General features: G+C 42.2%; 2 protein-coding genes across 7 annotated transcripts; one reads left to right on the forward strand and one right to left on the reverse strand.

Moving 5' to 3' along the window:
- Window positions 1-29,102: 29,102 nt before the first annotated feature.
- On the forward strand, window positions 29,103-108,858 carry MEF2A (myocyte enhancer factor 2A). 5 transcript variants are annotated; one of them, XM_083870909.1, is made up of 12 exons: window positions 29,103-29,172; window positions 62,676-62,873; window positions 67,325-67,528; window positions 83,958-84,089; window positions 84,155-84,292; window positions 87,171-87,390; window positions 87,592-87,651; window positions 97,313-97,503; window positions 99,047-99,070; window positions 102,621-102,747; window positions 106,361-106,487; window positions 106,932-108,858. In XM_083870909.1, the coding sequence occupies exons 2-12, from the start codon at window positions 62,820-62,822 to the stop codon at window positions 107,275-107,277; spliced, it is 1,623 nt and encodes a 540-aa protein (XP_083727035.1). In that variant the 5' UTR covers window positions 29,103-29,172; window positions 62,676-62,819; the 3' UTR covers window positions 107,278-108,858. The 5 variants fall into 5 exon arrangements, with proteins under 5 accessions (XP_083727035.1, XP_083727032.1, XP_083727031.1 ...); XM_083870906.1 differs by lacking the exon at window positions 84,155-84,292; XM_083870905.1 differs by lacking the exon at window positions 83,958-84,089.
- Window positions 108,859-109,088: 230 nt separating this feature from the next.
- LYSMD4 (LysM domain containing 4) lies at window positions 109,089-118,174 on the reverse strand. 2 transcript variants are annotated; one of them, XM_083870912.1, is made up of 3 exons: window positions 118,151-118,174; window positions 116,579-116,866; window positions 109,089-113,214 (listed from the first exon to the last, which is right to left on the reverse strand). In XM_083870912.1, the coding sequence occupies exons 2-3, from the start codon at window positions 116,846-116,848 to the stop codon at window positions 112,669-112,671; spliced, it is 816 nt and encodes a 271-aa protein (XP_083727038.1). In that variant the 5' UTR covers window positions 116,849-116,866; window positions 118,151-118,174; the 3' UTR covers window positions 109,089-112,668. The 2 variants fall into 2 exon arrangements, with proteins under 2 accessions (XP_083727038.1, XP_083727037.1); XM_083870911.1 differs by having other exon boundaries at window positions 118,126-118,152.
- Window positions 118,175-121,896: the final 3,722 nt, after the last annotated feature.

The following is a 121,896-nucleotide window of genomic DNA, read 5'->3' on the forward strand; positions in this document are numbered from 1 at the left end:
GTGGTATTTCCTGCCATTAATATAGGAAAACCCTTGTGTGGTAAATGCCGGCTTTTTCCTCCGTTGGTGGCAGCCACTGAGACTTGAGTTCATGAAAGGCAAACCATCCTTTTCAATAGTGAAGGATCTCTGAGGTACCTGGGAAGGAAAAATCTCATCGGGGTTGAATGAGGCTGTTGGCACCGTGACCGCTGCCAGCTGAACCGCTCCGAGCAGAGTCACATCTTGTCTCTAGATCCACGAGTCTGGGGCTCACAATCCATTCATTGGGTGGCTTCAAAAGCTGTAGCTTGGAAATAGCACTGGATAGTAATTTTATCACAACCTCTTAAAGGTGATCTGTGGATAAAGGTTTTGGGTATGAGTGTTGGCCTGAAGTCAGTGACCCAGCTTTCAGAAATTGCTGTTTTTATTGCAGATTAAAGTGTAGATTGGGTCGTTTAGATTTGTAATGGAAAAATATTAGCCAATGTACTTTCTTCCCCTCCACCCTCTATCATCAGGGCATATATCAAGTTGCACTATCTGGCAGGGAGTTCTAAATGTTATTTGAGAAGAGGGAGGAATGCAAGCGATGTCAGCAGAAAACAGCTGAGTAGCGGTTAAATTTCTTTGGCCTGAACCTGCTCCACAGGGAAAAAGAAACGCAACAACTGGACTTGTTTCATTTCACCCCAGCACAAGCCATCCTTTGGAAACAGATGATGTTTGTGAGCAGATTCTCCTCAGAAGCTGGGGTTTTGGGATGCTGCTGGGCGGGCAAATCCTGCCGCGGACGTGGCAGGGCCAGCTCTGGCTGGGATCCCTTGGTGAAAGCACTGAGGCACCGGCTATTGCTGCTCCCTCCCTCATCTGGAGCTGCCACTTTAGAGGGGCAGCTTTAGGTTGCATCTCCGTGGCCTCCTGAACTTTTTATCTCCATTGGCTTTAAAGATAAAAGCCTTAAGAGCTGGCTCAAGTGAACTTGCGCAGAGCTGCCAAAGAGCAGTGGAGGTGCGTGCAAGGAGCCTGTTAGCTGAGAAGCTGGGCTGAGTTAAATGGTACCCTTAATCCCCTTGATACGGGCAGAGTCAAGTTAAAAGGTCTTCCCCACTTGGAGGGAAGGCTTTGCACGTGTAGATGCTGGTTCACTTAAGGGCAGCGCTGCCTCTGCAGTGGGAGCCCCTTCTCAGCTGGCGTTTGCTTTGTTGCTGAGGGAAGAAGTTACTTGTGGCAGGGGCTCCGTCACAAGTGTGGAATTTCTGGTCCATGGGGGCTTTTAAAATAAACAACAATGGAGACAGCAAACAGATAGAAACAGAATGGTTGAACAGGAGAAGAACACAAAAGTAAATGTAACCCTTTGTTTAATTCTGCCAGTCAGTCTGCATTGGCTTCTTTGCCTTGCACTCCCTATTTTAGCAGGGTTTTGCCTGGGATATTCACACAGCAGAGATTCACATTTTGCTTCTCATCCTTACAGCTGTTGCAGGCAATAGGAGGTTGCAGTCTCCTGCCATGGTTGTGCTTGGGTTCTTTCTTGTCTGACGGGGCTTTAGGGCCCCTTCCTTTGCTGTTTTCTTTAGTTTGTCCCATTTCCTTCCTCTGGACTGCTCTGATAGGAGAGCTTGGTCTTCTCTACAGTGAAAACCCAAGCAAGAAAGGGAACAAGAGATGACTTATCTTGGATCCCTCCCCAGCTTTGTCTTCCAGAGGGAGACTTCCAGCAAGAGCTACACAAGAGTCCTACTTAGATACTTGAGTCAGATTCTTTCCTAGCCCCTGATCCCAAGCCAATGTCTGCGCTTCACAAATGTTTCATATTGAAATATTTTCCAAGTGTAGTGCCCAAAATGCACTGGGTACTTGTGTCTAATTCCCACTGACTTCAGTATGGGTTCTTCCATTCTCATGGCAGGAAGTGTGGACAAGTGTCAAGGTCAGTTTTGGGAGCTTTTGTAATGGAATGCAAGAGGAGCAAAACAGACCTAAGGAAGACAGGGTTTCTACAAACCTACTTTTGTTACAGTCAAAGGAAGCTCCTCCATTAATTTCAGTAAAAGGAGAAATAAACCATGAAATCAGATGAAACTCAGAGAACTTGCCCATGAGTTTATTTTTCTTAGCAGTATAGAATAATTTCTTAAACTGAGGAAATGTTCCTGATAGCTGAGATCTTCCTTCAAGAAATAGTGTGGCTAAGTATTTTTGTATGTGGATTTAAATTCTTTTAAAAAAATAAATTGTGTGAATAGTTTTTCATTAGGGAATGCAGGAATGACACTGCTGTATTGAAATAGTATATTCAAGATTTTAAACCAAATCCTGCTCTGAAGCTTTTGTCTTTGAATGTACTTCCTCTCTTCCTCACCCCAGTTGTTGGAGCCTGGTTATATTGCCTAGAACGGCCTGTTAAAACAGATATATTTTTATTTGCATGCAAATTGGTAGGAGGCAGCTTGGCTGTAAATACTGTGCTAATCATTCCAGGTTCATCAGAACCCTAATTGGCTGCGGGATTGCCTGTAACTCTCAGTACCCTGATTCAGAGCAATAGGAATTGTTGAATCTACATAATAAAGTGAGTGTGATGGAAGGTGAGCTCACACCTACTTGAGATGTGTGTTATCATTCCCATCAAGGTCAAAGATATATTTTTTTTCCTCTGAGATATACATATTCATAGAGCCTATGCACAACTAATGAGTTGGAAGATTAAATGGTTGTGGATTAAGAACAATCCTTACTGTTCTCCTAATTTGATTGGAAGTTACTTGGTTCATCTGATTAGAATTTTTGAATTCAAACCAGCTAACACTCAAAACCTCAGCTACCTGCAAAACCCGAGCCCGGCAGCCAGGAACAGGTTAAGGTTTCATCCAGTCCCCCCAAATCTCAGGGAGGCCGATGGATCTGAAGAACTTCTGGAATCCTTCCTGAAGTTGCCCAGGGAGAGGCTGACCCAGGGCAGAAGGGCTGTGCTGCCAGGGTCAGCTACCACCCAGGATCTCCAGCCAGGATTGATTTCATGTCACATTTTTTTAATGTTATAGCAGAGATATTACTTATAGTCCCTGGTAAAGGACAGATTACCTAAGATTCTGAGATGAGCCTTTGCTCTTGAACTGCCATGCATTAAAATATCTGTCTTTTCCACACATACCGAGTTACATAATTAGCAGCCATGATTCAAAGGAGGCCTTGCCCTAAGCCCCGAGTGTCACTGCTTTTCCCTGAGGCTGGAAGCAGTTGGGCTGCTCCCAGGGTTTGGAAAGAGCTGCAGCATCACCGGCCTTGGAAAACCTTGGGAGACAAATGGCCAGGTCTCACAATAGGTGTGAGTCAGTCCCTTTGCACTTAGGTGATTTGACTTCCTGTCGCTCTGCTGCCCGGGCCGTTTGTTTTGGGGAACAAATCCTTATTAACGCTGTATCTGTAACATCCTCACTTCCACCAAAGGCTCCCTGTGTGCATTATTTTCCTGCCTTGTGCCGTGCAGCACTTCCTCTGCTCCCCAGCCGCAGCTGCTCCTGCTCCAGCTGCCTGCGCCAGGACTTTTGGCACAGCTCCTTAATGAATGCTGCTCCAAGATGCTTGGCTTAACTTCATGGCACCCAGGAACATTTGTCCTTTCCCTCTAATCTCCTGAATTGCAGGAGTGTTCAGTATTTGGGCTTTAGATCCTGCCTGGCTTTATTCAGGTGTAGAAAAGGGGAGAGGAGAAGGTGCTGGAGGGTCTGTTTAAATATAAAGGAAAAGGATAATGGTTTGGGGCTGTGCTGTCCTAGTTCCTTTTTTTTTTTTTAAACTTTTTTTTTTCTTTTTTCCTTTTTTTGTGTGCATGCATTTATTTTAACTTTTCTGTTTGAAGGGGAGAAGGGACCACAGGGTTTGACCTGTGTATTTAACAAAAAGAGAACACTGAATGAGAGGATTTCAAGAAGTTTTCACAGGTGTATTAAAACAGCATAAGATTCCTGTTTCCTTAATGAAAATGGGAGCAATGTGTATCCACAACAGTTATGAAACAAAGAGAACTAAGAAATGTGTTGGCATTCAAAAGAACAGGAAAGTAACACTGTTCCTGTCACTGTTAGAAGGTTAAAATCCTGCCTGGCAGCCTATAAACTATTAAAATGATCCTACAGAAATTCCACTGACTGAATCATTTTTGGGATTTATAGCTAAATCCTTCACCCCAGTTGAAGACCCAATGTACTCACAGCCCTGCCGGAAAATACACCTTAATGAGGGGAAATTGTAAAACAGGACTGAAAAAAAAAAAACCCTCTTCAGCAGAGGTCCTTGCTGCACTCCTCACTCACTTCACATGGCCATTGAGATGATGGCAGCTGTGCTGCTGTGATCATATGTGACCTAGATTTTCCTCACAGTAGTCCTGTGCTCTCCCTGATCTTGTGTAGGCCTGAATGAATTGAATAGGAACATTTCTGGATGCTTTCAGAGAGCAATGATATCTTTTTCTCTCTCTCTCTTGTTCTTCAAACTGCAGCATCTGTTCCCCTTGTGGTTTTCTCCCTTTGCTCTCACTCGGTGCTCGTGAAAGAGGACAGGGCTGGCATAGCTTTAATTTGGGAAATGGTGGATGGGGAAATCAGGGCAGGTGTGATCCCTCCTTGGTGTCCTGTCCCACAGCAGAGGGTGAAACTCGAGTTCATGGGTTTAGCACTGAGTGTGCACAAAGGAGGAGGGGAGGGCTCTAGGGAAGGTCGAAGGGTGAGACTTGCAGCATCAGGGAGCCTGAGATTCTGCACATGGCATCAAGAAGGCTTTTAGGCACTATTCACACAAAGCTCTTCTGCCTGGGCTCAGAAATTATCCTATGCAAGCTCCTAATTCTCTGTGGGAGAAAAGTTGGAGAGACTGAGCTCCTCAGTGCGTGTCCAAGCTCTTGTTAATGCAGTTTGGCTGGATTAGTTGTGGGCAGGAATTAGCTCATTGCATTGCAGTGCCCAGCAGAATGTCTGAGACCATCCCCAGCTCTGCTGTGGAGGTCCTGGGGCCACTCTCCTCTGGACATGGCTTTTGGCTCCTCAATTCCCAGCTCTGACACCAACACTGCCTCTGCAGGTGAACAGAAATCTCTCCATTTGGAGGGTCTTGGTTAAGCTGCAAGGAGGAAACAAAACCAGATCTGGTTTGGTTTCCCTGGGGGGAACAGCAAAGGCTGAAGTCATCTGTAGGGCAGTCTGCCCCTTCCTTCCTTCCTTCCTTCCTTCCTTCCTTCCTTCCTTCCTTCCTTCCTTCCTTCCTTCCTTCCTTCCTTCCTTCCTTCCTTCCTTCCTTCCTTCCTTCCTTCCTTCCTTCCTTCCTTCCTTCCTTCCTTCCTTCCTTCCTTCCTCTGTTGAAATTCAAATTTTTGGGTTAAGATGCAAAATTTTTAAACTAAAATCAAGCAAGTTGCGCTTACAGTCAGAGTCCAGTGGAAACTTTTAGATACTGTTCTGGTGGGAATAAAAATAAACACTTATTCTCTTTCTCAGTTCATATGTAGAATAAATTGTAATGATCCCATCATCTGCTGTGCAGAAAGCCGTAAGGACAACTTCTCTTTGGTGCTGTCTTCAGTTACAGAACTGTTCTGACAGTGGCGAGTGAGTGTTACAGGTGGTGGGTGGGGGTTCCTTCCGAAATTTTATATAACTCCAATATTATCTGTTCCTGTGATTGACTTGACACATGAATTCAAAACAGTTGGAGCTTCTCTCCCACTCTGGTGTAGCAAACTGGATGTGAAAATGACACTTCCCCCTGGGAGCTGATAGTTTGCTGTTCCATGCATGGTGTTGGGTTCCTTTGTTCGCTGAATGTGGCACTTGGCAAGTGGTTTTTGCCACTTCAGGGTTGTCAGTTCTGTCTGCTAGAGGCCAAGATAAAGCTGCACAAAAAGCCTTTCACTCCAAACAAATCTTCTCTGTAATGCACTTTCTCGATGACAAAGGAACCAGGAGCTTAGGGGCGGTTTGGGTTTCTTTCCACCCCAACGTGCGCGCTCTTCCCTTGTCATGCTTTTATTTTAATGTGGTATTTCCTACCCTGCTGTAAACACCGGGGTGGTTTTTGTCTTGTGACTCGGCAGCGCTTGGCCGCGACATTCCTTTCATAACGCGCTGCTGATAGCGCTGGATGTGCTGCTTATCAGAGGGTTTGTACCGAGAGCACTTAGATAACCCCGGGAGGGGATGCATTAGCGGCAGGAGACCTGTGTGAAGCACTGTTGTGATACATTTGTGACCAAGAGGATGAAATACCACGGGAACGAACCCAGGGAGCTCTGGAGAGTTGGGGTTTCAACAGAGCACGGTGAAGCCACATGTGCAGAGTGTCCTGGTCCACAATGGGATTGTTCCATGTGTGAAGTGACCCCAGTCACTCATGGACAGGACAGAGCCAAGGGTGCAGGGCTGGGCAGCAGCGTCTGTCCTGAGCCCAGTGAGCCATGGACACATTGGTCATTACAAACAGAAGCAGCAGAAATGTGAGAAGTGCTCATGCCAGTGAAGCTTGCTTGGCTTTGATTTTACTTGGAGAAAACAGATAAACTTGTCATAGGGTTCACAAAGGTGCCTAAATGCTGAAATCCTCACCATGACTTGATCCATCTTCATGCAATTAGCTTTGCCTCTTGATGTGAAGCTTCATTTTTCTTTGGATTTTGTCCTGTTGTATTATTCCTTTTGCATCAGCAACATAAGGATTCGGACACGGATTCAGAATTATTGTGCCTTCAAATTGTATGCAAAGGGTCTGGCTGAAGTAATGACTTGATATTTTGGCTTGTTTTTACTGGCTTCTGTAACAAAGAATGCAAATCACAAACCACCCAGAGGTACTGGATCCTCTTCTGTGCACCAGGATTTTTCCATTCAGTTTGGCAATTGACTGAGTCCTCAGCTCCTAGTGGGGGAGAGGGGGTGATACATACACAGGGACAAGGCAAAAGCCATAATTCCTGGTCAGACAGGACTGAAAGATAACTTTTCTACTGAAAAGACCTCTCCTGTGTATTGTGTCAGGACTGTCACAACCTCTAGGGCAGTGGGATAACTATCTAAATGTAGGGAGACAGCACTAGTAGGCAATGAATCTGCAAGATTGGAGATAAAGTACATGCAGTCCAACTGCAGAGCCAATTATAATCAATGTAGGTTGTTTTAGGGACTTTGCAGAAACCAGGATTTGACTTCACAAGATGAAATGAGAAATTTAACAGGGATGAAGAAAGGCGTTACCACGCTATTCATAACACTCCTTGTTAGAGGCTGCCAGCTTCTTCCTGCATAAACCGAAGGGAGCTACAGGTGATGGAAAAATAAATTGGTCCCTGTGGGCACAGTGATTTTGACTGTACATGTGTATTAGAGATGAGGTCGATGTGCTATGAACTGCAGGTGAAATGGCAACGGTGCTACCTGGAAACCTGGTGTTTGTCAGAGATGCTGGAGAGCTGCTGGAGATGGTCAGGGAATAATTTTATTCAGGCTGAGTTTAAAATAAACCTTTCCAAGAACAGAGAAACTGCTTGTTGGAAGAGTAAATGGCAGATTGTGTGAATCTTTATGAATTTCCTGTCCTCTTCTCACAGTCGTACCATGCAATGGGGGGCTTGTCAAAGCTGCAGGAGAACTTTGTGGTACAATGAAAAATTGGACGTAGTTTCCTACAGGTCAAGCCAGCTCCTCATTGCTGGCTCATCTCCTTGTGTGCACTTTTGAAGTACTGGGTTGTATATGGTCCTGAAAAACGTCTGCAGCTTTTATCCCCCCTCCCCATCCAGCCTTGGCTTCAATCTCTGAAGCACAGTTATGTGAGCAAGGAGAAAATGTTCTGTAAATGAATCCATCATAAACATAGTGCCTGTCCTGTAATGGTTGGGATTGGAGAGTAACAAACTAATAAACCAAAGTCTTTTATTTTTTTTCCTTTTTATAGATCACGTGCTGAAGGCTTCTGAGAAGTGTCTCTGTCTCTCAGCCCTGAGCTGGAAGCAGAGGTCACCTCACAGCTTGCTTTAGTCAGGGCTGATGAAGGAGAAACGCTGCTGGGTTTGCCTGGACACTCAGAGCCAGGGTAGGTTTTGATTGTTAATTGGGCAGGTCTGAAGTTTTCCATAGCTTTTCTTGTCTAAAATAGGAATATCTGGAGCAGGATGCTTCTGACCACCCTTCCAAGGCTCTCTGGTTTCATTAATTGGGCTCTACACCCCCAAATTAATGACTGTGCAATGGGTTGCTGTTCCATTCATGAGATCTACGGTTGTGGTGGATTTTAGCAGTACCAGACTCTCCCTCCACTGCCTTTGAACTCCTGCCTGACTTTCCCCAGTCTTTACAGAACCATCCACTTATCCTGCTGGCCAACAGCTTCTCTGATCCCTGAGGAGCTGATAAATTCCCCTCAAGCTGCACAGCTCTCCCATCTCTCTTGATTCTCCTTCACTTTTCCTCCTCACCATCTCTGCTCTGCACAAATTGCTCCCAGAATGGAGCAGTCGATTTTGCATAGAGGAGAGACCACACAGGACAAATCCTCCAAGCTGTTGCTTCTCCCTCAGTTTGCTTCTTTCACTGTCACTTTTCTCCCCAGGCTCTGTAGCCCAAATTTTCCCTGGCCTCTATAGACTGAGGACAGAGAGAGCAGGAAAATGTTGCCTCAGAATAATTCTTGTCTCCAGCCCCTTTCTCGTATCTCCACATTTTCTCTGTCTGGATTATGGCCTTTGGGGTCAAAGGTTTTTTTTTTTTTTTTTTTTTTTTTTTTTTTTTTTTTGATACTGTGCAGATAATATCATGGTGGAATCCAACGTTAGGTAAATAGATCACCTGTAATCTTGTTTTCACAGCTTTTTTTCTTACACTCACATCTTGAATATGAGGTTTGGATTTGCACATTTTCCTTCCTCTCTAGCACAGCCACCCTGGTACAAAGCATTGGCTTTATTGTGTGTAACAGGTCCTAGAAAGTTGCTTAGATCTTTATTTCTTGGCACAAATAAAGTGGCAGGAGCATTTTCAATGCTGCCCTCATAATGAAGGGAGAAATTTTCGCTGGAACTCTACAATCATTTTTAGAAAAGAATTTGGAGCAATAAGAGTGAGTGACAGTTCTCTTCTCCCCTCAAACCTTTTTTATTAACTGACAGAAAGGATGCCATTTGCTTCCTTTGCAAATAAAATGAACAAAATAGTGCAAGTGATACCTGAAAATACCACATAAAAAGTGCTAGAGAAAAGGCAGCCCTGGTATCTGTTGAGAAAGGACATCATTGTTCTTATTCAGTCTCAACCATGATGAGAATCTCACCTTCCAGACCTGACTACACAACAGGCTATTTTGAGGAGAGAGTTTCTTTATATTGCCTGACTGTACAAAGCTTTAAAAAATATATATATTAAATGTAGGCAAAAGGATTCCATTCCAAAAAATCAGGCATGTAAATGAAAGCTCTTCAAATCTTTGAAAAATCTTCCTTAATATTATATAATAAGAAATACATAACTGTGCCTATTTTTACAGTAATTTTCTTTCATTTGATGACATTCAATAGTAAGATTTATTATTACCCGCATGGAAAATATCCTGCCTGGGGGTGGTTGAAATAGATCTTGCAGACAAGTCATCAATCAGCTCATGTTTATCTCTTCAGAGATCAGCGATATCAGTGGCAGGAACAATTCCAACCAATGCAAGAGTATTTTTTGATAATAAAAGGAAATGTTCGTGTGGCTTTATGCTGCTTCTCTCGCCAGAGGTCACACAGCAGTTTTGCAGGAGGGCTGATTTATTGAAGCTCGTTTGAAGATGAGGCAGGGAGGGCTCTGAGGTGTCCAGAGCCCTTGCCCTGACACCTCTGTGCCCATTGCTCCCTGTCTGAGAGAAGGTCTAACTTCCCTTGCAGAGGGCTTTAAGATAACACTGGTCCTCCCTGTCCCCACTGCTAATGAGTTCAGCTAAAAGGATTTAAGATTGATGCAGACAAAAAGATCTTTTACATCAGCTGAATTGCATGCAAAATGATTCTTACATTTCTAAGGAGTGAATTGTAGCTTCTAACTGAACTCTGCTGTAATTCTAAAGCAGAAGATCTTGTGTTTGTGTCCCTGATGGAGAGGTTTTTCAAAATTTTATGACAACACTCAGAATATTTATAGGTATTGACTGCAGGGTTCAGGACAAAGATCTGTTGTCCTTGAGGCAAAATAACAACCCTGACTTTACCTAGGATTTGCCTCCCGGTGTAATCAGTCTGGAACTAACACTGCAATTGTTACCTAACCCGTGTATGACACAAGGGGTTTGTTCCTCTCACTTTTGCTTTTTTTTTTTTTTGTAAAATTCAGTATTTATACTTACTGAAACAAAGAGAACTTTGAATCGCAACATGAAGTGTAGGGTTTTTAAAAAGTTATAAAGGGGTCTTTTTTTGTTGTTTAATTTCTATGTTTTTGTCTAAGGAAATTTACTGGAACATTCATTTCTATTTGAGAGGAAACTTGCTTTGAGTGGACAATAAAGATGTTAAGATCAGGATGAATGTCTATGGGAGATAATAATAATGAATGAAAAAATGCATCAGTCCAGCACTCATATTTTCCAGGAACTGCAAGAACTCAGTTCTGGGTTGTGTTTTAAATCTGAGCCCCATTGTTCCTGACTGGGTTCCGAGTCTGTTGGAAAGACTTCTCTTTGTTCCTCTGAGCTGCTCCAATCTGAAGCACTTGGACCAGTTCCATATTTTAAGCGAGATTTTTAAGCTGAACACGTATTTTCATTCTTCCAGTTTTAGAATGTAGAGCAAAGCATCTTTCCCCCCTGTTTCCTGCTGGACATGAGCAGAGCACACTGACACTGGCACAAGTAATTTGACCTGGGATGAGGCTGTAGAGGGGACAGCCAGCAGTTATCAGTGGTACGTGAGGGGTGCCAGGAGCACATTGCTCCCCTGGGACAGGAACATGCCTTGTGAGGCAGCAGAGCCCAGGCTTCACCCCAGGCACGTGTGAGCTCTGTGCTGGGGCTGACGTGCTCTGTTCTCCCCACAGATACAAGGTGGGTGAGAACATGTGTTTCCCCTTGATGCTGTGGCATTTGGTGGCATTCATCAAATGCTTGTGGTGCCAGGGTTTAGTCATGTCCTTTTGCAGGTGAATGCTCCAGCCTGGTAGCACAGAGGTGGTTTTCTTCTCTTTTCTTTCCTCAGTCTTTGTGGAATTTTTACACAAATGGTAGTTCAGCTGTGGAGCCCTGAGGGTGACCTGCCCTCGGACACTCTGGCATTTGCCCTGGTTGTGTGCAGCACCAGCCTGGGAAGCTCTTCCCGCTCACAGGCAGGATTTGTTACTGGCTAAAGTTACTCTCCTTGTAAGAGAAGTTATTTGGAAACGTGGCCTCTCACCCTTTTAATGCCCACCAGTTAAACTTCTTCCCTTTCAAAATGCCCACATAAGGTTTCCTGGCCCAGCCCAGCACCCACCTTGTGTCCCTGTGGCTGTGCTGGCTCTCCAGTGTCACATCATGTGTGAAACAGCTTCTCATACCAAGAACTCCGAGAGCTCTGCATTCCTGTGTCACACAGCATTTGTAAACCCGACCCTGCTATTGACAGATCGCCGCTCTGTGAGACGGCTGTGACAATACAACCTGGCAAACATTAGCCTGGAAAACACTCAGGAAAGGAGCTGGTTGCCCTCAGCAAACCTGGGGTCCCTAAGAGGTCGATGCCATCCAGCAGGATCGAGTTAGAGCTCGCACGGAGCATGAACTCCTGAGAGGGGACTCGGCACTGGCTGGTGCTCAAGGGCAATTTCTGGAGCAGCTTGTGAGCAGGCAGCTCGCCAGGGAGACAGGGCATGGCTGTGGACAGCTCACAGGGCAGGCAGGATGCACAGCTGGGGAACGGGAAAGGGATTTCTATAAACTTTTGCTCCGAGGGGGAAGAGCACATTCAGGCGATGCCAATCCGTGGAGGAGTAAAGAAATGATTTCTGGCAGCTAAGACAGGTTTTGGGTCTGGCTAAATCTGACAGAATGCTGTGGGGGAGAACTGGAGATGTCATGGTTAATGAGTATGGAAATTATATCAGTAGCTTGGCCATCTAGGTTTTAAATGTTGTCAATCTATAACATGCAATACTTCAGTGTAACATTTTCTGGCTGCCTAGTTTAAGGCATAAAGACAGGCAGCCTCTCAGTAATGAGTCAGTATCTATAGAGAGCAAGCTGTTGATAGCAAAGCAGAAATCTTGGCTTCTCATCTCAGCAAGTTTAAATTAATCAAAAAAGATGGTGGGCAGGAGAAGAAGAGGGGTTGTTTTCTTTTGTTTTCACATTTTTGACACACCTGACAAACTGAATTCCCCATGATTTTTCTGCCTCCCTGCTCGGCCCACGGGAGCATTAATTCCTCTCTCCTCTCCGTGCACTCCAGCCCATGAGCTGTGCAATGACCCTCCTGCCCAGCTCATCTTGGCATCCTGGAGTGCACTTAGACTCTGCCCCACAAATGCTGGGAGAAGGCAAAACCTGTTTACTGTAAACACATTCTCCCCAGCACTTCAGTCCAGCAAGGGATAATTACCGAAACTCCGGGACAAAGGTGGTGTGGATCTTTTTACTGGTGGATGGAAAGGATCCTCCTCAAGTCTAATGAGTCTGTGGCTCTTGCAGACATCCAAGTGGGCCTTGCTGTCTCCAGAAGAGACAGAAAGTAACTCTGGGAAGGCAGAGTGTGGAATCTGACACTGCTGTGTAATTGAGGAAAAAGAGCTATATGCATTATTTATGAGCAGAAGGCTGGGCTTAATGTTAACAAGTGAGAAGAAAGTGGCTTCAAAACACTGGCTTTCTGCTCTTCTCTGTAAGAAAGGCTTCTGATTTAAATTGCTTGCATTTGAGAGCAGAGGGGAGACAGAGCTGTTATTTATACCGAGCCTTATTCCGTGTGTGTGGAGCTGTACAAGATTGAGGGAGAGGCAGGGATTGCCCCGAGCAGAGCAGCCTCTGCTCACTCTGTGGCCAGGATGTGTCATACACGCTGCCCTGTAACGAGCTAATCCCGATCTGCTCCAGGCAAAAGATTTCACTGCAAGAAAGAAGTGAGCAGAATTGCTACTCTTTTGGCATTTCCATTGGGCAGGAGTGGTTTTAAAAAGCTGATGAATTTTCTCTGAATCACTCTGTCCACTCCATGCCCTCCCTTTGCAACCACTGCCCAGTTTTGGGGTTGGATGAGTTGATTTTGTGGCTTTTGTCCTCTTATAGGTCCCTCAGCAGGGTCTGCCCTGTCCGGTGTTGTAGTAGGAGCTGGAACTGGCATGAGCCATCCAGCTCGGGCTGTCACAAAATCTCACTGTAAAGTCACACAGATATGCTGGGGCTTTGAGGTTTTAGCTGTTTTCTGATGATTTTTCTAAAGAAACAAGGCCTGGCTGGCTAATGAAGTTTTGCCCTTCATGATGACAACGTGTGATTATTATCAGCAAAAGATATTATGTACCAAAGAATACAGGATGCTGAGCTGCCTTTTTTCCTAGGAAAACACAGCGTGGGCTGAGGCAGGGCAAGTCCCTCCCTGTGGAGAGATCACCTTCATAGCTGAGCAAATTATCACCTTCATCACTGTCTGCATGGCAGTCACACCTGGAGGCAGGAGCAGGAGCTTGAACTCTCCCTGGACCTTTTTGCAGCTCAGCACATCCATTAAGGACCTCACCACAAAGGGGTAAAGGCTTCTCACTCCACCCAGCAGATGTACACGACATTTGCTGCAAAAGAATTCACTGCTGCTACTGCAGCCCTGCTTGGGTTGGAGTCCACACTTGTGCTGCAAATCTGGCACCCAGCACTGCTCCACGAGATTGTATTTGCAGAAGTTCCACGCTTTTATTTTCTGCAGGTCCCAAAAGGTAAGAGAATCTTCCATTTTCTTTTCTTTTTAAAGGTCACCAGCTTCTCCCATCCCCATTTCTGCATTACAGCCAATGTCCTTTCCATGGTATGAAATCCTGACTCCTTCCTGCTGTGATCCCAAGCAGCCAGGATTTTGTTTCTGGGAGGAAAATTAGCTCAGTGGGATAAGATGAGAATAACTAGGCCTCTGTAAAGTCAGGAAGCAAGAAGTGAACAGCATTGCACTGGAACTGATGGGGGAAAAGCACTCTGTTCCTTGATTTCTAACACTGGCTCATTGATTCTCCTCTTGGTTCAATCAGCAGTTACTGCTTCTCCTTAATCCAGGTTCATAACTTCTTAGTGGAGCGGGTTCTTAACAGAAATACCCCTGAGAAATCACAACAACAGGCTGGAGGGGAAGCTGAAGAACACTGGGGGCTTGCCTGCCTCCCAGAAGGATGTATTGAGCAGGGAATTGCTGTTTCTAATGGGGTTCACTGGAAAGTCCCTTTGCAGCCAAGTTTGTGGCTGCAGAGTTTTGTGTGCCTGTCCAGAGGGGCCAGCAGACCTCGACCTGAGTGCTGAAAACGAGTAGCAGCACCTTTTTCCAAGGAGCACTGCTAAGTTTTCCCTGTCCCCAGGCTCCTCATAGCAAAGAAGGTAACGGCAGGAAGGACTAATGAATAAAGATGATTTTTGTAAAGGTGGGATTGGAAGAGGAGAGGCTGGAGGTGAGGCACAGCGATGGGGGAGGAGGGAGGCAGCCCGTGTGGGGACTAGTGAGTCATGCATCCTCCAGCAAGCACTGACTCACTGGGAAGATGATCGCTCTGCTGTTCCCTTTCTGCTAAGGCTGAGGAATAGTCAGTCAACACAACTTTATTCTGCAAGTTCCCGGGTTGGAGAGTGAGGTGTAGAAGGGAGGGAGCTGGAGACCACGAAGCACTCAAGTGGGAGGCAGGGGTGAGCCCTGGAGCACAGCCTGCAGCTGGTGGTGCTGCTGAGGCTCCCTGTCCCAGCTGGAAGGGAGAATTCCCCGTGCATGGGCTGGATGTGGAGCAGAGGCTCAGCTCCTACAGCCAGGCTGGGCACTGGAGTCTGCAACACCCCTTTGTGTCCTCTGCTGCAGGGTCAAGGCTCAGGTGCTGCCAGCACTGCTGCTCCCAACGAGCACACAAACTCCTTGGAGCCAGACTTGGAGTGTGCCAGCTGGGACAGGTGTCACCTGGCAGAGATGTCACATGGGAGAGGTGTCACCTGGCACAAATGTCACTTGGGAGAGGTGTCACCTGGCACAAATGTCACTTGGGAGAGTTGTCACTTGGCTCCCCTGTGGACAGTTAGGTACAATCAATGGGGATGCAGTTCTGATGTTTGTTATCTCTTGCCCAGCTCATTATGCTTGACAGAAAGATGAAGAGAGGCATCACCGAATCTGTATTATCTGCAGATTTCTAAGAGAAAATTCATCTTTTTACCCATTGTATACACAGGAGAGTTATTCTGCAGGGCTGAGGAGAGGGACCAGAGGGCCACATGGTTTCTTCCTCTCTGAGAAAAAGAGGGAAGAAAATGTGTGAGAAGAATCCAAAATGACCCCAAAAGCTGATTCTCATTCAGATTGTTGCAGCTTTCATATGAAAGTGAAAGTGTGGAGAGCCCTGATCCACCAAGTGGTGCTGTCAGGATTTTTGGAGCAGTGAAAGGCTCCAAGTGTGTCTGTGCAGTCAATGTTGAGGGCAGGGGCTGGAACTGGCAAAGCAGTTGCAAGTCAGAGCTGCAATTTTCTTTTGCTTTACAAGTTTTATGTTGGTAATGTGAAGTAATTAATGAACCAGAGCAGTGCTGCAGAGGGGGAATAATTTTAATGCTCCTTTTAAAGAGGCTACTAAATCAATGGGGCAGTTTAAAAAGGAATGATAGCCTGGAGATTAGGAGACTTAATGGGAGAAATTAGGCAGGGTTTTGAGAAGGATCCAATCTCAAGTAGGCAGGTACTTCATGAACTGCTGTGTGGGCATTTGCATGTTCAGCACACACTGGCAAAGGCAGGACTCACTGAGTTTTAGGCCTGACTAGTCAGACTGGACGACAGTGCTCAGACACGAAGGTCCCCAGCACTTGGAAAAGACACTGAGAGATTGTAGAGCACAAGCTACACTCCTGCTTCCCAACTGTGCAGGAGCAGTATTTTTCCACTCCTGTCACAGGTCTTCTGACTACCAGGCTCATAAGTGATGTCTACATGGGCTTTTGTAGGCAGATACGAGCTTACTCTGGCTGCTGGCCAAGAGAACCAGAAGCCATGGAGCTGCAGCTAATGTGCTACATGCCCAAATTACTGTGGCCTGCTGAGAGGCAGGATATTACCTTGAGCTCAGGGCTCTGGCCAGCTCAGACCATGAGTGAAATAAGTTTTCTTCTGTGTCCAGAAAAGCATGGAGACAAGGAGAGACAACATGTAGAGGATTCAGAAAGCCATTTTTACACCAGCTCAGGCAGGTTAGCTGAGCTCAGGAAGATCAGGCAGACACAACTCCCTGTCCACCCTGCCCCAAGCACAGAGAGCAGCACCACATGGTTAGCCTCAGAGCCAGCCAGCTCCTACTGGCCAAGGAAAACTGCTTTGGGAGCTGCATCCAAGTTCTGTGGGCCTCCAGTTGGCTCTCCCTGTCGTAGGCATACCCAGAGTTTCTCTTCTGTTTTGGATGGCAGGGACTGGCTGTGGACAGGGAGGGTTTGAATTCCGTCCTCACTGGCTCTGTGAGTTTCTGCAGGAAAATGTTTCTACAATGTGACACCTGATGGACCATGCTGAGTTCTGAGCTCTGAAGGTGGACAGGCACCTACATGTGTCCAATTGGAACTAAGATGAAAGGTTGTCTCCATTTAAAATGCACATATTAGCCAGATGGATTAGCAGATTTTTTTTTTATTCCTAAATTTCTTTTATTTGTCTCAATTTTGGAGACTGCTTTGCATGAGAAATTTCACCATGTATTACTGTTTAATGTTAATGGAGGAGGAACTCTGTGCATGTGTGTACTTATCTGCATATGTACACATGCAGTGTACAAGAAAACAGGGATGTTTATATGTAAGTACACACCCAAAATTCAGTCTTGGTTATCTTAGAATGATACATAAAGTTATTAAGGATTCACAGCAAAAAACTGTGCTAGGCAGTGTCATGGTGCAGTGAAGCATTTTAAAAGCAGGAATTTGAGTAACTGTCTCAGTCACTGAGGATAGAACCATAATTTGAGCAGGAAAAAGCTTTAATTAAAACAGAGCCATCAGGTGAAATCCTGGCCCTATCACGGTCAATGGCACAACTCTGACTGATCCTTCATGGAACCAGGATTTTGCTCAGATCTTGTGACATTTGCCTTTTCTGAATCTGAGGCATTAGTCCTCGAACAGAATATATAAGCTAAAAATGGAAAACTGCCTGACCTAAAATAGTTTGACATCCATATCATAGTGCTTATTGTCTGAGAGTACATCTAAATGACATGTTGATTAATCCTGAAGTGAGGAAAATGTGATTCGTTGGAAAGAACTGGGATTGTACCAATAATTCAGTACCAGAAGCTACACAGCCATCAACTCAGTGTGCAACGTTTCCAGGAAAACTTTATTTGCAAGCTGTCAGATTCATCTGCCATTTTCCCAGCGACTTTGGTTCCCTTCTGAGTGGCCTGGACGAAATGCTCCAATCCAGTTCGTGTGGGCTATCAGCTACTTTGCTAAAGCAACTTTCCCTCTGCCTTTTACTGAAAACAAAACAGTCACATCAAGTCAGGTTATTGTGAGTGGCTCTTAAGAGAGATGTCGGCTGCACTTAGTGCACAGCTGGGGCCAAAGTGAAGCTGTGTAAGTGCCTGAGCTGTTCAGCTGGAAATTACATCTTGTGCAGGAACCTAAATGTCAAGTTCCTCAGTCCCCCTCACAGCCAGAACTCCAGCAACTCCCCTTTTCCCATGACTCTTCTTCCCTTTCCTACAGATGTAGCTGTGTTTTCCTTCAGACACAATAAATCTTATATGGGAATGCCACAATGGAAAGCAAAGCGAGCTGTCACCCAGGACTTCAGATGACACTTAGCCACATTAACGAGTAAACAGAGCCCACAGGAAAGATGCCTTTTGAAATGCACAGTTTGTGTCAGCAGTGCTAAAACTAACGAACCAAAACAATGAAGGGAAAAAGGGGAATCATCAGATGCACCTAAAGCTATAGGCTACAAAGTCAGATCGGCTGAGAGCAGCTCAAATACAAGCAAATCATTGGGACAGTACATAAATTATGATTTCCATAAGCAGTAAGACAGCGAATACTCCCAGCCTTGTGATGGGAGGAAAGCACTAAAAGAAAGGCTAAATGTAACCATGTGAAAAGAAGGGAGCAGGAGTGAATGTGCTTCTTATTTTGGAACCTTCTCATGGCAAACAAGCAAGGCTGGAGCCAAAATCTCCAGGACACAGAAGGAAGTTGGAACTGTTACCCCAGCGCATGGCTCACGAGAGAGCTGGCACGAAGAGAGGGATCAGCTCTGCATTGTTCAGAAGGAGCCTCACAGAGCATGCAGGATAACATGCATCCCCAGGGCCTTTGGAGGCAACCACTATCAACAGTCAGTGGAATCAGTCCAAAGTCAGAGAAATGTTACTGAATGATAATTTCACTCTTGACGATGGAGGAGCAAAGCTGTGCACCAGAGAAAAAAAGAAATAAACTGATGGTAGGGCATGGAAATGGTGCTGTGGAAATGGCTTTGCTTTGCTTGCTGTAAGTATTTACTCTTCCACTGAAGCAGTTCTTAAACAATAATCCTCTGAAGGAACCTTTCAGATCACTGACATGGTGAGAGGAAACCAGTATTAGCTACAGTTCTTATATTCGTGGTTGCTTCATGTTGATACAAACAGAAGGGCTTGGTCTTGAATTTACAGTAGCTGTGGTTTAGGTTTTCTTCTTTCAGTGATCCCCAAATTATGCCTGCCTGAATAATTCGGTACTAGAGGCAGAATAAACATCATCTCTTAATAGCTGAATTTTTAAGGTTAAAATTGAGGCTAAGTACATAATATTTATCTTCTTCTGAAGAAAGCATGTGTACCCTGGTTAAGGGGGAAGATGAAAACCATGTCTGTGAGAGCAATGGCTGATGGCTTAGTTCTGCATGATAAAATAAATAACTTCGATTAACTTCAAGCTCCAGTACCTCAGATGTTTGTTGTCACAGAGGAGCAGCTTGGCTGATTGGCAGCTCTGGTTTAGTCGACATGTGTTAACAGAAATTGCTCAATTTACATGGAGTACTTCAATCTGCTGTTTTAGGAGTTTTTGTCTTACTTAGACTGGCATTTCAGCATTTGAATAGATGGAGGACTTGTAAGGGTCATTAAAGAAATTGCTAAAGCTTCTGCAAATGCTTGGGCCAGATTGCTGACTGAGATGCAGAGCATGCACGTGTCACTGCAGATACTTCCCAGATAATGGTGCTGATTGAGATTTTAATCTGGACAGAGTGCTGGAGGCAACTTTCTTTCCAACACTCAATTATCCTGATAATAATATGCTTATTTCTTTCCTGTGTTCAAAATGTGTGGTCTGCTGCAACTGTGCAGTGTGAGCACAGCGCTGTACGGAGAGGGAAAAGTCAGGGAACAAGAGCGACTCCACGGCAAAGGGCACTGACAGCACAGTCCCACAGTGTGCAGGGCAATGTATTTTTACTGTGAATAAGCTGAGTAACCACCATGAGAAAGGGCTGCATTCCTTCCCACAGGCTGCAGGACAACTCCTTGGTTCTCAACAGCCACAGAGGAATAAATCTGGAGCACAGCCTGCAGCCAGGACTACGTAGCGTGTTGGAGGGGCAAGACTATCATTTTACTGTGCATTTGCATCTTGTATCCTCCCTGGTGGGATGCTGATCCATAACAGAGTCCTCTAAAATCTCACACGACACAAAGAATCCAGACTAGTTTCCCACGGACACTCTACATGAAAGAATTTCTTAGAAGAGATAACTCAGCCAGGAAATGGGAACTAGGGGGCCAAATTCCTTCATCCAAATCCATCTCCCTTTGATAGAGGATTTTAAAAATTGTCCCTATATGACTATTCCCAGCTATACGTCCCTAATTTCTACAGAAACAGCAGTTTCTAGAGATGAAGGGTAAAGCCATTTGAGGAAATCAAGCTTTATTTGCTTTTTATTAATTAGAGAATTTTCTGCTAGATCAAATTACTAATAACACTTCGGTTATTAAAATTTATGAAACCTAGATTTACTTTTCAGCCTCTGTATCATCTTCTGATCTTTAATACTTTTCATCACGCTCAAGGAATGAAAACAAACTCAGCTGTTTCGTGTTTGTTCACAATTGACTTTTACCAGGGCTGTGTTAGGGTTGTTACATACTTGTTATGAAGTGATGGCAGAGCACACACTTCTGAGACAACACAGAATATTCACCCTCACTTCCAGCAGGTTACAACCCAAAAGGAGTGTCACAAACCTGCCAGGAGAGCCAGAGAAGTTCAGCTGCTTCCAGAGCTCCCTCTGTCCCCCTCTGATCGTTGTCTGCAAGGATAGCTGCGAATTTGACTCGCTTGCTTTATGTGTCCAGTTGTGTTTGTTGTTTGAAGTGAACGCAGATGCCCTAAAGCAAGGAACATAAGACTTTTGGCTTTTTATGGTTAGTTGAAAGTCTTTCCATATATGTTAGATTCAGCTGCATTGAATTTAGTTCAGCTAGTGCTGGGTCAATTTGCTTTAAATCCATCCCTAAGTGACTTGCACAGACCTGAGCTCACACCTGATTTATGCTCTCGGTTATCCCGTTCTGACCAGGAGCTCGGGGATGCTGTTGGGTGCCACCACCGTGAGGAGTCACCGCACATCACTGGCGGCCCGGGAGGCGCAGCAATCCTGCCCTTAGCCCGCAGCAAACGTGAGCTCGATGTGTCAGCGCGACCTCAGGCCAAGAAAAAGAGGAGTCTGAACGGGTTTCTTCCATCGCCGATGGCCACGGGCTAAGGGCAAACACACACGGTCAATTAGCGAGGCTCAGCTGATGCGCGGTGAGTTGTCAGGCACGTCAGGACGTGAATGAGATCACTCATTCATGGATCCAGCCCCTGAAAGTATCCCTTTAAAGTGCTGTTATATAAACAAGTGTAACTATGGCTGTGGACACGCGGACAAATTAGTGCGGGGATAAGGAGCCTTTATGTGCCCGCTGTTCCCATATGCACAACCTGCCTGAAAGAGGGTGAGCTGAGGTAGCCTCTCCTCCCCTCCCCAGGGGAAGGTACAGCTCAGGCGTGGCAAATTCAGCCCGCCTTCCTCGGCAGTGATGGGTTTAACCTAGTTTAGAACAGTTCGGCTTGGCTAAAGTGTAGTAAAATAGATTTAAGCCACTTTTACACCAGTTAAACTGTGCTTGTTGTGTCTTTTACTCATTTGCTCAAATGGTGCAGTTGTGCAGGTCAGATCTTTGAATCAATAACAGACTTTCCATGACTATCTAGAGCAGTGTTTTATGGAGAAATCTGAAAGCCTTTCATTTTAGAATCTAAAGATGGGCTTGCATCTTAAACTAACCACGAGACAACAAAGAGAAATCCCACAATCCCAAACTCTCAGCCTTCCTCCCAAATTACACTCTGTTTCTTACTCTGCCCTGTGGGAGAGGGTCATGCTTTCTAAGAAGAAATTTGCTTTTTTCCAGCAAGGAACACAAGAGGATTTCCTAAATTGAAATTAAAGTTTCAAGAGCTCCAAACACACTATGTGCTTGGACTCTTTGAAACTGTGACCGAGACCAATGAAACACAGGACCAAACACTAAAACTTTGGGTTACTTTTCTTTTTAACTAAAAAAAACCTTGAATTCAATCTCAGTTCATCTTTACTTTCCCATAACGAAAGGGAAGACATTTGATTAGGTTATGTGAGATCACATGGATGGATTCAACACATGGCTGCAAGACCAGGCATTATTATCTTGGACACATTTTGAACACTGCTTCTCACTCTGCTATCAGCCACCGCCACCTCTGCAGTAATGTGACAGCAAGAGAAAAAGGATGGGAAGGCGATAAAGTTTGCCCACGCAAGGAGAAAAGAACTTTCTGTCCAAAGCCAGCTGGCTTGGCTTGGGAATGAAATGGCATTTCAGTGAGAGGTGACCTGTTTACATGAGCTTTGTCTCAGAACACTCGTCCTCGGTGCCGCAGTGGGGTCTGAGACGAAGTTTCTCATTGAGCACCCGCAGAAAACAGGTGAGCTGTCTCCCTGCCAGTTTGTCTTCTAAACTGTTTGACAGATAAGAAACCATCCTCAGAGATTGCAACAAATGTGCTGCCGCATTTCATGGTAAGAACCGAGCATATTTTTAGTAAAGGGTTGAGAAAGTATGCAATAATCCTAAATCACAGCCAAGAAAACCACAAACCCCGTAACAAATGCCTGCTCGGATTCAGAGCTCAGAAACGTGCACCAGTTGATCCACGTTAACGCTCCGGGGAAATTTTAAAGCTTATTTTTCCAAACTCCAGGAGAGAATCCATGACTTTTTTCGCTTTTACCTGGAAGGGCCAGGGGGAGCAGGGAAGCTGCTGGCTGCTCTTAATCCTGTGGGACACTCACCAACCATCCTATATGTGCCCCCAAAGAAATCCATGGGATGTGCACCAGTGATATATTTGTACTGAGGAGTCTGTTCACCATTATAAAACCCAAAAAATGTACATTGTACTCTGCCCAAGTTTAAGCATTAAACTTTATTCCATAACTTAACTGCTTTAGAAGTTTCTTTGTTGTGCCTTGTACACTCTTAACAGATCCTGCAGAGCCACTGTGGGCTCTGGATATGAAGACTACCAGATCAGGATAAAAAATGTGCCTTTTTGTATTGCAGTTTGGTCAGTGAGTTTAAAGTGAAGCAGACAAAATGCAGGAAAAATAACACTTAAACTTGGATTTTAAGAGCAGCTTTAGCTGATTGCAGAGGGAGCTGAGGGTGCTCTGCACAAGTCAGGAGAAACTTATCTGGCTTTTAAGAGTTCCACAAGTCTTTTGTCACTTGAAGAGACCCCATCAACTTCAAATCTACTTTAAAAAAAGTAGTTCAAAAACGTTTCAGGTATTATGGTCTCCTATATCTATTTCTGTCCCTTTTGTTTCCTAACAGCATGAGATACTGACCACACATACTGCTGTCAAATATAGAAATTAAACTTACAGAAAAAAGGAACCATTTTTTCTTTAATCTCTTGGAAATTTTTCCAGACTAAAGCACAGTTCTTAAATTGATAATATCCCTTTAAGAATTTATTTGCCAGGTAATGTTAGAAGAAAAAAGGCTTTAAGGTCAGTTTGAACATTAAAAAGACCCCTTTTAAAATAAATTTCAAATCTATATTGGAGGTAATGGCAAGCAGTACTTGAACAGCTCTCCAAATTATAAAATATATTCTACACCTTAAAAATGCAAATAGCTTTTAAATCCTTTTAAGTGATTTCCAGCTCCTTGGAAAAAGGTCAAGATTTACCCTAAGAAATACTTTGTTGCAGAAAAATAATACATATAGTTTAGTGTTGCAATATATACCAGTCACAATATGTATAAAGCTACAAAATTATTAACAGCTGAGGGCCTGTAAGTTTTGAATAATACAGTAAACACGAGTATTTTTGAGGGGTGAAACAACACAATGCCGTCAGAAGAGAAAATTACATTTTAATAATGAAAATATTGAACATAACTATTGTTCTTTAGATCTGCTAAGCAATCTGTGTGTTCCCTGTGAGATGTCAAACTACAGAGTGCATATGAAGACTTTGCTCCCTCTATAAATATACATGTGCACGACACATTGCTAACAGCAGCAAGCGAGTGCTGGGGAAATACAGCAACAATGAAGTTCCTGAGAGAGGCTTATTTTTTCAAGTTATTAAAAGAAGGTGGCAAGCGTTCATGAGGATATGAAAATTTAAAGCCGTCTGCAGGAAACTCTGAAAAACCTCTGGTTAAGGCTGCTGCCAAAAAATCTCAGCTATGTTATGTCAGAATGTTTAATTGCAAGCTGCAACTTTAATGAATGGAAAGATATGGCAAAAAACGCAGGAAGTTTCTGAAGCAACATGGAGCAAGGATGAAAATAAAATACCAAAGGTTGTAATCTCGAGTGCTGCTGGAAGGAGGAATTTCCATCCAGGCTCTGCCTCCCTTCCCTGCTGTGCAGGGTTTGCCAGCTGAGGGGAGAGGTAAAAGGCTCTGGATATCATCTCCTGGGCTCAAGGCAGCACTTGTTATGTCGATGTGAACGAGTCAACTCCTTTGCATTTGTCATTATGGGTGTTTACAGAAGTGCAGCTCAGGAATGAGGGGAGGAAAGGCAAATGTCAGAGTGCATTAAATAACGTATTTTCTTTACTTTCCAAGAAGCTTGCTCGCAGCATGGTGTTGCTATTTATATCTCATCTCCTAAACCCAGCTGTTGGTTCATGTTAACATGCAGAATGGTGAGAAAATCCCGGCAGAAGAGCGTGAATCCCAGAGAGACTCGTGAGGACCTATAAAATATCTCAAATTTTGCTGAGGTACGGGCCAGGTGTGGCCTCGGTGAGGCAACACCAACATTTCCCTGTTGATCCTCCAGTGTTAGAACACCAGAGCAAAGTGAAATGTAAAGTTCCAAGTGCTGCAGCAGAAAACTTCAGGGAACTGAGCTTGCACCCCTGGCTGGGAGAGTTTGAAAGAGTACTTTTACCTGTAACTCAAAACTAGCAAATACACTGTACACCCACATAACAGCATTCTTAGACAAGCTGTGTCTGATCTAATCTTATGTACCTTGGCCACAAGTTTTGGAAAAACAAATATACCCAAGGCAATCAGATTAGTGAATATACCATATAATGATGTGGAAATACTAGTGGTTTACAGAGAGCAGTTTATGGGACGGATTGAGTGAATTTAATTCACACATTGTCAGGCAACTTGGAGTTCAGGAAAATAAGGAAATCTTGATTTTATCTGCCTGTAGTGGAACATCAGAGCCCAAGAGTGTAACAGGGAGCTCAGGGGAGTTTGTTCCCAGCCAGCTCCCCGAGAGGACAGGCAGTATTTGTGCTGAGGTGACCACGGGGTTAACAGGGTTACCCAAAGCCTTAATGGCCAAGAATCATTATCTGCTCCTCTCTGATTTCCTGCTCCCTAGGTGGGAGTCCCCCCTGCCCCTCTCCTTTGTTTGTAATGTGAGTTCCCATCCTGAAATGCTGTGAGTACAATTCGGTTTTGTTGCAATCACTAGTCTTTTACAAAATCTTCATTCACAGAGTGTTTCCCCCATTGTAAGTGGAACAATGTTAGGAATTAATCTGGCCCGCGATTTGTAGGAACCTTGTTCTGAAAACCTTGTTCTTGGACGTCCCCCCTTCCCCTGTGAAGGGTAATTTAATTGTTTGGCAAACATGCAAAAGCTACATAACTCCCCCTACTCCTCTCAGCCATGATTTTAAAAGTCCTGCATTTTTGGTTTTATATAATGTTCACCTCTAGAAGCATGAGGCTCAGAGTCTCTTCTCCAGTAGACAAGATGAAAAAGCTGATTTCTGGAATATAAGGAGGAAAAGCCAAGGTACATCTCTGGAGTGGATTGTAGGAAGGTCCTAAAATGTAAGTTGAAAGTTAGTAGAGATATGATTTTGGTGGTAGTGCCTCCAAAATACCTTGAATGGGTGGGTGGAAATGCACTGGAATAGAGATGCAAGGGAAAGCTTTATTGCCATAACAACTGCTGGATGATGACTCTATTCAACTCTGAGGCTATTTAGTTAAAATTAAGAACATTGCTATCTTTTTCCCATATCTTTCTTTATATTTCCTATTGCTCTGAGTTTATTTCTCTTTGGATATGATGGAAATTGCAGTGCCTGCTATTTGGCCAAGGGAAGAGATTTCAGGGGGCTCTTTTTAGTCTCTGGGTTGTACATAGGATGGGCAGTCAGTGGTTGTTCCCTGTTCTCTCAGGAGTGATCCTGGCAGATGCTTGTGGTAATTTTTCCCCTGTCATATTGACACTCCAGTGTGATGTTCTCTGGGGCTTTCTTATGTTGCTGCTTCTTACAAAGACTGCAATTCCTCCTCTGCAGTGTACATTTTTCTTTTATTACCTCCAGTTTTGCACCCTTTGTATTATCCAGGTGAATTTGGCCTTTGCAGTTGCCCTGGAAATTAAACCCAATGCAGCACCATGAGGTCAAGGTGGTGATTTCAGTGGTTTTGATGGACCAGTTCTGCTGTGGCTTTACTCTTGTCAGCCTGAGGGGTGAGATTTTCACTCCCTGTGACACGTCAGGACATCTGTGCCCTCCCCACCCCCCGGGCTGGCCCCTCCAGCCCCAGGAGGGCTCTGCAGGAGCAGATGTGGCAGCACATCCTCCTCACACGTGGAAAACAACATCTGCAGTTTCAACTGCAGCCTGAATTCTGCACTTCCTTTTCTCGATTGTTACACGGGGCAGTGTTTCCATCAGGGCAGGAAAGCATTTCAGTGGGAAGGAGGCTGCTCTGTGCCCCTCAAGTATTGTTTGCAAGGCTCATGGAGAAATCCCCTGAGCAACACAGGCTCTGCTTATTCTTGTGGTGCCACTGGAAAGGACAGATTAGAACCAATTATTTATCTCTTTGGCTTCCTGCTCTATTTTTTGCCAGCTTGGAATAATATGTACTGAAAATAATTCATGGGTATATCCAGAAGTCCTTGCTCAGGCCGTGCTTCAGTGTCTCACTCAGAATCCCACTGACTTTTATAACTTAAATATTCAGTACTTTATCTTAACATCTTCTCAGCATATTGCTGTCATGAGAGGATTTCATGGCATTAATCATTAGATTCTAGTAATAGACCTTACAGGTATTATGGATGAGAGGTATAGTGAGGAATAAGAGAATAAATCATATTCATATGAAAATCAATGACATTTGGACTGTTCGTGTTGAAATGGAAAGAAAACTGTGTGTATTTAAATATCTTCCTGATTATTACAGATCAGCAACAATCAGTTTGGAAACACGATTGCAGATGGCAAATATTTATATTTCGTTGTCTTTCTCACTTGCAATCTTTTTCTTAGACCCACAAGAAGAAGTGTCTTTTCTTGCTCTTCTGTTTTGAACAAAGGTGGATGTTTCAGCAGCTGTTCAACTTATTCACTGGCTGCACTTCTAAATCCAGATTAGTCTGTACATTACAAACCCTGCACTGGAACATTTCTGAGAGCTGTGAATTACTGGTTCCATTTGAGCTGAACTCCTGGAAACAGACAACAGAAATTGTCTTTTTCATAACTTAACATAACATAAACTTTCTGGGAACGATCACAGAGGATCTGCCTCTTCCCATCCCATGGTGTGGTGGTCACCACGCTGCCAGATGAGATTTTCTGTCATCATTTCTTGCATCCTATTTCCTAATCTTTTGTGGATCTACCTTTTTGTGTTCAGTTAATGATACCATTCTGAACTACAAAGAGCCACCCTCTGATCTCTGATTTTCAGAGGCAGCACCTTTGGTTCTGTCCTGATTAGAGCTGTGCCCTTTTCAGTGGTTCAGAGCTGTGAAATGGCTCCTGTCGCTCCTCTCTGAGGCTGTGGGTACCTCACAGGATAAATCTGGAAGAGCTGTAGAGCGCAGATGATTTTTGGCAAGTATCATTTTATCATCAAAATTTTATTTTTGGGTCGCTCTTCAGCTGCCGCCTTCTGTGAAGGAGAAAGACGCCCAATTTCATGTCTTTTATTATGTATTCCCGAGTATCTTTTCTGCTTAGAGCAAAATTAATGGGAGCTCTGGCAGAGATAATGTGAGCTGGGGATGGATGGATGGAGGTGGAATTGAGGTGGACTGTCACCTTTGTCTGGACGTGGGGACACAGCTCGTGTCCTCAGAGCTGGGGGCGTCAGAGAAAGCCAGCCAGAAAAATAATAAATTTTAAAAATCTGTATCTGTATTAGATAGTCACTATACATGCAATTAGATATATTGTATATAATTAATATTCAGAGTAGAATTAATACAGTGTATATGTACTGTATACCATACGTATTTTATAGTGCATATTATATATATACACACACTATAAAATATTATATATATATATTTAATAGCATAATGACTATTAATACTTTTGATTTTACGACCTTGTTCTTGTTCAATTTTACCAGTGGCTATTTCTCACAGTTATATAATATATACTAGTGTTTATATATGTAATACATATATTTTATATATTGTATACATATTCTATATACTAGACACACTGTGTTTAGAGATACACTATATAAAAAAATGTATCTGCATAGTATAGAGATGTATTTTTATATGTATAAACACACATATATATATATGTGTATATATATATATAATGTGTGTGTTGGGGAGGCGGTGGTGGTTTCTGAGGGTGACCCACACGGGCAGCTGAGCTGTTTGTGGGGATAACTCCTGTAGTCCCCCGGTGCTCAGGACGGGGGGGACACGGGACCACTCACCGGGATTTGTTTTAATTGCCCCAAAGTCCGAGTTTGGCCCCCAGGCCCGGCCTTGGCGCAGGCGCCGCTCGGGGCGGGCCCCGCTCGGTGCGTCACCGCCGGCCCACCCGGCTCAGCGCTCTGCGCATGCGCGCCCGCCGAGCTGGGGGAAAACGGGGCGTTCCCTTCCCAACGGCCCCGCCCCCGCTCGGCTCTGATTGGCTGTTGCGTCTCGCCCCGCCTTTCTTATTAAGTACTTCGCTGTCACTCAAGGCGTCCACGTTTCGCTATGCCCCGCCCACCAACTGCATCCTGATTAGCGGGCTGTCCCGTGCGGGCGCTGCGATTGGCTGTACGCGCCGTCACTCCGGGGCGGGTCGGCGGGCAGGAATGTAGGCCCGGCCGCTCCCCGGCCCAACAAAGTAATCCGGCGATGCCTCGAGTGCGGAGCGCGGCCGTGCCCGTCCCACCGCCCGCCGCGGGGGAACCGCGCCCCTCCCCGCCATCCCCGTTCTATCCCGCCCCTGCCCGGCGCCGCTGAGCGCCCTCGGCCTCGCCGGAGCTGCGCGGAGAAAAGCGCGGAAGGATACCGAAGGAGAGCGTGACAGAAGCTGTAGTTCCGGCCGCGGTCGGGCCTTGTTTCCCAAAAATAGCGCGGCGCGGTATCCGTGCGCCGGTGTCAGTGTCTCCGGAGGAGCCGCGGCGGGAGCGGAGCGAGCGGGGAGCGGCGGTGAGCGAGGGGGCCCGGGGTCCCGGCTCCGCGGGGCGTGTTCCCCCAGCCCCACCGCCGGGCAGGCTCGGGGACAGCGCCCGAAGGGGTGGCGGGAGGGGAGAGGCGGAAAGGAAGGAGGGTCCCCCCCCGGCGGCCCCATCCCGCTGCTGAGGGAGCGGAGCGGGGGGAGCCCGCGGGGTCCCGGGGTGGGCGAGTTCCCGCGGCCTCCCCAGAACTTCCTGCGAGAGCGGACGGACATTTATGGGCCGGGCCGGCAGATCTGCCCGGGGAGCGGGCGGGAGGGAGCCGAGCAGGGTGGGGTACGCGGCCCTGGAGCGCCGGGGGTGCGGGGAAAGGACCCTTTGTGCTGGGAGCCGTGGGGAAAAGGCGACACCGCAACCAGCGGGGAACCGGCAGGAAAAACCTCCCCGGGAGCCCGTCCCTGGAATGCGCGGCGGGAGCGGCCGGGGGTCGGGCAGGGGAAGGGTGGGAGCGGCTCAGGGAGTTGTGCGCCGCAGGAAGGTGCGCTGGGAATGGCACTGGAGAAGCTCCCGGGGTGTGTGTGAGAACCGGAGGGTGTTTTGTCCAGGAGGGGAGAAGGATGAAGGTGCGGCGGGGTTGTGCTGCCCGCCAGGATTTCGTGTTCGCCGGCAGAAGTCGTGAGGAAAAAGGGACTGGTCCGCTTCTGGCTGGAAAGACTAATTCTTTTAAGTTTACGGAGCTCTGTTTTGTAATAAATTTTTATGCGCTTTTGAGATGCTGAGCGGCAAGGAGAGTGGGATTGCTCAGAAAAAAACTGACCTTAGTGCCTTCTTTGACAGGTGATTAATTTCAGAGTTGAGAAACTGGAGTTCTATAGGGGAAAAAAAAGATAATTTAAGAAGAGGTTTTTTTTTTAATAGTTTTGTGTAAAAACATTGTCCCACAGCCATGCAACCACTAAAATTATTGTGAGCAGCGGGGGAAAGGGGTTCTGGGAAGTACAAAGGAAGAAGGAAAAGGACTAATTTGTAAACACTAGTAAACACTAGTAGGGAAAATAAAGTGATTTGGTATGGAATTGGTAATGTAGATATATTTATTTTAAACCTTTTACATACTCTGGGACATTTTTATATAGCATGAGGAAGGCTATGAGCTTTCAGGCTTAATTATGTGAACTGTCTACACACAATTCTTCCTTATGCAAGGGTTTTTTTTTTTTTTTTTTTTTTTTTTTTAGCCAGCTATATTTTGTTAGATAATTCTGGTGTCTTCTTATTGCTATCTGGTATTTAAATGACCCGTGCAAAAGATATCAGGGCAACATTACTGTCATCTGTTCTGCCTGTATTTAAAATGACTTAAAATGACATTTACATGTAAGAATGTAAAATTTAGGTTTTTTCCCTCCTATCTCACAGGTGATTTGCATTTGGGGGAGAAGTGTGAAGTTCCTCATTTAAACTATTTTATTTTTTGATGGAGGTGCTAGAATATGTGCAAAATGACATGTTATTTAATTACATAATTTAGAAGGATTATAATAAACTATAATAAAGGATGTAATGTTGGTGCTTTTGTTTGCTAAAGAGTATCATTATTAAATGATATTTTAAAATTCTATACTTGTTAAGCCAGCAAATCAAAAAATAAGAGAATGGAACAAATTGTCAAGATATTAAGGGATTATGATGGTGCTGTGCAGCTGGAGATGAGCCTTTTTTTGTCTGAGGGCATTCAGTCTGGAATTTCATGAAGAAAATAACCCAGTGCCCTGGTCAGATATTTTTCTCCTCCATAATTCCTTCCTGTATCTGTAATTGTCGTGGTCCACGTGTAGTAACAGGGGATGAATCCCTCAATGTCAGGGAGAGGCTCTTCCTCCCCTTTGGTGTGCATGAAACTCTTTCTCTCTGCCCCTGGAGCTGCTCTAAACCTCTCTGAACCTTCCAGTGTTCCTGTGATTTATTTGTGAGCGGGCATTTAGGGATGGTGGTGGGGGCACATCAGCTCGAGTTTGCTGTTTGCTTGTCCTGCTCCATTTTTTCAGTGTGTGTTTAAAGCAGTCACTGCTCACCTCTGAGTGAGTGGGGCCATGGAATGCTTTGCATGTGTGCAGATCCCTGGATGTAAATCTCTATAATATGAGTTTCTTTCTCTGTGGAGCCACAGATGGAGAAGAAAGCCAACATTGAATTTTGTGAACTTAAGAGAAATTGAGTGGTGTTGGACTAGCACCGTGAGGAGGACATGGCTGCATTCAAACCTGAAATCATTCTGGAGAATAAAACGGCTCATTATGGCAGAAGACTCATCTTATTTAGACACCTTTGAGCTGAAGTGTGTGTGGTTCACCTTAAACTGGTTAATGCGGGCAGCAGAGATTTTATGGGTTTATTTTAGAATGTTGGCCACGTTTCTCAGATAACTTGTTGATGTCATTCTGTATATTCTGGGCCCAAGTGCTGCTTCAGAGAGCCTGGAGGCACCACTCTGCTCTGTGAACAATGCCTGCTACCTTGCCTGCTCCTAACAAAACACAGCTGATTAATTCTCCACTAGTACTGAAAGAAGTGTAGCCTAATGCTGTGTAATGAGCAAATCCTGTATTAGTTTGGCAACTTTTTTTTTTTTTTTTTCCCTAAATGAGGAATAACTTGAATTAGTTGTAGCTGTGGCTCGTTATGCCTTGCTTGAAAGAGGCCTGTGGGGTTTAGTTGAATTTTTAAAAGTATATGTTTTCTAAAAATTACCATTAGCGCATTTTACTCACCTCACCAAATTCTTTTTTTTTTTTTTATTTTTAAAGGATTAAATATTCTCTGTAAACCTTGGGCTTTAGGCCTACTCAATCCTGACAGCAGCCTGGTAATGTGTGCAAAGCACTGGGATCTGCTTTTCCTTCTCATTGCAACAAATCTTCCTTTGAATTAATTGGAACATCATGTGGCAATGTATGTGCTTCTTAATGCACAAATCGCTTTAAGTTTTCACGTTTATTGTATTGGAAAGACATTATTTCGCATGTGCAATGATGTGTTCTTCAATGGATCAAAATGGAACAAAAGTCAAAATCTGTCTGTGATAATGTGGGTGAATTTGATGCTTTGTGTTTGGAATTGATTCCTTCAGCTCTGGTGAAGTAACCAGGGAATACAAACACAGCACTCCCTTTTTCCTTGTGTGCCTTCCTGTGCACCGTGCAGTGATTACCTGAATGGACTTGTCACTGTGACTGAGGTGGTGCTGATGTGGGCTTAGTTTAACTCTTGCCAGTGACATGAGTAAAGAAGGTGTGTAATGGTGTGGGGTTTTCATTTAGGTGTCTTTAAATTTATACTCAGAATCCCCTTGGTTTAAGGTGCAGTCAGATGTGAAGTAACCGAAGGTAGTTGGTTTTTCCCCTGAATGTTTGCAAGGTGGTTTGGGAGATGACACAAGACATTCTTTCACTTCTCCCCCGGGTTAGCCTTGTTGACCTTCCAGTAAAAAAACTTGAGGAATTTTGTTGGACAGCTGATCAAACTACATTTCAGGTCATGGATGCAGTATCCAGTGTAACAGCACAAAACAGTATTACTGGGAGTTCAAAGCAGCCTGGAGCTGTGTGATATGACAGTGACCCTCCCCCCAGTGTGTGTTCTGTGCTGGAGCACCAGCTAATAAATAATGAGCTCACAGGCTGTGAGAATATATTTTGCTTCGTTTATTTGAAAGTAAGCATCTGATCTAGATTTCTACCTCTGACCACTCCCCTCATATGGTGCATTCTTATTTTAACACTTGATCTTTCAAGTTACTGATTAGGGAGTTGAAAAGAATAATTTTTTTTCCTCCATATTAAGGCATTGATTTTTTTTTTTAATCAACTGTATTGTTTTGGCTTCTGTTTAGCGGTTTCTAGATTTCTTTACATTTAATATATAACTTTCTTTAGAAAGATAAACCCTTGTACTGTGTACTCTCATTTCCATTTGACACTAAAGAGGAATTAATATCTTGCAAGACCCCTCTCTTCCTGAGATTTCACCCCCACCTGTCCGAGACAATCACCTAGTTGGAATATTTTAAATTATATATATATCTTTCTCCTTTTATTCTTAATCTGAATCTACAGTGAAGAACTAGGAAGGAATTCTATTAGAATAAGGCAGGCTAAATTTTGTGAGCAGTCTTTTTCAGAATTTTAGTGCAGGGGATACAGAACCTTTTCTACAGGAGCACTCTGCTTTTTGTTCTGTGTGTTGTAGCAGGACAAACGTGCCTCTCTGATCAGAAGAAAATACATCCCTCTTAATAAGAGTGTGATTAATTGAATTATTTTTCAGGGAATTAACTGCTTTATATTCAAAATGTTAGTGATGCTTAATTAGGTAGGTCTCCCAGTTATATTTGCCTCTGTCCCTGGAGAGCTTTTGAATTCTGGCAAAGTCCTTATGGGCCAACCTGGAAACTTGAAAACGTGTTCTGCATTGCTTTGTGATTTCATTAGGACTTACTGAGAATTGTTGCATGCCTATTTTAAGTGTAGTAAGATAAAAAGTAGGTGCTAGGAATTACCAGGCAGGCAGAGCTGTGGAAAGGTGCCTGCTCTAAGTGTCTGTGTACCAGGCACTGATGACAAAGCATCTTTCACTTTTTTTTCTAATCAGGAGCTAATTGACTCAGAGAAAAATGTGTCATGGTCAGAGATCACCTCAGAGTGGGTGTGTAGAATGGATGGGTTTGTGCTCGTGATACTTGTGTGATGATAACAGAGGTGGAGAAGGATTTTTTTTCCCATTTATTTCAAATCCCTTTGAGTGTTCGTGTAACTCAGGTTCATTTGAAAACCAGATTGCTTCTGACACTGTAATTTAGGATTTCATGGACTGGAGTTGGTGTTATTTTTCTTGTTTGAAAGCTGACCATAGACCTGTGAGAATATGTAAAGCAGATTCATCTGTTACCTGCAGTGACACTACAGGCTTTGGTCAGGACCAGAGCTGATGTTTTGTGCCAATATACACAGGCCTGATCTTTTCATTTTCTGTGATCACTTTGTGTTTGGAAGGTCAGGATGATTAACTTATTAAACTTTCAGCTATATAATTGTGTAAGAATGTCTGTAAATGAGCTGTGCTGGGGCTGTGCTGTTACACATTTCTTCCATAAAGATTGTGGCATACAGAGTTGAGAAACAGAATTCAGAGGAGATTGTTTTAGTGTCCCTTATCTTATGGAAGAATGACAAACAGTTGTAAGAGAAGAGAGTAAGCAAGAGATTGAACCTTCAGGGACTCAGATATACACACATGTCCTAAAGATGAGGGGTCACAAAGGGCACAGCAGATGAGTCTTGGCAGTGTCCATTAGAGAAATTTTTGGAAAGTGGCAGGATAATGTGAATTTACACCCTGTATCACACAAAATCTGCAATAATTGAACCCAAGAGCTGAGAAAAAAAGTTGTAATTTTTTTTCCCCTCAGATATCAGAAGAAGTGGCTGTTTTTAAGTGGTTATCTTTCTCCAGATGTTTTGAATTGTATTTAATTCACCATCATGTGGAAAACGTGTATGGTATAGCTCAGCAGCATTGTGTGAGGATATCAGCGTTAGGGACATCTTGTTTTTGGTATCATTCTTTCACTAGCAACTGCCTCTTCCTGATATGACTGCATGCATCCTGTTTTAAAAGCTGTGAGCTGACAAGAATGACTGCTAATAATTTGGTGTATAGAGCAACTTGAAAATGTTGCTTCTTCCAGTGTGAGCTTTCAAAGCAATGAGTCTTCTGAGAATGTTTGAGAAAAGGGGGATGTTCCATCATCATTGCTCTTTTATTATCTTGTCAGGCACTGAGGGTAATAAACTGAAATTTTCAGAATTTTTATTTTTCATTGAAGCTGTTGAAATTATTGTATAATGACATGAGGTTTTAATTAAGTCAGGTGTCTTAAATTTCTATTCCGAATCCCCTTGGTTTCAGGGTAAAAAAAGGGGAAGTCAAATGTACAGCACAAGATAATTTGCTTCACTTGATGCCTACAAAAAAGGAAAAGCACTTTCTGCTAAAAATTTTGAGCCTATAGACTGTCAAATTATATTTTTTAGTCTGAGTTTATTAATACACATATTTACTTGAATAGTTGGCTTCAGGGATTTATTTGAAGCTTTTGAGTGCAGAAGAAGGATTTCCTTCCAGAGACTTCCTTAATATTCTCCTGTGTTTCTTTGGAGTGTTGGGGTTTTTGTGGTTTGGGTGTTTTTGGGTTTTTTTTTTTTTATGTTTTGTCTTCTTGTTGTTCTCCTTATCTTTGTTCCTAACATTCCAAATGGTGATATCCTGACTTTTGTCACTGAAATGCATATGGAGATCTTTGCCTTGAGAGATGCTGGGCTATAAAGAAGTGCCAGCAGTCAAAGTATTAATGGTTTCCATCAGGAAGCACTAAATTAGAATTCCTCCTTCAGGGGAAGGAGACAAAATCGTGAATGGCTGAAGAGAGATCAGTGGTCAGTTGATGGAAGCAAGAATTTGCTGAATACTGGAAATACAGAATATGGTGATTTGCAGAAGTTGGAATTATTAACACAAATGCCCTGAAAATTCCTGAGGAATATGTGCAACATGTAATGGCTTTGGATGTCATGGAATAATGATGAGTTTTAGATAGGTGCTTGTTATTTTCTTTGGACAAATGTGAAAACTGCTAACCTGAATAGCTGTCAAAAAAGTAATGGGAAACTATCAATTGAAACAACTGAAATTTAAAAACTATTTTATCAAATCTGTATTACAAAACCATGTAGAAAGCACTTGTTCTCAGTGAAGGACAGAGAAATTTAAGAAGACTCTCCATACTCTTTGTATTGGGTTTAATATGAGATGAAATTTGAGGAGGGCAGAAACAACAAGAATTATCGTAATTGTTAAGTGATTTTTTTTCCCTAAAAAGGAAAAAGCGAATGGTCAATGTTTCTGTTCATCACTGCTAATTCAATATCTTCAAGAAACTAGTAAAAGGTGGTGTTGAAACGATTGAACTTCTGGAGTTTAAAAAGTAATGTTCCTGAATATTGGAGTCATTTAGGTGCCACATGCAAAACAGGAGGAAAGTACCTTTAAAGCCTCATGGTTTGTTCAGGAGGTGACACAGGGTAATGGCAGAGTTACAGGTTTCAGCTACTGTTCTGTCGTGGCATTCCGATGCTCCTGGTGACTCCTGGTTGAATTTTTTCCTAGGCTTATCTCCAAAGGAGACTTGGATTCCCGGTGGGATGAAACGGAACCTGATATCCCCCAGTTATCCCCCAAGCTGCTCCGCAGTAAATCTTCCCGCAGATCCCTCAGCCTGCCCTGGCTCTGCTTCCCTGCCTTGCGATTGTAATTTCGTGTTTTCGCTGAGGAGTTGGACCCCTGTCCTGTAAAGCTAAGCCTAGTGGTGACATCCTTGTTTTTACAGGATGCCCTGGAAGCTCTCGGTGCACCCCGTTGTTGTCACACACGTGTGTGTTGGCACAAGGCGCTTATGTAAAACTTGCACCAGATTCCGCCAGGAAGTGGCAGAGTCATTCCCTTGAGAAGCTGCCATGGGGTGAGGGCATCGGAAGGTTCCCGCTGTGAAGAGACTCAAGTGAAAACCGCTTTTTCTTGCCTTGTCCCGGGTGAGGAGGTTCGATCCCAGCCCCGCTCCCCCGTGCGGAGCCCCCGCAGCTCCCTCTGGTGATCCCGCCGTGCCCGTGCAGCGCCGGGGGCCCGGCTCAGCCTCCTGTACCATCCACCATCAGCTCCTGCCACGGGCTCAGGAAACGCTTCAGAGCCAGCACAGGCTCCAGCCAACCTGCTCTTACTCCTGGGTTGTGCTGCCTTTCTCTTTTATTCTTTGCGCCATCTAATTTTTGTCTCGGAGGAGGTGGAGGTCATTAAAGGATCTCTAGACTGTCCTGTTAACGCTGGCTCTAGGCAAGCATAACCTGTGTGATTGCAGGAGATAAAAAGATTCCAGCTCTATGGCTGGGTTGCTGGGGAGCAAGTGAAGCATGGTATGGGGAAGAGGGAAGAACAAAGGCAGTGTGCATATGAAAATTTTTGTTCTGTATTCTGTAGCTCATTTTATTTATGTTATTAAAATATGGAGAAATGGTGGAAGTAGATTTAAATATAGTCTGAACAGTCATAGTAGAGAAGTAGTTTTGCAAGTAATAAAACCTGGAAAATTTCCATTTCCCTTATTTTTTCAACTCTTCTATTACTCCTTGATCTTTTAGAGTATCTCCTCTTTACAGAGTGTTTCTCTTCAGTTCTCCAAACATCCTAAATGCTGTGCCAGGCTGAGCACAGGTACCTGTGACTGCACAAGCATCTCCCAGGACCTGCTGCCTCTGGTCACTGCAGGGCCGTGCTCTGCCCAGGGCTTCTCTGCAAAGGCAGATCAAAAATTCTGCAGCACGTTTAGGAAATCTCAAAAATAATTGATGCATTTGCTACAGCACTTGGTTGAAACTGGCCAATATAATCAAAAGCTGTTAATGAGAGAGAATAGACTGTGGTCAAGTAAACCTCATTTTATTAAAAAAGTAAGTTATAAAGCTGTGGAAATAGTTCTATCTTCAGGATTTTAATGCCATCATTGATAATGCTCCAATCTAATATCAGCAAACTCTTATTTTCTTAAGTGTTTTTATTTAATTTTATTAAAATAAAACTTAAAGTTAGGGTGATTTAAAACTACGTTCAGTTTCTTAATTTGCTTTGCTTTTAATGTATTTGCTTTGATCTAAATATCATGCTAGGCTGAAATTCATTCATTCAGCAAAATAAATATATCTTCATTTTGATGAGGCCTGCTTGTGAGTGTATGGGAAGATATTTGGAATTTCTTCCTTGGATCTTCCTATTTTCTTAAGATATATTAGTAAATTTATCTAAAACACCCACCTCACCTCCTCCCCCATTTGATGCTCATATCTGCTTTATGTAGGACTTTCTGGATCTAATTTTTTTAAAACAGTTTTTTGTAAAGGCTGAATTGTTCTGTAATAAAACCTACCACAATATTGCTGGGTAGTAGTTCTTAAAAGAAGTTTATACCTGCTTTTCAATCATTCAGTCCTTGAATAAAATGTTAATGAGAAGATGATCTGATAAACTTCTTGAAAACCCCCAACTGAGGATTTTCCTTCAGATCTGTTTGTTTTAAGGCACCTAAGTTGGTTTCTGTAGCTGTCTTGTGTGCATGTAGATAATGCCTACAAGCAAAGCCACAAAGGTTTTGGTGTGTTGTTTTTCCAAGGTTTGAATGACTAATTTTCTGAAGGTGTAAGGAACAACAGCCTTTCATGTGAAATTCCTTTTGTACTTGTTAGGACTGTTAGAAGCACAGACTAAAATTCAGAGTTGGAATCTGACAAGGAGTCCTCCAGCAAGAGTTGAGATCACAATTCTTGCTTCTGTCTTAACCTGTCCTCGTGCTTCTCTGCTTTTAATTCTTCACGGTCTCCTCTGCTTAGTCTTAGTGGCTTATAAGGTATTTTCAGTGGCATAATTAGCTTATCTTAAAATAGTCTGATCTGGTGGCAGCTTTGGGACAGTGACGGGACAGGCAGCCCAGTCCCAGCCACACACAGACAACCACAGAGAGATGTCAGTGCTTGGCCCACCGAGCAGGAAGGGAGGAGTAGGTGAAAATCTTATGAAGATGTAAGTGGACCTTGAACATGAATGATTCAGTTCACCTGTGCAAGGATTAACACGTTTCCCTTCAGGAATTTGACAACAGCCTGATAAAGTTAACTAGAAAGCAGCTTCTCCTTGGTTTCAACCAAAATACAAGTAGAATGGAAAAAAAAAAAAAAAAAATCAGTTCCAGTTCCTTTCCTTGGGTTGTTCTTTATATTTGTAGTTTTAGAGTCTGGCTCTGTTCATCAGCCCTTACACTTCAGAGAGAGTGAGCCTCATCTTACCTCAAATGCCTCGTTTCAAACTTGACAGTGTTTCAGGTCTGAGACCTTTAAGGTTTGAAGTGTCTGACCATTAACATTTGTACTTCCTTGAGATTGTATCTCTGGGTTTCATACTTTCTATAATTGTCTTCTTTCTTCATTTCCATCTCTTTAGACAAATACAGATTTGGACAAGGGCACAATTGCACGTGTTAATGAAGATTGTTGTAGGTACACCAGTTCTGAGGGGTAGACTGCATTTAAAATGCCTTTCTTGGAAAAACTTCTGCTGCAGTTGCTATTGTGGTTGCTACAATCTTGAACAAGGGATCACTTTTTTTTTTCTTGTTACTATGCAGGGAAAGGAACTTGATCTACAATACATTCAGGATGTTGCTTGTGATGTGATTTATTCTGTATTTTCTGAAAGATGTCCCTTTGTTTGGATTTCAGTGGAAGAGTACTTTTTCTGAAATTCATAAACCCCCTAAAGTTATGTGCTTTTTTATGTTGATTAAAAACGGATTTCAGCATTTAGCTTACAACTCACTATTTGGTGAAATAGTGGCTCATGCTGGGCCACTCCAACACTGGCTGCTCTTGACTTCAAGGAGAAAATGTAGTTCTGGTATTTCAATGTATAAAACGCTTTTTAGGGAAAGTTTGTTCTCTTTTTGAATTGTTAACTGTTCATTCTGGAGTCTAATGAAACTTCTATGTTTATGCTTTTAGGTTCTATATTTTCATCTCTCAAACCCTGAGAACAATCTCGTGTGAGATGCTTTTGTTACATTTGAGTTTGCAGACCTTCATGGAAAAAACTAATTTGGACTCTGCAAGACATAGTTAAAAACAAAATCTCCTGGTAGTTGTTTGAGTTCTGCTTCCAGGTGGATTTGATGTACTGCCCTCATGCAGGAAGTGAGGAAAGGAGTTTTAACTGTACAATAATGTCTTGCATACCCTGCAATATTCCTTGAGCTTTTCCTGTAAATGGCTGTAGCCAGGCAAGTCCTGTAGTTTAATGTTTAACTCTGGTTTTATTTTGCTGCTGTTGCTGGTGTTCTTACGCAGACAGAGTTGCACTGTAACTCAGGCTGGGAGGTGAACTTGCTTCTCTTCCTGTTCAAGCTGTAGATCCCAAAAGCTTGGTCTAGGTGCAATTTTAGTATGGTGTAGTTTGTTACTAAATTTTTTGTAACAAACTGCTTTACAAAGTCCACTTATTCCAGTGAAACTTCCTAGACTACTTTAGATAGAGTCAGCTTCCAGTGGGATTTGGGGCATTTCTTGTAATGCTTAATTCTTTGTGTTGTGTGTGTGGAGTTGTTTTTTTTTCTTTTCTTTTTTCCCTGGTTTCTCCCACATTCATTAACTGTGCTTACAATGAGCTTTCAGTGAATTAGTGTCAATGTTCCAGTGAAATCCTTGGCTGTACTGATGACGTAAGTGGTGGAGATCTTATTCTGGAATTCTTTCTGTCTCCTTGTGTCTGTTAGACCTATTTAGATGAAGATGCTGTAGGCCAATGGCACTGCCTGTGTGCTTGTTCCCTGCTATAATATTAATGTTTATATCTTAGAAGTATTAGTAGAGATTATTAGGAGGGGAAGTCTAGCACAGAAAAGCTTCCTGTGGATGACTTGCAGTAGTGGTGGATTCTGACAGGGTTCCCATGGCAGTGAATGTGTTTTCTTTAAAACACATTACTCAGATCTTGCTATTGTCTTCTTTATAATACAGCGTGGTGGCTGTATTATTGTCAATACACAAGTTGCCTTAGCAAAACCTTTTGAAGCACTGTAAAAAAAATACGTGAAACCATGTTTGGCAAAAAATGCTGAAGTGTTTTAATGGTTCCTGAGTGTGTAGGGAACAGTCTTTTCCCCTTTTGGCAATCACATGAACTTTTGAATCCAACTCTTTGTCTCCTTCTCCTCTGCTGTATTCCCATACAAAATTAAATAATTCAACTTTTATTTTAGCAATAGGAGACAATTTGAGCATAATTAAAGCAATGTATCTGTCTAAGTGAGTGATACCTAATTGGATTAGCACTGTTTAGAGAGCATGTGTGCAGTCATTCTTTGTGAATCTGTACATTTCTCTTTTAGATCTACAATAAATATTGACGTCTCACTGTTCAGTCTGATGAACAAAGCTTTGGATCTGCACTTTGATTGCTGCTCTCAACTTCCAGTGGGTTGAGATGCTGTTCTGCAGTTCCTGGTTTCAGCCTTTTTACTTCCTGGGGTTCTGCCTGTGGGGAGATGCACTGGATCTGGAGATGCTCAGAGTCACTTGGATAATGAGGAATAATATCCATACCATTTTAAGAAAAATTTTTAAAAAGTGTTTGTGAGTTCTAGTGCTCTTTTGCTGGGATTTAGGTATGAAATCTCCTAAACCAGAAGATCCTTCACCCAGATCTGAGGTCTGTGTATCCCCTAGACAGGCCTTGCCTATTTTTCTGTACAGTACCTTTCTGGGCTTATCTTAATAACACTGTCATTTGAAAGACCTGGCAGGGCACTGAACTGAAGAGCAATACAATAGGAAAAATATTACTCATTAGATCTATCTCCTGGATTACTCCAGTTTTGGGGAAATAGTTTGTCTGTTCAGCCAGAATTCCTCAGATCCCCTCTTAGATTGACAGTAAAGCTGTTTTGATAAATGTATATAGGTAGATGTATACAGGACCCCTTTAAAATCATTTAATGTAGCTGTGCCAGTCAGTGGCATGTTAGGACAGCACACAGAAAACATTTAGTTCATTATCCCTGTTGCTTGAAAATCCATCATTTCACAAAATGCTCGTTAGTTTGTAGCACCTAAATGGGGCAAACCTGTTCCTTGATGAAGAACATGTTTTCAGTGTCATATTTGTCATCATTAAGGCTTTGGTTGAAAGTGGATTAATACGTTCAGTTGTGATTCTGCACTAGTGAGATGTGCACGGCCCTGCACCTGCGTTTCGGAGTGGATTCATCTTCCCACGTGGTCTCGTGTGGTTTGTAGCTGTGAATTCCTGTCTCAGCTCTTCTTTGCATCTCTGGTGGAACAGTGCTGAAAAATTATTTGATGTGTTCCAGTAAAGCAAATGACAGCACCCAGAAACTTTTATTCTTTTTCCATTGGTTTCTTTATTAGACGTGTTTTAGTAATTTTTTTTTTATGTGTTGTGAGAACATATTAGTGTTTTTGGATTTAGCAAGTGTTGCTGCCTGAAATGCCTTCAGAAGCAGACTGATGTGGCAAATTTAAATCCCTCATCCATTAAAAAAACTGAGATCTTGTTTATATATTTAATTTAGGTGATTAAACTACAATGAAGCTTGTGGCTTTCGGTAAAACTTGCAGTTCCAAAACTTGTCTGGGGTGTAGATTGATGTCCCTGTTCTAAGAAAGATTTGGCTCAGATGGCCTTCAACAAATTGGGAAAACCAGAGGATGCAATAATTTAGTTTAATTTTGCTATTTGTGTGTGACAGAGGCTTCTGAAGTGCCCAGCATTCAGGGCTTGAGGTGTGATAATGGTAGGATGATGGTGGTAGTTTCTACTTGTTGTAATAATTTGATCTGACCAAATGATGTCCGACTCTGAGAGCTTTAACTGAGGACTGTATTCTGCCAAGTATTATTTCCATCAGCTCTTGCTATTTATAAACGTGTAAGATAAAAAATTAGGAATAATTTTCTAGTGCAAGTGCTGTGTTTTTGCATTTGTTTTCAGTTCTCTAGTTGATATCTGTAGGTTAAATTTAAAGTGCAAAATGTGACCTGGAGGACTTTAGTGCCTCAATTTTGCCTGCTAATCCATTAGATTAGCAGCACATTACTTCACTGGCAGACTTCACCTTGTTTTGAGTATTTTTGCCATTGAGAAAATTTAAGATTGGTGCTTTCCCTTTGAAATAGTGGCTTCCCTGCTGGCCCTGTGCACATGGACAGGATCATCTGCGTCTCCCTGCCCGGGTGCAGTTTGACAGTGTCTGTCCTGTGTCAGTGTGACAGGGCTGTGTACAGGAGCTGTGGTGTGATGTGTCACTTGGCTAAAAGCAAGTGCTGGAAGCAGCTGAAGCTGTGTTGCCTGAGATTTTTGGTGTGATGATCTGGATGAGTGAATATGTCAGATTTCAGCTGTTTATTCTCTCTATATATTTTTTTTAAGATAGTTGCAAGTAAACAAGAGGTATTTCCACCACACCCTCTTCTGTCTTTGCTATTTTTCTGAGCTTTCTTTCATTTCATTTCCTGGTGGGTAGATGGCGAGTTCTCTGGCAGATTTATCTATTAAAGTGCTGGTGTGTTTTCTCCTGAGAAAGCAAGTGTTGTGGATTCTACTCTTGGCAAGTATATCTTCTTTTACTTATCTTAATATCTTCCATTTTCTAGTGTTTTCATGAATGCAGTTCTAGATCTGTCAGCTGGGTATGTTCATTAACAGGTTTTTGTTTCTTCTTTTCACCTGGGGTTTTGAAAAGCAGATGTTCCAAAAGTGACTGATTAGGTACCAACACATTTGGAGAAATAAAACAATTATTATCTGATCTAAAAGTCAGAGTATCTATGTAGTTTTACATTATGCAAGCTCTACTTTGGTTGATAATCATGTTGGATAGGTTTTGAATTCTGCCTGTTGTTGGGTTTTGTTTGCTCCTGAAGTGAGAGGAACCTGTAGCACTTCACAGCTGCAGATAATTTAATTCCAAGTCCTTCACCAAGGTCAGTGGGATTTTTTGTGTTTTGTGTAATATTGAGCATTTATTATTCTTAGTCAAAACTTGTTTCATGTGATATGTAAGACTGTAACACTTCTCTGTAGCACCTTAATATTATTTGCTTACAGAAGAAATGCTGTTTATTTAGCTATTACTGTATTTATAAAACTTGGAAGCTGCTTTTTAACTGTGCAGGCAGAAATGTTCTTTAAAAAGATGAAAAACAGCCTTTCTGTAGCAAAGTTGTATTTGTAGACTCCACTTCCTAGTTTTGTCTTGGTATGGAAGTTTACTGGTTCAGTTATTTCATGACTTTTCTCAGGGTCTTTTTTATCAATGCAGATAAACTCTTGGTTTTAGTTCTGTGTGTCCTTTTTGCAAAAGGAATCCGATGTATGTGTGAGTTATTGAATACCCCTGGTGTGCTGGGCCTTGCGTTGTGCTGTTCCTCAATGCTGGGACTTTGCTAATAACAGGTCAGAATGTCTTGCACCTCTTAAGTCGTCAATGTGGAGAAAAATCAAATAAGATATAATGAAAAACCGGGTTCAGCTCTGATGCAGAAAGGAAAGCGATGGCTTAAATCATCGAGCAGTAACAAGTCAAATGCCGAGTTTGGAACACGATAATTCAGCCGGGCTCACGTTTGTGACAGCTCTGCAGGGGTGAAGAATGGCTCTTGAGGAGGATTTTTTTTCTTTCCTCTTCGCAGCGACAGTTTCTGTGCTCCCCTGGGTCGGGGGGTGGGGAGCTCTTCCCAGCAGCTGCACAGAAACCTGTGAGTGCAGGGATGGCCCAGATTCACTGCCGGAGCTCCAGGCAGGGCTCTGCTCTGTGTTAGCACTTGGTTCATGTGACGCCTTTGACCGGATAAAGGCTCTCCATCATGTGCTAATGTGTGACACCAAATGAATACATATCCTGTGTGCAGCTAATACAAGTGTTTCTCCTGCTAAAAAAAAAAAAATAAAAATAAGGCTTTCCTATATTAGAAATTATTTTGTACCCCCAACATGGAAGTTCCCTTAGAGCAGAAGTTCTAATGTCAAAACGAAACCTGGTCAAGGTATCAGGGCCATACTGCAGACATTTTATAGTTTGGTGCTTAACCTTTGGGTGGCTAAAATGAAAAGTGTTATAAAAATTTCCTTCTGTAAAAGTGTGGTATTCTGTATCTTCCTGTCATTGTATCATTTGATAAATGCTGGTGTGCTCTGCAGAGTAATTAAGGGAGGACTCTGAATAATGAGCTAGTTTGGAGTATCATCTGCTCAAAATCCAGGCTTGCCTCTACCTTTGCCTCTCCCTGTTCTCTTGGTATGGCCATAGCAGATCTTTATTGTGGGTAAACTGGTTAATTGCTGGTAGTTCTGTCTGGTTTCCAGCTCTCCCCAACCAATGGAAAGGGAAGACCAATGGAGTAGGAACCATCTCACAAAATTTCTATTTAAGAGGAGCAGTGTCAGGATGTGCTTCTGGGCTGCACCAAACACACAATTGCAGCTAAAGTAGGTCTGTGAGAACTTTCACCTACCCCCTGTGGAAATGGTTGCACTAGAGCAGCAACAGTCCAGGAATTTTCTGTGGAATAGCTGCCTAAATATTTACCAAAGATCTGTATGGTTCCCTCTGCCTCCAACGTCAGTGCTGGAGCTTGTTGTGATTACACCCTTACTGATAAGTGTTCCAGTTAGGCTTTCCTCTGTGCTTAGGAAAAGAAAAGGATTAATGCATATTCCTCCAGCAGAACACAGATAACCTCTCTTAACCCTGGTGATCAACTCTATTCCCCTTTTATCTTTGCATTCTCCAAGGCACCAGTCTGAAGCCATGAAACACAGGATCTGAAATGCCCCTGTGTTGGGAAGAGTTTGTCTTCCTTTGCTCATTAGGCTGGAAATTCTCTGCACTGGTGTCTTCTTGTAGTATGACACAGGAAAGCATTGTAACAGAGGATGATGAAATATTTTTAGGGTGTGCTCTATTAGTTTTGACAACTCAGATTTGTTTGTGCTTTTTATATGCCAGTGTGTGTATTTCTAGAGATGTCAATATATATGTAGAGACAATATGTGGGATTTTTTAATATGTCACTGTCTTTTATGGAGAACATCTGCTCTGAAATTGGTACAACAATATGCAATGATGCTTTTTAAAAATGTGTTCTAGTAGTTACTGTGTACCCAGACAGTTTAGTAAACAGTAAAAAATTTCAAGTGTAGTTGAATACCCAACCCAGTTAATTACACTCAGTGTTTGGAATTTCATCAATCTTAACATGTCATATAGACTATAATTGTGTGACCTTTTCCTTAAATTCTCATATCAAAACACTGTGACAAAGCCATTAGCTTTGGAGTTTTGAATCTGAAAAATTCATAATATAGATAACATAAATGCAAGACTCGCATGTGTGTGTTAAAATAGTAAATGGGTTAAAGTAGCACAGGCATACTTAGTACTGTGTTGGCATAGTTTTCCCCTTCAGATGGTAGTTTGGAATGTGAAGCCTCTTCCTATATGTGCTGGAGCAGAGCTAAACTCTAATGTCACTTACAGGAGAAATTTAATACAAGCAGCTTGTGCAGAACTGACCTGCTGCCATGGTAGCATGTAATATATTTAGCATGCATGTGTCTAGTAACCATGTGATGTTATACAAGGGAATAAAACAGAGGAGCTCTCAAAAGTTAACATTTCTCTGGATGTTTTCAGAGTTCTGTTCGTTAAATAAAATGTTATCAAAGTATTTGAAGAGACTCAGTTTGTAGCTGAGATGTAACCAACTCAGAATTTGGAATGCTGCAGCAATGTCTCTGTATCAGTGTAAGAGAGACAGAATTCAAAAGTAGTTGGAATTTTTAAATCCACCATAATTTTTAGAATGTTTCATTTTAGGGTTTTTTTTTGGCTCTTACAGTTCAGTTTTCTGCTGCCATGATGACCAAAGATTAAATTTTAAATGAAATCCGAAAATAGCAATCTGATCCTCAGGTACTTAATCTTTAAGAAAACCCACAAATGTGAATTTTGGCAGTGGTGTGATATTGTCAGAATGTCTTGGTATCATCTGTGCTTAAAAGCTGAAGTGTCACATGCTTTCTGCAGATTTAACAGGACACCATTTGGGGGATGATCAGCAGGGAAGAGTGGCACACATAAGTCCTCTAGCAAGACAACATTAAAAGGTGGATAATCTCTTTAATGGAATATAATCTCGCTTATGCAAAATCCTAATAAAATTTAGTATTTCCCCCTGCTGATTTGTTGCAGAAAGTGTGATGTCGATGCTGGTTTACAGTTTAGGGGTTTTTGATGCTGAGCAGAGAGTGGGGTGATTTGCTCATTGTCCCGTTTTGTTGCACAATCCCATTTTCCCTGTGGGAGCAGTGTGGTTCTTGCACAGCACCTGTGGGCCCGGGTGAGTAGAAATGTCCTGGGCTGGATCCAAGCAGCAAAGTGGAGCTTTAATACTGAATGTGGGACATGATGTTTCTACCAACACATTGCTAAAGGTTTTCCTTCATCTCAGGCTTGCATGATCGTGTTCCTTAAGCTGGAAGATTCAAGTGGGTTCTGAATGCCCTGGGAGTTTTTTCTGTCCCAGGTTGGGTGGTCCCATGTCCTGCCAGTGAGACTTACCTGAAATCAGAACCCTTCATTCCACCTTCCCACAGCTGTGATTTTAACATACCTTTTCCAGCTGTCAGCTTTTTTCATCTCTTCCTGTTGAGAAGACCAAGTAGACACTTTCTTCTGAATAATCTGTTGTTGGATTTTGGGTTTTTATTGTATTCTGTATGCACTGTCATTATGGACCAGTGAGCTCCTTCAAAGATTGAAGATACTTTCTCTAGACTCCTGTAGTTTTGGTAGATACTGCATTTGCAGAAAAATTGCAAGGAAGCACAGTAAATTTTATATACTTTAAGGATGCATGTGGTAAAGTAGCATTAAAATGTCGTAAACATTATAGAAAACTGGAATTTATTCCATAAAGCACACATTATGTACCTTAGCATATGTCCTGTTTCTAGCCCTGCAGGGTGTAGTTGTGTTGAAAGCCATGGTTGGTCTTTTAAAGTGGTTCAGAATATCAATAATCTTCCTGCACCAGCTTCTGAGTTAATGACACAGGAAAACAAGGTCCCTTTAGAGTTCTCATTTTGGTTTTTCCATGGCAGCCTGGATCTGAGACACTGCAGAACCACCAGTGGAAACTCAGACCTCAAGCAAAAGCTGCAGCCTGTTTGTAGTGGGTTAGTCAGTGCTGTTGACAAATATTTCTTCAGTTTCATGATTTACTGTTGCTTTCCTCGTGGCTGTTCTAAATAACTTTTTTTTACAAGAATTGAGTCTTGTGCTTAATTGATTTAATTTTCAGAAGGCCAAAGAATATCATGTACATCCTTGAAAAACCTTCCCTTAAGGTGAAATCCTCAAAAGTGAATGAAAATCAGTTTCTTTTTAATGCTTGTTTGAATCTACTAAATTTAAAGAGCCAGGTCTGTGTCTTTGCTCTATGTTACATGGCATCAAATCAGATAAAATGTCACAGACAAACTTATTGTTAACTTTCTGCTGCTGTCCTCTGTCACACTTCTGCTTTTGAGGACCTGCTCTTCCCTTTAGTGCCTTTCTTCCAGCTGTGCATGGTGAGAATTTTCCCTGAAGGAACTGGACTCATTCAGAAAAGAACAAAGCACTGAGACTTGAGTGCACCACTCCTCTGTATGGGAATTTTCTGGGAATATTACCATCCTGTTCAGGAATATTGTGGCTTCTGTTCCACCTGGGCAAGGTCACCCATTTGACTGAAATGAGATTTTTAAATCAGAGGATTCACTAAATGCACTAAATAATTCCTCCTTTCCATGCCCAAGCTGACATCTTGCAGCTAATGCAGATGGAGTGATTTGGCAGCAGTAGGCTGTGAGAGCAGAAGTCTTGGTTTACTCTGTTTAAACCAAAGCTCAGTGCTGCTTTAAGTGTTGTTACTCCTGTGCAATGGATCTGGTTCATGCATTCAGGTCTCTTCCTGAACTGTGCAGTGATGGTGGCCTGAAGATTTTATGTGGTGCCGTTTCTGTTGTGGAATACTAAAGGGTTTGTGTTATTTTGGGTGAGTGAAGTAAAGGGGAGTGCCTGCCACCTCTAAAGGCTTGCTGAGGTTGTTAATCAGATATTACCATCAAAATGAAGTACATTCCGTGGTAGACAAAGAGGAAGGAAACCTACCAGAAGCCAGAAGGAAGAATCTCCACAAGTGTTGGTTGATGTAACATGCTAAGAGTGGTGTCTACTAGAAGTACAGGGTAAGCTTGTTTTGATTCCTATCTTCCTTTGAAAGCAGGCAAATGTTTATAGCGTGGAGGATGTCTCCACCCCTCCCTCAGTGTGCTGGAGAAAATGATGACACTGGATGTTGGTGAATTCTTACAAATCTAAACATAGCCCATAATCATAGGTGTGTCTGTGCAAGGGTAAAAGTGTATGAGCTCCAGATGAAATCATCAGATCAGCTTTTGAGAGCCAGGTCCATCTCAGGGCTCAGCCTTCTGGGTTATACTAAGAAGTCTTTGTTTCAAATCTCAGTTTAAAAATCTGTTAACTTGGCAGCAGGATGGAGTCTGCTAAAAACCCAGCTAGCAATCTGTAGTTTGTCTGAATGCAGGGAGTGAATTGCTGGAATGATCCCTTTCTCCCGGTGGGAAGACAGAATTTTGTAGTCACAGTATTTTGTTTTCAATTTTCTTTAAGCAAGTCTGAATGCATTTCCTTACAGCTTCTGTAATCCTACCTCAAAGCAGAGGATATGAGGTGAAAATTGAGGGAAAAGTAGAACTCAGTCATCAATACAGCTTCCTAATTAAAATCCACTTCACTAATTCCAATTCTCATGAGCTGTCAGGAGTGTCTTGTATTTTGGCACACGTTTGGCTGTTCCAGTGTTTGCTCTGGGTTGGCTGTTTAGTTTTTATTAAGCAACATGTGGCCTGATGTGCAAGACTTGCAAAGCATCATGAAAGAGCAGGACAGGATGGAACTGGATGCTGGAAGTTTCTTGCAGTGTGACTTGTAGCCAGTTGGAGCTTTGTTGCTCTGTATCTGTGTTGCAATGAGGTGATTGAAGGTGGTACAGAAAAGCAGGTATGTTCAAAAGCACACTAGTATTGGAGGGAAAACAGATTTTCAATCCAGGCCAGAGCAGCAGTAATGGAGCAGAGGAGGCCCTGGGTGTGCTGTCCCTTTGCTGAGGCAGGTGAAATTGGAGAGCAGAGCTCTGCTATCTGCTGTTTGCCAGCTTGCTGTCAATATTTATTGCTTCAGCTGCTGCAAGGCTTCCAGTCAGCATGTGAGAGAGAAATGCTTTAATGTCCTGAAGGCTCAGAGTACTCAACAATGAAGTTTTTTTTTAAAGAGGAGTTAAGATTTCTTGCAGGTGCAAGAATGCTTCTCAGCAGGTTCTTGAAAGCTGTGTATAAACTGTGTCAATTTTGCTGTGGTTTACTTTTTGTTCATGTAACCCCATATAATCATGTTCACAGGTTAGTTATGTGGAATGAGTAAAATGAGATAATGTAAAATAATTAAGTTAGCATCTGATTCTAGTATACAGAATCCACTTTAATAAATGTATTTAATATCTAATATCTGAGGGTTTTTCCGCCAGATAAGGAAGTACATAGGGTTTTTCAGAAAGAAAAAATTCTATATCATATGAGAAAGGAACAGAAAAGATTGCAGATGCTTTCATGTGTGCTCTAATGATTCTGAAATGAAAATAATTTCTGTGTTTAAAGAAGTTGTCACTTCACATGAGGAGTTCAACACCAGCTTGATCTCACTTCTCCCAGCCCATGGGTTGGCTGAGGTGTGTGAATGTACACGTTGCACACTTTCAGCTGCCTGGGCTACAGGCAACAGCCAGGTTTTATGGTGGAATGCAACTTCTCTTAACCACAATACACCTTCAAGAAGTCATTCACAAATAACTGCTTTGCATTTGCTTTGCAACTCAAATAAAGTTCCTGAGGGCTCCCAGCTAGGATTCTGTCAGGGATGAGGAAGACAGCATGGATGGAGGGGATCCAGCAGTGTGTGTGAAACACTCATTGTTCTGGGGATGTTCTGAGCAGGTTCAAATCATTGATGCTGTAATTTAATGTCCACTCTGTCTAACAGTGCAAGAGATCTGCAGTCTCCTCTTGTGACAAGGTTTCAGGGCTGCTTCTTGGTGTTTCTGGCAATTTCTGCTTTTTCATTTTTAATGCATAATTGTGGGTCTGGATGCCCTGCTCTAGTTCTAGTCTGATTCCTGATGGACCCTGGTTGTTGTCAGGTCTGGGCAGTCATTACATCACATACGACTTGGCCAACTGAGTGGTGAAGATGAAGATGTCTCTCTTACAGTTTCAAACAGCTCACATTTGCATCTCATGTTTCATGTCAAAGGTAAATGAATATACTTGTTTAAATGTAAGAGGTTTTCAGTAAGGGAAGTCTACAATAATCTGGAACTGTCTGAGCTTCAACTTTGGATTCCTGGCTCCTTAATGCAGTTGTGAAAATAGCCCAGCTGCCTTTCAAATAAGCCAACTTCTGTGGTACCTTTCTTTTCTCAATATTTTCCTTGCTTTTGTTGGGCTCCTCAGTTATGTAACACAATACTCATGTAGTAATTTGTCAGAAGGACTTTGTTTGTGTGGATCACTTAACTGGTTCTTGCTTGGGACCTCGATTAAAGTTTTTCTGGCCCTTCACTTAAACTTCTGTCTTCTAATTCACCTTTTTAGTGGCCCTCTTCATGTAAGATGTTTGTCAGGGCTTGTTGACAGGAAGAGAAATGGAGATATTTTTGAAGTTTTGAGGATTTCTGGTTTTAATACAATAGCGGGAACAAATGGATGAGGATTCTCACTTCTTTTTATAGTCATGGAATATTTTACTCCAGAAGCTGTTGAATCAGATATTTGAATGCATGTTGCTATCTACCACTTGAATCACATAGCTTTGCTGTGAAGCAGTAATGTTACTGAGGGTCAAACAACTTAATTTTCCCATTTGCAGCAATTGGCAAGAAAGAGCAGATGGTAAAATCTAATTATTTTGCCTCTCTTGCAGGTAATAACAAGTGACAGAGTTACTGCAGCATCCTGAATTTCAACTTACCAACTAAACCATATTGACTGACTGTGTATGACTTAGCTAGTTTCTTGCTAAGGACACAATAGTTTTGAAGTTAGTTTTAGAATTGGGTTTCTATTCAGAGAACCCCTTATATTCAGAGACTGGGTCTTACCTGGAGAGTCAGTGTTCTATTGGCAGTGTAGTTAAGTTGACATTTTTGCAAGAGAATCTCGGTGACTGGGTTAATGTTAATGACATAAGAGTGCCCAGACTACCAGACATCACCTGCCAAAAAAGAAAAATGTTTATATGCAGAAGCAGAATATATTTTGAATAATCTTGGTAAAAATGGAGTTTACCACAGTAAGTTTAGGTGTTGGGCTATGGACTAAATACTAATGTCCTGAACTTCTGGTTTTAATGCTTGCCCTGTGCTTGCTTAGGACACGCTGAGCTCGTGATTGATTTTAAGAATATGGACATCCAAATGGAGAGCAGTAACACTGCTAAGATGAAGTACTTGTACTTGGATCGATAAAATGTTTTGGACTGTAAGGAATTTCATTTTAAGTTGCTTTTAAAAGTGGCTGCTGACATTGGAGAGGTCAGGGGGGTCAGACAGTTTCTTGCCTGTGGTGCCCAGCACCATTTTCCTCAGTTCCTTGGTGCTGCCTGAGCTCTGCCTGTGTGTAATCCTTGAGCAGATTATCACAGCTGAGGTGTAGCTCAGTGGATTCATCTCACTTGTATGGTATTTTATTATTTGCTACCTGTCTGCCTTGGATTCTGAAGTGTTTAGATTACAAAGAAACCGTCTCCATGCATGTCTGGGGAGGACCTGCTCTGTGATCTGCTGTAGCTCCCCCACCAACAGCAATTGTGGTTTGTTTTATTTAAATATGATGGGACTGCTTGCTTAAAACAGTGCAGAGACAGGAATAATCCTTTGAAATGTGATTTTAATATCTTAGAAATACTAAGTATATAGTATATATTTAGTATAGCTTTTTTTAAAATTTCGTTTGGAAGTTTGAACTGGTGGTGTATCTGAATTTTAAAAGCAGAGATTGATTTTTGAACAAAGGCTGTGGCAGCCACAGAGTAAGAAAGTTGCCACTAATCTTTGTTAGAAACACGTAGGCGTCTTTATGGTTTGCTGAGTGTCTTTCTGAGGCATGCAGGCTGCTTGAAGCATTATGTTGTCGTGTCTGTCTGGTTTATAATTGTTGCACTTCAACAATATGACTGCATGCTGTCATTTAATCAGACATCGAATAAATTATCAGGAAAGCTTTCTGGATAATTGTTCAGTGATTTAAAGCTTCTTATAGATCATTGATGTGTTTTCTCTCTTGTATTTCTTCTTGGGTTTCGTGCCCTGTTCCCTTTAAAAGGGAACAGTGTCACATGGAATCCTTGGGAAGGTTGGAACTGTGTAGTTGGTAAGAAAGAGGAATGGTGTGGAGACTGCCTGTCACAGCAGGTAAAAAAAAAACCCTAACAAAAAACCAACACAGATGGGAGTTGTGCAAGAAGCTTGGAGCCTGTGGCTTGTGCAGAGCATGAGGAAAAGCTGATCTATAACATCAGGAAGAGGCAGATAACTGAGGATGAGCCAAACCTTGGGAAGATGTTTCCCAAGTACAGAAGGGGAGCACACAGCGCTCTGCGTCACAGAGCCACTGTTGGCTGAAGCCAAACTTGGAAGCCAGAACCCATCTTTGCAAGGGCACAATGTGCAAGGAAGAATCTTGTTTATAATCCTTCTATTTTCCATTCTCTCATCTCCTCACATTTGTCCCTTGCTGAGAACTTCAATAAAATCCGGCATTGTTAGGTCTGAAGGCTGGTTTGAGGAGACTCTCTGTAGGATACAAGGTATAAGCAAAGGCACAGAATGCTGGGGCTGCCTTCGTATCCCATTACATTCCTGAAGTCAGCTGTAAATGTTTTTGATTGCTGCAACGTTTGTTCAGGAACATGTGTTCAAGTTGCTGATCCTGTGGCTGTTTGTTGTATTACCTCAACAGTTTGTACTTTGCAGGCACAGGGGACAATTTTTCCTCTCTGTAAATACTAGCAAAGAATTACTAGAAGTTTACTCACTAGTTAGTGTGCAGACGTCACTGAGTTTTAGAACTCTTGCTGCAAATCCAAAAAATCAGTTCCAAATTGGTACAATTTTCTACAACAGAGAAACTCTGTGATAAGTAAGATTGCCTCATAATTTATGTTCTGGTTTTGTTTTTTTTAGTGGAAGAAAGTAAAAGACAGACACAAATGCCTTTTATTTACAGCGTTCCAAGGAAGAAATCTGTTGTGGTTTCTACTTTTGCCTTGGGAAAACTGTCCCAGTTATACATCAGTCAGTTTGAATATACTGAGCACAGACACTGCTTTACCTGACTGCAGAATTGCTGCTTTGGCATTTGCTGCAAGGAAAGAGAAGTGCAGCCTGCAGAATTTGAATGTGATTTTAGAGAGAATATTTGAAGGATAAGAGTAACAGATCTCATAACATTGCCCTACAGTATGTGCTGTGTTCTGAGTATTTTTTTTTCTGTCTGTTAATTTCTGTACATTTTAAATCTTATGTCAGGATGCTGCTTGATTCAGCTCAGTTGGCACCTTGTTGAATTTTGAACTGTGTGTAAAAGTAGTGCACTGTATTTGTGCTTTTCTGATGTTGCTTTCATGTGTTTATTTTTTCCTGCTAAATAATCTAGTAAGATTATTTAGGTAAGTCAGAACATATATAAATGGATATTTTTGTCTAGTTTTGGTTTATGAATGTTCCTTTATTTACGTGTAGGTTATTGGTTGAGATTCTAAATGATTGTAAAATAATGTTCTCTCTCCAAAACATGCACACAAAAAGCTCCAGTACTCGTCAGAAAGGATAATCTACTTAAACTGTATTCTCAGAGACAAAAGGAAGAACAGTGCTCTGTGTGGGTAAGGATTTCCATATAGAAATGCCAGGAACCTGAATTTAAGTTTACTTTGACATATTGTTGTTTATGTTTAAAATGTTCCTCCCACTGAGTTCAGCCTTGTATGACCATGTTAAAAAAAAAGGACCGGAGCAAACCTTTAAACTTAATTATCTAGAAAGGAATGAAAACCATTAGTGACCCCACACACACAAAAAAAAAGTGATGCCGCTTGTCTAGAATTTCACAGAAATCTGACCAGGTGAATTTAGGACTTTGCAGCTGAATTCTGTTCCAGGAACTGTGAAACATCTCTTATCTCTGCAGAGTGAGTAGGTCTGGGGATGGCAGCGTTCTGTGAGCTCTGCTGATTGCCATAGAGATAAACAGAGCTGTGACAAGTGGGGCAGAGCCATTGTGAGAACTCGCAGATAATGAGCTACACCTTTGCCAAATGCATGTTGCTGTGCAAAATAAGATTATCTGTATTCTCTGATCTATTGATAAAGTTAAATTGAGATGGGAGAAGTAATGAGCCAAGGTAGCTGTAATTAAAGCTTGAGTGTCACTGCTGTACCTGATGAAATATGAAGACTTCTGGAAAGAGATTTCGCAATGATAATATTTTTTTCTTAAAGCCATGACTTAACGGTATGTTAAATGTTATCTAAAGATGCATCAGTGAGCCTGAAGAAGATTAATGAAGTATTAAGATGTTGCAATACCAGAAAGTTCCATTCTGGTTGGTAAATATATTAATAGGAAAACAAACAGTACTGTGTATGTATTTTATTCTCCTTTATTGTAAGATGAAGAAAAATATAAAATTAATCTTTTAATTGATTACACTGTTAGTTGTTTGTTTAGTTAATCACCAGTGCAATGTGAAGGTGTCTTGTTCAGCTGACTCTTACCCAATCATTATCAGGCTGCCTTTAAAGAAAGGAATTTTTTTTCCCTGCTGAGAACACCAGCAAGGTTTTGGTGATCACCTTCCCAAGACTGACATAAAAAAATCCATTTCACAGGGTTTTGTCTCCTGTACAAAGGAGTACTGTTCTGTGGCAGCTGTTTGTTGTGGGTCCAGTGGTGTATAAGTTCAAGCCATCTCTGGCAGACGTGTTCTTATCAGCATTTTGAGAGGTTCATCTGGTGGCTCCCTGTGTTTGAGCCCAAGAGGAATTGTAACAACACAAATGTGCCTCTGTGCCATTTTTTGGCCACATGGTAATTAAGTTCCACAGCCATTACAAATTCCTGATAAGAATGAGGCAAATGCTTTTGATCTTGAAAAACATTTAAAATGTTTTATATGTATATTTTTCTTCAGGAAATAAACCTTCCCTCTGTGGCTTATAATGTACAGATGTCTATGGGGTTAAAAGCTGGGTTTAAATGCTTTGAGTTGCACTTTGAGCTTGTCATTGTGAAAGCTGTCAAACATCAATTTTACACGAATTAAAAACCTGCAAATGTTCTTTTGTTGTGGAGCAATCATACCAAACTCAAGTTTAGATTTCTGCATCTAGTTCATTAACTTTCCAGCAGCTGTAAGTGGGGGAAAAAAGGGAGAATTTATCTGATCAAAAGTTCTAAAATTGGGATCAAACTAACATAGTTGTTGTAAAAGCTCTGGTTCATTCACTAGGAAATCAGTCCTTTTGGCCTCAGCTTTTAGATATTGGGGTTTGTTTTGTTAACAGTGTCCTGAATCATCTTTGTTTGTGGCTATTTTTGTATACCATGGAAAAGTCACTTCTTTCAACAAATTACATGATAAATTAGGAGCAAATTTCTTAAGAAACTCTCTGGAACATGTTTTCCAGACAGCTCTTCAGTCATGCAGTTGTTTTCTTAATCTGTTTGTAGAAGTCTGGCAGCAGAATTCTTGTGATTACTTAATATTTTATATTCTGCTTGTATCTAAAATTGGATTTTAATCCAGTATTGAAACTTCAGTTATCTTTCTGTGGTCTTTCTCCACTGTGAGCTCAGCAGTTTCCAGATCTTTACTTTCTAACTGTGCCCTAATGTATTTTTGAGAATGCAAAGATAAATTGGTTTAGAAAAGACCAAAGTTATGGATGAGGATAATAAAATAGAATTTAGCGTTACTTAGAAAAGATGCAGTAAATATATATGCTTAAAACAGAAATCCTGAAAATGGCTGCTTTTGTTCCAGGGAGTATAAATTATAAATGCTCAGAACAGAATGACAAAGATTTTTTGGACTGAGGAGTATGCCAAGAAAAAGTCAGAATATTGAGAATTATTAAAAACTTAACCCATTTAGTTGACAGTAACTAACCAGAGCAGAATTCCTGGCTGTCCCTGCTCCTGGGCAAGGCCACATTTGTCACTTTGTCTAGGAGTCCATGTGCTGTCATAGGTGATGCTGGTAGTTCTGGAAAACTCGTCTGTCAGGTCAGGAAAATGGAACTTAAAAAGAGAAAAGTGCATTCTAGGAGTAAGAAAACCTGTTTTTAAAACAGCCATTTGAATCTTAATTCATTTTTGATACAGTTCAGATTTCTGTAGTTCTGTGTGCAAGAAAATGGAGTTTTTCCACTTCATCTTAGGCAGGACTGAGATGGAGGAGAATGGCAGAAAGAGCCTTTTGGAGCAACAGGAGATTTAAGTAGCACTTGGAAGGTGCAGTTCTGCAGTAAGGATATTTTTTGAAAATACTTTATGATCTTTTCTAATATGCCTTCAAAACATAATTTGAAAAGCTCTGTTACTTACAGACTAGGAGCTCAAAAATAGATTTAATGTTAGTGTGGAAGCTGAGGACCCTGTTTGGCTGCAAAACTCCACGAATCTTAAAAGTACAGTTTATTTAAATTGTCTTGTACCAAAGATGTGCCTTATTCTTCCCAGCTGAAAGAAACAAGTGTTTTATGATGCATAAAACCAGAATATCAATAAAGAATTGTTTATGGTTTCCTGTTTTTTTACGTTGTCCCACTTTAAAAAAAAAAGTAATTTTGGCTGAGGGTTGTATTATTGTTTTATAACAATGCTTGTGTATCACTTGGTGGCTAAGGACCTTGAAGCTGTGAGGCCACTCTCATTTACTGTGAGGCTCTGCTTGGATGGAGAAGAATGGTTTCTAAACTGAGGATGGAAAAAAGATTTATTTCCTAAGATTGTGGCGCAGCAAGCAGGGAGAGATAAATGACAGCGTGTACCCTTGTTTTGGAAGGGGAGCTGTGTGATTGTTTAACAATTCTATCTGACATTACTTACAGCAGTGTGTGGTGGTGACAGGGCTAGAGAAATGTGACTGCAGGAAACTTTGGTACTGGCTTTGCACAACTCTGCAAAAACCCCAGCAAGGATCTGAGCGTGGCCTCTGTTAAGTGCAGACATAAAGGTATGTAAAATCCCTTGGCTGGGAATTTGAATTTTCAATTTTAGCTTCCAGGTGGTAGCAGTGGGTTTTGGAGCAGGGCTGGTGGAATGTTTAGAGCACAGAGATGACATCCCATGGACCTCAGCACGTGTCAGTGCAGTCATAGCTGAGTGAATTTATTTTGTGTAATTAGAATGGGGTTTAGAAAAAAAGGTGTTTGGAGTTGTATACTTACTTTATATAGTTTGCGTCTCTTTGAGGTTCTGAAGAAGAAAATGTTCTTTTCTCTCATTTCTGGACAGTGAAACAGAGTCTGAGAATCATGTTTGACCTTGCTTCACACAGCCCTTTAACCTTTAGATAAATTTCTTTGGTGAAGACATTCTTTGACTCCTTTTTTTCCCCCCTAGCTACTTCTCCTCAGCACTGTGGGGCAGGGACAGAGGACACTGACATTTGTCCATTATTAGGACTGTGGAAAAACGAGATACTCTGTTATCTGGGTGTTGGTGTGCAACAGCCAACACGTGGTGGGGCTCATCTCTGTGTTCCGTGAATGGGAATTTTTATATTCTGCTGATGTGAGTGTGCAAAGTGTCAGAATAACCTTCAGCCATGATCAGTCTGTGCTCATCAGTCTGTGCTGAGGGGCCAAATCTACAAAAACATCTGCTCAGGCTCCTTTAAGACTAGAAAAAGACCTATTAATCTTGGTTTAGTAAAAATTACTCTGTGCATTTAGAAAGCCATAGCCAAGGCTTGTGTAAGATGCATCTCTGCAGATCTGTGTTTTCATGCAAATGATTCTGACGTCAGGACACTCGTTCCTTTGTGTGCACGGCAGTAAATGAGCCGTGAGGAGACGGGGGACTGTCACATGTAACCTGTAACCATGGTGGTGGAATGGAAGTTTCAAGAAAACAGAGTCAGAGGGAAATAAAAGGAAATTAAATGGAAGGAGTGTGATTCTGACACAGTTTTTCCTAACCTGTTCTGCCAGGAGGCTTCCAGACCTTGTGCAGTTCTGCACAGATATAATGTGTTTCCACTGAACCCTTGAAAGAGTCTTTTTAAATAGGTCAAATACAGTTTCCTTGCTTTAAAGTTACATCTCTCTCAGCAATCTGTGAAACTGAAAGCAATCTTGACAACAAACTCAGATGAGCTCCCGAAGCTGTGAGGGTGTGTTTCTGCATGTGGTTCTGTTGCCTGTCAGTAATTAGCGGGCTGTTTTCACATGTTTTGAGGAAGAGAATAAATCCAGAAAATTTGGAATAATTTACTTTTAAACAATAGGGGAGGCTATTATCTGGACAACTACAAATACAATTTTTCTTACCATTATTGCAAATTGACATTGTTTTCTGTTTGAAGCTCATCATGAAGCTTGTGGGATTTTTTCTTTATTTTCTCTTCTTACTCTAATTATTTTGTTTAATAAATGCGTGAAGTCCGTCTTTAAGACAACTGATTTTTGCTTCTGTGTGCCCATGAAAGTAACATGAAGCAGCTTTGGTGGCTGTGATTGGATTCTGTCACTTAAGGAAGTAGAACATTACCTTCATCAAGGTTACTTCGTGTTAGTTTCATATTTACTCTCAGATATAAATGTGGGCTGATCTTCATATGTATATGAAGATCAGGTTTCCCTTTATTTGGGCAAAAGTGTGTTGATAATGTAGATGAAATAGCTTTGTGAATGAAGAACTTCACCTAATGTGTGTTCCTAATGCAACTATGATTTAGCAAAATGCAAACTTTGCTAGTAACATTTCTGATGGAACCCTATGTTGGACCCAGTCTTACATCTCATCTTACCTAGTTTTGTTGCTAGTCAGGATAGAAAATAAAACCACAACTGTGATATGATCAAGGATGAGTAAAAGGAAGAGTCATTCTTCTCATTAGAAATGTAACATGCCTTTGTCACTGGCAGAAACTTCCCATGGGGATGTTCTGAGCATGCACGAAAAGTGCCTTTTTACTGCAGTTTTCTCTGATTTTTGCAGCTGTGTCAAGGTCCTTTCTGCCCTGAGCTCAAGCTGAACTTGTGTTTCAGTTCTTTGGAAATCGTGGGATCCAGAACAGCAGGGATGCTGCATCCTGGATCTGGGCTGCCTTTGGAAAATGAGATTCCAAGGCAGGTTCTGGTGTCCATGGCAACCTGTGGGAGAGGGAGGAGAGCTGGACCCGGGCTGGACACACAGGCAAACGGGAATTGGGAATTTCTGAGTGATGCAAGTATTGAAGGTTGAAGAAAGTCAGATCTGAGATGAGAGGGAACAGCGAAGTGTCGTAAATTGGAAATAGCTTGAGGCTTTTATGCCTAATAGAGGATAAACCTTGTAAAGGACCTGAAATGACACCCCAAAGCTGTAACAAGATGTTGGTGAAAATTACTGTTCCCCATTTCCCTTTGTGTGACAGTACACAGAGCAGATGACAGTGTTTCCTGCTACTGTGCCTTCCATTACCTCATACAAAACATTTGTGCATCTCTTATTTTGTATTTAGTTTATATATTGCATAATCTCACATCATCTTTATCTTCCTCTTTCCCTCTTCTCTGGAGTTCCTTATTTTATTCACTGCATAGACTTGCTTTTGAGTACGTGTTGCAGGAGGCAGAATGACTCCAGAAGTTCCTGATTCACAAACCACTTATTATGTGGTTTATATTTTTGTTATTCTATTCCTGTGTTTTTCCTTGACCATCCTGGTGATATCTGCAGTAGCCACAGGTAAAATGCTGCACCAGATGGATCTTTGGCCTTGTGTGGTGGCCATTTCTGTGTACCAGTGATGATGGAGGGGGGCTTTTAAAAGCAGAGGAAGGACTCTGGTAATTCTGTATTCAGAGAACTGTTTCAATAATACACGATAGGTTTAAGAAATGAAGCTACACATGAAGGAGAAAACAAATTTTAAGAGCTGGTTAGAGATCCTTTGATTAGGTATGTTCAAGGGATGCAACCAGATTTTACCAGAACTAAATTTAATGTGTGATCATAGCATGAGCTGAGAAATTTTTTTTTTAACAAAAGTGGGATAAATCGATCTGCCAACTGTTGTTTCCCTGGAAGATATTCCCTGTGTGCTGTTGGGTGTATAGAGGCTGGTTCATCTGGTCTTTGCTGGCTGTTAATTACCCTCTTAGCAGCACCTTGGAAAAAATCCTTTTTCATGAAGAAAACAAAAGCAGTGCAGTGTGGATGAATATTTTCAACTGTTTTGCTTTATAGACAGTGTTTAGTGCATATCCTTTAGACTAGTGGACGTCATACTGTGTGATTTTAAATTTCATGAAATATTATTTCTAAATACTCTTGGGCATTTTGGGATTTTTTTTTTTTAAAGCAGCCCTTTGTTGCTGTCAGGTAAATAGAAAATGACATCCCTTCATTTTGTGATGTTCCTCCACCTCTGGTTTTTTTTTCTCCCAAGAACATCATGTCTGTTTCCTCGGTGTAAATTGAATGTATTGTGAAGTGCAGCCTGTGACTAATCGCCTCTTGCTGTCTCTGCTCATTAACTGTCTGATGGTGATGTGGTTGCACCACTTTCTACTAGTGGCCTCAAGGATACAGAGTGGTGACACCCAGATTAAAATATGCAAGGCTTGACTTCTGGAGATGTTTGGGGTTGGGAAGTTAGGGAGGAAATCAGCTGATATTGGGGCTGGTTTTACCCCTTTGGATGAGTATTGGGTGATAATAAGATAAATAAATGTACCTATTTCATTTTTATAAATTCTAGTATGCCCTTTATGTTCTAGAGGCCATTTAATTTAAATTGTTCTCCAGTTTTCTTCAACTGATGTTATCCTACAATTCAAGCAATATGTCTAGCTTAGCAATTTTTTTACTGAAAAAACATTTGAAGTTTGTTAAATATCAGATAGTTCAGTGCAGATTTAAATGTGATGGCACACAGGCTTTTCAAGTTTCCTGCACATTTGTCTTGGTGAACAGTATAACAATGAAACAGATTCTGGGCTGCAAAAGGGTATTGGTTCACAAAAGAAGATGTAATTTGGCTTTGGAGTAGAAACTTGATATTTTCATGTTTTGTTATTTTTGTGATAATTTTACAAGAGGAAACAAGCACCACAAAACGTTTCTTTATAAGGTTTCCTAAAATATTGAATGGAGTTTACCAAAACTTGCAAATGTGTGAAACCTCAGATAACTTAAGGCCTAAAGCTTGGAGTGATGAGCACCACCCCTTTGACAATTGTATTTTTAAGGCATTCACTTGGAAGTCTGTGACATTATTGGTCATTTGAAGTCTGTAGTTTGTAGGTAGAATGCAGCAAACCAGTTGGAAGAGACTGTGTCGTGTAACACTTTGCTAATAAAAACACTTGATTTCTCACTGAAATTTCATGATGTGCATGTTTTTTTGGCTCTATGGGTTTTTAATGATACTTCTTTTTTAGTAATTTGTACATTAATATTTTCAATTTTTTTTAGGTGCTTATAAGAAGAAGTAGGAACCGTTTCTCAAGCTGAAGACAAAGTAAAAGAAAACTGTATCATGTGTTAGAACACTGAAGAGGGACATTTCTTGGATTAGTTTATTTCTGGATTGCAAAGCAAAAGAGAGAAGAGGCGAAAATGGGGAGAAAGAAAATACAGATCACGAGAATAATGGATGAACGGAATAGGCAGGTGAGAAATAAGAACTCTGCATGAACAGGTCCATCAGTAATCTTAAAAATTAATGGAAAATTTGAATACATTCATCCTAATTCACTGTTCTGAAGCTTTGTCTTCATGTATCCATGGATGCCCTTGCCAGAATATGAATAAGAAATCTCAATGGTTTTATGACTGTGTGATGAAAAAAATTTATTTATAAGTAATAACTCTTGCTACTTAAAATTTAAAATGGCTGTTCCTATTGAAATGGTGCCCTACTGCATTACCAGTAGAGTGGAGGGATGTTTTTAAACAGACTCATCACTTGATCTGATAACTACTAGGAACACTTACTACTGGAGACAGAGAAAGGATGAGAAATTCAGGAAGGATCTAGTAAAGGTATTTTCTGTAGCACTTGGACAGAGGAGTTTGAGGTAGCTGCGGGCAGTATCTACAGTGCTTTGGATACAGTAACAAATTCTGTTAACATTCTATTTAAGAGATTTATATCGATTTGTATTTCTTGTAAGAGCTATTTGCCACAACAGTCTTTAAAAATTGTCAGTAAGAAGGGAAAAGAGGGCTCACAGTGAATGTTTTTGGGAAAGCTGCTCACTTGGCTGCTTGTGCCCTAACAGTGAGGTGCCCTGTGAACTTAAAAAGTATCAAAAGTCGATGACTCCTAATTTCTAAATTGCTACATGAGATACAAAATAAAATTCTAATTGGATACTGCAATATATATAGCGAGGTAACTGGAAGCTATAATTTTTAAGGCAGATTATTACAGGAATGATTAAGATCTTTAAGAACAGTGGCTGAGGCCAAAGGTGCTGCTGGGCCAACATCTTTTGTCCAGTGATGGTCATGAGCAAATACGTGTGGGCTGGAGAAGCACATGTTACACGACCCTGTAATCCTCTTCCAGCTTTTAACTATTCTTAGCTCAGGGATTTCCTGAGCTGGATGTGGTTTCCGTATATTTAGTAACCATTAATGGATTTTTTTTGTTTGTTTTCTCCGCCCCCCACCAGTGAAGTTGTTCAGTTATCCTTTGAGCCCTTACAACATTGCAGCATTTACAACATCTTCTGTCTGGAATTTCCTAAAGCTTTATTGCCTGTTGTTTCAAGAAACACCATTTTATTTACCCTTCTGCCAATTATTTAGTTCTTGTATGGAAGAGGCAACAGTGACTTCCTATCTAGAGTCTGACCACTCTAGAAATTCGCTTATTTTCTCTTAAATAAGTTTTTTCAGGCTATAGCTGCCTTGCTTGCTTAGTTGTTTTAATACAGAATTTGTATTTGCTCCTTTCCCCTCAACCCTCTGGAGTATTGCTCCGTTATTTTTGATGGCCAAGGGACCCAGAATTCAGGATGCAGGCAAAATATGGACTTATATAGTGGTGTAGTGCTGTTTTGTTCTGTTCCCTTCCTGCTGTTTGGTTTCCTTTTTCAACTTCTGAGCAGCAGCTTGACGTTGGGGTAGTGTCAGAATTCCATGGGACTCTCTTGCTGCTGACACATCAGCTCAGAGCCCATTGTTTTGTTGGTGAAATCAAGATTGTTTTTCTCCCTGTATCACTTTAAAGCAATGTAAACTCTGAGAAGTCTATATATAGCAAGAAAAGTATTATTGGAGTTTGGGAGAAAGCCAAGTATTGTGTTTGAACAGCTTTAATCACCCAGTGACTTTATGTTTGATGTAGATAAATGTCTTAAGTACACGTAGTAAAAGTAGATGAATTAATGACTTCAGATCTTTTCAGATCTTGCTCTACAACTTAAAGCACATGGAAGAGGTGGAAATCAACACCATATATTACATTTTTTTTTAATGAATCTGGATTAAGTTGGGCAACCTTGGTTTTGTTCTGCTTGAGAAACAAATAGCATTACACTTCTACCCTGACTTTGGTGAGGCTTTTTTTTTTTCAGGAGGAATTGTTTTTTTCTTTTGAATCCCCATCCCATTGTTCAGAACGAAACAATGGAAAGGAAGAGAATCAGTGCATTTGTATAAAATTTTAGACCACTTACACCATTGCTGTGGGTGAAGCAAAATAGGGAATTACATTGTAGTTTTGTTTCTGGCAGGTTCTTGGCTGGCACCTTTTCGGGCTATTGAGTGACGAGGAAGAAGATTTAAGCTCTAACCTAAAAATAAAATTAGGCTTGCCTTATTCTTGTTCTGTGGAAACTCAGATGAAAACACACTGCATTTAATTTTTAAAAGGTTTTAGAGAGATTAAATAGTTTTTGTTAGTGGAATCTTACCTTGTATAAGTAGAAGTATCAATGGCCTTTATCCTCACTGGTGTCCTGGGATTTTCGTAGCCAGGATATAGAAATTTAACATAGTAGAATGCTCTGATGCACTGGGCATTTATAAGATATTTATTTTGAGATTTTTTCATTGACCCAGATGAGGAGGGCATTCAGGGTTTGTTTTGAACAGAAAGGGTAGTTCATTTGTCTCCTGTCAGTTTTTCTATGGCACGTATGACTGGTGAGTAGAATCACTCATGAACATGCCTGTGATGGCCTGGTTAGATGTTTAGTTTGAGTTTTAAATTTTTTATGTTTGAAAATATAAGTAAAATGGGATAGAGCTTTGCCTGCAAAACAAGTTCATGCAACTTGTGTGGGAAGAAAAACTACTGTTTTGTTAGAAGCATCTTATTTCTGATGGGATTGCATGTGAGCTCAAAACAGAATATATAGACCATTCCTCGGGGGGATTTTGATTGTCATGAGACTGTCATTGTATTATTAATTAAGCAGCTTTATCTGCTTGAATGAGCTGTAGGACATTTATCTTCATTAAGCTGAAGAGACTCCAGTGCAGTAAATTAGATATCAAAGGAGCTCAATCTTGCTGCCTTTGCTGTCTCCTCCTCACACTTTTTTTTTTTTGCTAAGCAATATTAAAATAGTGCTGGGGAAATAATTTACCTGCAATAAAGAGACATTTTTATTAGGTTTGATGTACTCCTAAATGGAAGGGGAAAAAAAAAGGAGAAATTTCCAGAACTAAGCCTGCTTTTGGGTTCTGAGATGAAAACTGAATTTAAAATAATCTGTGTGCATTGAAGTATGGCTTGGAGTGCTGGGGTAGAGGGGTTTGTGCTCAGCACTGTCCAAGCACCAAGTGAGAAGTTGATGCCAGCTGAGACTCTCACAAGTGAAGCAGCCTTTACAGAGGTGAGAAAGATAAAATTCCAGTAAAGAATGAAGAGCTCTTGTCCAGGATCCTGCTGGTCCTCAGTGGCAGTAAACCTTGAGGACTTCTCCAGGTGACACAGCACACACACAACTTGTTTATGATGCCTTTTTCCTGACAAACACTAAACAATAGTGTTAAACACTAAACCACCCAATAGCTGCTCATACTCAGGTAATAACCTTTTGTGTGTGTCAGAAGAACAACAGCTGGATCTGTGTGTCCTCTGAGACTCTTAACATGGTGGGAAGAAGAGGATAAATTTTGCATTATCAATGGTATTAAGAAAGTAATATGTGTGAGATAATGAGGAGAAAAAAAAGCCTTCAGGTGTATATAGACAGAAGTTTCCCATCCATTTTCCCAAAAAACTTGATGTACAGCTTGGTAATTAAACTACAGAAACCCAGAAAACAGGTTTGATTGTTTCTTGTGTGTTACTTCATTCCTCTCTTGCAAAAGCTCATTGACTGTTGTCTATTGGACGTGGGGTGTGTGGATCACTCACCTGTCACAGAGGTTCATGCTTGGAACTGTCATGCATTGACACTTTTTCATCCTTAGCTGCTGTCTTGTGAAAAGAATAATTTTTTAAACTTTTTTATCATAACTGGTGGTAACTTTCATAACTGTTTCCTCCTTCCCTGATGGGAAAATGCTCCTTTGTGATGGTCTGTAATGGATTTGTTTCCCCACAGCAGTTCTAACTGGACAGAACTATTGTGTCCTGATGTTTCCAAGTGGCAGAAAAGAAGTCAAATTATAAGTGAATCTGATTAGATGACTTAATAGCAACAAAATAGCTGTATTTCTTAGCTTTGCATAATTAGAAATCATAGTGCATAGTAACAGTATTACTTCCATTGATTGTTCTGTTTTCTTTGATTTTATTACAATTAAGGTTGTAAGTACCACAGAAGAAAATATTGTGATACCTGAAAAGTCAGTCTGTTGAACAGTGGAAATTAAACTAAATTATCCTATTCTAACTGGAACTCTAACTTAAATTTCACTCTCCTTGGTAGTTATTTACCACTGGAAGAATTGGGGGTGTGTAATTGTTTAACTTAATCTAATAGAGAACATTGGGCCCTAAAATTGGCACCAGATATTGTAGGCTGTGTTAAACTGCATATGACAGTAGGAATACATGGTGTAGGCCAAATCAGTGTATTCCTTGATTATTTTCCTTCAAACACTCTTCATGTGTTTTTTTAAAAAAACAAACCAATCATTTATTCTTTCTTCTCTAGGTCACCTTTACAAAGAGGAAGTTTGGATTAATGAAGAAAGCCTATGAGTTGAGTGTGCTCTGTGACTGTGAAATAGCACTCATCATTTTTAACAGCTCTAACAAACTCTTTCAGTATGCCAGCACTGACATGGACAAAGTTCTACTAAAATACACAGAATACAACGAGCCCCACGAAAGCAGAACCAACTCAGATATTGTTGAGGTAACAATTTGAAAAGACACGTCAGTCTTCTTATCTCCTTCATAGTTAAAATGTAGAACAATGTAGAGTCTTTAAAGATATTTTAACCAAATGTTTTAAAGTTATTTAATACTGTGTTATAAAATGTGAGCTACTGCTTTTAGTCTGGTTTCTCTAAGGCAATAACTTGTCTTTACAGCCATGTTGTTTTCCCATCTGCCCTCCACCCCCTGCCAGTTTCTGGGAAACATGTTTGATTTCAATCACATTTGGCAATGGAAATAGAGGTGTGAAAAATGGTTGTTTTTCTGGGGAAGGAGGGGGAGAAATGTTCAAGGTTTTAATGGGGAGAAAAAAAATCGACTGAGTGGGAGAGAGAAAGGTCAGAAGAGTGCCCTCAGCCTAACAGGCAATTATAGTTGGCCCTTTTTCTCCTCTGAGGTAGTAGCCACTTTAGTCATGTTTTGAACATGGATCAAATCAGCCACCACCTCTGCTGCCCCTTGTTCAGCCAAAAAAAAAAAAAAATCCAAAAAAACCCAACAAAAAACCCAAAAAAAGAGAATCTGTGGAATAAATGAACTTAATTGAATTTGTTGTCCAGTGACTGTCAATTAAAATAGCAGCAGAACGACTGCAGTTTCTGCAGTAATAGAATAACAGGAATATATTTACTCTAAGGTATTGGTTTCATCTACTTTTATAATGCTTGAGCTTTAAATAGAAACTCTTTTCAGTACATAATTTCTAAATTAGGTGCAGTAGAATTCAAGGATTTTCTTGGCAATTGGAGCCTTGATGTACTGTAACTGCATTTCAGAGCATGTCTCCAGTAGTCCTGTAAATAGACCAAAACAGGTGGCTGACTTAAGGGTTTAATTTAAATTCTGAAGTTGTCTTCTGAACAAATGCTTTGCTTTTTAGGAATGATTTCAGAATAATGATTAGCCTTGAATAGCTGAAGAGCCTATTGCCAAGGGGATCTGAGAACAGGGATGGTACTAGCTGATCTTGTACATGAGTGTGCAAGCAAAAAATCAGATTGACAAAACTGAGATACAGACAAATGTTTTATATTTCTTTCTGAGAAAATTCTCTGCTAATTTGTCAACAGTCTTTTATGATCAGAAAAAAAAACCTCCCCAACTTCTGTCTTCAGCATTGAGTTCTAAAGAGAGGGATAATACAAGCCACGAAGAGTTGGAGGCTTAGTCACTGGATTAGCATAAATAAGGGATAGCCACTGGAGAGGAAGGGAAAACCTAATTCCTGCAGAATGAGCTTTTGATTGTGACAGACGTGAATTTGGGACAGGGATGCAAGTTCAGCTGGGTTTTGTTCTGCATGCAAGGCCTTCTTTGTGCTGTGACTCACGGTAATGGTGCTTCTTCAGTCACAAGGACTAAGGACCTCTTCAGAATAATTCTGTACAAGGCTGCTTTTTTGGGTTCATCTTGTTGGTGTTTTTTTTTTTTTTACCAGGGTCAAGTGTTTGACCCCTGAGAAGAACATTCAAAGTGCACTTAACACTCAAGGGCAGATGTGCTCTGAGGGAACATGCAAGGATTCATCTGCAGATTCTTTTCTAATTTTCATCTCTGGGTTTAATGTTTTATGCTAGTGTGGAATTTGGGACTTTATTCCCATTTTTCAAATACAGTGTAATTTAGGAATGCATCCTCCTGTCTCTTCAGATTAGTCCTGTGTGCTCTTTAGCCTGGTTGTGAAATATTTCTGGGTTTTTTCTTTCTGGATTGATGGGTGCTTGGAGTGTGATAAATGTTTAGTGACATTACAAGCATTTTGGAAACATACTGAAAGAACAGTGTAAAATGGCTTCTCTTTATTGTAATGACATTGAAATTCTATTTTAAAAAATGAAAATTACTGCAGAAAAGCACCTAAAATCTGTCAAATTCATACTAAACTGAATTATAATAAGTAATTCCATTTTATGGAGTTATAGCTGATGTATAGATCTTAGTTTAGTAATTCACTTACATCCTCAAATGTGATAAATGGCATTTACTGTGACATAGGCTCAGTATGGAACTGTTCTGGACCCACTGTGGTCCAGAACATGGCAGGAGGGTGGGTTTTCCTGGGCTAGGAGGAAATTCCACACAGCTCAGAAGCTGGGTAAGGGAGTAACCAAATCTGCTGCTACTTATTTCTGGTATTGGGTAGATGACAATGTTGTAAATGATTAAGTGAAATCGATGAGACATCTTCCCCTCGTAGTTGTCTCCTGCTCAGTTTTGGCATAGGAATTGCTTTCATATGCCCAGAGCTTGGTGTCTTCTGTTGCTGCTGGAATGTTTGTGAAAACATAGTGGGAGGAAGAGCACTGGCATCTTAAACGAATATTAGACTTTTTTTTCTTTTTTGATGCATGCACTCATGTCTTTTGCTGAACACGTTATTGTAGATGGGAATGATCTGTTGCTGTCCTGTGCCTGCTCTTTTATGGGGTTATTGGAGTGTGAGGTATTGCAAGAGCACAGCATAGGTGCACCATATAGAGGTATTAATTTTTTATTCAGTGTGTGCTTTGAATTCCTGAAATACTGGGATCGTGTATTTGGTTTTACAAACCCATCTTGGCACAGTTGCAGATTGTTACACTGAAATACTGTCTATGATTTGAAGGACTCGCTGTAGGTGTTAAAGCATTTGATGCTTTAATGTTCATGGACTTTTTTTTCTCTAACAGATTATTCTTGACAAGTAATTATTTTTCCTGAAGAAAGAAGTATTTCTGCAGAGTAAAATGGGAAGGATTTCAGGTTTTATCAGGATTCTATATACATATGGTCAACAAAATGTTTTAATGTATAAAAGACAATGCGAGACCTTGAGCATTCATTGTTTTCAAATGCAGAGAAAAAGATGGAGATGAACAGGCACTTGTATATTTTCTTTAGTGCAGGATGTTAAGATTATTGCAGGTTATTTACAATGAAGTATCACTTCCATTTTGGGTCCTTCTGCCCCTCGAGAAGGCCTCAGAAAGCAGCAGTTGCACAGTTGTTCCCTCTCTCCCAGCCTCACTTCTCCTGGGAGTCAGGGCTGACGATGGCTCTTCCTGCCTGTTCAGCTCAGCGTTTTATCTTTTTTCCCATGTTTTTATTTCCTTTGACTGATGCAGTAAACCAGGGTTTATTTCACCTACACTTGGCCACGGTGGATTTTGCTTGTTCCTCATCTCACCTCATCAGACTGAGGTGATTTGATTTTTAGGAGCCTGTGTAAAATGTGACCTACTTTCCCAGTTGGCATCTGTGCCCAGGAGAATTCCGGGTGGGTGTCAGTTAATGAGCCTCTCCTGTGCTCTGTAGTTTAATGCTGTTTTCAGTGTAGTGTAATGTGCTGAATAAGGCTTAGGTTATACCCCAGATATTGACAGCTGTCCTTGAAATAGGTAATGATCTGTAATAAAAATTGTAACTAGAAAGTACAAAAAAACCCACCCAAAACCCATCTCTCTTAAACTATGGCACATAATTATTGCAATCATACTCATTCTTGTGGAAGGACTGCTCTGGTGTAAATTCCAGCAAGTGATTTGGATGTTTGTATTAAATATCTTACCATGGGAATTGGTGACTGTAATGGGGAGTAACATTTGTGATGCCTTGGTGTGAGAGTGGTTTTGTCACCGTTCAGACAAAGCAGGTAAATGACCCCCGCTGCTGCTTTCAGCAGGGTCAACAAGCCAGTTTAATCTTCTGCTGTAATCAGCTGTTTTCTTGCATTAAAATACATTTCATCTCTGCCTTTTCATGAAATTTTAATAGAGCTGTTACAGGAGCAGTGCACATTCCATAGTCAGGAGCATCTCTGGGATCAGAGATGGGATTGTTGGCTCCTGGCTCCGAGCGAGCACGGAGAGCTCAGCTGCACGTGGAGAGCCTGCAGCAGGAAGAAGCAGATGCATCTCCCCAGCCAGATGGAGCATATGCCAAGAGACAAGTGTAACAGTGTGGGGAGCATAAACAGAAAAGTTGGTGTTGAAACACTGTGTTTATAAACCAAAAGCCTCTCTGGTTTTGTTTTTTATCCAGCTTTCTCCACCTCCCAGCATTGCTTCTTTTCCAGGCTGGGAATAACCAATGTGTATTTTGAACTGTTGTTGGTGTGTAGTAGTTTGTTTTGGTAGCACTTGAATTGGTTCATTGCTTCCTTTTTTTTTTTTTTTTAAAATTTGGGTTGACTTCATGTGAAAATGAAGATCTGGGAATTGTATCTAAATATATACTTGGATGCACACATACAAAATTAGATGAGAATGACCTTCAGTTAATTGATCTTATTTCCTTCCTTGGTGGATACCTGGTGCATCCGATCTAGATAAGGGTTTGCAGAGCAATTTGGGCTTCCGTATTTTGCTATTCAAAGCTCCAAAGTAAGATGGTGGAAATTGGGTCAAATTCTTAAAAAATAGTTGTTTCTTTGAAGTTGGTTTAGAACACAAGCTACACCGTAAGTTTTTAAATTTGTTTTTAAGAAGGAAATGCCCTGCAACCAAGAAAATGAAAACTGATGCTGAACGTAGGTGACTAAAATCTCCAAATTTACATGGAGTATCAGCACAGCTTTACAGGATTGTGAGGCAGCACCAGGAATGCTGATGGTTAAACATACACTGGAGATTGGAGGGAGGCTGACACTGTGATGTGTTAACATTGTTTTGCATTCCTGTGTATTTGATAGATGGAGAGCTGCCAGAAGTGAGCAAGACCTGGGGGGAATGAAGAAAGAAAAAAGAAAAAAAAAAGCTTTGGGCTGATATGAGAACATGTAATGGTTGTAGTATTATGTATTTCTGTAGTTCAAACCACTTGATTTGGTCTCCAAACACTGGGGGAATAAGTGATGCACGTTTAAAAGAAGAAAGAAGCTTAAAAATTATTTCAGTGAAGGAAGGAAAAGCCTTAGTAATCTGCCCATGATGCTGAGAAAATGTAGGCATTATTGGGCTTGATTTGCTAAATGATTATGTAAATGTAATTATACTGCATATAACATTTCAAATAATTTGAGATGGCACACAAATACCTTTGAGGCATTTTAAGGAGGTGATTGAGGAGGATTTATGTATGGTTAAGGACTAAAATTTTCTTTTGGCTTACCTTAAAAAGAGGGGAAAGTGCTTGAAAACTGGAGTGGTCTGGAATGAGTCATCAAAAGCTTTTATATATATGCACATGTATATTTTTATGTGTCTGTGTCTAGTGGTTTGAATCTTATATTTTTCTAGTAAAAGTGTTTGCTATAAACCTGACTTATAAACAAGTTATAGCTTGGGGTTTTAGGTCCCACTCATGGTTTAGGAAAAAACAACTACCTTGAAAAATTTAAAATGTCAAGGTAGCAAATATTTATTTTCAATATTGTGACAGAAGAGAACTGTGTATTTTGTGCTGAACAGACCAGTTGCCAGTCATGATGATGTCTTTGTCTCTTATTTTTCTCCCCTCTTTTCTTTTTAGTTTGGGAGATTAAATTCAACACTTAATCCCCACAGTAATGTGGTTTGTTTTTTTTTTTTTTTTTTTTTTTGAGCTGTTTACTGTTATCACTAATTTTTCTGTATCTTGCATTTGGTAATACTGTTTTACTCAACAATATTATTTTAATTCTTTGGCAGTGCTGAAATTGCTTTGGACATACAGATGACTAACGTGCCTTTTTATTTATTTATTTCAAAATGTCAGATTATTGGTGATTTTAAGCCAGCTGACAGTACTGGCAGAAAGTTTTTGTTCCGAGTTAATGTTGTTTTGCATTCCTTCATTGGTGATATAGAAAGAATTTTCAGAAGTAGGATAGACTCGGACTTTTTTTGAAGCAGCTTCAGTTTGCCTGCAAATAATCTAAAGCTGTACTTCCCTTGAATCTAAAGCATTGAATAAATTTAGTGTTTTAGGGTTAAGAATTTGTTATTTCTTCTACCTCTTTAAAACAGTGCCGAGACTTTAAATTTACCATGCTCTGCTGGTATTCTGAATTTTGATGAATTCCAGATTTAGTCACTACTTAAAGCATATAGATATCTGAAGTTTGTCTAGAATGCATCTTTTTATAGAAGTTTCTGAAGTCTTGCTAATAATGACTGTACTTGGCTGCTGTATTGCCAGCAGTGATTTTATGGAGCTGCAGTTCAGGGTGCTCTCTGTCCTACGCCAGCCCTGTCACAGTTACACCAGTGACATGACTTTAAAGCTGTGAACTGAAATTTGCTGTGATGTTCTCATTTTTAATGAACTACCAGAAAAAGCTGAGTGATGAGTGGCAGCTGACTTGGCTGTGCATCATTACAATCTCAGATTGGATCGGGTGCTCCTCTGGAGGCTGTGCTGCTGGGAGGGCCAGAAGCCTAAATCCGTGTCAAATACTGGTACAGAGCTTTTGTGTGCTCTGTCTACCAAAAATCTCTGCAGAATCAGCCCTGCAATAGGCAGGGGTTGGATTTTCTTTTGTCTGAAATTTGGTTTTATTTCCCAACTGTGCAAGGGATGTTTTTCCAGCTGATTCTGGTCCATGTTAGGAGAACATTTTTACTTTTGAAATTTATAGGGCAGACACACAAGGTCCAGTTCTCACACCTCCTGCTCTGGAAATGCTTGTCAAAGATTCAGTTCTGGGTTTAGCTGTTCTGGAGACGTTGTGTTAAGTAGGATTGAAAATTGACTCCAAGAAAATCCGCAACAGCTCATTGCTTGTTAGTGCTGGAGTTCATGCAGGCAATCACACAAAGACATAATTACTGTATGAACAAGTTCTTCAAGCTGTGCTGGTCTCGTGTGTGCTGCAGCCCTTGTGTTGCTGCAGAATTTGGTGCCTTTGAAATTCTCTAGTGACAGAAAAGTATATTTTTACTTTGCAATTTCAAAGTGAGGCCCATGGCATCTGTTAATCAAGAGAGAGTGACTTTACACAAGCTGTGCATGGAAAGAATAGACCCAGAACAAAGCATCTCCTGCAACTACAGCTAGATAAAGGACTGGTCTTTCTGTGGTAGGCTTGATTTCAGTGGAGACTTAATGTAATCCAAAATGTAAGTTTTTGACTTCCAGGCTCGTGGGTTTGGTTGTGTCTTCTGCCAGGGATTAACCAGCTTGCAGGAGGGACAGCAGCAGTGCTGCTTCTTGATCCTCACCCTTCCTCAGGCACTGTTTTAGCATGAACTGCCCAAAGGAAGGGAGGCTCATCTCCAGTGTTTCACTACTCCTGCCTTTAGGACCTCACCATGTCTGCAGTTTTTAATACGTTGCTTTTAATTTGGGCCAGGAGCTGATGGTGCTTGTGCAGCAGGAGGCTCAGGCAGTCTGTGCTTTGTTCACTGCCAGGGTTGTACTGCAGGGGCTGTAACGCTCAGCACTCACCTGAACAAAGCGCCTCCCTTGGAAATTGCTCCTGGAGTGCTCTGGGGAGGAACTGCACCTGAGGAAAGAAAATGTTGGTGGTGGCAGTTCCTGTGGAACAGACCTCTGAGTACCCCAGCAGCCTGGGACATGTGACAGACATGTGTCAGATATGTGATATGTGACACACATGTGACATGTGACACACCATTCTTCACAAATACTTGTAAACAATTACACATCCAGTTCATTCAGTGACTTGCCAGGTTTTTTTTTTTTGGTTTTTTTTTTTTTGTACCTCTTACGTCATATCAGTGATGTGATATTTAATTCATAGTGTAGACTGTGGAAAGCTAGGCAAGTTAGTTAAATTTGCAGTAGGGTGAATTTTAACTTAAATTTTATGTTTTACTAGAAATACTGGGTCATTTTAACAGGAAGTGAATAATGCCTTTCTTATTAAAAAGTCCCAAATATTTTGGGAATGTTGTAAAGATTTTTTTAGATCAAAGCTGTTCTACATTGTCCCACTGTAAACTTTTCTATAACTGTAACAAACTGGTACCATTTAAAGCCCTGCTTTTTGCTGCAAATATCTTAAAATTCAGTACTTGCTGATTACAATGACTTTTTAAAAAGAAAAATAAAAATCAAGCATTCCAGAGCCAGTCTTTATCCAATGTTGACATGAATTACATGATAAAGCTTACTCAAATTTCACTGGCCCTGATTCCTGTACAGCCTTTTCTCTCTACCTCTCAAGGTCCCACCTTTGATTTCCCACCCCTTTTCACATTAAGTCAGGACAGTCTTCAAAGAGGTGCTCAGGCTTTTGAATAATTTGCACTAAATGGAGGCTGTGCAGGAAAAAAACATGTTCAATGTATTGTGTTGACACACAACTGAGAAGTTCTGTATTTGAAACGTGAATTGTGACATTATTAGAGCTGTGTCTGGAAGTCCCACATTCTCATTATTTTAGTTCAGTAAAAACAGAGATGTAATTGCTTGTACTTTATTTCCCTATTTTTGGGGAGGCTCTCTGCTTCCTGTTGTACACACTGATCTCAGCTGGTGTTTTCAAATACCTGCTTTCCCTTCTCCTATTCAGCTTGCTTATTTTGGGGGTGGGTGAAATGAGGTGGTGGTTCCATACAAATATTAAAAGTACTAGATCTTGTTCTGGGAGATGTAGCCAGTGCCCATAATCTTACATATGAACAGCATATTAACAATAGCATAAATCCTTGGAATCTGCTAAACATTTTCTTTGGGAATGGTTTCCAATTGTATTGTAATTACTGCTTTGATAGCACTAAGTTATCTTGAGTACCGAGACTCTGAAATAGTTCTGTTATCCTTTCCAATTTTAAAGCTGTAAAGAACCATTCAGGACAAGAAGCATTTGTAATTGCAATACTGCATGGGCAGGTAGACCTAAAGAACCCCATTCTTTTTATTAAATGAATTCTAGTCAGAGTTAAGCCATTTTTTTTCTTGGCAAACTATGAGTAGGAGATAATATTTTTCCTAAAGAACTTCTAAAAGATTATGAAGGATATTATGCAGATGGATTGCTGCACTTGGAAACTTTTCATGTTCCATATGGCTTATCTGCAGTGCACTGTTGCTGAAAGGAGGCCTTCAGTCAGCTACTGCTGCTGCTGATTTATAATTTAACTGTTGCAAGTACATGAAGATCTGTGTTTGAGAGCCTGTGTTTGTACATCTACGTGTTGTTGTTTGGGAAAGGACTGAAATAAAGCATTTATGTACCATGAAATACCTCTTTGTTTGAACTCTGGTTTGCTCCTTTTTACCATTAATTTTGTTTGGAAATTTATAGTCTCTGAAAGGACTATAAAATATATTTAATTTATATACTAGGGAGTAATTTTTGATTCTTGAAGATTAATATCAGTCTATATTGTCTTTGTTTTTTAATAATAAGATTGAAAAAGATTGAGTTAAACTGGCATTTTAGTACTCTTTAATAGGAAAATCTAGTTGATGATTCCTTCTATAAAACAGGTAAAATGCAAACCTCAGTGATATAAAATTTAATAATCTGCTGAGTTGGATAGAAAGTGAAACAAAGACAAATGCATCAAAAATTGGACTTTGAGAGCTTGACTAAGCTGTCACTGTGGAAACAGCATTATCAGTGCTAATGGATTACTAATCATTTTAAGTCTCAAGGAGTTCATTTAGGACCAAGCAATCCAGCTTGTTTGTAGGTCAGCAACTGCTTTATAAAGTCCACGGGTCACAGATAGTGTTTCTCTGAAATCACAAAGACAAGCAGCTGCCTTTCCCACACCTTAGTCTGGAGCTGGGTAATATTCTGGGGGTGAAGAGTGGATTTTATAACCCATGAAGTTCTAATTCTTTAATAATTGCTTGTGGTTGTCTACTTAAAATAATGTTTCACAGCAAAGATGCTTCAGGCTAGAATTTAAACTTCATGCCATATCAAGTCTAAAAACCTTTTGTATGTGTTATTTTATATAAATGAGAGTTTGAATCCTGAGTGCCATCTTTATCATATCTGGGAGGAATTTGACAGCTAGCTTTCATGTTTGGCAAGCCAGGGATACATGTTAAAATTTGCCAGATACTGGAAGTGGTCCAACATTTGAAACAAGACGGTGTCTTTTCTTAGAGTGGTTTATAGCAGGGACACTGATAAAATTTCAAATCATGAACATTTTTCATCTGTAAATGCTGAATACCTTTGCCCAAAACTGAGCATACAGCATTGCTAAAAGGGCTCTTCTTTTTCTTTGTATTTTATGGATAATGCTAGACAGGCTTAGAAGTTTTTTATTTTTAAAACCATGGATTAAGTAATTAATCCTAAACCTCCTTTTTTAAAAATTTCTTTTATTTTCATAGCAAGCTATAATATTTGGCCAAGAAATACAATAGCTGTAGCAAACTTTAGGTACGTACTGCACTCAGAATTTTTCACACCCATGTATTTTTGCATAATGTCAATTATTTCCTTTTTAAATATCACTACTAATTGAGCACAAGTATGGAAAATATTATTTAAGTAAGCTGAAAATGGAGTATGTCAATAGTTCAGATTTTCTTTAGCATGCAGTATTATGGCTGGGGAGCCTGCCAGAAAGGTCTTGTTCTTTAAGAAGTTAAGCTCTCCAAGTTGCTTAGCTCATGGAAATGTCTGTCATAATCTAATTTGGCCTCCTGTGTGTTTCAGGGAAGTTTTGAAAGCTGGGCACCACTCCTTCCCTGAGCTGGTTTGGGGTGGATGTGTTTGTGGCTATAATTAGAACGTGAAATTTGAACTGATAGCGTGGCAAAATGTAATTGAAAATGTGTCAGGGATACTGAAAGGAATAGTGTTAGAGCTAAATGTAAGTAGCCTCCCAACTCAAAGGACAGGAAAACAGCTTCATAAGGAAATTTGCAGATGCTTCACTGGTTGAAGTTGAGAATATTAATAGAGCCTGAGGAAAATACATTAAGTTTGTAAACATCACATAAAACAATACACTACATCTGTCTGTGGAAAAAGGAATTTCAGCCTACAGAAATAATGTTGATGAGCTTAAATAGACAAAACACCATTGCTGAGTTGAATTATCTGTTTTTTCTCTGGTTGTTCTCTTTTGATGTTTATGTTCACTGGGGATTCACTCCTGCTTGGATTTTAGACAGTGGTAAATTCGTGTACTCGGCACTGCAGGGTCAAGGTCTGACTCTGCAGAGCTGTGTTGTTAATTTAGATTAAAGAAACAGCAATGATCATGCTTCTGTAGCCAAACTGACCCGCAGGAAGTTTAAAAACTAAAAATAGCTTTTGGTGACTAAGAATACTCCTCGGGTACTTGAATATGTTTTATACATAACAGGGGAGATCTAACGATATCTAAAGGATGAAACACCTTACTATTGTTCAGGCTGATGAAAGTGGAATATTTTGTGTTATAAAAGAAGAGAAAAACAGCCAGGTTTTAGGCTGAACTTCTTGGCAGTGATAGGTATCAGGAAGCAAATAATAAAACAATTGTCTTGCTTTCAGCAGGACGTTCTGCTGCATGTAAAGCCTGTGGTGATACATGTGGTCCTTCCCTGCTGTGGGAAGGGAGCTGAGCTGCAGTGCAGGAATATGCCCTGTTTTGTCTCACTGAACTTTCATGTATAAAGAATGAAAACTGAGTGGGAATCTGCTGCTGTGGCTGCTTTATTTGTCCTTCATTCTGTGACTGTCACAGAGGAAAAAAAAGGTGTGGCATTTCATGTAGGATGTGATTATCAGTGGTGGCTGAGGTTTGCTGCTGCTGGCGAGGCTGGGCCAGTCCTTCTGCCTCCTCTGTATCTGTGGTGCTCAGCCCACATGTTGGCAACCCACCTATTCCTGCTACAGCTGAGTATAAACCAGCAAAAATAAGTTAAAGAATGGACGAGGAGAATTTTTTTGTCATTTTAGAAAGAAAAAAATATTCTCCATTATTGCATGGCATCTTCAGAGCATGAGGAAACTTTAATCATTTATCCTTTTGATCTCCATGGTGGAAGTGCCTACCAGAGCAGCAGTAATACTTAGCAGTGCTAGTAGGGCTTTTCCATTACTTTAGGCCTGAGGAATATTTAGACTTGAAAAAGTTATGATATTTAAAACATATTTACTCCAAATTTGTGCTGCTTCGCAGCTTTTCCGTGCTCTGATTGCAAGAGCAGAAGCAGAACTGCCCACAGGATTTAAGTGAAAGGTTTGCCTTTTCCAAAGGAAATCACTTTTCATTTCAGTCTTAGTCAAATTTTGGACATGGTTTTCCCAATGATTTGGGATGAAATACCAACAAAAATCCTCTGTGGCCAGCTCCAATAGTAAGTGCAAAAATAGAGTTGTTAACATGATACATGGTAGCTTTGACAGCAACAACCATTTCCTTTTTGTGTAATATTACAAGAAACCAAACACTTGAGTGTTTTGAATGACCTGACACTTTTTTTACACTTCATAACACTTTTTACACATGAGGTCATCCTACATTCCTGCTTCAAGGCAGAAAAGTATCATTTCCTGATGTGACAATGAAGATAATCAAGTTCTTTACAGTTCTGCCAGGGCTGGTAAGGAGCCCAGATCACATATCAGAACTCTTGGCTTTTTAACCAGACTCAGTGATCAGAGCACAAACCACACTGATTGTGCTCTTTAATCATTAGCAACTCCTTTTGGAGTGGGATATAAAGCCCGGGGTCCTGATGTGAGGGGGCCAGTCGTGGGGTTGTCCCTTCGTCTGTGGAAGCAGTGACCCATCTGTGTTTGTTGGTTCAGAGTTCCTGGTTCCCAGAGCTGCCTCTGGAGCAGCAGGGCTGGAACAAGCCTGGGGAAAAGGTGCTGCCTTTATCTCTTGCTGTGGGGGCTCAGTAAACGTCAGGCTCCTGCCTTCCATGTGTCTCTGTTGGATTTTGAGGAAGGAAGCTTGTGCTAGGATAATTACACTGAGATGGTTGAATATCAGCTCTGCTTCCTCAAGGATCAAACAACAAATGACTTTTCGTGCTTTTATACTCTTTGGTATTTGTATTATTGGTTTCAGAAAAATTTATATTGAATCGTAGAGAGAGAAGCCAATTATTCCTTTCTGTTGTTGTTTTGCAAGAAGCCCTTCTTCTGTTCCTTAGATGCTTCTTGCCAAGGCATGATTCTTTTCTTAAATTAGCGAAATGCTAATTTTAATTGCAAAGTGCAATTAAAAACTACTTTGCATATGTGTGGGGAAGTTCAGGAAAATATTGGGGCTCTTTTACCATGTGCTTGACTGCAATATTTAAACCCGTCATAGCTGGTCCAGCCGTTCTCATGCAGTGTTTTCTAAGCTCTGCCATTCAAATCAAAATAAATCAATACTAGATTAATAGTGGAACAGAAGCAGTTTACAGCTCCTGGGTCATTCTGCAATACCAAGATGACCAGAGCTCTCTGGAACACTTGTGTAGTGACTTTGTGTGTCACATAAATGTATCATCGTGTTTCCTTCATTCTTTTAACAAAAGATTTCACACCTGCATTCGTTCATTGTAAGCACTTTGCATTATTTTCTGAATAAAACCAGTATTTTTCTCTCATCAGTTAGTGCAGTCTGAGATCAAAGCTGCACAATCTCAGTTACTGGGGCACAATACAGTGTGTTGGCAAACATGTTGGAGCAATTTCCAGTAATTTTGGCTAACTCTTAGAGGAAGTGGAAAGTAACACAGATTTACTGAAAGGGCTACACATACCCTTACATGATCTGGAAAACAAGACTTCACACCAGAAGGTAATTGCAGTGAGCATCCAATAACAAAACCTGAAATTTAATGTTCTTTTCCCCTTTTGCTGTGTTAAGAAAAAATCATGCCTTATATTTATTAGTCTCCACTGCAAATACTATGATTTTGTTCTTAACTAGCTCGTGTATCACAGCACAAATGAGAATTAAAACCCTCTTCGTGTTACACAAATTACTTAGTCTCACCAAATGGCGTTTTTTTCTCAGAGTTAATAAAATTTAGATCTCTGTGCTAATACCTCGGAAATCTCTCAGAGAGCCGAGTTACTGACATTATTTGGAGAAACAACAAATTGTAGTGGTGGAGAATCCGGAGGGCGGGGTCAGCCCTTGTTGATGGAGTTTGGTTTTGGTCCATTCCCGGATTCCCTCGTTGTTTTCCCGGAGCAGGGCCTGTGTCCCCTCGGCTGCGCCCGGCCCTGCCAACAGCTCGCAGCATTCCCTGCACGGAGCGGGAATGTTTTACTATTGTGTGACTGGGCACTGATAAAAGTTCGCAGGCTTTTTATGGTCAGGTCCTCAAAGTGGCACTCGGTGTTTTGGTGATAAGGAGGCAGAGCTCTGGCTGTCGGGCCCAGCCTTATTATCTGTGACAGGGAACTGTGGCTTAAATCCCTCCACAATGACAGGAACCCCATCTGGAGTGACGGTTTCCAGAGCCTGAAACGGGAGATACTGAGGCATTTTCCTTCCTCATGAGTCAAAGCGGAGTTAACCCCATTGTTAGCAAAAATGACACGCAGTCACCGAGAGGAAGGAGGCATTTTTATGTTTAAATCTCTTCCTTTTTGTTTAAGTCGGGGGGTCACTTTCAGGCCGTTCCAAGGGGATGAACTGGCAGCATTACACTTGAAACCTTTCACTGGATTGCTTTAGACTATTGAAGGGAGCTCTGCTGAGACTCCCTTGCTGCAAGACTTTAGTTTCCTCAGCATGTTTATCACGAGAGCTGCACTCGGTGCATTTTTTTTGCAGAGCCTCAGTTGCAGCTCCACAATCACATATAATACTTGTCCCGGGTACCGCGGCGCTGCCGCCGACACTCGGCTTCTATTTCCAGAGCGCCGTGGGCTGCAGGGGTTAAGTGTAATCCAGATTACACAGCGTTAACATTTTCCCCGCTGATATCAAAAGTGTAACAGCCTGGCAGGGCTGACTTGTTAGGAAGGGCTGCGAGAGGGATGACAGGCTCCGACCTTGAGAGGCCGAGCAGCCCGGCCCTTGTATGGCCAAGTCCATTGGCATGTCCAGCCCATTGGTTGGAGGGGCGGCATCGGAGCCGTGACAGGTGCTGGAGGAGCCCACACCTGTTTTCCCCATATGCTGATTTAGTGATTACATTTTTGTGGGAGTTCCAGATACTGTGTGGGATACGTGGAGCAAGCCAGGAAACTTGAGAAGGAATTGCAGCTTATGGTGAACTGTGATATTAAAGAATTTCAGGGCGGCGAGTTGAGTTTTTCGATTCCTGCTTTTGAAACTGCGGTAGAAATAAGCAGGATTTTGCGTGTATATGGATAGGGAGGAAGTTGTGTGTGATTTATATTGTACTAAAAATCAGTTGACAGTAAAAAAAAATGCTGGTGAATACTATGAGCTAAAATATTTTGGTTTTTTAGTTAATTTCAGTGCGTTATGGAAATGGCTTCTATAGGAAAACATGTGGATTTTTTATGGTGCTGGAAACATCAGTTGCAGATTTGTGATATTTAGGGGTTTTAATGTAAAATTCATGGAATATAGATAATTTCTGACAAAAAGGAAGTACACAACTCCCTCATGCCTGTTTAGTTCTACTACTGCCTTGTGTACAGATAACATATATCTGTTTAAAACTTATATTACTTTCCTCTTGAAACTTTTTTTTTTTTAAGAATATTAAAGATTTTTCCACAGGTAATATTTTAAACACAGATTTGTTTTAATTTAGAGCTTGCAGAGAAAAGGTTCTGATTGTGTAATAGGGTGAAAAAGAAAAACAAGAAATACAAATATATCTTGTAATTTGGTCACGAGACCTGTAGTTTCACATCCTTTCTTTAATGGCTGGATTGTAGACAAGCTTGCTTTTTTTTTTTTCCAGGGGATGTTGATGTGAGTTCTCCACCAGAAAACAGGAAGTAGCTCCATAAAGTTAGTCTAAAGGACTCTGAAAAAGCTTATATTTAGCCAACTAAGTCATTTTAGAGAGGGATTATGTAATTACTTTTTTGCAGTTCTTGTTATTGTGCAGGATGACAGAAGTGCAGGAAGATCCTGCCTTTATCAACCACTGAAACCGAATGTTACAGATATTAATGTCCTGCAGTTGTTTATGGGATCAAAAATTTTAGCCACTCTATTTGTCAGAGTGTAACCATATGCTCTTTAAAATGTGAATATTAGAATCGGGATGCTAAAATCAGTTCATTAAAGACCCAGTAAACTGGCTTTTAATTACCACTGAGTACATGAACTCCTTTGCCACAGGCTTAAATGTCCCTTGTCAGGCACCTCCACTCCATCAGCCAATGTCTAGAAACAATTTTGCATGCAAAGCTGGGGAGGTGAATTGGTTATAGAGGGAAGTTACCTGTGAGATGGCACCTGGGGGAACCTTTTCTCTTTGTGTACTTCGCCACTATCTTGAAAGACTGATTCTGTCTGTTGCACAGTGACTTTTGTCTGTGAAAGTTTAATGTAGTTTTCAGGGGCTCTGAATGATTCAGTAGTGTACAAAACTTCTTGGCAAGTTAGTATGATTTGTATGTGAATTTTCCAATTGTATTTCAGACCTTAAGAAAGAAAGGCCTTAATGGTTGTGAGAGCCCTGATGCTGACGATTACTTTGAGCACAGTCCACTATCGGAGGACAGATTCAGCAAACTAAATGAAGATAGTGATTTTATTTTCAAGCGAGGCCCTGTAAGTACTTTTATTTTATCTCTACTTTTTATTTGTTGATCCTTTTTATTAACTTCATTATTTAGGCTCTGAACAAGAAGGAACACAGAGGGTGCGACAGCCCGGACCCTGACACTTCATATGTGCTCACGCCACATACAGAAGAAAAATATAAAAAAATTAATGAAGAGTTTGATAATATGATGCGGAATCATAAAATCGCAGTGAGTACTAAAGTATGGTTTGTGCTTCTCTTACATGCATGAGAATTTTCATGGTGTTTGCTTACCACTGAAAACCACTTCAAAGGCAAGAGGATGTAATGGCTTGAAAAGGGACAAATACTTCTGAGGAAAAATGAAATTGTGAAACCTCGTCTTGTTAAAGTACATTTTATTGTAAAGAATAAGAGGAATCATCTCTAGCTTTGGTTTTGCACTCCCAGTTTTTCATACCTTTGGAACACAAGACAACATTTCAAAATTTCAGGAGCCTACTGCATTACCTAATCATACCTAAAATATATTTTCCAAGATAGGTAGGATGGGATAGGTAGGTGGGATGTAGGATCATTTATTTACATCTTGTAGGTCTTCATCTGTCTGGTGATCAAGATTTTGCAGTATGTGACAAGCAGGCAAATAGAATCAGAGTAATTTTGTCATCTAAGTAGAAGTAATTTTGCTTGAGTCTGGATGCAGAAAGTTATTTGGATATTTAAAATTGAGGCTGCTGCACAATGAGAGCCTCTAAAAATTGCTCCTGCTGAAATTTCAGCTGAGACTTCTTTGGACACTGGAAGATATTTGAAAATTTTCTCCCAGTTGGCAACCCAGTGTCCAGCCATAAGTCATTTGGCTCCAGAAATTCATTCTGGGGATAGAAGGAGTGGAAATGTTGCATGTTTTTTGTGGAGGTGTTCATGATGACATTTAATTTCCACCTACAAGAACCAGTTAGTGTTGAGTATTACTAAGTATTTTCTAAGAAAACTAATACAAGGCTCTGCCACAGCCTTTGAATATTCTAGGAATGCAAATCTTACAGCAATTAAAGGAGGTGGACTGGGTGGGTTAATCTCACAGACCCTGGGGCACTTGAGTAGTGTCTCCAAATGACTGCTGATATTGGAAATCATTTCATTGTTCAGAGCATAAGAGATCTCTGGGGACTGAACAGCAAACTCACAGTCATGACACCCAGCATCACTTCTGTTAGAACCTTTTAGCTAGAATAAAGCCAATATAATTTGGGTTTTCTTTGTTTTGAAGATTTTGATACCCAACATTTCTGAGTTGGGACATCTTCAGGCCTCATCTCACAGTATGTTACAGCTAAAAGGGTTTTTGGTCAACAGCCTAAATGTCCGTGTGGACATCAGTTTAAATAAAAAGGGCAACATTACTTTTTAGCTCTACACTCAGCATTTGTAACTCAAGTTTGAGCAATTATGTTTCTGTTTGCAGTACTTGTGGGGCTGTGTAAGAACACAGTTTCTCTTGTTCTGGAGCACTCATTGCTGTCAAAGGATAGGAATGAGGCAAAGCGTGAAGAATTCGGTCGTAACCAAACGAGCACCATAGATGGGCAGAGACAGCCTTTATTGTAAGGTGTGGGGGGAGGCTGTCACTTATTGGTTCTGAATTGAGAAACCTACAGAAAAAAATGTCCCAGCTGTTACCTCCCAGGAGTGTGTTCAGCATACTTCAGGTATTTCCAGTTTAGTTTGAGCTGCTTGGCAGCGTGCTCTGTAAAAACACCCTGGTTTGGGTAGATACTGTGTAGTTTCAAGTAGTTTCCCCTGAAAACAAGCACCAGTAGGGCTTGTCATTGGTTGGATACTGTGAATGATTTGCTAGCTTTGTGTTGTTCTGCTTCATTACTTTTTCCTTCCCTCTGTGCCAAAAATTGATGATTATTCTTAGAATGCTTCAGTAGGGACATTGTTGTTGGCTCTCACTAGTAAGAGATTTTGTTTCTTGTAGAGAATATATTCTGCTTTTTAAATTAGTATAGTTATTGTTACATTTCTTGTATTATCTAACTTTTCATGTAGAAGTAGCATTCTAAGTGATTTTTAAGCTACACATGATGAAATTGCATTTTTTAAAGTGTACTTGCTGGGTCACGTGTGTTGGTCATCTGCCTTTGACCTCTTAATCACAACTATCACCTGTCTATTCTGTCAATAAATACTACTGGGTTTTTGCTCTTAAATTGTACCTGTCATGGTTTTGTTGCCAGTAATTATGAGAGTTGGGAAAAAAAAATTAGTTCCTTTTGTTTCAGAAACCCATCACTGTCAAAGGATAGGAATGAGACAAAGGCCGAAGAAGTTAGTCATGACCAAATGAGTACCATAGATGGGCAGGCAGCTCAGCTTTTGATTCAATAGCTGTTGAATAACAAACATATATACTGCAGAAAAACAGCTGCCTTTTTAATAATGCTGTAAAAACTAGAATTCAAAAAATTAGATTTGCAAAAAAGATGGAGTGGTTATTCAAGCAGGGGTTTGGGGAACCTGAAATGTTTAAATTCATGTAATTGAACATTGTGATTTTTCTAAAGATCTGTTTCTTTTTTTAGTCTGTTGAAAAACAAAGTCTTAGAGATTAGTAGCAATATATTGGCAAAGTTATTACTAGAAAATGTTATTACTAACTTGTTCTTTTTTGTGTGATAACTGTTTGTAACATGCATGTTTATGCTTACATTTTGAAGGTATGACAATTCATTGATTTGTAGATATGTTTAGCTCATCATTACTTTGTAATAATCCAAATTAACTGTTAATTTTGTTGTATTTATGAGCTTGTGAATTCATATGAATATTTTGAGTTTTCTCTGTTTGAACCTTACGTATTTGAGAAGTTTGAGTAATTCTTTGGAACTGTAATTATGCGATGTATAAGAATTTAACACCATACTTTACCAAAAAAAATGGATGTTTTAAAACTGTATGCTTAATAGAGTTTAAAAACTAACAGAATTAACTTCAATAAAAACCAACAAACTGCCGTAACTGAGAATTTTTCTGATGTGCCAACACAGTGAATGCTAACAGCCTTGTCTTGTTGTCCCCTGTCTTCTCTCCCGCAGCCCGGCCTGCCTGCCCAGAACTTCTCCATGTCGGTGACGGTTCCGGTGTCCAACCCCAACACTTTAACCTACAGCAACCCTGGGAGCTCCCTGGTGTCCCCATCCCTGGCTGCCAGCTCCTCCCTCACCGACACGACCATGCTGTCCCCGCCCCAGGGCGCCCTGCACCGCAACGTGTCCCCCGGGGCGCCGCAGCGACCGCCCAGCGCCGGCAACGCAGGTGAGCTCTGCTGCTGCTCCTACTGCTGCAGCCCCTTCCCTGCACACCCCCAGCCATCTCCTGTCAGAAACCACTAAACCCAACCAAGTAAAAACTTCTCAGTGGTTTCAGTGAATTTGCACAGCTGAAGTTTTGACGTACAGAATTACGCGATTCTGTAGCGGGGCAAGTCATTTTAATGCTCTGGCTTATTTTGATTAGGTGGAATGCTGGGGACAACTGATCTCTCAGTGCCAAATGGAGCTGGTACCAGTCCAGTGGGTAAGTGCACTATCATGTCTTTGTTATAGTCTTGTGGTTTCAGTTTCTCAGTTATTCAAAAGCAATTTTTTATTTTGACTCTTCGGAAAAAGTGGCTGTGGAAGAACAAAGGTCGTAATTTTTTTAGCTGAACTGTTATTGTCAAGTTTTATAAATTATTATCAGGCATTTAACTTTTTACTGCTGTGCCCTTTACACTTCAGTAATATTTGCCTGTTTTATTTTAGTGGTTTGCAGTAGTAGCATGCTGCTGCTGCTTTTGTGTTTCTCTACAGGTGTAATTACAGCATTCTAAAAACATCTTTTGTTTGCCAAATTTGAACAGTTGCACTAAAGGCAACTCAGCTCAGTTTTCAACCTCATTATTTGCAGGACCCGGATGTTTGGTGCTGGTTGTGGTGCCAATCAGAATAAAGCAAATACAGACTGTATTGTTTGTATTGCCATGTGTATCTTGCTAATCATTTTCTAGCAATTACATGAAGAAAGTAATAAATCTAGAAACTGATAGCTAAGGATCTGTCTTAGTTTTGGATGATGATCAGAATTTCTTTTGGAAACAAATCAGAGATCTTGCCAAAAATCAAATCCACAGTATTTTTTGGCCTTCAGTAAAAATACATGATAGCACTTCTTCATTTCAATAATATTTTGTCTCCCCTTAACAAAATGTAGCACTCTGATAGAGGGGCAGGCAGCCACTGAAATGTGTCGTGCCACAGACAGACAAAATAAATGACAGCTCACCCACTTTGGTCACGTTCCTGCTGTGCCACTGGAAGTCGTGCTGGCTGAAGGTCAGTTTTGCAAACACACCTCACTCCCCTTGGGAAGTGTTCATAGCACAGAATTAGAGAAGCAACTGTTGACCTTTCAGTGTTTGCCCACTGGCTACTTAATGTGGCAGCTGGGAAAAAGTTCTTTGAACATCAAGTCAGGCAATTGAATTGATGAATAAAAAAATGCTGCGACTCTCTAAGGCTGAAAGCACAGGATTGACTTTCCACTCTTTATCCATTCCTTGGCTATGTGCAGCAAAGATATGAAATATTAAAGAGTGGTTTCCACCAGGTAAGCAAGATTTTAAATGGAGGAAACTTCCTCAGTTGAAAAAAAGATGACTGTTTTTAGAAACTGTAGAGGTCAGATGTTGATTTCCACAGAATTTTTCAAGTCAGACTAAATAAGTTTATTATCAGGCTGTTTCAGGCTTCTTTTCACAAATCAGGCTTTATTAAGAGTACCTTCAGATTTAAGACTCCTTCCTTCAATAAGCAAATAAAACACTGGTTACAGTCCTTGCTATAGGGTATCAAACTCTAGAAATGCCCAGTTACAGCAGCTTGGGGAACATATTTAATGCACCAAAATGTTTGCCTCCTTGCATTTATTAATAGTTTATGTAAAAAGTCAAAATGCATCACTTATCTCTTACTTTGCAGAACATCACACCCAAGATGTTATACATATACCCACTCACTTCTAGAAAGGTTTGTCATGCAAGTGAGAGTTGTGACTATACAAGAACAGGGGAACATCTTTAAGTACCTCAAATGAAATTCAAATATACCTGGTTAACACCAGAATGCAAAAATCAGAGTTAAATCAACCTGGAGTTGTCAGTGCTCCACTTGCTGTAAGTTAATGGCACAAAAATTTTGTAACTACTGACAGGTGCACAGGAACCTTCTCAGTTACAGGCACAATCAAGAAATCATACGTAACCAGATTGACTAAATCTGCTGTCAGCTTGAGCTTGACAGCTGCCATTGAAATGTATCTCATGTTAATTATGTCTGCAGACAATAATGGTTTTAGTTTCTTGCTGCATTTATTGTAGAATTCACTTTTTAAAAAAAATCTATTTTCTTCTTTTAGCTTCCAGGTTTGTTTTTTTAAAACTTCTCAGGAGTGGAGAATTCTCCTATGGATGTAGTGAAAGGTCACGTGCCAAATTTGCAGCTCACAATTTATAGGAGTGATGTCAGAGGTAAAGATTGGAGTACTGGCATATCCATATCCCCAGATATTCTCTTATAAATAAATAAAGGAAAAACCCATCTTCTCCAATATTATGAAGTTCTTGTGCAACTGAGATTTTGTTCTCATTTCCTTGAAAGACACTTAGATGCCTTTATCTCTTAGTAACAAGCAAGTAAAGGTTATCTTGCTTATTTGGGACCCAGTTCAAACAAAGATGTTGCATAAAATGGCTCATATTGAGTTCACACGAGTCTTTTTCTCAAGTCCTGTGTAACTTGATTGGAATGGAAATGATTTGCTTTAGCAGTCAATCTGCCAACTTAACAGTTTTTCTGTGGAAAATAACTTTGAGTAAAAATATCTGCGTGTTGTAGCAAAGATTGGTAGGTGGTTTTTTATATCCAGAACAGAAAATTTTGTGATCACTTTATAATACTGAGAGCTTACTTCACATGCAGCTGTCATAACTCTGAAAAAGCATTTTCATTTTGTAATATTTTTAAAATTCTACCCACCACATAAAAAACACATTTGCTGAAAATTTTTACTTGGCAAATATACCAGTTTTGAGTGGGAAAAAATGTCCAGCATTATAATGGAGTTTGCTCTAGAGCTAACTTATTTTCTCTGTTAATTAGATCAAATGTTTCTGAGCTAGAGCATTGATGATCTTGTTGCTCCTGATCAATGTTCAATTTGTTATGGGCATCAAACCTGCTCCAGGAGTCTCATATCACCAGGATGTGGATAACTCTTGGGGCAAAGTAGAGCCTTATGTGCCCAGATAGAGGGGAGAGTTTCTTTGGCGGATGGATGGATGGATGGATGGATGGATGGATGGATGGATGGATGGATGACATTCCAGTTTGCCATGAGTTCTGCTTTGCTTTGTTCCACTAGATTGATATCATCCCATGAATCATCCACAGGTTGCCAGTGAAATGCACTTTCAGTGACCTTGTGCCAACCTTGAGAATCAGAAAAGCTCAGAAGTACCACCACAGTTCCTCAGTCTCTGCTTTCTCTTCCACGTCTTTCACAAGTGGCATTGAGCCAGAACCATGCCAAGGACCTGAGCTGGTTTTCATTGCCAAGGCTGCATGAAAACCATAAACCTTGAGAACTTCAGTTCTTCCCACTCCCAGGGGATTCTTAAGAAATTTTTGGCAGTGGAGGCTGTTTATGATTTCACAAAGACACAGTGTTTTCTGTCTGTACATATCTGTGTCAGTGAAATAGCCCTTCTGGTCAATAATGCAGGTTTTGGACACAGTTAATCTTTTGGAAAAAAAGAAAAAGAAATTGTATTTCCTCTTATATTTTTACCATCGGGAGAATGGATAAAAAAGGCCTGGTCTGCTTGGGTACTGAATTTCTCCTTGTTGTTCTAGAGCTGTATCTTCTCTAATGTCCTCACTAATCTTGAGGTTCTGAGAATGTGAAATAACCTCAGGAATACTGATTTTCTTTGGAGCAGAACTGAAGGGTTGTTCTGCTGGAAAAGCTGTGTCCTGTGAGCTGTTGGATCTCGAAGAGTCAGTCTAGATCATATGTGGTCTTTTATCCTGGCCCGAGGAGGGATTTTGCAGAGGTGCCACTGACAGCTTGCACACACCTGTAAACTGCTTGGAGTTGCCAGAAAGGGATCAAGACAGAACTGTGAACAGCCACACCTGTAAATGGTTCCCTTTGTCTGGAGGGCTTGGCTGATGGGGGGAGCTTTTTGTGTGTGATGATAAAAGAATCTCTGAGCTTGGTTTTGCACAGGTCTGAATCTGCTGCAATTTGGAGTGCACCAGAGGCTTCAATAACAGAAAGGCTCTCTGTGCACACCTTTCTAGTCATGTTTGGTTTGTGAAATGAGAGACACCCCAGCAGGAGTATCCAACTGACTCCTGAAAAACACCTCTTGCAGTTTCAGGCAAATGTTCTACACTGATGCTATCAGCCTCTTCCCTAAGAAAGCAGCTTTCTTCTGCCTCTGCCCCACTCTGACACTTACATCCTGTCCCCTTGCCAGCCTGTTAACCTGCATCAGCTGCAAGCCTTGGCCCTGTGGGAAGGGACCACCTTAGGAAAGCAGCTGTAAATAAACCCTGAGCATGTTCCTACTTCAGGCTGTGCACTCCTGGTGCTGTTTCAGGTCTGTGCTTCCTCTTCAGTGTGACAGGGAGGATCAGTCCCAGGTAGTCTTTCCCTAGTCAGAGCTCCTTACTTCCCTGCTGTGTGGAAAGGGATCTGACTTGAGAATGTTTGTTCACCTGCTGCTAAATGCAGCACACAAAGGTTCCTGCTGGGCTGTCAGCAGTGCCAAGGCACCCTGCCTTGCCTTGCTCTGATCTTTGAGAGGACACAGGTCAATACAACAGTCAGGGCTCACCTTCTCCAGGGAAGGGGCTCAGGGATCCCTGAGGAACACAACTCCAGCCTATTTTATTGACTGCTGCAGCTTCCAGGCTCTCCTGAAGGCAAAGGAGTTCTGGGAGTGGGCTGCAGAGCAGCTGTTCCACAGGGTGTGAGCTGAACCCTTTTCCTTTGCTGGACATTGTCAGCACATAACAAAGGCTGATCCATCCATTGCTCTCTGATCAAATCAGCTCACAAGAAATGACTGGTGAAATCAGCATAAAAAACATGCTGGTAAGGAGAAGGAAAATATTTGATTTTTTTTTTTTTTAACTGTAGCTCTTTCTCCTTGGAAACCACCCACCTGCATGACATGAGGTCAGTTCAGCCCCTGAACTACCCTCAGGTTTCAGTCGAAAGCTATGTGTGTTTGTTATCTTACCAAAATTTCTGATTTACTGAGAGGTACATGACAATTCTGGTTAGAATTTGCCATACAGAGAACAAATTATTAATCTCCAGCTGGGTTAAAGTGAGTCTCAATATTTACATAATGTCCCCTTGCCCAGGATACACTGCCACATCCCAGGTTGCTGGAAACATACCATTTCTCTCCTCTTTTCTTTGCCTCTCTTTACATTGACTTTGTATAGACACACAGAAATCAGCAAGTTTAGGAAGTAAACTGATGCAATTAACTGTAATCTGTTTAATTGACAAAAGACATCCAGTTGCTATTGATGATGTTTCACTCAGATACAAGGGCAAGATGCCTTTTTTATTTAGGTTTGCTGTTGCATTCTGAATAATAACCACCCCTTTAAATTCTAAATATCCTTGAAAATTCTTTCTCCTTTTATGTAGCTGTAGGCAAAAGAAAATTTCCAACAACCTGGGAAATGAGCTCTTTTTAAAGTTCTGTAACATGACTAAGCATTCCCTTGACATTTAGTCATGTGTATTTCTTTTTTGCTGCCTTTTAATATCTAAAGTAGTGCCTTAGAAGCATAAATCTTACATGTTAGACATGTTTCAAGACCTTATGTTACTGTCAAAGGTATATTTTAATTCTAATTATAGTGTTATCTGACATATTGATTTGTAAAGATCAGTAGAAATACATTTATCTCAGATTCCTTGAGATATTACAGTAAATTCTTTCCAAAGCTAACACAGAAGTAGAGCCTTTTGAAACCATGGTAGAATCAGCAGTGATTGTTTTGCAGAGCTGAAAATGGTAGGAATGGCATATGCTGTTTTTAATTTCCACTTAAATCTGTCATACTAAATCCCAAAGTAAACAAATTGAGCAACTAATGCACACAGAAATGCTATTGTTGGTTTTACTTGCAATATGTCCCCCTGCCCAAGGTTCTTCATGTAAATGTTTTCCTTCAGTAGATCTTATCTGCCCCTGATGCCTTGTGAATCAATGGCTCGTTGCAAACACAATTTTCAGTTTGCTTCTAATTGTGTGACGTCTGTTGGATTTTATGATGTCACTGGAGGCATAAATATTTATTTACTACGATCCTTATTTTTGCTTCATTTTGCATGGCTTAGCTGCTTGCCCACAATTTTTCCAGAACTGTGTATAACTGTTCAGTTTTTCTCCAAAATGAACCACCACCACCAAAAAAAAAATCAAACAACAAAACAAAACCAAAAGATTAATGGCATCAATGCCTGTAATTTATTACTTGAGTAGCAATAAGTACATGGAGTACTTTCCAGCCACGTGTGTTCATTGTTTCAGCTGATGTGATTTATATAGTGAAATATGAGTCTGGCTCATGTAATTGAATGCTGTGTCTTGGGCTGCAGGACAGTAAATGAGATTAAGCTGTATTATGTCTCTGAAGGCAGAATATCCAGTTGGTATCATGGGTGGGTTGTAACATTTCACTTCAGAAAAGAAGTTGCTTCAAAAGTAAACACTTTCTGACTAAACACGAAGTAGGCTCATGTACGTTGGCACAGGTTTTTATCATCAAATCTAATTAAATTATGATTCATATAATTGAGAGCTTATATTTGCATTGGTGTCTGTTTTCCAAAGGACTGTTTTGAACATGCTTTCACGTCTGTTTTAAGGAATTAGAGTTAAATAAAACTCTTCCTTCGGAAATAAAAATGGTTGTATTTTTACACACACGTAGGATTTTACATTCTGTTTCCATTTCCAGTTTGAAAACATTTTTAGACATAAAGTATTGTCTCTGGGGAAGATCTATAGTAGGTAGGGTAGAAACAATTTCTGTATTATATGAAATAGTAAGTAGAATTTATGGGGTTGTTAAGGCCTCGGTTTGGCAAAGGGCTGTGTAGTTGCATCATCCTGTACTCATTATCTTTTTCTGGCTCCTGACCTTGCTCTAAGAAATACCACACGTTCAGTTATCCTTTCACTCTTAACTGGTAATTTGATTTTCTTATTAGATTATTAAAAGGGAAAAGGCTTGAAGTTTCATACTAAAAATGAATATTCTTTACTCTTATTGCAGCCCGAGCATATGATCCTTCAGGTGATCGATAGAGACACTCCAGTGTTTGCTCAGTGTTCAGTGCCAGCTCTTTATCACCGAGGGCTGCTATTGGATTCATACCCATAGTATTACACACTTCAGATATTTTTTCTTACTGTTTCTCCCATTTTTGATATATTCTAAACACTCCTTTTGAGAAGTGCTCAGCCTTTTGTCAGAAGAAATGCTTTGACTCTGCCCTGCTGCCGCCTGATACTGCACAGAGCAGGCAGTGGCAGGGAGTTTGTTGTTTTTGACAGCACCACCAAAAGCATGAAATGTGTCTGAAGGATTGGCAGAGCCTTGGAATAAGGGCTCAGGAAATGACTGGATTGGGTGTGGAAGAGAGACAGTGTCCAGATTTAACACACGGGCTACTGAAATACTTGAACCAGAGGACAGGAAATGGTATCATAGGATGGCCCAAAGTGCTGTACAGAACCCCATTGTTTGTACAGAGTGGGATTGTTGTGCAGCTTAAACTGCTCACAGCTCACAGCCCTGCCATGGAAAGGTGACACTGATGGCCCTAGTGAGTAATAAAATGCTATTTATTAATGCATTAAAGGCCAGACTTCCGTTATAACAGTAAGATCTTTAAATGCTCTGGCATTTTTGCTGAAAATGGGAGATGCCATAACAAAGTTTCAGATCGAATTTGGTGAAAATTATGCCACTTTCTGATATTTTTCCTCCCTAGCGTGTTTGCAATTCCATTTAATTTGTACCCTGTCCATTGTGTAGGGTGTCTCTCAGTGTCTGCAGGCTGGCTGTAACTCATGCTGCACTCATTTATAATGGATAGGAATTGATGCATAACTGTGTTAACAAAATCAGGATTCTACGAAAACCAGCTCCGTTTCAGGAACCTTAAGGGTAGCACAGAACTAAATTCCTCCTTTTGGCTTGTTGGTTTTTCCATGTGACCCAGCTGTGGAGAGTTTTCTCCTACCAGTCAAGAGTATATTTAGCTCTAGTGTGTATTCTCAGCTCCAGCCCAACTTTTCAACCACTCCACCTAAATTTTATCACTAACGTAGAAGCATCTGAATAAATTCTGCTGTTTTCTGCTGAGGAAAGAAGATCCTTTAATCAAAAAATGAGTTTTTGCTGTGGTTTTTAATACAGAAGGAAGAATGCTGACGTTAAAAACTTTGCTTTCTGCTGCGTTCCTTCTTTCCCCCATAAGTTCTGAGTTAAAAGTCATATTCCCATACCTCCTATGCAAATGCTTCAGGAAAGTACTAAATTAGAATGACTCCTCCTTGCTCTCTTAACCTTGGAAAACTCAAGGGACATATCAGATCATCCATGTATGGTCAGGCTCTTGGCACAGTGGGAAATCCACAAAATGAGTAAATCCAGAGGAGGCTTCCTTGCAGCATCCTGGTGAATTCCCATCGAGGTTCTCAGCGTGCCCTGGCTGAGTATTTTGGTTTTACCAGCAACTCCATGAAGTTTTGTGCCCTTGCTGAGACATGTTGCTGTTCTTCCTTCTTGCTGTGCTTTTAAAGGTATTAAAAATGCTGCTAAAGAAGGCAGAATGTGACACTGACAACTTTCTTACTTTAATTGCTTTTAGATTAATATGTATTTAATGCAATAAAATTGGATTGGGCATAGGGGCCTATTCAAATTAGAATAATAATGCAAAATTCATGCCAGTGTGGCGCTATGGGCGATTAGGAGAGAATTTCCCACACAGTGAACTTTGTCTCATAGACTTTTCCCTGATTGTGCCTATAAAAGCTGCTTTCAGACCTGCAGTGTTAGTGCAAACAGGATCTTACTATGAATTGTGTTTATTTATATGCACGCACACACAGGTTCTGTAGGGTGAACTATGGGGTTCCCTGTTGCAAAACTCTCCTTAACAGCTTTTTTTCTGTTTGCAGCTGAATAAGGTTTGTGTATTTTGGGAATTGTTGCTATAAATATGATTCTGTGACTGGAATGTGGCTTTAAATTTTTTTTCTCAGAAATATATTTTGGTTAACATGATTGGTGTTTCTGTCAGGATGGGAAAATAGAATACTGGGCACTTCACTGATTTAGTGCCTTGGTGCTGTTTTCTGGTCAGTTCTGAGTGAAAGCTGAGGCCTCTACCTTGAGCATATTCAGCTTTTGGAGATTTCAGTGCTGGATCCTGGACTTGTAGGCTTTATTTAGCTTGTCCAATTCCACTTAAAACAAGTATCAGGAATAAGATAAAGACTTTGTTAAATAAACCTGTGGGCATAAATGATGTGTATATCTGGAATGTATTTGAAGAGAAAGGATTTGTTCCCCTCATTGTTGATAAATATAATAATCAGACAGTAAATATTGATACTGAAATTAGTCCTACCCATCTTGGAGGTATATGAAGAATAAATTCTAGAAACAGAGACTTTAAGGGCTGATCTTTTGTTCTGACAGGAACAATTCAGTGTAGTCCATGCTCTGTCTGTGGGGGTGGGGACCAAGTGGGGTTGTGCAAAACCCTCACTTTTCTGCAGGCTCAGCCTGGAGGAGCTTCAAAGGGCAAACTAAACACAACGGATGTTATTAGAAATAGTTCTTGGGCAATTTGCTCTTCTCAGCATTTAAGCTGCCACAGCTTGCCCTTGAAGTGATATTCCCTTTTCATATTGATCCTCTGGTCAGAGTGGTTTGTGTTTGTTCAATTGTTCAATACTCAGCCCCTTGTGGGAGGTTTGTTATCGGAAGTTTTACAAAATAAATATTTCATAACTGGTACATGAGCACCAAAATTTTGTATTGTCCTTCTCCTCAGTCTTACTGTCCATTCGTTGTTCCTCTTTCAGGAAATGGGTTTGTGAATTCCCGAGCTTCACCAAGTCTACTTGGTACCAGTGGTGGTGGGAATGGCCTAGGCAAAGTGATGCCTACAAAGTCCCCACCTCCACCAGGAGGAGGAAACCTTGGCATGAACAACCGCAAACCCGACCTCCGTGTCGTCATCCCACCCTCCAGCAAGGGCATGATGCCACCACTGGTGAGTAAAACGTTTGTTCTGGGTCTGGATTTGTGGAAATGGACTGTTCTGCCCACACACAGGGAGAAGCTGTCTCACCTGCTTGCTATAGGGTACAGGAATAGAGGGGTGTTCTGAAATGCCACTGATGAAAATCAAAAGTACAAGTTGTGACCTGGGGAGAAGTTCAGCTTATGAGGAGTTTTTACAGCTGTAAAACAGCAGTCTGACCTAAATGTGGTAAGAGCACAATCATAGACACAGGGCGGGGGACTTTGGTGTTTTGATCTGACATCCCTCTGACTTGGTACTGAGAACTCCAGTGGTTTGGAGGATGTGGGTTTTAAAAAGGGCTATCCATTATTCTGTGGAGGAATGGCTGATCTTATTGGTGATGTGAGCTCTATTAATGTGCCCTAAAGCACATTTTGTACCTGTTTTTCCTGGGTGGTAATGGCTGTGGGATGTGAAGTGCAGCTTCTGTGGTGAGGAAGGGCTGAGAGCAGCACTGGTGTGATGTGGCACCGTGACCTTGGCTGTCCTGTGGGGCTCTCAAAGGGCTCTGGGGTGCCCTGCAGGGCTGCTCTGCACTTTGGCATCTGGGCACCAATGTTTGTCCAGCCAGGCTGGGAATAGCACACGAGTTTCGTGTCAGCCATGAGGCAACCACGGCCCCGAGCCCAGAACAGGTCTTGCAGGAAGTGTTACTCTGTTTTTCCTTTAATTTACTTGGCCAAATCCTTTGGTCTTAGTCTTTTGCTGCCATGTAGAAATTTTCAGTGTCTCTGTGGATGTTTTCTGTGTATGGAGGAATGGGCCATAACCAGGAGGAGCAGGATATAAACAACACAAGTACTCTCTGTATAATTCCTATTTGTCTTTAAGCTGCCACAAGTGCTTACATTTGTTACTGGTCCTCCTGATGAATAATACCAAATTAATCCAAGTAACAAAAGCTATAATTAGCCTCAGAGTAATGATTCTTGAAAAAAAAAAAAGCTTTTTCTAGGAATACTGAAGTGTAGGAGATATAGGAAGTACACTGGCTGATCATTACAGTGACAATTACACTTTTAATTAGAAACAGAAGCAATAATGCAGTTCTGATGTTAGTGGTGCACAGCACCTATTTATTGTTGTGTTGTGAAGAACAACATCATATTCAGCTTTGGGTTTGTCTGTGTTTCTGGGGGAAATCTGAGGAGATTTCAGAGCAGATGCTGCCATGGAATGATGGTCGTATGTGAAAAGTACTAAAGCACTTTGTTGCTGAGCTGGTTTATTGGCTCAGTGCAGCCAGAGACTGCCGTGTCCTTGGGGTCACCAAGCTCTTGCTGCACCAATTTCCCCAAAGCCACTGTTCCCTCAGCACAGCAGGCTTGATGTGACACGAATTTCATGAGGTATTACATTCCTAGCAGTGTTATCTACAGAATCAGGTGGCAAATCCACATTATTAATTAAAATGAATCAGAATCCTGAAGCACAAACGTGACTTTTTCTTTCATTTGAAAGCAATGCTATTTTTAGTAACTGTGTTATCCCTCTTGTTTGCTGAGTACAGTCGGAGGAGGATGAATTGGAGTTGGTGAGTTTGGGCCGCTGTTTGCTGAGAGACAGCAAGATGCTGGAAATGTCTTTCACTACAGCTTTTTAACTATAGTTTCATTACATATTTTAAATAATTCCAGTGTTCCCTTGGTAGCAGACAAAAATACATTTGTTTTATCAAACTCAAAACCCGACCAATTCAAGTTGAAAACACATCCAAAGTCAGCGCTTGCCATTTGTAAACTTCTATTTTTTTTTCCTGAAAATGTTTCTGTTTTTCTTGGAGGGAACATTGGAAAAGAGCCTTACAAAGTAACTGTCCATGTGTATAGGATTTGTACTGCCTTCTATATGAAATACAAATAATCACTTCCCATCCCCTAAATTATTGGAATATTTTTAGAAAGTGGCTTCATTTGTGAAGTTCTTCAGATTGTAACACCAGCCCTGTGTTACTTCTCTTCCTTTCAAGGGGATGACATCATTGCTGGTGAGGTCACCTTTTTGGAGGTTAGAATTATTTCATCCTGCGTGAGATTATCAAACCACAGGGGTGTTCCCTGTTTACCAAAAGGAACAGAGAATTGCAAATGAATAATTCTACCTTTTTTTCCAGTGGAAAGAGATTCTGCTTTTAAAAGGAAACTCTTGGCATTTGTCTGTTTTCTATTTTTTTTTCCCCCAAAGGTTTTAACATTTGGCATTCTGTCTGGAAAATTAACATAAGGCTAAAATAATTCGTAACTTATTTTTAGAACAAATTTCAAATTGTTTGGCTACTGTGGCACAAACCAGGCAGAAGATGCTGTGTCAGAATCACAGAGAAATAAATCGACCTATTGCAGACCTTGACTTGTTGAACATGGACCTGTTGCTAATATGAGGCTCTGATTGCATGAAAGCATGGAAAATGTAGTGACTTAGATAAATTTCTTGATGAATGCATGCTGCTGGTTGATTTTTACTTTAAACACAAGAAATAGATTTAAAAAGTAAGAGAAAGTGGTTTTTGAAATTTAACATTGAACTTTTTAAGCGTTATTGGGATGCCTTGCTCATCGAGCACTTAAAGAGCTCTCCCACTTTCCTCTCACCTTCAGAGAGGAGTGTCTGGTTTGCAGTGCAAGAGGGAAATCTCGGTGTAAAAGGCACTTAATCAGATGGGATTGGGATTGGGATTGGAATTGGGATTGGAATGCCAGCCCTTGGCCGGGGTGTTCCCATGGCCAGCCCCAGCTCGGTGCGGGATGGAGCCGCGCCGGATCCCGTGTGCAGCGTGGGCCATCTAGTGACTGCTCCCGAAACTGGGAGCAGCTCTGACAGGAGCAGCACACAAAGGAAAGGTGCAGAGCCTGCCTCAAACATGCCACAGAAACAAGAGCTACACCTGCAGCCTTCTGTCTAATTCCCGTGTTGGGAAGCAGCTCCAAATCCCATCCGTGAGCACTGGCTCCGTGGGGTTGGAGCTGAGCACTGAATGTGAAAAGCCACTACCAACAGTAGTGGAGCATGAAATAAAGATACTGAATTCATCCTGCTACATTTGCACCAGTTAAAAAGATTTTTAAAAAAAGAGATCCTGAAATTCATCCTGAATCTCTAAGGACAACAAATATTGGGCTCATCTAAATATTGCTTAGTGTGTTTGCGTGGCTGAGTATTCCAAGAATTATATTCAGAAGGAATTTACCTCAGAAAACCACCTTTATTAGCCACTCAAAAATCCCATAAGGAAATCCTTTGGTCTGGATTGTTTCCCAGTATATTCCTCTTTGCTTTTCCATTATGCAGTAATCCCAACTTTATAGGCAGCCATCCAAGAAAGCTTTGGAGAAAGGTCAATTCCTGACAGACACAAAAATCTGCTCTAATAACATCTCTTTATGCCAGATAAACTTGGTCTAGGGGAGATTTTCAGAGGTACATAAGTGATTTAAAGGGATCAATTACAGAAAATCAGAGGGACTTTCTCTGGGAATTGGAGCTCTGAAGCAGAGAGGGCCCATCTGCCAGTGTGTGTTTGGCAACAAATGCCAAAGAGCCCCCAAATCCTTGGGAGGCTCCAAGGTGGGAATTCCAGAGCAGCCAGACACAAGAGAGATCAGAAGCTGGCAGCCAGTGACAGCTGGGGCTAATTTTAATGTGGGAGCTGTGATATATATTTCTTTCTTTAAATGGGAAAGATATAAGATTGATAACCCTCGATTTATCTTCATAAATTAAAGCTTAAAATTGAATACAGCCCCATTTCTGTACCTGCTCATTCTGATATTTTTAAGGGAATTATGTATTTTTAATGCTGCTCATTCTCTCAAGATTAGAGTGGAGAAAAAAAGTTAAGTGCTGCAGATCCTGAAATACCTGTCTCTGAAATAAGGGAAAGGAGTAGTAACTTCAGTCTTGTAAAGTTATGAAATGGATCCCTACCAAAGAGGTGAGCAACTGCTCCTTTTGGAGCAAGTATTTTTTCAGAGATAGAGAGAAGTTTGCTTTAAAAAACCATATTACCAGCAGATTGAAACCCAGCTCCTTGTAGAAATACAGGGTGTAGAGACTGCTGCTATTTCTAAGAATTCTGCAGATAAAAGTAAATATCTGTTCTTGAAAAATAAAACTCTAGTATTTTCTGTTTTCAACAGTGTTTGTCATGGCCAAATGGTGTTGAACCTCAGATTTTTCAGGAAGATTTGTAGTTGCCACCATGGAGAGCAGAGCATTCTGTGGCAGCAGCTTTGCTGTCTGGTGCTTTTCACCACAGCGTTTAATTAATTTTCTAACCAGCAAATTTGGTTAGAGCTTATTTGTAGTGATATGTTTGCTGCAGATGTTCATTCCAGTGTATGGGAAAGAAAGACTGTTATTAAAAAGCCAAATTGTGCCCACAGTTAAATTATCTGAGACAATTTAGTTTAGCTATTTTCCCATTCTCCCCGTCAGAACAGCACCATTGCTCTTTGTGAACTCCAGTGTCATTTGCTTGGAAACATATCTGCATTATAACAAGTGCTCTCTCAGTTTTCTCAGGAACCATGGGAACAGCAAGATTATTTTATCACTGAAGTCTTATCAACACAAATTTATTTAGAAGATCTCTGTGTTCCTTTCAGGACAGGTGTAGTCAGCACAATGTCAAAACTGGCAGCTGAGATTTGGAAAATTGGATAAACAACTGTGAAGTGGGAGAATCTCTTCTGGTGGAGCTGCACCTCACCATCTGCACTAAAACCTCTTTGAAAATAAGACTCAAAACTCTTAATCACTTAAGAACTTTTGAGAATTGTCGTGTGTATCCCTAAGAAATTGCATTTATTTTTGTGTGTCCTACAACGCTAACACTGTTGAAATCTGCATGCTTGGGAAGTGACCCAGTGAGCCTTCAATTAATTTTTCATTTCAGTTTGCCAAGATGGTTTTGGTTGTCTTGAAATACTTTAGCTTTTTTAGAAAGCCAATCCTGACAAAAAGGATGCGTTCCTAACCCAGAGACACAGCAGAGCAGCACACTGGAATGCCATGCTTTGTTACACTGGCACTGCATTTCCCGTTGTCCTCTTGGTCTGAAAAGTTTGTGTTTCCATCCCTTTCAGAACACCCAAAGGATAAGCAGTTCTCAGTCCACGCAGCCCCTGGCCACCCCCGTGGTGTCGGTGACGACTCCGAGCCTGCCCCCGCAGGGACTCGTCTACTCGGCCATGCCCACTGCCTACAACACTGGTAAGGGAGGGGTGGGCTCTGGGCTGGGGCTGCCCCCAGGAAATTCTCATTTCTGGGACACCTGACTCTGTTTTCCTCCTCAGTTCAACTGAAGGCTCTTACTCATCAAAACTGAGCCTGTAGCAATCCCACTGGGAGCTGGAGTGTCTCACGTTTAGGCAATAGCTGATCCTTCCATGCTTCTGTTCTTCAGATACTTTCATTGTCTGCAGGACCTTAAAACTACTTTTTATCCAAGCTGGGTGTGATGTAAGGCATTTGGTAATGTAAAAGTGATGAGTGGTTTGCTGGTTGGGAAAGTAGTTCATGAAAGTCAAGTAATAAGTGATGGAACATGAGGCAATGGCAGCATCAAGTTGCACAAGGAGGGGTTTAGGTTGGATATTGGGGAAAATATCTTCACCAAAAGGGTTGTCCAACAATCAGGGCATTGGTGGATGGGGTTTCATACATTTTCTCCCCTCGTAGCTTTGGAAGTCTTGACTGCAGTTTTCAGTTTAGCCAGCCAAGCACCTCTTGTATCTTTTGTATTAATGGTCTCATGAGCTGCAGTGCTCCCAGCCCCTCTCTGTGCCCTAGGTGGTGCCACAGCAGGAAGGAGCAGGAGAGGGACAGCCAGGGCTGTCCTGGGCCCTGCACTCCTCACAGCCCTCATACATATACACCATACAGATCATACAGATACAGCCAGGGGCTGAATTTGCCCTGCAGCAGCACCAGCCCAGCGGCTGAAGTTGATGCAAACACAGGTGCCCTGAGGGGGTGAAGTCTGAGGCAGGGAGCGCAGAAGTTGGGCTGCAGGAGCAGGGCCAGGGCAGAGCAGGGACTTGCTGTGGGTGATCAATTGAAGGGGAGTAGCTGGACGTGCAGACCTTGGTTTGAGTCTTTCCCCAGAGCTGTTTCAGCTCTTGTGTTCAGTGGCTGTTCAGAGCAAACCCTTCTGGTCCCTGCTCAGAGGAGCCACACTGAGTTTCACCTGACACATCCCTCCTGCCCAGCTGGGTGCATCCCTCACTCAGAATAACCTGTGAGCTGGTGGCTGAAACATCCAAAAGCTGAGAGGGGCTGGAATCTCAGGAAGCAGCAAAGGCAGTGGGAACTGATCTCCTACGTAATGGACAAGTGCTGGTGCCACTGGGGTGTGATTTTAAACTCCAGCCCATTTCCTTTGATAATGCAAATAATTTGTGCAAAGCTTTTAGCCTTTAGTGGTTTTCACACACTTCAGAACCGTTTCTGTTAGATTGAACCTTTCAGGGGATTTGCAGGAAGAAATTCGATGTTGAAACCAAATTGTTGCCTGGGGATTCTCAGGGTAGTCACCACTTACAGCACAATTTCAGTTTTGCAGTTCAAGGACTAAGATAAAATTTAAATACCTTAATTGTTTTTCTGGATTGATAGGGGTGAGTTTTTTTCAGGACTGGTAGGGATAGTTTCAGCTCTTGGATCCTTAATTAAAATGTTGGATGTGAATTTTCCACAAATATCCTATTTTATATAATCTATTATGGTATTCTGTAGATCGTTAGAGGAAGGGCCAGAAACAACTGAGTTACTGGTTTTAAACAGTCCAGGCATTTAAAAAAAAATAACCCCCCCTGTAATTAGTTAATTAGTAATTGACACCTGAGCAGAGCACACCAAGCCATAAATAAATTCCTGGCTTCAGGTCAGTAGTTTTGCAGAGGTGCAAACTTGTCAGTGCTGCTTGTGGGGGGCACAGCAGAGATGGTTTCTGTGGTGGAGAAGATGCTCTTGTGTGTCCATCTCACACCAGGTCACTCCTGCAGCAGGGGTGTCCTCCTGCCACTGCCAGCAGAGAGGTGATTATTTGGGGAATTAGTAATGCAGATAATTGTGCAGTGACATATGTGCTCTACAGAAAAATACCTCCTCAAAGCCCTGTCACCAGACACGTTCTGTCTGAAGTGTCAGAAGTTAATTGTCCATAGTCATAAAAGCTGTAATTGCAATGGAAAAAAATTACAGGGGGAACTGAATTCCTATCAGTGTTTCCTTCAGATCTGCTCTGACAAATCCCATCAGCCCAGCACATCCATCTCCAGGGCTGCTCTGGGCAGGTGTCAGAGGAGGCCTGGCTGCTCTGAAGGCTCAGGGCATGTCTGGTCACTGCAGGGGCTGCACAGATTTTATTTTTTAAATTCAATTTTAGTCTTGCAGAAGGGGCTCTTTTGGTCAATCATCTTGGGACAAACCTGAAGCTGTACAGAAATACGTGTGAGGGTTTTCAGAGTTTCAGTAGAAGTGACAACTGAGAAGGAATGAAAAAAAAGGAAAGGGCAGCTTAAGAAGCTTCACCTGCTGGGAGCAGCTGGACTCCTGAGCCTTTGGGAAGATTCTTGCAGGGATGTGTGTGGGTCTCTGACAGCACAGGGCTCTGCTGGCCTTGAATTCTTCTCCCAACACGAGTGTTTTAGGGAGATGTATAATTTATCCACTGCAAACAGGTCATGGGAGGGGGAGATTGTCCAAGAAGGCTCAGCAGAGAGAGAGATTGTAATGGTGGTGGCATTTTAGGACAATACTATTAAAAAAAAGCCCCAAACCCCCCAAACATAAATCAAAGCCAAACCTGACTTCAGTGAAATGTTTGATTCCTCTGGTGGCAGTACAGCCTGAATTTGGCTGCTCACATTTTGTCCCATTCTCAAGAGACTAAAAATTATTTTAGGGAAGCTTTATTACAAAATAATTAAAAGCAGAGAAGAGTTTGACTTTGTTTTCAAACCTGAAAGAAAACATAAGTGATAATGACCAAGTGCAAACAACTTCAGTTCTGTGGATGAAGTGAGAAGTGAGGGAGCCCTGCAGCAGCCAGAGCCACCAGGGCTGGGGCTGGAATGGATCGAGCCCTCTGGGCTCCATCTAAGGTGAAATTCTAAAAAATGGTGTTTTCTTGCTCCACACACACAGGTTTATTTTGTTCCTGTGATACAGCGATGACAGTTTGATCAGACACTGAGGAGTGATACTGTGATGTGCTGCAGGACTGCACTGAGGGGTCCCTGGGGTTTGGGTACCTGGTCCCTGTCCTGCCTTTCCAAGCAGTACTGTTCAGGGCTTGGCTTTAAATGGAGGTTGTAGGATCAGGAGCTCTGTGGCAAAACCCCAAATGGTTCCTGTGTCTTGTCTGAGGAGCTGCCACCTCCCAGCTGGGACCTGAACCACAGCCCAGGTGTCTGCAGTGAATTCAGGGAAAGATCCACCGTCCCTGCCTAGTGACTCACATGGATTCTTCACTTTTTGTTTCATTTTGAAATGTCTTCAAAAACACCAAGTCTTACTGTAAGGTGTTCATCATTAATGTGTTGTTACCTGTGGGTTTGGAACAAGCTCCCAGACAGCAACATGGAGGAACTGAAAGCAGAATGCAAAAACAATTTTCATTTGGAGGCCCCTGCACTGTTAAACTCCCTGTGGGCTTGGCAGGATTGCTCCCAGACTTCAGAGTTTTCATGTTTGGATTCCTTTGGATCAGCTGCCTTTATTTGTTTTGGGCAGAAAGCCTTTGTGTTTATTTATATACTGATGTTATATATATGAACCCCCCTGTATATTATTTTGTTGTTTATTTGTTTTTCCCTCTTAGATTACTCCTTGACTAGCGCAGACCTGTCTGCCCTGCAGGGATTTAACTCCCCAGGAATGCTGTCCCTGGGGCAGGTGTCTGCCTGGCAGCAGCACCACCTCGGTCCCGCGGCCCTCAGCTCTCTTGTGTAAGTACCCAGGGCAGCACTGGGGGGGTTCTGCTCTTCTGCTGCAGCAGCTGCACCGAGGGAATATTCAGCACATTTTAACTTCTTGTCTGTGCTGCAAAACATTCGTGTGTCGGGGTGTTTGTCCCTTCAGTCACCTCCAGCTAATGAGCTGTGTCCCTGCAGGCTCAGCTCCTCACCAAGGAGGTGCCTGTGTGGTGACTGAAATGTTTGACAATAGAAAATATTTGTTCTGAACTTCTGTAAATGCAGCTCAGACCTTTAATTAATGCTTTTTTCACCTTTGCTATTCCCAGTGAGGTGCATTTATTTCTGTGCTGAGCTGCGGGGGCCTCACCTTCACAGACACGTGAACCGTCACTTGCTTTTCACTCTCTGCATTTTCTCATTTGCTTTTCACTCTCCGCATTTTCTCACTTGCTCCTTTCGGTTCTCTCTCCCCAGCACTGGCAGCCAGCTATCTCAGGGTTCAAATCTCTCCATCAACACCAACCAAAACATCAACATCAAATCGGAACCGATCTCCCCTCCCCGGGACCGCGTCACCCCCTCGGGCTTCCCTCCGCAGCAGCCGCAGCAGCCGCAGCCGCCGCCACCGCCGTCGCGCCAGGAGCTGGGGCGCTCCCCCGTCGACAGCCTGAGCAGCTCCAGCAGCTCCTACGACGGCAGCGACCGCGAGGACCCGCGCAGCGACTTCCACTCGCCCGTGGTGCTGGGCCGGCCGCCCGCCGCCGAGGACCGGGAGAGCCCCTCGGTAAAACGAATGAGGATGGACACGTGGGTGACATAAACCCGCCGTGCCGCCCTCGCAGCTTTGCGTTCTCGAAACGAACTGTCCTGACATATCTAAATTTATAAATAAGGACGTGAATAAGTATATTTATATGTATATACATACGTGCATATATATATCTTCACATGCATATATATGTGCTAGTGTGTGTAGCATACACCAATCATCAGGCACTTACGACAAAACTCTTGTATAGCTGCAGATGTCCCTTGGTAAAAGTAACAGAACAATCCCGTAGGTTTGATCTCTAGTCTGGCACTTACCTGGACTCGTGTGTAACCCCAGCCCGGCAGAGGCGTCCCCGCAGTGTCTCCTCCTCCTCCACACCCACCCGAGCGAGGGCTCGCCTGTAGTACCGTCCCTGTGTGTAGTCAGCTCTATGGTTACTCGTAGTTAAGAAATAATTGCTTTGTAGCAGCAGAGCAGTAGAAAAGCAGGAAGAAGAAAGCAATACTGTACATAAACTGACCTTTCTATTACCCAACCTGGCATGGGTCTCTATTGCAGAGGGTGCATGGAGAAGGGCTGATGCTATAAGAAATAAAAAAAAAAAATGACAAAAACCCTGTTTTGCACGTGCAAAAAAAAAAAAATAGTGTATTGGGTCAAAGAAGTGATTTTTTTAATGAGTGAAAGAGAGACATAGAGAACTCGCATGAAATATTCAGAAAATATTAGCCTAGAAAATAGAACATTAACAAAATAAAATTAATATATTAAGTTATAATTGGAATATGTTTGACAAATTTGTTTTTACGTTCATACCTTTGAAAAATATAGAAACGGATTTTAGCTCATGTATATTTTATATTAAAGAAAACAATACCCTAATGAATTGAAGACTATATATAAAGTTATATACAGTACTTTTGAACACATTCTGCTATGAATTATTTATATAAGCCAAAGCTGTATGTTGTAGCTTTTTTGTAGAGTATAGTTTTATCTTATTTTGACTTTCTAGTTTTTGCTTTCAAAGATGAAAAGGAAAAACTTGCAGGCGGAACCTTGGGGGAAAAATAAGCCATGAACACTTATATGTAAATTTAAATTTGAGCCAAACTCTTTGTGTATATAGCATCCTAAATATATTATCACCTTTGGTGTAAGTACCTATGTATTGTACGGTCACCAGATTAAAAAGTATATTTTTGTGGATTGACGCCAACTTGAAACAAGGCGAGGTCCTTATTAAGTAGAGTATTCACTGTTTAATATTTACTATTTTGTTAAATATACTGTACTTTCTTTGGATTTTAATTATTATTAATATTATTATCCAGATTTTTCAGAGGGTGTATAAAGGGGTTGGCCCCCTCACTGGTGGTGAATGTGTGCCGTTCAATTGTAATCTCTGTGCTGTATGGTTAAGCTTCATTATACATTTTATATATATGTATATAAATAGCAAAGTGGCAAAAAAAAAAAATCCGGTGTTAAGTTCATCCTGCATAAATATAAAAAATCTGTTACAACACATTTTAAGGCATCATTTTAAAGCTGCCTCTTCTGAGGAGGAAAAAAAAAAACCAGTGGAAAAACTTGACCTAATTTCTCATGATAGGGAAATGACACATATCAGAGGAGCACAAAAGGTTTTGTGAGTTGGCAAGTGGTTTGGGAAAAATTTGCTGCTTCCAAGAGAGGGAGGAATGCAGAGCCCCCTTGTGCCGCAGACGGGACCGGGAGCAGCTCCGGTGTTGGATGATCCCGCCGGCGCTCCCGGGCACCCCCAGGCTGGCACTGCTGGGTCTGGGTGGGAACTGCAGGGCCGTGGGATCACCCAAACACTGCAGTTAGCCCTGATATTTATTACATTTTTTGCTTGGGGTTTGTTTTTTGGGTTTTTTTTTTTCAGTTATGAAAATCCCTCGATGCTGTCGGGGAGGGGTGAGAAGGGCGGTGTCCCTGTCTCGTTGTCCTGGCAGCGTTAAAACCCACAGGGCTCCAGGCCCTTCCAGCCCTGCCCTGGGAACTGCTCCCCGTTCCCGTGGGTCCATCCCGGCTGGCAGGAGCCTGGAGGCACAAGGGACACGTTCCCATGTCCCCAGTGACCCAATTCACTTGCTGCTCCCTGGAACCTTTTGCTGCTCTGACCAGTGACGTGAGTTCCATGATTTATGCACCTGTATGAACTTTGCTGTACATCCGAGTGGGAGTTCTGCATTCACATTTACTGTCTATTTTCTTGTGTGCCTTATCAGATGGCTTTGCTGACTGTATCTCAATAGTCTTTATTTCTATGCAGGTTTTTAAACAGTACTTAAACTACTGTTTTCTTAAAGACAAAGCTACACAAGGGTTAGAGTTTGTATTGAAATTGCACCAATGAATTAAAATATAATAATAAAAAGAATCAATTCTAAAGAGCTGGGCCAGGGAGCTGCCCTGTGCTGCCCCAGGCCCAGCACAAACATCCTTCCACAGCCCTCCGATCTCGGGGAGCACCTCCTGCCACCGAGGACATGGGAATCCTGGTTTTTAATAACAAGTAACTCACTTTGAAACATACTTTTTTAGAAATTGTAAAAAATGTTTTATAAAAAAAAAAAAAAGATGACATAGCACAGATATTTCAACAGGTTAAAGAAAAAAAAACTTTTTAAAATTATCTCTGCTGACTGAAGTGCAAGTGGATCCAATCCTGGGCTGAACCCCAGTCAGGTCTGAATGATTTAAGATTTTTATCTCTGTTGTGACAAATCACCTCCATCCTCAAGCTCTCACAATAGTTTTGAGAACGCCACGTTGTCAGGGACTCGTCAGAGAGAACTGCTTTAGCCTTGCCTTCCCTCCAAGGACACTAAATGCATCAGAAACTTGCGAGTTACTGTGCGCACAAGAAATACATAGTAAATAAGGAACAAAACAACTCCTAACAATTGATCCTGGGCAGAAGTTAAATCCGAATGTGAAAGAAAGACTTAACCAATGTAAACATTTAAATCTTAGTAGAACCTTTCTTCACTTTGCTGTGCAAGAGAACACTGCTTTGCTATATTTAAAATGGCTTTTTTAAAAGAGATTTATGTATTTGGTAAATGTTTGTAGTCAACAGTTCACAAGAAGCTGTTCACGGTTTAATGCTGATAAGCCGTTTGGCGGCACAAGCTGGACTTTGTTGCCATCCTTGAGACGAATCTTTTAAGAAAAAAAATAAGTTAATCTCAATTTTTTTCCCTGAATGTGTTGTTTTTTCTTCAATATACAATAAATATTCTAGTGAACTTTTTATCAAATGGTTAAGAAAATGCTAGAGGTTGTTGTAAAATATTTGTATCCTGCATTCACTAAAGTAAAGATACTGGCTTTTACTGTGTACTCCGGCCTCTCTCGTGTTTGCAGAGCCCTGGTCCCGTCCTTGCCCCTCCAGGTGTCAGTCCAGGTGAGAGGTGTTGGTTTTTAACTGCAGCCACTAGGATTGTCATCAACAGGGATTAGACACACACTTGTTACTGCACTCAAGGACTGCTGCCTGCTAAGAACCTTTCTGCAAAACACTTGGAGAGACTGGCAGATGAACCAGGGTCCATTCAGAGAGGAGAGCCCAAGGCCAGTCCTGCCTCTCCAGCCCCCACTCCGCTCCCTGCAGGGCTGAGGTGAGGCTGCAAGGGGCTCCTCTTCCTCTAAGGCAGGTGCTCAGCTGTGGTAGCAAACAAAGCACAAGCTGTGCCCCTTGTGCTTTTATTTCATGTGGCTTTATTTAAAAATATAAGAACCCCTTCCCGCCCCCTCCCCAGAACAAAGAGATACAGCTCTTCACAGAAGAAAAATACAAGGTTTTTTTCAGTATAACTGGAGTGCTTGTTTACAAAATTAGGTTCCCACTTCTGAGAGCTGCAGGGAACACAGGGTTCTCAAGCACACGGTTGTGCTTGAGCGGTGTGGGGTGCTCACCTTGTTCTGTAATCCTCCCTGTCCGGGCAGACACTGCCAGGCTGAGGCCACAGCTGACAGCTGTCTGTCCATCTGTCTGTCTGTCTGTACCACAGCCTCTCTCCAGCCCTTGCTCTGCCCCAGCCGTCCTCGGGCTGCCAGGGGAGGCTGGAAAAGCCCCGTGGTCCTGCTGGCAGCTGGGAAGATGAGGTGGGGACAACAGTGGCTTCCTGCACCTGCCCACCAGCTCCGCCCCCACCCTCAGCACCAATGGCACCTGCCCACACATAATCCCTTAGTGTTTGGTTCCAGGAAAGCTTTACCTCTGCCCACAGGCCTGGAATTTCCTGAATCAAATTGCTGAGGCAAATTCTTCTCTTCAGCAAAGCTCCCAAGGCCTCCCTTGCAGCAGGTGTAGTGTTTGCTCAGTGCCCTGCAGAGCACAGCCCTCGGGCTGACCCACACCTCCAGTCCCTGCAAAGCTTCCCAGAGCACGTGGTCAGTTCACAGAAACCTGTCATGAGCAGCAGCTTCAGAGTCCTCTCCTGGAAAGGCTTCACCTTCCTTCTTCTTGGACTTCAGTCCTGGACAATGCAACCTGCACCCAGCTCAGCACTCCTGCTCAGACTGCACACAAGGAAGTAATTCCATGACTGAGCCTGGGGTCTGAGAAGCACCACTGTAGACTATTATTAGTTTTTTTAGCAAATAATACTGACTAGACCTCCTGCCAGCAAACTGCCCTTGAGACATGCCTGTGACTCCTCTCTCCTGCTCTCCTGTTCCTCTTCCAGCGCCCCCTGCCCACCTGGGGCCGTGCAGGGCTGAGCAGCACCTGGGGACAGCACAGATCCTGCACTGACATCTCTCAAGGATTTCACTGAGGGGAGGAGAGCTGGGCTCACCCCTCCCAGGGTTGGCCCTGACACATCCCAATGAACACACCTCAAAGGTTTGCTCAGGGGGGTGACAAGGTGGGGCGCTGGCAGTGTCCCCGTGCCCTGGGTCACCCAGCTTAGAGCCCCATAAGGCATCATTAGGGTCAAGCAGGCCAAAACCGCCATGGTCTGCAAGAGACCAAAATCACACTTATGAGAAAAAGTGTCCCCCTCCTATTCCAGCAAAAAGTGTTTCCTTAAAATGCAAACAACCTCCAACCTTCCAGCCACATTAATACTGCACTCTCTAGCTCAGCAGCAAAGGATTGCTTCTAGAAATACCAATAAGAAATACCTGAAGCAATCACAGTGAGTAAATTGCTACAAAATACTTTTCCCTCAGAGTTCCCAACTCTGAAGCAACCTGGGTGATCATCTCTGTAAGCAACAAAGCATCCTTATTTTTCTGTCAAAATCATACCACCTCATTTTCAGTCAAATTCATGATTACATCATCAACTACTTATAAAAATAGAAATAATCTGTATCGTTGTATCCCCTTGGATGCACTCGAGTCAGTCACAAGCATAGAGGCATCACTGCTGGAGAGGCTGGAGTGGGCTGCCCTTTCCCCTTAGGACTTTTTTCCTACCACTGAGTCTTGTGGTAATTTCCCTTCCAATCCAGCTGCTGAAACATTTGACGCCGTTGTGTTAGTGGTGTGGGCCACCAGGCCTTGTGTTTTAAAATAGATGATATAAAACACCGGCAGGACAATTCCTATCAGGAGCATAATGAACACGGCGTTCCACCACTGGATTCCGCAGTCCGCGCCGTTACCGGCGTCCCGTTTCCCCGCCTCGGGCAGGGGCCGCTCCGGCCCGTCCCCGCCGTACTCGGCGTTCAGCTGCACCTCCACCTGCACGGCGTCCTGGATGCTCTGGTCGATGTCTCTGAAGTACTCGCTGAGGCGCCGGGCGCCAGCGGAGCCTCCCGCGGCGGGCTCGGGCTCCGGCGGCTCCACGCGCGTCAGGCCGGGCTGGGCGGGCCCCGCCGGCGGCCGCAGCGCCCCCGAGCCCTCGGTGAGGAGCCCGTGCGGCCGCACCGGGATCTTGATGGACTTGAGCGCGTACAGGTCCTGCTCCCGGATGAAGTTGTTGACGCGTTTGATATCTGCAACCTATGGAATCCAGAAAGGACAGGAACAGTGAGGGCAGGACAGCCCAGGAGTGAGGCAGGAAGCAGCCACAGAAGCAGTGTACAAAGAGCCGTCAGGGGGTAAAAGCAGCCCCTGGATGCAGAGATTCCCCAGCAGTTCCAGGTCCTGCAGGATAGAGGCAGTTCCCTGTTAAACCCATCTACAACCTCCTCTAGTGCTCTTGTACCTGCTGTATTTTGCTCCATACTGCTTTTCCTTCCCTTTGCTTTCTTCTCTCACTCAATTAAGGCAAGAAGAATCTTTTTAACCAACAGATCCTTTTAAAAACAATTTTCATACCTTACACACGAGTGCTTAAGGTGAGAGCACAACACGAGTGTGAGCATCTCCTGCTCTGGAAATGATTTCAGAGTGATCAGAGCTCTGTTTTGGGAGAACACCACTTCTGAAAGTGAGGGCACAGCCTGGAGAGCAGGTGAGCATCTCCTGCACAGGCACGAGCATCCTCTGCTCAAGCAGCAGCACCTCTTCTGTGGGACAGCAGCTCATCCAGCTCATCCCTCCTGAGCTGCTCAGTGCTCCTGCTGAAGGACAATCACCTCTGTGCTGCTGCCACCACCTTTGGGGTTCCTGTGCAGAGTTCAGTCTGGGGGCTGTATCCACACCAAGCAGCAGGAAGAGCAAGGAAGAAGCAGCCACATGTCAGACACAGGGACAGGTGGTACCAATGCAGCAACAAAGGCAAGGCACCATCCCTTGTTTAACATTAAATAGATGTTTAATCCAGTGGCCACTCACAGCCCCCCAGTAAACACAGCAACCTCTCAGTTGCACTAAACCCTCTGTCCAAGACAAGGAACAGGATGTCAGTGTGTGCCAGCAGCTCCCCACTGCAGCTGAAGAGATGTGAAAGAGCCTTGAGGAAAAGGCTGGAGGACACAAAACAAAACAGCGAGAGCCAAACCCAAGAGAAAGGCACCACAAACAGGTAAACCACCTCCCATCCATCACAGCAAAGGGACTGTGCTTTGCTCTTCAGAAATTACAGCATGACCTGCATTCACTGCACACTCACGCTTGAGGCTGCCAAGGAAACTGGGGAGCTAAAACAAAAAAAACCCACTTTACTTCCTAAGCACTGCTCAGAGGTAGAGATGAGATGGAGGCCTGAATCTCATGTTTACTCTGCAAAGCTTGAGAACTCTGAAAATGGCACATTTAATCCAGGACCTGACCTGGGGACCCTGAGGCAAAAGGAATCCTCAGTCACTGCCTCATGCTCCTCACAGCTGGCCCCAGAATAACCTCTGGACTTAAACCCTGCAAAATTTCTTAGTTATGAAATAACAATCTCACCCAGAGCCTACTAACTGAGGTGCTGCTTCAATTTCTGGATTTGTTCCAATGAAAACAAATTACTGGGACAGTAAATATCCCCCGTGGTGTCTGCAATCAAATACTGCAGTGTGGTGCTAAGACTCTAGAAACAGAAAGTGGAGCAGCACTCACACAGAAACAACAAACAAAGCTGATGGGAAGCATGAGAGAGATTGGGCTGCACAGGCATTTAGGATTATTTTCTGTACTCATTTTTTTGGCTGCACTGAGCTCCTCTTGCCCCAGCTAAGAACAATGCCAAAAGCAAGCCAGGACTATAAATGGTCAAGAGTAAAAATGAGAATTTTGAAGTGCTTTGCATCTCTGCCAAGTTATCTGTGGCACACACACAGAGCTCATTTGTTGCACTGTCTCAGTATCCCCTCCCCAAGCAGATTCTGAAAGCAATGTCAAGTTCTCATTGATTTCAAGGAGAAGTTCATCCTGGATTTTTACACACATTTGCCTTTGTATCTGTGGTTACAGTTCTCACTGCTGTCCTGGTGAGCTGTTTAGTTGTGCAAATAGAACAAAACATGAAAACTGTCTTGCCAGTCTTTAAAGAGACAAACAGACAAATCTCCTGCAATAAGGATTTCTGTACCTGTTCAATTTAACTGCAACAAATCAGAAGTGCCCTTTCTGGAAGGGAGGGAGGCAGCAGGACAGTTTTTTCCCTGTAGGAAGACAACTCTGACTACGTGGTCCCTTCCAGGAGCCTCCAGAGGGGCTGAAAGGCCCCAGAGGCCATGGCAGGGACAGAACTGGGCCCTCTGAGTGACAGTGCAGGGGCACAGCAGGACTCCTCACACCATAAACCAAAGAACTGTTCAGAATCTCCCTCCTCTGAGTTCACCCAACTGCTGAGAGTCTGCCCAGGTGCTGCTGAGAGCAGCACACGGCTCCAAACACAACCCAAGCTCAGCTCTGCCTTCTCAGGCTCCCCTGGGGCCAATCAAGGCCTATTCAAACCCTACCAGACTCGCTTCTCCACAAGCATCAGGCTTGTCAGCAGAACCTACACGAGTGCCTTTTCTGTTTTGTTTTTGTTTCTAAGGGCATGGGAGGGGAGGGATTGCTGCAATCCCTCTAAGGCCTCTTGCCTCAGCTGCACCATCCAGCTGCTGTGTGGTTAAGCAAGACAGCCTGCAATGGGCTGGCAGTACTGGAAGAGAGCTGTATCATTATCCCTGCTGTGGTCACTGCCAATTGTTTGCATCACGGAACTCTGAAATCACAGCCCAGCCTGCAGATAAAGGGGGCTCTAAAAATACAGCTCAAGCTGCTAAACAACAGAGGGTTTTGAATGTTCAGAGCAGGTAATTAAACTTCCCAGCAGTTCTGCTCTTCTTTGGAACAAAGAAAACGTGTTGTGTAGTTGTTCCAACTCAGAAATCTGACTGTGCACACGCCCTCCCTCCTGCCCACAGGCACCTGAAGTGTGCTTTGGGATGACAGCAAACAACCAAAACCCACACACAGACACCACCTGGACTTTGGGACAGAACTTTGGCACCTCTCCACATCCACCCCTGTTAGACTGAGACCTTTCTTGCAAAATGCAAGCTGATGCCTTTCAAAAAATAAACAAAAAACCTCACCCATAACTGTGGCATTTCTTTGTACTGCTCAATTTGCTTCCAAAACTCCAATGTTCCTTGAGAGCAGAGCCCTGGCCCTCATTCCTGCACTCAGCTCCCTAATGTTTGCCCTCACTGAAATAACTCAGTACAACCTGCACTTAGTCACTGAAATTAAACAGGAAAGCAGGTCAGGCAGGGTGTGAGGCTGACAACATCTTCCCAAGCCTGTTGGCTGAACAACTCTTTTTTGTGTTTGTCTGGGGTTTTTTGGGGTGTTGTTTTTTTTTTTTTTGCTTTTCTCCATCTCTACCCAGACAACGACCATTCACACAACACCCAGGGCCAACACTCTCCAGTGCCAACCCCAGCAGAGCACAGGACACCTCGTGGTGCAGGTGAAGCCCCCCTGAGCGGGCTGCCCTCACCTTACAGCCGTACTGCAGGGCCAGCTTGTTGAGGCTGTCCTCCTGGGTGAGCTCCCTCTCCAGCAGCACCACATCCCCCGGCCTGTCCCGGGCGTTTCCCCTCTGCTGCTCCTTCCCCCGCGGCCGCAGCTCCATCACGTTCAGCTCCTCCTCCGAGGACTCCTCCGAGTCGGAGCGGCCGCCGGGGAACACGAAGACCTGCCTGCCCGGGAAGCTGTGCACGGAGGCAGGAGCCTGGAAGGGCCTCGTCCTGCCCTGGTGCAGCCTCATCTCGGACACCAGCAGCACCTGGAACAGAACCCAGACACTTCTTAGTTTCCTCAAGAGCCGAGTTTAGTTCTCAGCATGGAAGATTCAGAGAAGGCACTGTGAACACTCTCTCGTGCCCAGGGGCAAATCCAGAAGTGTCATTCTAACAGCAATATTAGAAAAGTTACGTACTCAAGCTGCAGCAATCAGTAAAATTTTTTCCAGTTTTCTTTTTCGGTCTACCTGTGAACAAACTGCCTAATAACTATGTTGCTCAACGTTTTAAATGCTACATTCTGTAATTTTATTTAAAAAGCAACACAATCACTTGAGAGAACTGTCTTTAATTATGGTCAAAACATATATCAGGTCTACCAACAGGCATTAAAAACTGAGCAAAGTTATCCTTTTTGTAAGTCCTCAGTTCTCTACACTTTAGCAACCCACATTTTGAATTCTTGGAAGTGAACTTTTTTTTTTTTTTTTTTAAATAAGGACACACCATGTTACACTTAACTTCAACCCGAATAACAAGGTTTCATTTTGCTGCATGAAGACCAGAACCTGCCTGAGCACTTTAATTGTTGCTCAGCCTACAGCTGCAAGTTCGGGGTTTTTTTTCTCTTCAATCAGCTCCACAAACAATTTGTTGTCAGGGTCAGGTATAGGTAAAAAAACCCCACATTACTACAGAACCTCGATCTTAATGTTGGTCATCTACACCTAAGGGATTGTTCAGGTGAAACCACTACGGTTTAATGGCATTTCCCCGGCCCCGGGCACAGCTGTGGGCTGTGCAGAGTTCAAACACAGGACCGGGCTGGAGCTGCTGTGGGACAGCCCGGCCTGCCCCGACACAGCTCCGTCCCCCGGGGCTGCCCAACTCCCCCCAGCTCCCCTGGGCACCCCGACCCCGCCAGCCCCTCAGGGGACCCCGCTGCCCTCCAGGGACCCCATTCCCTCGGCATTCCGGGACAGACCTTCTCCCCTCAGGGCGTCCCGCTGTCCCCGGGGTCCCGATCGCTCCCCTTGGCGCCTCAGGGGGGCCCCGCTGCCCTCAGAGGGTCTCGCTCCCCTCACGCCTCAGGTGACCCCAACGCCCTCAGCACCCGAGGAGGGTCCCGACCCCCTCAGAGTGTCCCGCTCCCCCCTGGGGCCCCGCTCTCCTCAGAGTTTCACTGGATCCCGCTCGCCCCTGGAGGCCCCGCTCCCCTCAGGGTGTCGCGGTTCCCCCCAGGGCCCCGGTCCCCTCAGGACGCCCCGGTTCCCGTCCCGCTCCCCGCGCCCCCCTCACGGACCCGCCGCCATCGGCCCCGCACCAACCTGGCCCCGCTCTCGCCCAGCGCTCCTCCCATTGGCTGGCCGCGCCGGGGGGCGGGACATCAGAGCCGCCCAACCAATAGGAGCCCGGGAAGGGCGGCGGGGCGGGAGGGAATGAGCGGGTGGGGCCGGGACGGGCCGGGGGCGGGGTCTCGCTTAAAGGGCCCGCGCCCCCCCCCCCCGTTCCGGCGGCGGGACCTGGTGACACACCTGAGCACACATCACACACCTGTAGAGTGGGACACATCACACACCTGTACAGAGCGACACATCACACACCTGCATACCCCGGGTGAGGTGCCACTGCCCTGGGACACGTCACACAGCGGTACAATGGGTCAGGTCACACACCTGAGCCAGGGGTGATGTGACACACCTGTACAACACGTCACATCTGTGACACACCTGTACAGCCGGGGTGAGGTGTCACCGCCCCCGGACACGTCACACACACGGGTACAAGGGGTCATGTCACACACCTGCACAGCCCCGTGTTACAGTAACAGCTCAGTTACTACATCGTCAATATTACAATATGTCAATATTACAATATGTCAATATTACAATATGTCAATATTTCTGTGCAGGCAGAGCTGACCAGCTGTGCTCCTCACTGCCGTATTTGCCTTGGCCCACCCTGACTCATGGCTTATGTTTAAAAAACAAGCTCAGGACGACACACTGTTTGCAAGTTCCACAATTGAAGCTTGTGTGCAGGGACAGGAGGAATAATGCCCCCCTTGCCAGCTGTCAGAATTAACCAGGCACTTCTTCAGGTCCTGGGGTTTGGCTCAGCCTGGGGTCTGTGCCCTAAAGTGGTGGACAGACCTGCTTTTAAGGTAAATTAAAGCTGAGTGCAGTCATCCCTTTGCCCTGTGCAACCCCAGTGCTGGAGGCAAGAGGGGAGGGCATTTCCTTTCCAGCTCTGGCTACCACTGGATTAGATGCACCACCAGCTGATAAATGTGACACACTCAGAGGAAAGAAGGCTCCACAAGCATCAACAATTTCTTTAGGCAGCAGTTGTTCTTCACAGCTCTCACCTGCCCACACACCTTGGTGGGATTTTGGCAGGGATGGGAGGGTGGTGGGAGAGTGGCTGTGGCTGAGCCAGCAGCACATCTCCCAGCAGGACACACACAGGATTTCCTTCCCTCCATCCCTGGGCCACATTATCCCAGGAGCAGATGACTTTAGGGCTCAGGCAGCTTTCTGACCCAACAGACAGTGGATTTAGTGTGCTGGAGAGGGCTCTGCAAGCATGGGGAGTAGATGAAAGGTGCCAAAATGCCTTTCCTGAGCCACTTGGAGAGTCTCTGTGACTAGTGAGGTTCAAAAGGTACAAGCAATAATCACGTTTTGTCAAACAGATCCAGGTTACTGAGGGTAACCTGCTCGAACCTGGAAAATAAACTGCTGAGGAAATGCTGGAAATGTGGGGGAATCAACCAGGCTTTGCTGACAGGGCTCAGTCTGGGCTGGACTGCTTGTCCTCAATAGTGCTTAACAAGAAATAACTGTTTTGTAGGAGTGCTGATGTTGGATCTGGGTCAATTGCATGGGTGATGTCATCATTCCAAATAATTGGAATATTTTTGTAGTTAGCAGACAGATTGTGAGAGCTGCACAGCCCCAAACAAGCAGAGTCTGTCTGAGAGCTCAATGGTTCAGTCATTATCTGCACTCAGCCAACACAAGGGTCATTCGTGCCCTGAATTTCAGGAAGAATCCTCCTGCCCTTAGATCAATGCAGAGCTGAGACTCTGCTCATTTTCACTCACTCCAAAGAGCAGCGTGTCCATGGCGCTGGGCACCAGCTGGAATTCACATCCATGCCAGCTGCTCCCCAGAGTTAATCCCTGTGACAAAGAATCAAAACTTTCATGAAGGTCTTGGCTGGGGCTCTCCAAATAATCTAGAACAGGGCTCATTTCCTGTGTCCCTGTGATTCCTGGGAGCTCTTGCTCAGACCCAGAATTGCAGTTTTCATCATCACTTGGGATTTGTCCCTCTTTCTTCAGGCTCACTTCAGAAGTGTGAGAAGTGTCAGACACACATTTCCAGTGCTGTTCTTTGCTTCTCTTGCAGCTGCATTTTAAGCTGTGCAATCAAACCTCTCGTTTGGATTTTGGATCACTCAGTGACAGGCTGCTCTCCACCCTTGGGAAAAGAGTCATTTCAAGAAGAATTTTCTTGAGCATCTCCTTAATATCAACCAATCACTCCTGTTTAGTTTAGCAGATATATGGGAAAGGCTCCTATACAGCACTGTGAGGTAATAGGAATCTGATGGTATTTCTGAATTATAATACAAAAAAGAGAAAAAGATGAGTTATTCCTTTTTACCTTCATTTCATTGTTCCCTAGTGGGAGACTGGGAAGGCAGCTAGAGCAAACCCCATCCACACTCTGGACATGGCATTATAGAAATTATGATGCCTTTCTTGCAAATAATGAATAAAAGCTGGGCTCTGCTCTGACTTTGGACTAATGAAGCACAACCAATTTTAATGGAGTTACCCCTGTGTTAAGTCAGAAGCACAAGCCAAATACAACAAAATAAACCTTTCCCTGGTACCTGGAGTGACTCAGCTTATGTGGGTACTGCATGTACATTTGATTGAATTATACACACGGCCATAATTTTAAGAGGTTGATACAGTAGGCACCCAACACAGGGGAGAAAACCTCAACTAAATTAAATTAATTATAGGTACACACTTAATAGAATTAATTGACCTATGGAGGTTACTCGGAGTGCATGTTTGGTAGCATCAGGTTACACCTTGTCTCTTTTAAGGCTTTCTCCCCTTGGAGCTTGTGTAGCTCAGCAGGTTCCAGACTTTGCCATGGAGCACAAGTCCTGTCACTGACTGCCCTGGGAGGGTCTTGGGCTGCAGGAAAGAGCTGCTGGTTCAGGTGGGGACACCTGGCAAGGAGCACAGAGCCATGTGAGAGCAGCACTGAGAGCCAGCTGCAAACCATCCCTGCAGGGCCATCCCTGCTCAGAGCCCAGCCTGGCACAGCTTTCCCCAGCTCTGCAGGGTGACCCCAGCCCACCCCACCAGGTGACAGACACTGTAGCCTGTGTCCCTCCGTGAGAAGAGGGATTTGTCACCCTGGAGTCAGGGTGTGAGGAGCTGGGTACCTTGGCACCTCTGGCTCTTCCCAGGGCAGAAAGACATCCTGCCTCCACCCTCTCACGCTTCCTCTCCTGTCTGTAACAGAGCAGGTGTGACAATAAAGGCACAGCTTCATCATTCATCTCAGACATCAAATTACTCCCACCTACAGGGACTACATTTGCAACTCACTCACGTATGCTGTGACTCAGGAGTGGGACTTTTATCTGGGGAAGCAGAATGCAGATCTGAACAGCACTGCTGTCTCCTGGAGGAGATAACGTGTCTCTGCTCAGAGCCCTCGTTCTGGGCTTCCTTCTATCACACAGCTCCATTTGGCAGGGGCTGCCTGGCGTGTGTGATAGCAGGCAGTGGATTACTTCAGGAAAACAGAGACTTATTCTTTCTATAAAAACAAATGACTAATTAAAAGTGGTTTTAATTTTGTAGTTCATATTTTCTTGGGGTTGTCCCAAACTCTGGAGCCCATGCTCCACACCCTGTCCTTCTGGAGAAATTTGGCGAGGGAAAGCACCGTGAGATTTGTTCCCTTTCCTCTCCCTTACTCCTAAAATCCCCCTTCCCCCTTCTCCCTTCCTGCAACTGGTAAATTGTGAAGAACAGGAA

Source organism: Zosterops lateralis (assembly GCF_965231275.1).
Source record: "Zosterops lateralis genome assembly, chromosome: 13".
NCBI classification, from domain to species: Eukaryota; Metazoa; Chordata; class Aves; order Passeriformes; family Zosteropidae; genus Zosterops; species Zosterops lateralis.

Excerpts from the sequence above, each read along its gene's own strand:
- LYSMD4 (XM_083870912.1), bottom strand. The coding sequence starts at position 116,848 with ATGAGGCTGCACCAGGGCAGGACGAGGCCCTTCCAGGCTCCTGCCTCC. Across the intron at positions 113,215-116,578 it reads CCCTGCAGTACGGCTGTAAG|GTTGCAGATATCAAACGCGT; the intron begins GTGAGGGCAGCC and ends TGGATTCCATAG.
- MEF2A (XM_083870909.1), top strand. The coding sequence starts at position 62,820 with ATGGGGAGAAAGAAAATACAGATCACGAGAATAATGGATGAACGGAAT. Across the intron at positions 84,293-87,170 it reads TGCGGAATCATAAAATCGCA|CCCGGCCTGCCTGCCCAGAA; the intron begins GTGAGTACTAAA and ends TCTCTCCCGCAG. Across the intron at positions 99,071-102,620 it reads AGGAGGATGAATTGGAGTTG|AACACCCAAAGGATAAGCAG; the intron begins GTGAGTTTGGGC and ends CATCCCTTTCAG.